Source organism: Thermobia domestica, chromosome 18 (assembly GCF_964235325.1).
Source record: "Thermobia domestica chromosome 18, izTheDome1.hap1.1, whole genome shotgun sequence".
Classification (NCBI taxonomy): Eukaryota; Metazoa; Arthropoda; class Insecta; order Zygentoma; family Lepismatidae; genus Thermobia; species Thermobia domestica.
This window is the reverse complement of record NC_137471.1, coordinates 140250351-140394529: the sequence shown is the minus strand read 5'-3', so window position 1 is coordinate 140394529 and position 144179 is coordinate 140250351. Positions and strand designations below refer to the sequence as shown.

Genomic DNA, 144179 nt, shown 5'->3' with positions numbered 1-144179 from the left:
CAAAGGGAGACCTAAAAGTCCAGGGATGCTAATTTGGCACAAGTAGCAATCCTAGCCACATCAGGCCGGTAGCCAGCCCAAAAATGTAGGGGGGCCGGCTGAAGTTAGGGGGGGCCCGATCCAACCATTTATACTTCATCACAATATTATAGTGCATTTGCAAGTCTACCGTGAATATTTTAGAGGGGGCCAGCAAAAAATTTAGGGGGGCCCAGCCCCCCTAGACCCCCCTGGATACGGGCCTGAGCCACATCTAACAATCTTCTCACTTTTAGACATTTTATAGCCAATTTTGATATTCTTTCTTACGTCTTGAAAAATATAGTTATTATAAGTAAATTGTATGTAAGTAGATGACATTTCTTATAATGCGATTTTTTTTAATGCCATATTTCTTCCGGGCATGGCGAGAGATGCTGGCAGCTTGGCACCTAGTGCCTGACAAGAGAACTGCAGTGAATTTTATGAAAGGCTAGTGAATAATAAAACTATTCTCAAGAAGATAGGTTCTTCTGAAAAATACTTCTGGCATTCTTCAGTTCAAGAGTCAACTTTTCACCCAATGTAATCAAAGGTGCTATTCTACTTTTTTAACAACCGGTTCTCTATATACAGGGTGTTAGAAAAAATTTTCACAATATTTTGGGATAGATTCCTCACATCAAAATAAGAAAAAAAAACTTCATATGGACCTGTGGTCGGAAGTGCATTGTTTCGTAGTTGCAGGGTTCCGAAAACGTGAAAAAGTGAGCTTTAATGGTCCATAATTCCACTACTATAGGATCGATCGTAGGTCAATACATCACTGAGGAACTAGTATGTGAACTATCCAAATATCCATCCTTCAGAACCTCTGGTACTTGCACAGTCATTGGGTGTCATTGGGGAGAGGCTGTTAGGGTGTACTTGATCACTCTCCACCTACCTCTAAAAATTTGTGTGCAAGTACTGGAGCATCCTTAAACATGGATATTTGGGTAGTTCACATACCAGTTCCTCAGTGATGTCTAAGACTTGGCTGTAATAGGTCCCATAGTAGTGGAGCAATGAACTTTTAAAGTTCACTTATTTAACATTTTTGGCACCCTATAGCTCCGAAACTATCCACTTTTGAGCACAAGTGCTTATGAACTTTTTTTCTTCTTATTTTGATGTGGGGAAGACAAAAGGAAACTTTTTACTGGATACCACAAGTGACAAACAGAGACCTTCACAGGATCATAATAAAAGGTGATGTGACTAAATTAGGTAGCATTGAGAATATTTTGGAAACGAATTATCCAAGATAGATGGTTGTCAAAAAGTATTGGAAAAGCCTTAATCCAGCAATGAATCGACAATATTGTTGATAATAGTATATAATGCCTTTCAAATATAAATAACTATCGCTACTACACTCATGTGATCTCAGTTTTCATTCTTGATATCTGAGTACTTAAGATTAAGAAATAAATGTTTATACCTTGTTCTGAGAGATCATGGGCCTCATGCAGAGTCGTTCTCACGCGTAATTAGCACCATACTAAAGAGTCCGACTAACATATGTTTCCTGCGCTAGTCATGCGTTTAGTATGATGTTAATCATACGTCAAAACGACGGCTATGTTTAACCCTGTGGCTGAAAGAATTTCTATATAAAAAAGATAAACTAAAATTTACTGTTCTTTTGTATAACTGGGTAAAATTTACTGTTATGTCTGGTATAACAAACGGTTCTGCGAACTCGAAATATTTTAACAACCGGTTCTAGCGAACCGGTGCGAATCTGCTGAATAGCACCACTGAATGTAATATCAAGGATTCCAGCTAAGGCAAAGAAGCAAATGCAGGCAGGATCATGTCCTACTATATTGTAAGTTAAATGCTGCATTTCGTCGCATCTCTGCCGCTGGTGGTATAATTTTCAAAACGGAAGTGAGGCCTTCGCAGATCGTCGATGTTGGGCCGCCAAGTTTTGAGGAGATGTCGCTAGTTGTCCATCGGTCGTCCACCGACGCTTATGGCATGGGTGTGTTTATCACTCGTCTTGAGAAGATGAAATTGCTGATAGTGTGTGTATATTTGAAAATAAAAGATTAGATTAAATGGTTTGTCACGTAACATATTTGCATAAAGATGTTTTCTAAGTTTATTTAAACATGTTAATTTTGCGATTTTTAATAATATTCTACTTAAAACTACAAGTCAAAGTCATTCAAATCTTCTGTTTTAAAAACACAAAACATGTTAAACTATTAACATTTCATATTGCACACCTTAGTGAAGTTCTTTTATGATATACCTTTTTTTATTATTATTATTAAGTGAGAACTCCCATTTTAGAAAAGAATGAAAATTTCCAAGCAATTCGTTAACTCGAGGTTATATTGCTGTATAGAACGGCCAGAAAGTTATTTTTACACTCGAACTAAATGCATGTAACAAGGTAAGATATTGAGACATTTAAGATTTGAACCCACATTCTGATCATTGATAATATAACCCTCACTTGAGTGATTGTCTCGTAACTGTTATGTGACTGCCCGTGGAAGGATGAGAATAATAGTTCATTGTCTCACCATCCCTGTGTAGTGAAGAACAATTACAGATACCAGTGAATTCACCTTGAAGAAGCGCTTAGTGGCAAGTGTATGGGTCTATAAAAATGGAAGCACAACAACGGAAATATGCCGCAGATCATGAATAGTTTTGTGAATGGTTCGATAAGGAGCCACCAAGTCGTCACACTTTGATCACGTGGGTGAAGAAAGCTTTTTGCCTGGGAAGGTTTTGGGTGCTCCTCGTTCTGGTCATTCATCAACCTGAAAGGAAACGCGTATAGAAGTTAGTGCGTCAATTATGCAATCATCCTGCAAGTCGACCAGAAAAAATCCTGCAAAACTTGGAATTGCAAGGAGCACAATGCAGCTGCATGCATTCCGTCCAATGTCCATCAATGAACTAAGAAAGCATGCACGTTCTTGTTGAAGGCCTTCCGCACCATTCTTGCTCGGAAGTGCGTTGTTTTCTCTGATAAATCTGCTAATGGAGTTCACGGAAGAGGAAGGTCTTCATATGGGCAAAGGATAACCCCTATTTTTTATCAAAAATTGAGAAAACTTTTCCGCACATTGTACTTTGAGCGGAAATGACTGCACAGTACATCTTTGGTCCGTATTACTTCTAGGGTCGCGTGACCGAGATTACTTATCTGTATAGCTCACAGATGATGAGAAGAACCCTAGCAGAAGTAGTGTGACGTAGGTATGGACTCGTCGACTTTTCGCACGGAGGTTTCAAGTGACACCACGTAATAGCACACATATAACTTTACCCGGAGTAGCAGACGACATCTAAGTATAGACCACACCTTAAAAACCGAAAATGGACTTGACCGTGTCGTTGACCTTTCCCCGCTACTCCTGTTTTAGGGTTCTCCTCGTCATCTGTGAGCTGTAGATGTTGAGTGAATGGCTTATTCCACATGTGCAGGATCAGAGCATCAACAACACGATTGTTAACCAAGATGATGAAGGTCCTCCACTTCCCACTCGCTGTTCGTGAACACTTGAACACTCTGTTCTCCGATCGGTGGATAGGATGTTGGTCCCCAAATTAACCAACCTTTTATCCTTGGCCGTCTCCAAGTCTGGACCTGACACACAAGATAGTGAGTGCCCCGTGGGCAAACCCATACTTATATATTGTGTGCCCTTGTGCTCTAAATAATTTGCCGCCCTCCACCACCTCGAACAAACTTATGCCTCAAACAAGGAAACAAACCGTGACTTTTCAAACATACTAGCTCTTGTTGAGTAGCAGTTCAGGCATTACAAGTTACGAAAACTACAACGTACTGTAATTTTAAATGACCTAATTCTCTCAATGATGATTATGATATGGCGGTCTTCCCGAAGGTAAGTGACCATTGGTGACATCATAGTGATAAGTGACAAGAAAAATAATTGTTTATATTATTCTCTATCACTAATGGTTTAATAGCATCTATATTAAGAGTGGGGCCGCGGTGGCTCAGTGGTAGAGCGTTCACCTCTGGTGCTTGGGGTCCCGGGTTCGATCGCAGCTTCCTCCAAGTGAACTTTGTGGTGGACAAACACCGTGTGCGTGGGTTTTCTCGGGGTTCACCCGTTTCCTCCCACTTTCTTCATTCATTACTCATCATCACCATCTCCTTTAGCCTAACCGGCAAAACCATGGGACGTAAAACTCAAAGATTTCATTTCAAAAGATCTATATTAAGAAGCGTACTGCACCAAAGAGATCAGGTCGAGCATTGCCATAGCCGAAGAAGCATTCAATAACAAAAGCTCTTAATGAGAAGCCTTAATACTGAACTAAGTAAGAAGTTGGTCAAGTGCTATATATGGAGCATTGAACTTTATGGTTCAGAGACTTTATTACCGAAGTTAGAGAAAAAAAATATTTAAAAAGCTTCAAAATGTGGTGTTGTAGGATGATGGAGAATATAAAATGGACAGAAAGAGTACCGGTAACAAACGATGTATAAAAACGGATAGGAGAGAAGAGAACGCTTCTAGCCACCATCCTTCGTAGAAAGGCCAATTAGATTGGACACATTTTGAGAAGAAATTGTTTTCTTCATACCGCCATAGAAACAAATATGCAGGAGCGGCTTTAGAATTTTAATTTTGGGTAGGCCCGCTCCATTGCTAATGGATACATATACACATTTGATTGATTAATGACAGACGGAAATTATTTTTACAGTAGTGGTTGATTCTATTTGTAAATTAATTATCTACCATTAATGTAAATAGTGGAAAATACGTTTGATCTTTATTGTATCTTTTAGCGTTTATATATTTTTTTCAAAATTTTTGGGTAGGTCCGTGCCTACACGGTCTACTCGCTAAAGCCGCCACTGGAAATATGGAAGGAAAGAGAGAAATAGGAAGAAGAAGAACACAAGTGATTGATGATTTGAAAAATAGAAGAAAATATTGGAAGTTAAAAGAGGAAGCTGAAAATCGAGAAACATTTCCCGGCCCAAACTGAAAATAAAGAAAAAGAAGAAGAAGAAGAAGAAGAAGAAGAAGCCCTCATTAGTCCCAGGACCTTCTAAAAGGCAGAATACTTAATAATAATAATAATAATAGTAATAACAATAATAATAATAATAATAATAATAATAATAATAATAATAATAATAATAATAATAATAATAATAATAATAATAATAATAATAATAATACAATAAGCTGTAGGGCTTTTCAACTCGAGGACCATAATAGATAAAATTATGAAATTTTAATAAGTTTTAAAGCTCTTTGGATTCCTGCCCTGTCCCTTTTCCCGTTTTGCCGTATGACCTCTAGCAATGAAATTTGCATGTAAAACCTGTTATCACTTTCCTATCTTGATGTAAGGCAGAACGGGAAATCTCGATGTGCATAGTGGAAAATATGTTTCGCCTTACGAACTTTATGTTTTCAAATACATTCATAGATACAATTTGATTTGTTTATTCATATAACAAAATAGGTACAGTAACTACAAGAAGTACAGAAGATCTATACAAGATTCTATTTATCTTCCATATGTATACAATGAGCAACAGCTAGTAAGCATTGCATTAGAGAAATATGTTTATTACTCAGTCTACATTTCAAAGCACACAGGCGAATGTCTAATTGTCTCCACTTATATTTCTGGTTTCTTGCAGCGTGTTCTGCTAAAAGATACAACCATTTTACATACTTGCACTTACACAGTTTCCAGTGACGAACTCAGTGTACTGATCAGGAACTTTTACTCATCAGACTCAACACAAAGCTGCTTAAGCAACATATAGATGTTTAAATGAGACATCTAATCGGAAACTTGTTCCGTGATTGGCTCCTATCAACCAATCATCTTATAGAAAAGGAGGTTACACAAAAATTCCTTTCCCTCCCTGCTCTAGCCTTGCAAATGCATACAAGTAATCTAATTACATGAATATAGACATTAATTCTTATGCCTTTTCAATAATTTATTCCACTGACAAGAGCGGACTTGCTCTCTGGTCACCCGGAAATTGCCAACATGATAAAGAAGAAAGTATATACAGGGGTTGGACAAAAAAATCTAAAACGTTTGCAAAAGTGTGAAAAACATATCTAGCTTGGTGTGAGGCCTCCTTTTGCGTCCAAAACAGCTTGGATCCGACGTGGAACGGACGTATATAGCTCCTGAATCGTGGTGTGTGGAATTTTGTACCATTGTTCTTCCAAAACATACTCCAGTTCCTTAAGGGATGCTGGTGGAGAGTAATGAGACCGAACACGCCATTCTAACTCAGATCACAATGGCTTAATGATGTTCAGATCTGGTGACTGTGTGACCTAGGAGAGGTGTGAAAGCTCCTGGTCGTGCTCCTCAAACCATGATTTCACAGTTTTTGCAGCGTGACAGGGTGCCAAATCATCTTGGTAGATGCTATCACCTTCAGGGAACAATATTTGGGCCATGGGTAGAACCTGGTCCCCCAAAATGGCCTCATACGCCTTAGCATTCATCATTCCATGCAGGGCTATGATGGGACCTGCAGAAAACCACGATATCACTGTCCATACTGTAACACAACCACCCCCATACTTTACAGTTGGGAGCAGAGTGTCTGTATCGTGATCTCCATACGTAAACACGACCGATTCTTGAAAACAAGGTGAAGGTCGATTCATCGGACCATATTACGTGTTTCCACTGCTCATGAGTCCACACCTTCTGGTCCTTGCACCACTGGATACGTCTCTTTGCATTTACTGCTGTGACCAGGGGTTTGGCGAAAGCGGCCCTGCCATGAATTTTCATTTTATGAAGTTCCCGTCGCACTGTTTTCGATGAAACCGGGTTCTGTAGGCCGGAATTGAGTTCAAACAATTTTCATTGCAGTGGTCTTCTTTTTAGCTGCTACAATCCGTTTTAATGCCCTCCGGTCCTTATCTGACAGGATTGTCTTTCGATCACTGTTGTGCTTTGCAGACGTCGTTTGCCCATGAATTGTGTATGACCTCGTGACATTGGACACAGTGCCTTTCGATACCCCCACAATGTTCACCACTGTTTCCACTGAAGCTCCAACCAGACGGGCACCAACGATCATGCCTCTTTGGAAGTCTGTCAGGTCGCCCATTTTACCGCACCACTTCCACACCACGACACTCACAGATGAAATGGTTACTGCTGACGGAAGAGGAAGGTCCACATGACACATTGAAAGCAAAAAACGATCGGCAACGGCAACCACAACACGCGTTGTACAGTGGATGGCCAAACTTACGTGTCCTGTATGAAGTTTTTAAAGTTTTTTGTCCAACCCCTGTATATCTAGGAAAAATATTTTGTTTGAAAACTTAACCTTAGTTTCCAATTCTAGGTAATGCTTTCAGCATCTTCTAGTGCTAGATTGTCTAAATTTTTTCCATGCACACTATTTTTAAAAATCAAAGGAGGGTTGCTTTGATTATAATGTATAAAATATGGTTAAAATGTATAAGAATAATAAGTATTTTTGATAAATGAAAATACTTATTATTCGTATACATTTATTATTATGTGTTGGTATTATTATGGTATTATTATGCTACCTTATCGAGGCTTTGGCCTTCGCAGTACGTGAATTTAGAATATTAGGTTGTACAAAATGTACCTATAAAACAGAGATGCAAATAAGCAACAAAATTTTACTAGCCCAAGAAAAAAGCTACTAGCCCAAATCCACAACAGAAATTATTTACTTACCTTCTGTATGATATTACAGGGTTTGTATGATAAGTAATGAGACCAGGTCTGGAAACATTGTTTTATTGATCTGATCTGTACAGGGACTTAAAAGCTTTCGAAGTACTCTCCTCTTGCGTCGATGCACTTCTGCAATCGATGTTTCCACGCTGCAAACGCCCCCTGGAAGTCAGCAGCCGGCATGTCCTTTAGAAATGTGGTCACGGCTGCTTGGATGGCTGTGACGTCTGCAAAACGGGTTCCTTTCAAGCGTGGCTTCAGCTTCGGGAAGAGGAAGAAGTCGGCCGGGCTCACATCTGGGCTGTAGGGTGGTTGTGGAAGGACTTCCACCCCAATCCGGGTCAAAAAGGAGGTCACTAAGAAGGCGGTGTGGGCAGGGGCATTGTCGTGATGCAACTTCCACCGGCTAGCGATCGCCGGTCTTTTCCGCTTGACGCTCCTGTGCAGTCTCTCAAGGACTTGTTTGTAGAAGGCGGCGTTGACGGCTTGTCCTTGGGGTACAAACTCCTTGTGGACCACCCCCACATTGTCAAAAAAAACAATCAACATTGTTTTCACCTTTGACTTCGACATTCTGGCCTTCTTGGGGCGCGGGGACGCAGGAGTGTGCCACTCCGCGCTTTGACGTTTCGTTTCAGGGTCGTACTGGAACATCCACGACTCGTCACCTGTTATGACGTCATCTTCAAAGTTAGGGTCACTGTTCATGAGGTTCAACAGTTCCTGACAACAATCAACACGTCGTTGCTTTTGTTCGTCAGTCAACACTCGCGGCACCAGTTTCGCACAGATTTTTCTCATTCCCAATTGTTCCGTCACAATCTTGTGCACTGTTGTGTGGTTCATATCGAGTTCATCAGCAATCAATCTCAACGATAATCGACGGTCTGAGTTCAGGAGATCCCTCACTTTTGCCACAGTTTCGTCCGTAGTCACTGTTGTCGGGCGTCCAGCCCTCTCCAGATCCTCAACGCTTTCCCGGCCGTTCCGGAACGCACTGTGCCAACGAAACACCTGGGCTTTGGATAGGGCTTCCTCTTTGTAGGCCTCCGTGATGAGAGAAAGCGTCTGAGTAGCCGTTTTCCCCAGGCGAACGCAAAATTTGATCGCATAACGCTGTTCGATGGAACCCTCCATGTTTGTTGATTTTCCGCCGTGACAAGAATGTTCACAAGGGCTTTGTCCAAGGCTTGTCCGTGCTCCACTAAGGCTCGGAGCCAACTGACGCGCGGTGCGTTGCTTTGCTCGGACCCCCCCCCTACATCCTCCATCACCGACAAACCCGCTCCAGCGACACGCGCGCCGCGGCGCGGCGAGTCTCATTACTTATCATACAGACCTTGTACATACTCGCCCGCACCGATAAATCATTCGCCCCGGGCGAGCGGGCGAGTGGTTATTTGTATCCCTGCTATAAACTATTAATAAGGAAGAAAAAATTATTTATGAAAGTCAATTTGTTTGACTTCGTGTTTTTATGGGTATAAATTAAAAGGAAAAAAACTCAAAGAAAATATACGATTAAACACAGACACCATTATACAATATGCACTATAGCAATATATTCGAAACTGTGCATCCAGCTAGGTCAATGAAAGTATCACAGTGAATGATTAATTTCATTTCTTGGATCAAAAGATCCAATATATTTCAGGCAAAAATTTTCTTGTAGGCCTTAAATCTGGAGAACTACAAATAGTGTAGCCAAACCCAAACCATCAATTAACTCAGTATGATGTGTTTATACCGTGAAACTCGATTTTGGGGCCGTTCAAAAATTTTGTGGCCCTGATTCAAAAACAAATTATTGGCCAAGATCGCAATATTTTGATGCAGTTTTTGGATCAATCTTAAAATTCCTTTTAAAATTATTTTGTCGTATAAGCACTGTTCAATCCCATTTTTAAAAATACCTTATTTTATATTACCAATTCTTCATTTGCAGTAGGTAGGGGGTGGGCCCTGGAGTCCGAACCCCCGTCCCCGAAATCACAACTTTTCTGCAAATTTTGTTTGATTTTAGGGGCGATATTACAAATTTTAATACAATTTGTCATCATGTTGAATTTGGACACCTTCTTCCCCCCCCCCCCCCAAATGAATTCCTGCTCACGTCCCTGGCTCTAACTATTAAGCCCGTCTCACACGGATCTGAACTAAGGCCTCAATCCAGGCTACAACTTTTAACTCAAACTTCCATACAATTTCTTTTATCCTTAGGTGATGTAGGAGTCTCAGACGATCCTTAAAACTAGGTAGGTTTTACCATCAGAACCTCTCGTGGTCGGTGTATAAAACAGACTAAAACATTTGAAGAATGTGTTACGCACAGGGCAATCAACTGTCGTAATTGTAAATATTATTGTTTATCTATTTCAGAATATGAGTTCATCCGAAGATGAAATAGCTGTAGCAGTGATATTTGCTCCGTTGTTGATACAAAATCCTCCCTCCCCTCCCCCCAAAAAAACGAGAGAGAAAGAGTAAAGAGGAGCTGCTGGTCAGGGAGTGAATTCTTCGCCCCAATAATACACAGTAAGGTACCGTATTTTCAATGGTGAATAATGAACTACATACAGAAGATCCTCGTTCCTACAAAAAAAAAAAAAAAAAAAATCTACAGAATGAACTATTCGGAATTCCATACGCTATTGAAATTAGTAACTCCGAAAATTCGGCGAAGAGGGAGTCTGTATCAGCTGAAGAAAGGTCTGTAGATCTTTGTATCCACCAGATTGTAGAACTGAAAATCAAATGACTTGTCCGCATATGTAAATGAGGACAGTTATCAGGCGCGGAAAGCTAAAACAAAGAAAGATCAATTTTCTAGTATAGGTACTGAGTGTATCCGCGCAGCTCACTACCCACAAAAAAGTCCATATAACCCATAAAGTAAACTTATACCGCGCCGGGAGCTTCTCTCATGCACTACACCCGGACTTTCTGTATTGTGCCAGCATTGTAGAACTGTTCCCTAAAATTGCACGAAGGTCACACAACATTGATGACAATTAACTTTCATTGTTTCTGTTTCTGGTGCTGGTTTAGTTTTCCCGTACAACACCTGAATTTTATGTTTATACAATTACTAGTGTAAAATTATTACAAATGCTTTACGACGGATAAAATACGTGAGTTCATATGAAAGATGCCTGTATAGAAACTATTTTCCACCGGCGGTGAATTTCTGCACAAGTGTACAGAAGTCGTATTTTGTTTACAAGTACAACGCTACTAGTATGAAACCATGACAAATGCTATTGAAACTCGTATCATTGCCAAAACCCATTCGTTACCACTACCCTCGCTTATGCGGATACCCGCCTTCACCGACACCCCCTTCCCTCGCTAACACGGGCCCTCCAAATTCGGTTAGATAGCATTCATGCTTTTTTTAGTGGCGACCTAGCGCAGGTTGTTTTGTGTCTTTTGGGCTGTAGTTTTTATGCATGCATCCGGACGCTGTATTTATAGGCAAATAGTAAAAGAATTATAATTTTTCAACAATTGCTTATGATACCCCCTTGAATTTTAACTATGCCATGTGGATATTTTCATGTCGCCCACCACAAATCATTTAGAAAACAATAAGAAGGAAATTAGTAAAGGAATCCTAATTTTTGAACAGTTATTTCGAGTGGTGCGCCAAAAGTAAACCTGCACGCTTTTTAAAAACATGTATAAGTTGCACAACATACTTAAATAGCATATCTTTTTTTCTTTTAAAAGATGTAATTATATATGTTCACACCTGTCGTGTTCGGGCGGACATTATTTACTTTACTGCATACCTTCTCTAATGTCTTTATTCTTGCAGTTTTTTTTAAATAATCTAAATCGTGCTTTACATTATCTAAAAATTCATATTTTTCATATGATTCTATTAATATTATTGTTTCTCTTGTCCAGGCAGCATTGTTTTGAAATTACAGCAAGAAATAAAGTTGAATGTCGTCAGGCGCTACTCATTTCTGATTGGTAGTTGTATGGAACTCCAGAAGAAAATAGAAACTGCTTCTATTTCTTCCAAGTCAGGATTCAAATAAAGACATCAGAAAATTTCAACCTGACCTAAGGGCAAGTTACCTCTCACACGATCGTTAAGTAACGTCGTGAGTTTTAGATCGTGAATCGCAGCCTCACTTCAGTCCCGTCTGAGACAGGCTTTAAATAAGTTTAATAAACACATAATAAGTGAATCTCATTTAGTAAGATATGGTTTGGAGGGTCTGCTTTCTATTTCTCTTGCTGGCTACCCCCGTATATATCGCTATTATAAGTTCCTTTCCTAACTTTTAAAAATGTTTACTAAATAAAACTATCCTTCCTTAGGATTGTGGAAGAGTTTATTTTTTCCTACCTAAGTATAGTCGTGCACTTTTTGCTTGAGATGTTTTGCACAAATGCAAAAATGCTTTCATTACGCAATAAATGAAACATGATTATGAGAACTATCATTTTAATTTGTCCTTTTTGTTTACACATAAGTTGTGAGCGTCGGCGAGATTTTTTTTTTTTTTTTTTTTTTTTTTTTTTTTTTTTACTCTTCAAAACTTTTCTGCATTCCTGATCCGAGTTCAGTTGTTTTCGAGGAATTGCAATTCTATTTCTGTAGACGGAATAAGCGATTGTCATTGAGGTTGAAAGAAATAAAGTACATGTAAGGTGGATAGTATTAAAAGTGATTCTACTGTTTTTATGTACAACGAAAGAAAAAATAAATCTGTTAAAGAGAAATGACAACATTAATTTGAAAAAGTGGCAGCAGATTCGAGTTGAGTTGATTTTGAGTTTAACGTCTTGTTCAGCAGCGAGGCTATTTGAGACGTGGACCTACTGATTAACGTGAAATCGAACCCGGGTCTCCCAGGTCGAAGGCGCATACGCTAACCGCTTAGCCACTAAGGAGCCCGGTAGCAGATTCGAAGCAAGCTGTATATTTGCTCAAGCAAAGCTAACAATATATGAATATTATTGTAAGGCGAAACGGGAATTCCCGTTTTGCCTTACGATAAGAAGTCATTAAGTACCAATTTTTGCTTGACGTTTCCTGGGATAAGAATCATAGAGCAAAACGGAAAAAGGCGAACAGTGAAGACACGTCCCTAAGAGAAATGATTAAAATGACCTGTTCCAGATATTTAGGTTACTCTTTACGTGAGGTATAGGGGTGTAAACTCTCCATAAGAATAACATGATGACATTTTAAAAATAATTGAAAACGACTAATATTAGAGTTGTATTCCTAGTTTTGGGAGTCGCTGGGATGAATAGTGACAGTTTAAATCCAACTGAACTCCAAGGTCATACTCTATTCTGGAGGGAGGGAGCGAGATTTTAAAAATAATCGTGAACGACAGAAATTAGTGTTGAATTCATAGTTTTCGAGGTCGCTGAGTTTGACGGTATCAGTTTTCATGATGTTCAAGTTCATCCTCACCCCTTGAGGTGGGGGTGGGAAAGGATGACTTTTTAAAAATACTGGTAATCAGATGAGCTAGCATTTTAGAGGAAATTAAACACATTAACACAGGGATGCAAATAAGCAACAAAATTTTACTAGCCCAAGGAAAAAAGCTACTAGTCAACATCCCACAATAGAAATCATTTACTTACTTTTCGGTATGATATTAAATACTCGCCCGCACCGACGAACCACTCGCCCCGGGCAAGTAGGCGAGTGGTTATTTGCATCCCTGCATTAACATATTTTCTTCCGCTTGCACGGGACTCTGCGGGTTGCTTAAATTTTGCCGCCCTGTGCTCAAGCACAGAATAGCACTTACCTAAATACGGGCCTGCCTGAGGGGTATCATCAAATCACACCTCAGGGAGAAGTGATACGTGAACAATGATGCTCTACTGACAAGTGTGCTTGAAGCCTTCCAGCTTGTGTGAAAGAAATAGAAGAAGAAAAATGTATATCTGGGTAACGAAATTGTTTAAAATGTCTTTATTCACCACGATTACCCAGAGCCAAGAAGCATGACACTTACACTTAAGTTCTATTGCAAAGCTAGACGATTTGTCTAGAGAAATGTCGCATGTGGCATAGAAAAATATTCGCAAACAGTATACTAGCTAACTTCAGAAATTTAAAACTGCAATTTAAACAATATACTTTTTTGGGAGAGGGAAAGGAGGGAACATTGCAAAGGCACAAAATGAAAGTTAGTCAATTTCGAGGAGTAATACACATAACAAGTGCTTCATAAACAGTACACACATACACACTTTAGCTTGAAATTTATTTTTTCTGACGTATTCCTAATCTGTACACAATGAATTGTTAAAAGACACTTAACAGTATGCAACGAGTTCACTCATGAAACGAATTGGATTTAATTAGTTTCCGATGTTCTCCAAAGCACATCACATTATGTTTTTTATTTATATTGGTATTGAAGAAAGTGCAAAATCTTTGATTTATTATTACATATGTATTGTTTATTTGAAGCCCGATGCATCATAAACGAAATTTCTAATGTCAAGCACTGCACTGAGAAAAAAAATGTAGGTGGCGTACTTAAAAAGATAGGTTACATGTGTAATTCCTGTAGTTTTTGGATTTAACGTACAGCAAACGTATAAATGAAAACGCATGTTTTATAATACTTTCTGTAGAAGTGTTCCATCTATACGTACTTTCCGTATGAAACAATGTACGCGGTCAGGATCTCTCATACAAATGGACTTATATAACATATGGCTGACGAAGGTAACATAAGTATATGTATGTGATATACGGAAAACTGTTAGATGTCAGACATCCTGCAACGGCATGATGTAACGTCTAAGGGCAGTGCCTATGTAGCGTACGGATAACGTATGCTCTGTACTGATTTCTGTAGTAAGCAAGAGGATTCCGTATATTTGTACAATATACCGTTGTTTGGAGAACGGATTTTTCCCTGTGTATGTACAGAAATTAATACACAAAGTAAATTTTAAGGGAAGGGCACAGTAGCTCAGCGGTATAGCGCTTACCTCTGGTATGTGGGGTCCCTGGATCGATCCCTGCCCAAGTGAGTTTGTCGTGGACAACGTGGTGTGATTAGGTTTTCTCGGGGTACTCCCTTTTCCTCTGACATTATCATTCCACCAATTCTTGCCTTCAATCATATCGTCTCCCTTAGAATTATAACAGAACTCTTATGGAAGAGGGGAGATTATATAACAAACAATGTAGCTGAATGTCACTTGAATTACTAATCACTAAATTTGTAAATTACCTTAAACTCAAATACTACGCATCAGGATGATGCCTGGATTTCTCAATAAAAGATGAGAGATTGGGTTCTGTAAGTTTTATTACAAAATAGGTGATTATGGATGATTAAATTGTGAGGATGGGAGATGGAGGATTTAATTATCAAATAATGAATAGAATTAATTAACGATCAAATCGTTGACCTGAAGGGTCGCGGTTGAATCGGCAGTCTCTTTTTTTCTATTCTTTGGAACTTGGAGAAATGAATTAACATGCTAATGTGTGGTAAATTTAATAGAGTACTTAGCTTCTCTTTTCCTCAAACAGAGTGGTGCTATTCTGCCGGTTCGCTCGGTTGTTAAAATATTTCGAGTTCGCAGAACTTTTTGTTATGCCAAGACATAGTGAATTTTACCCAATTGTACCATGGAACAGAAAATTTTATTTTAACTATCTCTGTTTTTAGAAATCTTTACAGCTACAGGGTTAAGCATATGATCTCTCAGAACAAGCTATAAGTGTTTATTTGTTAATCTCAAATGTTCATAGCGCCGCGGTGGCTCAGTGGTAGAGCGTTCACCTGTGGTGCTTGGGGTCTCGGGTTCGATCCCAGCCCCCGCCAAGTGAACTTTGTGGTGGACAAACACCTTGTGCGTGGGTTTTCTCGGGGCTCTCCCGTTTCCTCCCACTTTCTTCATTCCACCATTTCATTCATTACTCATCATCACCGTCTCCTTTAGCCTAACCGACATAACAGTGGGACGTAAAACTCAAAGATTTCATTTTTTCAAATGTTGATATATCAAGAATGAGAACTAGGATCACATTCACATTCATGGTTCACATGAATCTAGAGGTGAAGATTATTTGCTGTATATTGGAAACGCATATATACCATTATCAAGAATTGTTGATCTATTGCTGGATTAAAGTCTTTCCAATACTTTTTGACAATCATCTATCTTGGATAATTCGTTTCCAAGATATTCACAGTGCTATCTAATTTCATCACACCACTTTGTATTAAGATACTGTGTAGGTCCCTACTTGTCACTTGTGGTACCCAGTACAAGATTTGATTTTGTCTACCTTGTATGGTTTGTTTCCTCAAAGAGTTATATCTAGCTACCTATCCATCTACTATCTCTCTCTCTCTCTCTCTCTCTCTGTGTGAACCTTAGAGAACTTTAAGAAAGGATTTTACTTACATGCGCTTGGACGATCTGCAGACCACAGACACAGAAAACTAGGCAGGCACTTTCACTATTGTAACATTAACGACGCACCATATGCTTGGAGAAGCTTGATGTCGATTGCCAAAGTCCTTGGATCGAACCCACGAGAGACCATCTTCCACCTTCTGTTGGGATGCAGTCGTGCAGTCCTGAAGTTCTATGGTCGCTGATAGGCTCTGGACGCTGGAGTCCTGGGTTTGTTACCGTTGGTGGTCGTCTCTGAGGTCTTACTCCTTGACGATTGGAATTACAACCAGAAATTCTCCCTCGAGGTCGACGTCGTCTGAGAATGGAGCCTTGGCCAACTGCGCTGCATGTACCTTCAGGTGTCGATCACAAAATCAATGGAAAATAGCATTGTGGTCCATTTGAGCTTCGCTGAGCTGAGTGAACGGTATGGACCGAATGCACTGCATGAACGAGCGAGCGGAATGTCGAACGGAATGAACAAATAAACTGTCAATATGTGTTACAAATAACACGTGTCGGCAAAATCTGTCATAACTATATTATTTAAAACAAAATATCTTTTAAGAACAAACTTCATGATGATGATAGTTAAATTTACTAAGTTGTCCTTCTATTCATAAATCATGTTTAGATCGCATTAGTTTAAGGTCACATTGACAGTGCTAAAGTAAATGGTCAAACAAATCCCAGCACGAGTTGCTTAGTTTTTGTTAAATAGAAAAACTCTATTCTCGAACGGTAGCGAACACCTGTTCCATTTAGTTAGTATTCTATCACAATTTTGAAATGAAAACTAGTCTTGGCTTTGTCACAAACAAGTTCTTTTTCATTGAAGGTGGAAATTATTTTTTAAAAAAATTGTTAACAAATGCAGAAGGAAAATAAAGAAATAAAGATAAAAGAACTAGTTGCACTGGGATGGCAAAGTGATATATTGAGATTGAAGCTCGATCTTGAATTCTATAAAATTGACTACTACCATCTCTGACTATAAAATTGACTCTGCAGGTGTGTTTGTTTTATCTTTCTCTAACATAAGTAATTATTATTTAAACAAACAAAAAAAAAAAAAAACAGAAAAATACAAGGCTGTATTTGTGGTGTTTAGGCCTTTCTGAGTACGAGTGCTCTTTCATTCCCCTTCGTTGTTCATGATACGGTAGCATAATTATAATCGTGACTTGTAAGATTTGTTCTTTCTGGAGAAAGAGGTAATGGCTCTTCTTTTACATATATATATATATATATATATATATATATATATATATATATATATATATATATATATATATATATATATATATATATATATATATATATATATATATATATATATTAGTTATTAGTTTGTGACCAAGTCAAATATCATTCGTTTAGCAGACAACTTTGACTGGCAAGTACAGAAGGTTTCACAGCTATAATAAAAGACTTCAACTTGCAACTAATCAGTGATTAATTCTTTGAAAGAATTTTCAAAGCGCTGATCACAGCCACCAATGATTTAGCGAGGAAGAAACAGCTAAAGATTCAAAATACAACCGAGATCCGTGTTCGTCTGAAAACCATTCATGACTTAGAAGTCTCTATTCCACATTTATGTTCAATGAAGAAAGTTTTCTTTCTTTCTTCTTTTTCTTTTTCTTTTTTTTTAACAAGCGAAAAACATGGCCAAACACATTACCTTACCATTGTTTTCGGAGCAAGTAGCTCAAAGCTACAAAATAAATTTCTGACCATGGTTCTTAAATGTATAACGTTTTAAACCGCTTTCAAATGGAAAAACTTAATTTTTAACTAGCATCATCTAATGTTACCCCAGCAAAGGAAACTAAAAGTGAATATATATGGTATTTAATACTAACATAGATCTTAACAAATTTTGGAATATGTAAAATAAATAGTTTTAATGAAACCTTCCAATGAAATATATCATTTCATTATATGGAGTGTTATCGCTACCAATAGTTATGCTAACTTACATTTTTAGAAACAAGTTAGTGAAGTTAGCGAGATGTATATCGAAAAAGGCCACCCGCGACTTTTCTTCAGAGTTGTCCAACAGATTAACGTGTTTCTAAATACATACATTAGCACCATACTTTAGTAAAAATTCTTAATACAACACAAAAAACGACCATGAATTGTGTCACTCTATTTAGTTATCATTTAATACGCCATTAGCACATGATACAGTGAAACCTGTCTATGTTTGCCAACATTGGTTCTATTGAAAAGTGGCCAACTTGGACAGGTGGTCAACTTACAAAAAATAAGTATGATTGGTGTATTTTTAAAATAGGATTTCTAGTATTACTTTATTGTAAAATTTTAATAAGCAATGGCACGACAGCTACTTTTAAATGATGTATATAGAGTAATCATATCAATATACAGTACTAGAAAAAATTACAGTGTGTTTAATTAGCTGCAAGTGTGCCCCTCGGAACAAAAAATGTTTTGAGAAAATCTTAAAGGACTTCATATCTCAAAACCTTCGCTACCTTTCGACAAACCGTCAGGTGAAAATAGTTGACAATTGAGATAGTTAGCTTTAACCTTGAAAATTTTCCGGAATTACTAAAGTTCCTCACTGATGAAAGGAGCCGATATAGCTAATGGTTTCACCGAAACAAACAGGGTAAATTCCTGTAGATGCATTTCTTGAATTTCTGTACATGCTTTTTCTTATTTACATCTTTCTTCACGATCCTTTCATCAGGGACAGGCGTGCGCTGACCCTTGGATTATGGAAGAGGGGACAAATCAATAGCGGTACTCCTGAAGATATGCAACCACCTTGTAATTATTACTTTCTTTATAATTTAATTTTTATTTTCAAATGAAGTATCTGGGAACATGGCGGACCCAGAGCCTACAGAGATAGTGTGTATGTGTGTGATAATATACTGCTGGGAGGAAACAAACAGAAGAAAGACTGAAATAAAATTAAATCGGGAAATTTTGGTCGAGTGTTGCAAAGTTCAAAGTGTTACTTTATATAGCAATGATTACAGACGTCTTTCAGGGTCCATTTTTGTGAAATATAATCCTTATTAGCTGAGAAAATTATTTTAAAACTAAAAAAAACAACAAAAAAACGCAATGCCAAAACATTAGGTGAGCCCAGCGCCCCCACTTGCCCCTACGTGTGCACGACTATGCATCAGGGCAATGTTCTGGCAATTGATCTCCAAGAACAAATCGTGGGAACCCATGCTTCTTTGTCTCCAGTCGAAAATAGAGAATACCTATCTCTCATAAGGAAATTCGAAAGAATTAAGAAAAATACAAAAACGGCATTTTGCATGGCAAAGATACGCAGGTAAATTTATCATTATCATCATAGGATAAACATTGCTTCAATGCAGCCAACTTCCAAGATAGACAGGTGGCCAACTTACAGTGTAATAAGTAATGAATATCTTATGGGAAAATGCAGGTTCAAGACGAACCAGGCCAAGATAAGCAGGTGGCCAACTTATAGAGGTAGTAACGTAGCTAGAATTTTTTCAAGAGGGGCCAATGCAGGGGCGAAGAAAATTTTGAGGGGGCCATCTCCAATGAATGAAAATTTTTATTCACACACGCACATTTTATATATATATATATATATATATATATATATATATATATATATATATATATATATACAGTGGCGGCGATTGGACGTTAAAAGTGGGGGGGGGCAAGACATGATCTGAACAATTGTATATCAATGTTAGATTTCCTGGTTGTTTCTAACACTGTTTGATGAAATGTTGTATAACTAATAGGATACTATCTTTTTTCACTTAAAATGCCGTATATCGTATTTCTATTTTACGTCAATTCATAAGAGCAATACAGGTAGGTACTAGCCCTTTATACTCGTAAACATCGAAAGTGTAAGAAGAGATTTGAGATCTTGCTCATGAACATCTTAAAATTCTGTCTGGAAAACTGTTTGATCAGATTATTCAATAATAAATTCGCAAAACAAATAAATAGAAAGGATAATATTAATAATAGTAATGAAAAATGGGGCTTATTTTGCAGAAGTTATATTGAAACTGAGGATTAATAAACAATTTATACTTTTCATTCCACACATGCCATTAAAGGAGTGTTTTTTTCTCTTATAAAATAAAATACAGTAAGTACTGCAAGCATATGCTATGACATTTAAAGAAATATGCAATTACAATATTAATTGCTTTGAATTGCAATTAAAACGCAATTTCTGTAGTTTTCTTAACTCCATGGGAAGACAAATAACCAATACGCACTCACGCAACGGCAAATATCATATGGTACCATTTTTTAAATGAAACAGTGATACATACAAAATCTTTACCAGGGTGTCCAAATTCTGGAAAATAAGTGAAAGTTAGAGAAAGGTCAGGGAAGTAAAAATGTATCAGGTGAAGTCAGGGAAATGGCAGATTGGTCAGGGAAAGTCAGGAAAAAATCGATTTAGGTCCATTGTTCAATTACTGAATTTATAAAATAGGGTTGATTTCTTTACTGTTACTGGATGCAAAACGTAGTGTTTTCAATGATGATATTGAGGGAGTCAGTGTTCTCTGATATAGTTGTTGAAACTAATTTTTTTGCGAGAAACACATCTAACTGCATCCTGGCATATTAGCTCAAAAGGGTAGGCGCTGTTCTAGAAGAATTGAATGGTGCCAAGAGGATATCTGGACAAGTGGCTGAGAACGCAAAGAAATAATATCTCCAGCTCACAGTGAAAGCTCAGACTGAAGAATTTAAGGAACACTCAAATGAATTCACAGCCAATGACAGAGATGGTATTGGACTTGATGAGTTTTTTACTTAGGAAATGGGAAGAACTTCGTTGACTCATGGTCAGTTATGAAATTCTTTTTTATCTTCTTTCATGGAAACGCATTTTTTGAAAGTGGTCTCACAATAAATAAAATTCTCATTGTTGAGAACTGACAAGAAGAATCTCTGGTGGCTCAATGGATCATATATAATTTTGTGATAAGAATAGGTTGATCATCAGAATTAATAATTACAAGAGGTATGATAAATTCAGTGAGAAGTTCAGTGAGACAATATCAGGTATATTTGGAAAAGAAAAGAGAAATGCTGGAGACGAGAAGAGGAGAGAGAGAAACGAAAGATACAGCAACAACTAAAGGGGCTGGAGGAAGAAGAGAAGAAAATTAAACTGGAGAGACAAGAAAGATATTCAGATCAATGAGAAGAAAACTATGCGAGAAAATATGAAAACACATTTCTAAATGGGTTGCATTTAATAACTGCACCAGCAAAAGTAATGTGTGTGTTTTACATAATGTAATGTGTGTTACATAGTGTGTGTGTGTGTGTGTGTGTGTGTGTTTAAGACTTAATAATCAGTAAAATCATGTATGAACTGTTTATTACTATAGGCAATATTGTAATGTTGTGTAATTGGTATTATAATGTGTAATTTTTTTCATATCTTAAGTACTCTGTATGCTGCACACTTTCGTTTGTAACTTTACATTTTGCGTAACATGTAGGCCTAATCAATATAGTCCTAATGCACATGTTTGTAAATTTACATTCCTTTGGAAAGAAAATTGAAAAAAGAAAGAAAGAGAAGCGAAAGAGAACAAGGCCAACTATGGGGAGTGTGGAGGCTGGGTTTCTTTTTTTTTCTTCTATATTTCTAAGTTATTCAGGGGTCAGGGAAATCTGGAACTTTCGTCATGGAAAGTCAGGGAAAAGTCAGAGATCTTTTCTCCAAATTGTGTGGACACCCTTTTACATTTCCAAATGAAAATATATAAATTAGGTCTCCACTTCAAAAAAGTGGGGGGCAACTTCCCCCTGTTTCCCCCCCTAATCGCCGCCCATGTACATATATATAATTGTGTGTGAGTGTTCAAGGTGAATGTTTTCCTCTCTGTTGTTCGTGATTTTACTCTTTTACAGTCAGAATGCAAGAATTTACTACCTCAAACAACTAGGATACATGAATACAATTGATTTCTAATATAAGTAAGTAGTTATTTAATCATGGCGTTTAAAATGTGTGTGGCTGGTTGATTTACGTGAAAGCAGAGAAATACACTTTTACACATAAAGAAAATAACTTACAGCTTCATGCCTCTACTTAAAAGGAACCCCAATAGTCTATCTGTTTGCGGCGCTGAAATTTCAAGACCATTTTCTTTGCATATCTCCAAACATTCTTGATAATTTTTTTCTAATGTTGTTCGTTGAGAGTCATATTCTCCAGGTCTCATTTTTGACAGCGTTTGAACTAGTGAATCTATAAGAATCAAACCTTCCGACATGTCTGCATCTACTTGTGAAAAGTATTGGGTAAGTTACTTGTAAAAATGTAACGCGTTACAAGTTACTTTACTTTCTCTTAAAATGTATCGCGTTAGTAACGCGTTACTTGCCCCAAAAAGTAACTGTTACTTTACTTCGAAAGTAACGCGTTACTTTTAGGTCCGAAACTTTAAAAATGTGAAAAAACTATGACTTCAATTTTCCGTACTACTATTGCTACCGCTATTATTATTATTATTATTATTATTATTATTATTATTATTATTATTATTATTATTATTATTATTATTATTATTATTATTATTATTGCACGTATTGAATGACTTTATGTAAATGCAAGGACAAATTTTTACTTGATATAGGCCTATGAACATTTTCATATAATGTAACATTGATAAAATGCCATACTGCGTTACTCGTAGGGATGGACACGAACGAGTTCGAGCGAGTTTTCTTTGAAACTCGATTCGACTACTAACAGACATCTTTGAGCTTGACCCGAAAACTCTACTCGAAACATTTCCTCCAACTCGACTCGAATTGGAGTCGATTTTCGAGTCGAGTCGAGCCAAATCCGGTGTGTAGTTTCGAGTACATTCTTCAAGTATATTACATAGACAGTATACTTATTATCAATGACACTACTACTACTACAACTTTATTATTATTATTATTATTATTATTATTATTATTATTATTATTATTATTATTATTATTATTATTATTATTATTATTATTATTATTATGTAACTAAAAATGAAAGATATGCGGTTTGTATTTGAATACTAAAAAGTAGTTGATTGCCAACCTCGGTAGTCGTGAAGTCTAGGAGTCAAAGACGTTGTTCACGAGCTTCTGAATTTGGGTTGAGGGTCTAGGTGAGTATTTGGGCTCGAGCCAAACACTGTTAAAAGTTATAGGGCACTGGCCAAATATCTTCAAAACTGCTCGACCCGGTTTTGAATTGTCAACGACTCGAACAGATCGGCTCACAGCTCATTCACTATCGAGCCAAACCGAGAAGTGAGCCGAACCAACAGCTCACCCAACCGACTCAGCTAGGGCCCTCGGCTCAGTTGAGCCGAACCGAGCAGATGGCTCATACCTACCAAGCCAGCTCGAGCCGATGGTTCACCCCAAGTGAGCCGGCTCGAGCCATCTTCTCAGTTGAGCCGAGTCCAGCTGAGCTTGTTATAAAAAATCTCTTGTGGTCTCGCTGTTGAGACGAGATGCGAGCAGTAGCTCCTTTTGTGAGCAACACTAAAAGTATTCCATATTACTGTTTAGCTTACATTTCTCATGGCTGTCACTTTCCAGTGTAATCAGGCCATGATTTCAAGACGAGTTAAAACAAACGAGCCATTTATCAAACCCGACTGGACTCGAAACTCGACGCGAGTCGAGTTTTAGCTTGACTCTTGCTCATCCCTATGCGTTAGAAAAAATGGTTGCTTATTATCATTCTGCTAAACTAATTATATAATAATAACAATGTTGTTATGTAAAATTAAAAATACAGAATACAGAGGAACATTACACTACAACTAATAAGATGAGAACACATGAGCTTGGGGTGAATCAAAACTTGACAGTAGCTCTTAAAATCGATACATGTTTTTAAAGCTAGTTTCAAACTCTATAATCAACAGGACTCTAGGATAAGCAAACTGATCTGAAAGAACTCGAATATTACATAACATCAGCAAACTATTTTCTAGTAATAAAGTAGGTCTGCTCATCAGAACATAATTTATTCATATTAACTCCCTACTGTGTATCGTTAATTATGGCACCCTAGTTGTTGATAAATATTTTCCGCCGGGGCACTTTAGACACTTAGTTTAAAATTCTGTCCACCATCATCCTCAGCTCTTAAGAAAAAAAGTATTCTTTCAAATGTTCGAACGGTAAAATATTTTCGTTCTCCATCTTTATAAAAAACAACACCAATAAAAGTAAAATAGACTACCGGTATCATTGCACTCCTAGTTCACTCACTGAATATATTGATTTGGAGCTGTCAAAATCCACGACAAAATCTTCCAGGTTCTTGCAATCAGTACATGTGATTACGCTAAGGCTGTCGTTATCTTTTAAAAACAGCAAGTGGCACTACGAACTTATCTGTTTCTCTGTGTGTCGGTGACTGTCGGTCACTGACATACATAGTTCATACTCGATTATTTCATTCTGAGAAATTCACTTACAGGAAAGAAACATTTGTTTCCGAAAAAAAAAAAAAAACTATACATAGCCTATATTGTAGTTACTCATCCGAAATGTAACGCGAAAATAGTAACGCAAACTAGGTACGTTACTTAAAAATTTGTAACGCGTTACCGTTACAGTTACTTTGCAAAAAATGTAACGCGTTACTAGGAAAAGTTACTTAAAAAGTAACGCGTTACTTGCGTTGCGTTACTTTCCAAGACTGGTTGCTTTTACCGTTGAGCTCTAAAACTGTGTAATGAAATTGCCTTTATTTCCTTAAAATGATGAAGTGAACACTCTTTGAAGCAAAAGGAGGAAATGTTTTCTTCCCCTAATATCAAAGAATATCAGAACAAACATTTCAATGGGAACTCCTTACAGCAAAAGAAGTATATGTAGTCTTTTTCTTTCTTTCGTTTGTGTACCTTCACTAGTTTCTTTATTTTTTTATTTTAGAATTTGACGTGAATTAAAATACACAAAGCACTTCATACCCACACCGAATGGGCAAAGCTCGGCAGTAGAACACCAGCTTAAGATTCGGAAGATGGTGTGATTGATTCCTCGTGGGTAAATATTTCGACTGATTAGTTTACCAAGATTCTTCCTCGGTGTCACTAGGGAAATTTTTATGGTCCTATTGACTTATTTCCCTCATTTTTATCCCCTGAGCCTCGGATGTTTCAAAGCCTTAAAGTAAATGTAGTTGAAGTAACCTAACGCTACTATCCTGTAGTCGATGCTAAATTAATATTGTTAGTTTTGAGATTATATTTGAAGGAGGGGTATTAATTAGTATATCCTATTGAAAATTCATGTCACCATTGATTTACTATTCTGCATGATTCCTACAACGTAAATTTCTCAGAAATACTTAATGCTTAATTTTTCTCAGAAATGCACATTTCGACGAAGAACAAAAATCTGTGATAAAAGTGGGTATTCACTGACTGAACTAACTGGATGGGATATCTGTGGACCAGTCCCACGAACTTCTGATAACTTGATGATATAACCTGGTCACGGTAATAACTACCACTTTTATATAAAATAACGTTACTGCCGCAACCAAGTGTAATATTTTACTTCAGTGCTTGCTATTTGTAAGTAAGCATATCTTATTTTAGTATGACTTTTAACATCGAAGTGAATGAGAGTGCCGACTGATTTTGCTTTTTTTTTCTGGTTCTTTGTCCAAAACAAAGAAGATAACCAGATAAGTGACAGAAGTTAAAAGAGACGTTCAGATAGTGAGGTCAATGCATACACCTTACAGATTTCGATGAATTAGATCTTGCTGTACTACCAACAAAAACTAGCGTGGAGCTTTTTAGTATTCGGAACGCAGACTATTGCAAAATACGGCATTCTGCAGGTGATAACTCTGTTGTCGAGAGATATTTCGATAGTAGTTTTACTTGTGACCACTATCAACTCACCGTTTGTCGACCTATAGCGGTACCAGTCTGTGTGGGGGGCACTAGGGGGGCAAGAAATTTGAATAATGGGGCCTGCCCCCTAGGCCCTCCCTTGGCTCCGCCATTGTAGGTGGCCAAGTTGACTGGTTTTACTGTATTTCACTCGGAATATTTTGTACGCTTCTGCGTAATTCAACTGTTTAGTAGATATCTGGCACTATTGTGCTCACAAAAAATGATTTACCAAAACAATTGAACAAAAACACCACGGATTGCGTAACAGTGTGTTAATGTCAGTGTGTTATTTAGTGATGTGAATAGAGTGTAGTGTAATCATTATTATATGTAAATATATTAGCATTGATGGCAATAGATATTTCTATAACGTTATGAAATATGAAGACGTGAAAAGAAAACGTTCATATTGTGGAACCATGAGTAATCCATTTAATGAGGAATTACAAATGGAAAGTGAGAGTTTGAGAGACCGTCGTACTGGGTGTGAATCTGGATATAGGAATGAAATCACGTACGAAGACATCGCATCAAAGCTCTTGAGAGAGAACTTTCTACTGACTGCTCTTGAGCTACATACGGAACTTGTGGAAGCAGGACGCGAATTACCGAAACTGAAAGAATATTTCTCAAATCCAGGAAATTTTGAGCGACAAGCAGCATCAAAACCCGAATTAGCTACAATTCGTTAGTATTTTTTAAAACTTATTTACTTTTTGATCGTCATTAAAATTCAGGGTTATGGGTAAAACGAGACGTGCAGCCCCGTTTTAGCACTCACATTCATGATACATACTCACATTCATGATATATTCACTTCTTTCATAAGGAATTTCACTCTTATTACCTTGTGTAAATTTATTTCAGGATTGCTTACCCTTTATGGATTTAAATAGACAGTAGTCACATGCCATAAAAATGACAGTGGATAAAACACGAACCAATATGTGCTAGGTAGCCACTGTAAAGCACAAATGCTATCTAATGAAGTCAGGGCATAAGCGCGGCAGAGGGGAGACGTGCGAGTGTCTCTAGTAATCAGACGCGTCAGCGACGGTGGGTATGCAGAAACTAGGATAGTGGAAAAATACTTCATATGGCATAAAAATGCATGTCACGTGTGACACAAGTTTAGGCTTAAGTTTAGAGTTGCCCCTCCAGCCTGAAAGTGCCCTTGGACTTTGCAACATACAAAAAACAGTGCTTAAAGTATTAAAAATTGTTACATTTCATTTAACTTCAATACTCCGTGGGCTTCACAAAAATTTAAAAGGCTTTCTTCATTATTTTTGTGCATCCGTTACACTGTTCGCCATATTTTACAACTACCATGCTGCTGAAACCTTCCGCGAATGCTTCCGCATCCGGCAAATAGTACTAACTTCCACATATCTTTTCTCGTATTAAACATAACTCTCCTGCCGAACTTACATTCCTAAACATCAACTAAAAACTTCAAATTATCATTTCTTACCTCATTTCTTCTGTAAATTTTCCTGATTTTTATAAAAAGCGGGGGGGGGGGGGGGGGGTGACTCTAAACTTAACCCCAAGTTTATAACACTTTTGCAATTACGTATGATTACTTTGTACTTTACCTTCATGCAGCACTTCACATATTTGCTTGCGTATTGAGCAATACGTATTATGTAGGTAGCACATTTTACATTTCGTATTTCTACCTCATTATACATGTGTAAGGACGCTCCCGATATAATTTCTTAAATGAAATAATAATTTTCTCCGTAATTTTGACAAATCTAGGCTGTGTTTATGTAAATTTGGATAGCACCAAACTAAGAATAACTTTCGGCTAATCTTCCGTAGATGACAACATCGAATTAGATCTACATTAACCTGTTTTTAATGTTATATTATTATTTATTTGTTGTTATTTTTCCCACCTGTCAGACACTTACTAATTTTAAGGTGTTCGTGCACTATACGGTGCTGAGTGATTCTGGTAAGTTCTGTGGCCGCCTCTAGTTCCATGAACTTGATGCATCTGTTGTCCTGAAAAAGCCGCTGGACTCTTAAAATGTTCACAGTCACTTTCCTTCCAGAACTGGTTCTCTTCTCCGTTGATGTGCAACCACTTTTCCAGTCGTCGACTCAAGTTGTATACGGTTTTGCGTGACAATGCACACTCTCTACATACTGGCACCAAAATCGCCTGTGTATTTCCGCAGTCTGTACATCCTCTTTACACAGAAACCACGTTGTCAAGCGGTGTCCTTGCTGATAACCTTCCATGTTGTCCACTCACGTAACAGTCGCGACCACCGATAAGCGACCATTACCCATACCCTTCGTAAGAAACAACCACTTCCGCAAGCATGACCACAAGTGACCACAAAAGTGTTTTCTGCACGTGCTGAGGGACACGGTTGTCACATTTTTTCTTGAAAATGTCTGGACAACACATGTTCTTTCTTCTAGAGAAAGCCATCGAGAAAACCCTAGTAAAATGTATTGACTTGGTGATCCAAGAAAAATGTTAAATGATCGAGTGCCAACAACATGATTCAAATAAGGCGAAAATACCAAAACTGAAAACGAATTATTTATGAGTTTTTAAAAAAATATATATACTATTATATTTAAAAAAATAAAAAAAAAATTATATCTAAAATGACTTACTCATCAATACCTTAAAAACTATTATAGATAGAAACATGAATTTGTACAGAATATTCCTTTGTCAAAGAGCTAGGGCTAATAAAAGATTTAAAAAAAAATATATGTACTATAAGAGAGTGAAAGAGAGTTCAAACTTTTTTTTTTTTTTTTTTGTACTAAGAATAGAATATGGCATAAATCCTCGAATTTAAGAAGATGGAACTTGATTAAAATTAACCGAAAACACGTTTCAGCGATTTCGAAAACTTCGCTCCTATAGGAAAAAAGAGAGGGTTTGTATTAATATTCAAATTTCCGATAATTTGTTCAGAAAATGCCGAATGTGAAGATTCGCTTAAGAAGGCGTAAAATTCAGCACATACACTTCTAATTACAAATTAGAGACCGAGACTTTCGGATTTTTTTTTTTTTTTAATCCGTTCCTAAGAGGGGAAATGGGGTTAATTTATATAATATTATAATCTTAGTTTTATAAAAGAAATATCCTCAGGTAATTAGAAACAAATGTCAGCAAAATTGCAAATTTGATTAGCACTCGGTTGATAAATCTGTCAGTACCAAAACTTAAAATAAAATTGAAAACTAGCTGTTGAGAATGATATCTGTAAATACTTTACTTTTGTATTGAAATCAATGTAATTCAATTGAGTGCAAATATCTTGCATGAAAACGTATTCTAAAGTTAGTGACGTGAGTTGGGTCTATGGTTTCATCATTGAAGCCAATAACTGGTGATATTAAATAAAAGTTGTTTAGAATTATTTAGTATTATTCCGATATGTGATCTCCTTTGGTTAAAGTAAAGCACTGGTTTTGGGACGCGCAAAAACGATTTAACTCAGTCTTGACTAGTGTTGTCCACGAGACGAGACGTCTTGTTAAGGTTGAAGAAGTCTCGTCTTATCTCGATTCTCAAATAATTCTCTATCCTCTCTTTCGAAACTTTTCTCGTTTTTTAAGTAATTTTATATCCTTGACTTTTGAAAGTAATGTATATACGTCAATTTTTGCACTTAGTAATAAGAAAATTAAATGCTTTATGGGGATAAGTGTTGAATAATTAGCATTAATTAAGAAAGATACATATCGCCCGGATTTCTTAACCAATGTTCATATCGAAACCAGATCCTAGCTAGGGGTTGAGCCCCCTTCGAGCACTTTCAGCCCCCTGAAACTTTCATGTTTTGATTCCTCTGCTTTGCTTCACTTCCAGGTACACGATTCTTCTATTTGTTACTTAGACTTATCTGGCCAGAAGAACCAGTTGCTTATCATCTGGTACCGCCGAAAGACACTTCCAATCAGCGAGAAAATACGTAGACACCACCAGCATACTACAATCTCTTCGAGCAAAATGTCGAGGGAAAGTAGAGAACTCGAACTTACGAACTGACAACTGTTGAAAAACATTGGTGGTCATAAACAATATATTGAAGCGTTCTATAAGGAATTAAATTTTTTGAAAAAGCATTTCAAGCTAAGATTTTCACTTCCTTCTCTTCGTTTCTTTAATTTTTAAAACAATAAAAAAAAAGTTTTACCTTTTGACTTCTTTTTGTGTTGTTACTCAATCGTGGATGAAGACGTAAGACATACTGTCTTTCTTTTTTCTCTTTTTTTTATATAAACTTCAAAAAATTCATGTTTAAATTTAGAAATATATGATTCATTTTATTATAGTTTTCAAAATTGGAAAACTATAAAGGGAAAAAAGGAAAATCACCCAATCACCTGCTTTAAGTCGTAAACTATAGCGCCAAAGGTTGGGCTCTTACAGAAATTCAGAATAAATATCTATTTTTTAAGTGCATAAATTTTTCCCCTTTCCATACTTTGTTTTTCTTTTTTTTTAATGTCATCCTGAAGAAAATAGAATCAGTTTTAAAAAATGAGATTCTTCGTTAGCTCATTTTCCCTACAGATCTTTTATGGGCAATAAATAAACATACCACTTTATCGAAAACTTTCGAATACTAACATAATGCAAGTTGGGTCTAGGCTGAACTAAAAAATAAGTTTTTACTTCTGCTGTTGCCATATTACAATTTGGAATGCAAACCTTCAAAAAAGAGAGAAACCAGTTCATTCAGTTTAGAAATCTGGCATCATTGAGTCCTTTGCGACCTCCAGTGCAGTTTGCGATTGCTATTGAGTAGCGAGGCTATATGAGACGTGGACCTACTGATTAACGTGGAATCCGAACCACATGAGCTCCCGCCGGGAATCGAACCCGGGCCTCCCACGCCAAAGGCGCATACGCTAACCACTTAGCCACGAAGGAGCTCGACTTAAAATTGAACCAATTTCGGCTGTCTGTCTAGTAAATTGGGGACTATACTCGTTAATATTTCATTTCTCCTCTTAGAATAATATCTTAGTACGTCTATAAAATCGAACGGGTTTTCTTTAGGTTCTTCATTAAACTGAGGTAATTGAATTTTTACTTCCTGTGGGACGTTTCTGTAAGAACACGCGTTGATTCCCCATTTGTACTAAGTCTGTTGCTTGTCACTCTTTAATCTAGGCCTACGTATTCTGATTATCTCTAATATTTGCTCCACGCTCAATTCTTTGAATAGTTCTATATTTAAGCTTCCTTCAAAACTTGTCAATCTACTGTATTGGCCATATTTGTGTTTTTATCTGATTTCACTTTCATACCCTAACTGTTGTAATGTTATATTCTGGAGGAATCTGCCATATCGTGTGCTTCTTTAAAAATTTAAAATAAATTATGATTGTTCGTCGTAATAGTGAGTTCCCGTAGTCCGTGCACTTAACATGTCCTACCTTATAAATTGCAAAAGGAACACCTGCATTTAATAAAATTGTAATTAAGACGCGTAATAAGTAATTAGATTAATCATTGTGTAAGATAAGTAATGTCTAGGGTAATTAATTACTAATTACGTGCATAAGTTTTGCTGAAGCGTCATGTTCATATCCGTCCATCCCAGTTAGAGTATGTTGCTACTGTTATAGAGGCCACGAAAATTAGCATGTTTGTGATACTATAGCGTCTTTAGTTTCAGTATTGAGTAAGAAATATAATATTGTACGTTTTTATTTAATATGTTCATCTGTTATATGGTATGTAATATCCTGACATAATACCATTTAAAAAAATGAAACTTACATTGGGGTGGCAACACTGTTAACCTTATGGTATCACACAGTGTATCAAGCAACGTTCCCTGCGATGTTTGTATAGCACAAAATTTCAGTACTTTTAGTCTGTTAGTTTAAAAGTTACAAGGTCGTATCAAGATAAGTGGTCCACGTTTATATAGTGCGTTCCACGAATAACACTAAGACTAGTCTCCTGAAGAAACCAAGGCAGATAGAAATATGAAATCTTTTGTAACCTTGAAGGGACATAAAAGACAAAATTATGATAATAAGGAAAATCCTCCATAAGGGAAGGCCTAAGGGGTTTACGAGGGGTAACTACGAGTACTTCGACCGTACTTACGGATGGCCGCCATGATGGATAGAGACACGATAGCGACAAACAGATTCCAGAACTGGTCTCTACACGTCATTAGCTTTCAAACGAAGTACGACACGATGGGGGTTGCTATGCTATTTTAAAATTAGCCCCCGTAGCCCCCTTGAGAGCACCATATCAGCTTAATGTTGTCTTTTATGTTCCTTGAAGGATACGAAAGATTTCATGTTTCTATCTGCCTTGGTTTCTTCAAGAGACAGACCTTACAAGTAAACGGTCCAAAATGGATGAATCGAGTTGCGGGATGAAACATAGTGCGCCTGATAGAGGATGTACAAATATGTATATGTGTAAAGTTATAGCGGCTGAGCGCCATAAGAGACGGAGGGGGAGGAGGTCAAAGTTGGTGGGAGAAAGGCTATGCTATGTTATTGAAGTACATTAAATATACTGTTGAATATTGAAAATAGTGAAAGATAGACAAAGCAAACGGTGATAGTTTCACATATTGGCAAAAGAAGAATGGGCAGAGCAAATCACAAACCTCCGCCGCCATGTTGAAAGCTGTGATATTTTTTGAAATAGAAAGATAGTCATGCAATATATCAATTAGGGCCAGCATGTTCTCAAAAAGTCAATTATGAACTTTAGTGATCGTTATATGTACTTATTTGGATGATTTAGAATCGTGTGTGTAGTTATTTACGAAAATCTAGGAAACTGATACTCGTATGTTGAAAGTTTGGATTATTACGAAAGCACATGTAAGTTGAACATATCTACAGGCCAAGAAAACTAACAGCGAATTTTGATGGTAATAATAATAATGATGAAATAATATACAACTTGGATATCAAAATTCATTGTTAGTCTTCTTGGCTTGTGAATATGTTCAAATACATGTGTTTTCGTAATAATCCAAACTTTCAACATACGAGTATCAGTCTCCTAGATTTTCGTAAATAACTATACACACGATCCTAAATCATCCAAATAAGTACATATAACGATCACTAAAGTTCATAATTGACTTTTTGAGAACATGCTGGCCCTATTTGATATATTACGTGACTATCTTTCTATTTCAAAAAATATTATAGATTTCAAAATGGCGGATTTTAAGATGACGGCGGAGGTTTGGAATTTGCTCTGCCAATTCTTCTTTCGCCAATATGTGAAACTATCACCTTTTGCTTTGTCTATCTTTCACGATTCAACAGTATATTTAATGTATTTCAATAACATAGCTTAGCCCTTCACCCCCCAAATTTTGACCTCTTCCCCCTCCGTGGCACTTAGCCGCTATAACTTTGCACGTACACATATTTTTACATCCTCTACCAGGCGCACTATGTCTCATGCCACAACTCGATTCATCCATTTGGATCCTTTACTTGTTAGTTTTATGCGTGGAATGTACTTCAAATGACCGCCATGTTGGATAGGGACACGCTAGCGACATGCAGTTTCCAAAACTGGTCTTTATATGTGATTACCTTTCAAACGAGGTACGACACGTTGGGTTTTGCTATTTAAAATTTTATAGTCACCCCTCGTATCTCATGGGGGTTTTCCATATCAGCATAATGGTGTCTTTTATGTCCCTTGAAGGTTACAAAAGGTTTCATGTTTCCATCTACCTTGGTTTCTTCAGGAGAAGGGTCTTAGTGTTATTCGTGGAACGCGCTATTATATATAAATGTAGGTTGATTGATTGACTGAGTTACTCGCTTATTTATTTATTTATACTTTTTCCCAGAGAGATCATCGAGCCAAGCAACCCTTGATTCTTTGGACTTAACGCGATACTCGGAAGATGGCGAGCGAGGAGTGGACGAGAGAGTGGCTGTTCTGGAGTTTGAACTTCGGAAAGCGAGGGAAACCATAAGTGCTCTTCGTGCTAACCTCACTGTAGCTACAGGTGAATAACAATTATATTGATAATGTTTTTTATTTCAGAAAATGGATTTATGGAGATTTCAGGAAGTTGTCAACAATAAAGGTACTTGCCGTCTTATCATTTAACTGCGAGTAGTAAGAGATGAAAAATCTCAGTAACATTATTTATTTCTATAGTGGATTGTAAATTTGTAATTGGCTTTTACTCTAGCTTTAAATATTATACATTATATTACGTAAGAAATTAGGTGTATGGTCTGTATTCACTTTTGCGTGGAATTGAGTAAGAATGGGTCTTACTAGTAATTAAGCTACACTGTAGAAAGTTTCTACCATAGAGAACGTCTTCCATTTCTTTCTAGATGTGCTAAACTCCAATCTAAAAAGAACTCACGTATTTTAGAAATTACAGACTCAGATAAATACAGGATGTTTCAAAACAACAACAACATTTGGGAGATGATTCCTGACACCAAGATAATACAAATAATATAGACCAACCTGGGTGCACAAATGCTTCTTTTTGTAGTTATAGGCTGCCGAAAACATGAAGAACTGAACTTTAAATGTCCATAGCTTCAAAACTATAGTCAAGACTTTACTTAAGAACTAGTATGTGTCCTATCGAAATATCCATGTTTCAAAATCCTGCGGTACTTCCGCAACAATTTTTATACGGGGAGTTGGTGAGTACTTCAAATTATCTGCTATAGAGTTAGTAAATTATTATTATTATTATTATTATTATTATTATTATTATTATTATTATTATTATTATTATTATTATTACTATTATTATGAAAGTGCTATTTTTGTTTTCTTTCAGAGTCAGAAACTACTACCCCTGATGCCGGAACGTTTAAACCAGTTACAAATGAAAGTATTAAACCTCATGAGCAACGGGCTTTAAATTTCCTTGTTAATGAATATCTTCTTCTTCATGGCTATAAGCTTACTTCCATTACCTTTGCTGATGAAAATGAAGATCAAGTAAGTCCTTATTTATAGTTTTCATTCTCTATTTATATTAAAATACACTGTGTGATTAAAAGAACCTGGACACTCCTTGAAAATAGTCAGTTGAACCTAAGAGTGCCAGATAGTACTTTATTCCTGTATGCTTATTTTATTTTCTTTCCGTTCAGGATTATTTTGCTCCACATATAATAGGGTCATTTCATGTGAATTCAACCAAGCCCAAAACCTCATGGTGTCAGATTTCGGTGAAACTTGGTATACATGTAGGCCCCCTATGAGAGGTGATCATGCACCATATTGTAGCCCCTACCCCATATAGTTTCAGAGCACAGGGTGGTGGAAAATGGACAAATTTGATGTTTTTTGAAGAATCTTATAGCTTGAATTGATCATATCTCCCGTAAATATTGAGCTAGAGAGAAAAATAATATACCATTTTGAAGAGGAAAGAATAGGCTACAAGCTATGAATTTGAAACTTAAAACATAAAACGATAGTTATGCCTGTTGTTCTGTATGGTTGTGAAACATGGTCGCTTACTCGGAAGGAAGAACATAGATTGAAACTATTTGAGAACAAGATCCTGAAACGAATATTCAGACCCAAGAGAAACGGGAATGGGGAATGGTGGAAACTTCATAACGAGGAACTACATATTTTATACGGTTTACTAAACATTGTTATGGTCATCAAGTCTAGGAGGCTTAAGTGGGCAGGTCATGTAGCCAGGATGGAAGAAAGTAGGAACGCTTTCAAAGTCTTAACTGGAAGACCAACCGGTAAACGGCCATTAGGAAGACTTAGGCGCAGATGGGAGTACAATATTAACCCTGCTGTTCTGTTCGGGTCTATTTGACCCGAAATGGATTTTGATTTCTCATAAAATTTATGATAATTTTCGTAGTATGAATAAAGTTTGTGACTTTGTTTTATTCAATCCAAATTATATTTTCTGAAAATCTCAAACTTTTATTATTAACGGTTTTCGAAATTTTCCTATATATTACTAATGTACTGTTCGGGTCAACATGACCCGAAGAAGTTTTTCTGTGGTGTGTAAGTGAATTTTCAACTGCTGTCTTACATTTCTCGCAGAACTTGTGTATCTACTTTCGTGATGTGTGGAAAAGATGGATGGAAGTTCTTCCTAAGCTATATTATCCTGATGGAAACGTCAGTGTTGATGAACAATTATTAGAATTTAGAGGACGTTGACCTTTCAAGCAGTATATACCAGATAAACTGGCAAAATACAGTATAAAAATCTGAACTGTATATGATAGCAAAACATCTTACGTACTCAAACAACATGTATATATAGGAGGTCTATGTAAAGAACCCGGTGCATAGTCTGAGATGAACCAAGTTATGTGTGTTGTAAGCGATCTTGTTTCCTAACTAATTGGCCATAATGTAACTTGAGTATTTTTTTCATCTCGTTCAATTTAGGACAGAATCTGTTTGGAAAGAAAATAACTATGCTTGGGACAATAAGGAAAAACAAACCTGAACTTTCGAAAATTTTGTCAAAGGAAGAACTGCATTCATCGTCGTTTTGTTTTGCAAACAATAAAACCGTTGTACATTTTATCCCTAAGAAAATTAGAAACATTGTGCTCATTAGTACTCTTCACACAGAAGACATCAGCAACCGAGTTGACAAGAAACCCAACATATAATTGGATTGTAATTCAACTAAAAGAGCTGTAGACACTTTATATCAACTTGTGAACACATACACATGTAAACGGAAAACCAACAGATGGCTCATGATATTTTTGTATAATATGATCGATATATCAGCTTACAATGGATTTATTTTGTGAGCTTATATCAACCCAAGCTGGCAGTAAGGTAAACTATTCAAAAAAGATTGTATTTGGCAGAACTTGGAAAATTTATCATTCTACCTGACATATAATCTTTACAATATATGCCGAGAAGTGACGAGTCTCGAAGGATTGTAACCATAGCACAAGGAAGTGGTGAATCTAAAGCTATAATGATAACACCCGAAACAGGTATTCCTATCAAGTGTGCAAGGTGTAGATACTGTCCATCATCTAACGACATCAAGACAAATTTGGTTTGCTTTATTTGCAAGAAACGTATCTGTAAATCTCATGGTGTTTATCACTGTCCGCGCCGTAAATAAAGAGCGGTGTGATCGCGCCTAACGCTTACCAAATTGTTTCATGGAAGCTTGTCAATAGTACCGCTTACCAAATTTACGAACAAGTGTTATGCGTGTCTAATGTGTTATATTTTCTTTACTCATTACCAATCTTGTGAAGACTAAAAACAGTAAAGCAATACAGTGACGTGTGGGTTCTACGAATGTGAACAGTTGCATGGTAATAAAATTCTTACTACCATAAGCCATCTTGTTTTAGGTGAACATAACTAATATTCCAAGTTAAAATACAGTAAACCACTAGCAAATGTCCAATATTTGTGTCTAATTCAAAATTTCCTATATTTTGGTTTCATCAAGAGAATGTACATATGATGATGATGAAATTTTCTGCGCGAAGGCAGGTGTTGACCCGAAGGTGCCTGTGCAAGATGAACCCATGACGGTTTGCTATTGCCTTCCATGGGATGATGAAACATCTTAACGACGGGACCTACAATTCAAAATAGGATCCGAACCACTTGTGTCCCCACCGGGAATCGAAGCCGATACCTCTTGATTATAAGGCAACGATTGTAACCAATCACCCACCGGGGAAATTATGTACACTCATGTCCAAAATTATTGTCGCATGTCTATAAATATGTTGTTGTAGGAATATAATTTGATAACGAATTCGTCCGGTATTTCTTAAAATGCTAGTATGTGTATAATTGGCAAAGACATGTATGTGGCAAATTTCTTGTCAAAAGAGCAGTAAATAAGAACAATAAAACAAAAATATATTTTTTTTTGGTCCATTTAGCAACATTTTGTTTTACTCATTCTAATTTTCGTATTTATAATTCCTTTTCTATTTAATTTACAACAATATATATTTCCCGATTATACACTTGGTATCAGTATTAAAAATACCTTGCAAAATTATTATCAAATTATATTCTTACAAGAAAACAGTTATAGATATGCGACAATCATTTTGGACATGAGTGTACATGTAATGCATTGTAAAATATTTAAAGACAATTAAAATATTTTCCTAGCACTAGACTATTATATAAACTAGTCATTGTTTAAAAACCTGACCCTTTTCCAATACAATTTAATTATGGGTCATATTGACCCGAACAGTATATGTGTATAGTAAATGGGAACAGAGCAGCAGGGTTAAGATGGATCTCGCAGAGATAGGAATACAAAGTGGAGACTGGATCCAGTTGGCTAAGAATAGAAGTCAGTGGAGAGCTTTTGTGAACGCGGCATTGAACTTCCGGGTTCCATAGGCCATAGAGTTAGTTAGTTTGAAACTAGAGGCAACTGAGAGGATGTTTCTGAGAAAAACAGAAGGCAAAACCAGAAGAGATAGGAAAAGGAATGTCAAAATAAAAGAAATGCTCAAAATAACTCCATTAGAGGATAAAATAATGAAAATATAGTTTAGATGAATAGCCATTTGATACAATTGGGAGAAGAGAGAATAGTAAAAGACATACATGAAGCAAAACTTACAGGAAGAAACCAAAAGGAAGACCAAGGAAAACATGACTAATGAGAAATTGTAACGAATAGGAAGATTCCATGGAGTTGAGTTGAGTTCATTTTCAGCTTAACGTCCCTTTCAGCAGCGAGGCCGCATAAGACGTGGACCTACAGCTTAATGTGGAACCACATGAGCTCCCGCCGGGAATCGAACCCGGGTCTCCCACGCCAAAGGCGCATACGCAAATTGCTTAGCCACGAAGAGCTCAGAGGTTCCATGGAATGTTATACTAGCAAGAAATAGAAATGAATGTAAAGCTCTATCTAAGCCCCTCTATACCGAGAGCTAGAAGAGGATAGATTAAATACATAATGTAAGTTACATGTAGTAGTTTGAGGTTTTTTCTTTGTTTCTTTTTTTACCTCAGAGGTTTTAACAGTAACATTACATAATCTTTGTTATAACTAAATCGTTGTCATGATGTTTCCATTTTCGGAGTAAGGAATGCAGTGTGACTTGACGCATTCGGAGGAATTATAGTGTTGTTATAATTCAATATTACAACTTTTAGAAAATAATTAATGTAATTTAGTCCAATCTTCATTTGTTTATCTGATAATTGTCTATCATTTCTGTTATACTATTGTTCTGTAATATTGTTTGTAAATATTTTATTATATATATTTATATTATAGAAAATTTTGTTTTTACTAGAAAATCATGACTGGTCAAACTCTTTCGCGGAAATGTAGTATCTTACACCCAATTATTGTTCCATGCAGTTTTAGGTTATTGAAATTGAACCTAAGTTGACTTTACCTCCTTTTCTCTTCTTCCTAACATCAAGCGGCAAGGGAGATGGCAGGTGTTTCCCCGCACTTTTACGGGAAGATATAAAACTTTCATTGGAGCTATAATAAAGAGATATATAGATATAGCTAGATAGATATATAAATTTTGATAAATTTACGTTCAACTGTGCAAAAAAACGAATTACAAAGTAATGCATACAAAGGAGATGATATATAAGGCGCTCGATGAGCCATTATATATATATATATATATATATATATATATATATATATATATATATATATATAATATTGTGCATGTAAACTATGGTTTCTAAGCTTATAAACAAACATAAGTATAGTGGGTTCATGGAGCGGCTCATAGAAAATTGGCTGAAAAGTGCGAAAAAGCATCTAAACTGGCAAAATATTAACAAAAATGTGTTGTTTGTGGGGTTCTTTGTGTGACTTTCTACAGTATTTTTCATCTATATCTTATATAGATGTAATCTTTAATGCTTGAATTTTATATTTATACGATTTACTTGTTTTCATGAACTTTTTTAATTTTTCATGACTCTCATAGAAGAAAAAAAAAAAAAGATCTTTAGCAACCTCCTTTCACGTGAAGTTCTGATAAGCAACTGAACATAATTATGGAGCAGATCGTTACACACTTAAATGAACACGTCAAGGGGCCATAAGTCTTGTCGAACCGCTGGTTATTTGTATTGCTGTTACGTATTATTAATAGTAATAAAACAGAAAATCATTACTGAGGACACTTTTAACCCATGCGAAGAAGCACATCGAGGCCTGTGAGCACTGCCAGACATCCGCGCGTATAATTACTGTATGAGAGCAACCGTGAACTCAGGCTCCTACACAGGGGTAAAAATTGGCCAAATTCTTCTCTACAGATAATACTGTTTATCTTTCTCTCTCCTTCTCTCTGTTTATATATATATATGGGCCTTGGGGCGTTTTTTCAGCAACTGAATGCCGAATTCCTGAGCTCAAGAATAACATGAAAACAAATGAGAACTTGTTCACACAGCGAGGATGAAAAAACGCCTAGCTTGAAATGCTGCTGCATCATTTTTTCTTGACTGCATTGTTTCTTGTGTGATTTGATCAAGTACAGGATCCCGATGGAAAGAACATTTAGTCACTGATCATAAAAGTAAGGCACTGATTATAAGATTAATGAAATAAAACTCAATCACATCTGGTATACCCTAAATAATTGTCGTAAGAAATAACACACAAAAGTATTTGTATATCTTATATATATGTATTAAAATATATATAAAACAGCAAGGACCACAAAGTGTGCCATAGATGTAAGACTCGTCACTGGCGATAATCCTGGACATGAATGATGAATCGTCTGGAGCACGCTTACGGAGATCTTGAGACACTTTGACGCGATGTTCCTTCCGCTTAGGGGTCAACAGTCGGGGACAAACTTCGCAACAAACAGTCGCTCACATATTTAATTTCAATGTTAGGATTGTTAGCACTGACCCATGCGAAACAGCATCTATGTCTGCAATCTGATTTATTGTTTGACGATCTTTATGCTCCAGTTCTTTAGTTTGATTCATATTTTCGGGTGTGGTTCTCGTGGAAAGTTGTGTAGATGGCTCAACGTCTTCCAACTTTGAAGCGCATATGCTACTTGAAATATTGCATACAACTCGTTGCCTCATGGCCGTAAAATTATCGCAACACGTTCAGTTTCTGTTGCCAATTTGGCCATTTTAATGCAAAATTTCACGTTGGGTTGTTATTACAAGTTTTGTCCATGATGCAGACTACCAATCACACGTGTCCACAGAACCACCATCAGAACAACTGTCGATGCTAACACAGGTTAAAAGTCAATAGCTGGCAACCTTCTGCTACCATATGTTGACGCACTCCAGAAGTAATCCGTAAATATGTTGGCAGCCGTGTATATTCAATTGATGCTGCTGATGGTGCTAATTTCTTCAATTTCTTTTATATTTCAGGATTTCGAAGACTGGGATGATGTGAGACTGAACATACCTAAACCACCTGAACTGTTGTGCCTCTACAGGGAGTTCATGCGACAAACAAATTTAGGAGCAGAACACAAACATGTTGGATGTCAAACTGAGGGACTACAAAATGTTGAAACAAATGCAGGACAATTACACGATTTGGTAGGATTGTGATGCTTCTGCTTTTATATATATTTATATACAAAGGGTGCACAAGAAGTAATGACAACATTGGTATAATTCGTATCTGGCTTTATGTGCAGAGGAACACCTGTTATATGTTACTTTTCTTTAATATAGTCGCTTCCCATCCAGTGTTTGCCAGATTAGGCTATAAGTAGCAGATTGGATGATTTTTTAAGCGTCCTCGCTATCAAAATTTCAAATTGGGCAACATACTAGTTTTGACCTACTTTTAATTATGTGGAGGCTATAACTGTTAAGAGTGCGCTGCTTTCTTATTTCCATACATGAAATCATAAATTATTAGTTGTATTTAGTACAACAGAACTTTTGTCTGCTGAATATTCTATTCACAACGAACAATACGTTTTGTAAAACTAACACGTTTCATAATTCTTTAATTCTTGTTTTAGTATTTTTTAATCTCCAGATCTGACAGCACTGTACTTTTGTTGATTTAATGCTGTTGCAGCATCACTGACCTTGTTGATGTCTTAGGAATGCCTAAGCCTAGTTATTACGGAGCTGTGTAAACGTGAACATTGCAAATTTAACTGTTTTACTGTATTATCCATATTACTATAACTCAAATAAGCACTTCCAAAACTCAAATAAGAACTTCCAAAACTTATGGCTCTCAGATAAAAAAGAAAAAAAAAGTAAATGAATTAAAGGAGAGAGGAATTTTAGTGAAAATTTATTCTGTAAACGTTATAAAGTGTATTTAAGAACCTACAAAACTGACTTAAGCAAACATATATCCTTGAAAATCAGAAAGGTTCTCTTACTATCATCTACTCAGTTCATTCCACACTGCAATTCTACTGTTCTTGATGTATAGAGTTTGCCCTAACACACCACCGCCAACAGTCCAGAGCTGCGGTCACCGCCTGATTATCGCCAACAGGGCCGGATTTAGGGGGGTGCACGTACCCCCCCCCCCTTTGTTGTAAATATAACTATCTAAAATGAGAAGCTAGCAGTGAAAATAGCAACACTTTGCGAAACTTTCTTGTCATTATTTTTTCGTTTGAGACTTAAAAGAAAGCAGAGCTTTGCAAAAGCAATAGTTGATTTTCTGAAGGTTGAAGGAAAGGGATTCACCAAACAAAACAATATAACATTTGTCAAGTAGCGAAGAAAACAGAAGCCAGGAGAAGAGAACATTTTTTTTCCTGTATATCTCTTGCGACCCACTTTATAATACCCGTCACTTCTCCCGTTCTATGTATCAGCGTTGTCAGGGGTAGAGAATATTGTCGCATGTCACTTTGAAGAATTTCAGTGTGATTGGTTATTTTAGTAGTTATTGGTGCACCCCCTCAGAAAATCCTGGATCCGGCCCTGATTGCCACCCATGCATCTGACGTATTTCAAACTCTAAGTGTTTATATTAAGTCGATAAGGATATGTATATACGTTATTAGTAAAAGTGTGTAGCAGCAAAACAATTCATTTTTGTGTTTGGGCTACAAATAGTTCAAATCCGTTACTTTTTAGAGCACAGCCTCGCTGTTTTTTAATCTTCGAATCTGGCAATACTGCTCCCATCTCTATAAGCTTCTGCCACACGTGTGAAAGGCGTCGTACACGATCAGCGCATCAATCTTTGTCGATTTCCCTCAGGCACCGTTGTATGACACGAATGATGGCTTCTCTTCTGTCGTAATGCTTGCCCCCAGAAGTGTTTCCTTCAGTTTGGTGAAAAGGTCGTCACAATGTCTTTGAGAACATTGTTCTGCTCTGCGTCCACTTGTCATTTCACTCTTGATCCACGCTTGTTATCTTTCTGAAACATGTTATGGCCCTTCCACTTTCCACCTTTCCTTTACAGCTTGCTACTTTTCTCTGAATAACACAGTCATTATCACTCACTACATTTCATCACCTCATATTTCCTTATCTGCTTGGGAACTCTTGAAGTGCTTAAACACAACCCTATAATATTAGAACAGTGTTTTCACTACTTTTTTATCCAACCTATGTACTACGTATATACGAGGGTAAGTAAAAAAATTTCCAATATTTTGAAATAACTCTACATTGTTCAAACTGACCTCTGTCCTCATTTATTTTATTGTTACGTTGTTATTGTCATGTTATGAAAGTTTCATCTTAACTCCTCCATTTGTCTTCCTTTTGTTGCAGATAGATCATGGCCGCTCCATTACAAGTTTGCAGCAAAGATGAAAAACGAGCAGTGATCTGTTTTTTGTAGTCGGAATGTGTATCAGAGGCCGCAGTCCATCAAAGACTTTAGGCACAATACGGGAACAGTGTCTTGCAGCAACGGAGTGTCTACGAATGGATTGAAACATTTGTGCCATAGATGGTCGTCCGGCTCCATTCTCACGCGTAACACTTGTGTGACCATTTTTAATTTTTTTTTTTTTTTTTTTTTAATCCAGTTATGAACACTAAGTTGCGGAAAGATACTGTTGCCGTATTGTGTCGAAAGTCTTTGATGGATTGCTGCTCCTGATATATCTTCCGACCACAACAATCGGATCACTGCTCGTTGTTTCTCTTTGCTGCAACTTATAATGGAGCGGCTATGACCAATCTGCAACAAAAGGAAGACCAATAGAGGAATTAGGATCAAACTTTCATATCATGATCACAATAGCATAACAATAAAATAAACGAGGACAGAAGTCAGTATGTACTATGTAAGAAGAATTATGTCAAAATTGCGGATAATTTTTGACTTACCTTCGTACATATTTTAGTTTGAATTTTTTCTCTCGCTACGTACAGTTAAAGCTACCTTTCGTGGCTTTTATTCTTACAGAAGTCCAAACAAAAATAGCTTGATTTTAGTTTTCTGTGAATAATAGTAATACAGGAAGTAGAAGTAAATTCAGTTTAAACTGCTTCTACATAGTGTGTTAGAAGTTTTAGACATTTTATTTAGAAATGAGTAATGCCTTGATTATGTTTTGTTGTCGTAAGGTGATTGTGGTGTATTGGGCAGCTGTGAGTACCAGCTAAGGAAATTTTGCTGTAGGATTTCGTAACAGTTTTTAAAATTCCAAAGCAGTGCTTCACAATTATTTCAAAGTTGTAGAGCCCCATTTTATTTTCATGGCAAAGTTCGGACACCACAGCATTAAATTTTGGTATATGCGTAAAAGTAGCAGTTTAGAAGTGGATAGCAATATTTACAATTAAATTATCATCGTTTATTTATGTTATAACCATGCGACATACAATATATGCCAGAATGTAGATGTCATGAAAAAATAAATAAATAAATAAAAATAAAACTCTTGTTGATTTGGTCAATTCTTTCCGATTCTGGCTCAATTTTTGCTACTTATAGCCTTAAATCAGGTTCAACAACAAGCCGAATACTATGTCTGTTTCTCAGGAAACAGTATATTGAAAATGGTTGTTCAGTCAGTGTATTGAAACTGATGAAGGAACAGAAGATAAAAGTCATCCTAATATTTGGAAAGGCAGTTCCAGAGACATTGCAGAAGACAACAACAGATGGTACCCAGATAGACATCCAATATTACACAGCACGGTCATGTACGTGATAATCAAATTCCCCAAAGACCGCACAACCAATAAGGTGACAAAAATAACGGTTCTAGTATCGTTTGTGAAGAGTTTCAAATGCAGTTCTTGTCGTCTTTCACTGGAATATGTTATCAGCCAGGCCGGCATCGTCAGGATATTGCATACCAATCGTTGGCATCCTTTAACTACACATTCAACATATACTAAATGAGGGTAAACTAGATCGAGGGCAGAGTTATGCACGCAGGCTGGAAACCGACACGAACTGGATCCCTCTTTTGCACGTGGCATGCTGTTCAACGACAAACCGTATATTAGTTTGATTTGGAGATCAATCTGCATAATTGTCAGTACTAGTGTGACAGTAAACCGAAGTGAGTTGATCCGAGTAAGGAACCTTGTCCTGCAAAAGTAATGATGTGGTATGACATATGGGATACCCATACCATTAGTTTATTTTTCACCGACACGCCTTAACGGCGCAACAATTTATTCCGCTCGTGCAGGAACATGTGTTCCTTCCTTTCCTTCTGACCAAGACAGCACTTTTCATTATTTACGACACGATGGGATCCCTCTCTACTATAGGGTTTGTCTGCGTCAGTGATCCCATGCACAACTGGGAAGTGGGTTGATTGCCGCGGTCCCGTGGAATAGTTGCCCAGTTTGTCTGACCTTACACCTTTGATTTCTGTCTATCGGTCATCTGAAGCAAATGGCATTTGCTGGGAAACTCCGCGATATGGGGCACCTACAATAACTCATTCAGCATACATGTGATCACATTTCACCGTTTATTCTCCTGCGTGTGCAGTTGGAATAAATATGACGACTTCGATTATACATTAGACAAGATGGTCACCACATAAAATATGTGATGTATCATGCCGTTGGTAGGTAATTTTCTAACTTAATACAAACCATAGAAGATATGAAACCACATAACATACAAACCATAGAAGATATGAAAGAAACAATTATACCTTTGGATTTCTGATCTCACGCCGATGTTACTTGATTTGACATCCCTCTTATCCCAGTTGAAATTTTGAACTTTCATTCAAGATCACGGCCGTGATCATCCCCCTCCCACCGTCTACTACATCTCTCATTAACAAATTTCATATTTTCCTCTCACATTTCAAAAGAATTCTCAGATTCTTCTCAAAAAAGGATGTCGAAAGACTCTTTGACTCAGCCTGTACCAACTTTTTTTTTTTTTTAAAAAAAAAAAAGATCATATCTTTTATAGATACGATTTCAACAAGAATTCAGAGTCGAAAAGATCGACGGAACTGAGATCCGAACTCGGGTTTCGGCTTACTGTGTGGGCGTGATGACCAATATGGTACTTAATACACTTTTCAAGTTTTCACCACTTTATATTATTTCTTAAGCTCTTATGCACATTGACTAATTGACTTACCTTATTTTTTCTTTTCAAAGCTCACTTAGTTGAACTTGCGCTCCCTACACACCGCATCATCACATATGAGCATGAATCCCCTTGTCATTCCAAACAACATCTGTAAAGTGTACATGCCACTTTACAGACACAAGTGAAAGATGTCTTGATAGAAATCAGCAAGGGGTATCATAACGGAGAGATTTTTCGATTATTTTTTGAATATCTCACACGGTTTGCAAGATTTGAGCCTACATCCGGTTGGAGTTTCTAATTCCTGTATGATCAGTGTTATCTTTCTTCTTGCATGCAGTATGTAATAAGCAAATACATGACACACACAATTAATTATAATGTCAGTGATATATGGTGTTCATTGTGAAAAACATTCCAAAGAATAAATATTCATCTTAGACTGGAGAAATGGTTACCCTTCGGTTTTAATTTTCAGTTGGGCATGAAACAAATGTCTGAGAGATATGCTACTTCCGTATACAATTATGTGGTGTTGGAATGTATAACTTGTAGGATATAATGTTTTACTTTTTCAAAATTTCAACACTTCCAGTGTATCCCTAAAATATGTAATAAAGAAATAACGGCCATGTTTTTTTTTAAATATTCAGTTAAAACGACAATCTACACAAAATTTGGAATCGACCAGTGAAAGCGGCACGTTTCTAGCACTTGTGGTTTTCGAGATCTCATTGTCGAAAGGATTGGAGACAAACACATAAAGTTTTCTTTGGAGATAAAGATATAAACCTATTATTTTAATATATAGATACTAAGGGGTGTAATAATAGTAATAAAACATTGACAGTTATTATTATTATTATTATTATTATTATTATTATTATTATTATTATTATTATTATTATTATTATTATTATTATTATTATTATTATTTTCAGATATTGGAAAATGACCATTTGAGGGAGCAGATTAGTGTCTTGGAAATGGAGAAACATGAATTAGAGAGTCTATGGAACGCTGAAAGGTAATTTAAGGATAGTTTGTTAGCAAAGCTAATGCAATACTTCAATGAAGATAACGCAATTGAATTTTATAACCTCGTGTTCTGTCCCAATTATTTATCACTCACGTAAACAATTTCAGTTATCATATGTGCATTTGAAAACTTGCATTACATCGTTGGAAAATAGAATTCATAACATATTAAATATTTAATTGAATACTTATTTTTTTTTTTTTTATTTAGGAATTAACACAAGTGACTACAAGTTTATTTAAGGATGCCATGTAAAAATAATTTTTAGTAGTTATCAGTAACTTTCCTTATTCTGAATATTGTAAAGTTTTGTTTATACAGGTATAAGTAGAGCTAAATTGCACCGGGTGTTACAGAAATGTCACAATATTTTGTAAACAGATTCATGACATCAAAATAAGGAAAAAAAAATAATATGGACCTGTGCTCAAAAGTGAATAGTTTCGGAGTTATATGGTGCCGAAAACGTGAAATAAGTGAACTTTAAAAGTTCATAGCTCCACTACTATGGAACTTATCGTAGTCGCATCAAGACATCACTGAGGAACTTGTATGTGAACTATCCCAATATTCAGGTTTAAGAATGCTCCAGTACTTGCACACAAATTTTTAGAGAGGTAGATGTAGAGTGATCAAGTTCTCCAAAACAGCCTCTCTAAAAATGATTGTGCAAGTATCGGAGGGTCTGAAAGATAGATATTTGGATAGTTCACATATTAGTTTCTCATTGGTGTCTTGACTCGACTACGACCGGTTCTATAGTAGTGGAACTATATCCTTTAAAAGTAACCAATTCCTTGGTAAGTAGCCAATTGTTTGTTAATTTATATCTTTTAAAGTTCACTTTTTTACATTTTCGGCACCCTGTAACTACGAAATAATGCACTTCCCACTACTGGTCCGTATGAACTTTTTTTTTTTTTTTTTTTTTTTGATGTGAAGAATTTATTCCCAAAATAGTGACAAATTTTTGTAACACCCTGTATATGGGAATGTTTTTTTTAAATTTAATTTAATCTTTTTATTATAAATAATAAAAAAAAATATTATTTAAAATTATTTCTTTATTATAGTATAAAATTATTTTGATATAAATAATTTATTAATATTGGGTTAAGAGAGGTATTCGAACGGAATGATTCTTACAGAGCTTTGAGCAAATTAGGTGGAGTGGATCTGGGATTTTTAATGCTGTATGCAAAAAGAGGGGGGGGGAGGATTTGAAAGCTACAAAGCTTTACGCGAGCTGAGTGATTGAGGTTAGGAGTTCTACAGAACTCCAAGCAAGCTAAGTGGACAGGAAAGGAGCCTTAGAGATCCGATCAAGCTAAGGCTTTGGGTTAGGTACCTTTTAGAGCGAAATATTATAGTACGATAAAAGTTGGAATAACAATTTGAACAAAAATAATAAGGTAGTTGGAGTTTTATGTAAGTATTTAGATGTGCTGAAATCTGCTTAGTTTTCTAATCCAACCTATAACTATAACCTCGTCAGAAGGAATATTCCTTTATTTCATTCCCGATAGGAGACACAAGAATAATATTTAGTAACCTTTGTTCATATATTTTCATTTTGTGCATTTAGATGATAATTTTAATACAAGATTCTAATGTCGTCTGACGTTCACATATTATGTCTAGCATCCACCTTTGAAGTTTTGTGGATCAAAATATCCAATATATTTTAATCAAAAATTTTCTCGTACGCCTTATATCTGGAGAACTACATACAGTGTAGCCAAACCCAAACCCTCAGTTAACTCAATATGATGTGCTTATTCCATAGAAAATCCGAAAACTCGATTTAGGGACCATTCAAAAATTTTGTGGCCCTTGATCCAAAAACTAATTATTGGCCAAGATTGCAATCTTTTGATCCTCTTTTTTTATCATTCCTAAAATTATTGTTGTTTAATAACTTTCAAGCTTTTATATTTCGATTTTTTTTTCGTTTCTTTACTTTTTTCACATATTCTAAGTCTTAGGTACAGTTTTCTTATTTAATTAATTATTAAGCTTTACACAAAAGAATGAAGCAAGAGAAATTTCGAAAATTTTTTGAACTCGTTAAATGGAAATTTTGTGAGGCGGGTAGCACTTAATTCTTTTATTTCTTTATTAGTTTCACCTCTCGTGGTTGTGCCATTTAGGCCGAAAGAGACGATAGGAAATCAGTGATGATAATGAAGTGAGTTGTAAAAGAATACATTCAGAGAACGGGATTCGAACAACTCACCACAAGAAGGTCTTCTGATCGGAACCTAATGCCTTAATTCTCTCGACTATGAGAGGCACTCTTGGACAGTACACAATAAATTTTACAAACGAGACTGTAGTTATAATAAATACGTTCACACTGATATAAATAAGATAAATAAGCAATTGTGTGTATACAGTATGGGCCATAAGTCATGAAAGAGTTTCAAAACAACATAACTTCCATCATATTTTACCAGTATGTATTCAAATATTGGTATAACATACATTATATACGGGAGATCTCTGTCATTTACGTGTGAAGAATAGTTTCACGTAAATTTCCACTATGATGCAGTTTGCACGCGTAAGTTCTTACTACAAATAGTCATTGCACTTGTCAAAACTACTGGAGTTATAACTATGTAATTCCGCGCGATGCTCGTGAGATGCTGTTTTGTTTGAGGTTTATTGGCGTATATCCTTTGAGATGGTCCCAAAGGTAAAAGTCTGGTGTTGCAAATCAGGTGATCGTGGTGGTCAAGGAATGTCTGGATTTTGTGCAATGATTCGATGCCCAAAAATGGTTCCCAGAAGTGCGATTATATCCCTAGATGTGTGCTCTGTGGCACTGTCTTGGTGAAACAACCTCTGGCATGTTCTCCACTGTAGGACGCAAAACTTATAGATTCATTGCCCGGTATTGAGCACCGATGACGGGTACTGTATTGCCATTGCTATCTTTGGAGAAGTAAGGCCCAGTGAGTCTCTGGGACATACACCACACCATAGTGTACAATTCACAGGGTGTCGTGGTCATTGGTGGATAACCTGTGGATTCATGGTATCCCGAAATCTATAGTTTTGTTTGTTTACTTACCCATGAAAATAGAAGTTTTCTTTGTTACTCATCAAATTGTCAAGAAAATGTGCGTTTTCACGAATCAACTCCTGAATGTACGTAGCAACTCTAAGGTGTTGCCCATAATCTGTTTATTACAGTTATTGCACCAGTTGCACTTTGTAGGTATATAGGTGCAAGTCATGTTTTAAAATACACCACAGTGTCGTTCGACTCAATCTCACGTGGCTCACCCATCTTCTTGTGGAAGCCTCCCGTGCTTCTTCGACACTCCTCCGAACCCGTTCAATTTCTGCATATGTTCTTCCCGAGAGTGGTTTTACTGAGGTTTTGCAACAACATATTGCATGGAACTAATTAGTTGATTATATATTTACGAAGTTTATTCCGCAAATTGAGATGCAATCCTTACACCATAATTGTTAGTAACTCCAGCGAAACGTGAGATATTATGAGAAATTTTACCATGGCTTTTTACTTCCGTAGATTAAAAACAGAAGCCATCTCCCAGTTTCAGCATTTTGAGGATCATAAAGAAAGGACTGTTTCTACATCATCAGCTTCAGAGTCAAGATTACCAGCAACTAAGGATGATTGTAACGTGGAAGAAAGAAGTAGTAAGTCTCATTCTCGCGACCATTTTGAGCTCATTGATATGAAAATGGAACAGGAAGGCCTAGCGATGGAAGAAGAGGGATCAGGGGGAAGCCTGGCAGATATTGATGTTGAATGGACTCGTGTGGAGAGTAACCCTCTTCTTTCAGAGTCCAGCACAAGGACTCCTGATTTCTCTCAAACTTCAACCACTTCAGGGCTGCCAGAACAAGAGATTTCTGTACCTTTGCTCAAGAGTCCTACAACAAGGTAAAATATATATTTGTTTTCTTTGTATATGCATATTTATTCAGTATGAACTAAATACTTAAGCGTCATAGTAAGTGTAGGAAAGTAAATTGTTATTAGTACCCTGTTACTTTTCATGAGTGTATATTTGTTTAAGTCATTCCTTATTCAACAAATTAGTATCACCGTTCAACGGGGGAACATTTCAGCCATTTTAGGTGCGTTATCCACCAGTAAAAAATTAGAGGAGATGTTTCTCATATAAGGAACCCCATAATTATTCAGAATAATTTCAATTTTTTCATTATTATATTATTATTTAATGACAATGTGTGGAACGTTAAGTTTGAACATGAAATACCGTATTTCACGTACAATAAGATGCGCTTTTTTCTTCGAAAAATTGCCTTCAAAATTCAGCTGCATCTTATACTGGATATTAATATAAAAATGTCCAGTGTTTGATTTAAAATTTAAAATTTGATGGTCATATATAAAGACCATCTATGTATGAAGATGACAACTATGACGGCGAAGAGGAAAAGAAGAAGGAAGTTGAGATGATGATTTTCAGGGATTTTAAACGTCAGTTCGGTTTTATACACTAAGATTTTTTTTTTTTTTTTTTAGTCTGGCTTCGCAATCTAATAAAAAAAATGGTAAATATGTTACGATATTTTTAAAAAAATGCTTAAAAATTAAGTGCGCCTTATAGTCCGTAAAATACGTTAAGAAATAAAATCCACAAATTATAAGTTCGTTATCAGACTCTTGAAAAATTTAATTGATTAAATGAGAAATTAACAAAATTTCTAATTAATAATTTAATTTTTAACAGTTTTTTTGACAAGTCTGATATCAATTATATATATATCCTGTATATTGTTAACACTTTAACCGAAACATGAATTTCAGAAACGTTATGAGAAACACAAGGTTTCAGAGATTTATAAGTCAATTTCGTATTATATTTATTTTGATTTTTTTATTTATTTATTTATTTATTTATTTATTTATTTTAATATACGTGGCAAGTATAAAATAAAAGCCAAATAAACTTTCATGAGCAAGCAGGGGTGCTACCGTTGTGTTTTAAAGTTTACCACTGGTCTCAGAGACCTGTGTTTCCTTTCTATCTCATTTTCCTTTTCCATACTTTTATATTATGTTTTATATTTTCTATTTTTCATTAACATTATTATTATTAACGTTATATATCTTATTGTACATATTATGCAATGATCTTAATTTTAACCTGATATGTTGTAATATCTATTGTAAAAGAACTAACAACTCTGTTACAGGTAATAGATCTTGTTATCAATTAAAAAAAAGAAAAGTTTAAGTTGCGGAAGCAAGCACAAAAGATGTGATTAAGGCCTTATATTGACTGTCTTGATTGTTTGTGAGCATTCAGAGAATCTTAATATTTCAATGTTGCCAATCGTATGGATGATTAAATGTGCAAACGGAATTTAACAGAGAATAAAATACAATCTATATATATAAAAGAGAACGTACAAATCCTTTGTCCGCTCATCACGCTAATACGGCTGAACCAATTTCTTTTATTTTTGGGGGGTTATTAGGATTTGGACCCTAGATGGTTTTTATCATATCACTTTAATTTTCAATTACCAGTGTCTTGAGATAATTGACCATTCAGGTGTCCATTACGTACAAATCCTTTGTTAGTTCATCATAGGTATAAAAATAAACGTATGTATATGCAACCCGCATGACCGTGTCACTCGGCGGGTTAACGTAAATGACAGGCGTTATAATGGTTTTTATCATATCACTTGAAAGCGAAAAAGTAAAAATTATCTAAGTAACAAAGTTTATTGCGTTCGGGGGTGACCGCAGCGAAGCGGGGCGGGTTAACATAAATGACAGGCGATATAATGTTAACATTTACTGCAATCTTCTATGGTTTTTATCATATCACTTGAAAGCGAAAAAGTAAAAATTATCTAAGTAACAAAGTTTATTGCGTTCCGGGGTGACCGCAGCGAAGCGGGGTGAACGCTGCTAGTATGGAATATAGTGTAATGACATATATGGCTAAAAGGTGCAGTTAATCAGGCTCTAATACGCGAACAGTAAAGAAAAAAAAAATTTTTCTTCTACGTTATTCCTTTCCTCATTTTAGACAGACCAAATCGCAATGTTGTTTAGGAAATGTAGGAACTGCAAATACACACCCTTGTATTTATTCATAGCTAGGTGATGAGTCATGTAGATACAGTTAATGTCCTACTTTCCACGATGGACTCTGAAATCTTCCTTTGTGGTGCCGGGTATATTATGTGATGCGAAAGTTTTTTTTTTTTAAATATTTTTATTTATTTATTTATTTTTATGATTGTTCTTTTGCGAATAGACACAATATCACTGTATGGAAACGCTAATCAAGATATTATTGTTGTGAAAAAGAAGAAAATACACAGTACAGCCATGCCTGAAGGTAACACTGTAGTGTGATGTGAAATCAACAAAGTATGGTAGTTCTTATCTTCCACGAGAGACAATAAATGATAAACACTATTTAAATGTTTTTCATCTGTTGGTTGTTGTACGTTAATTAGTAAAAGCAGTTCTGAATAACCTGGAACATAGGTACTAAGAGATAGCTTACCTGGAACATAGGGTAAGCTGTTGTAGTGTTTTAGTAATTGGTGTATGTAATTTCTACATTTTGTATTTTGAATATGATTGCAAATTTAACTGGACACACTGAGTTATGTATTAGAGTTTAGAATTAGTTCTTACAGTCGGCGAGACTAAACCAAGATGAAAGTGAAAGGATTTCTGGAATAATTGTATAATAATAATAATAATAATAATAATAATAATAATAATAATAATAATAATAATAATAATAATAATAATCTTCGTGATTTCAGGCAGCTTCCTCCAGCATTTCAGCGAGAAGTGATGTCTCATTGTTTTATTCACCTGTCTCGTCGAGAAGGCCATCTGTTGGAAGAAGTTGTAAATAGAGCTGAACAAGTGGTGCACTTACTAGGAAAGAGTCTTCCAAGAATAATTCCTAATGTTATTTTAACAAAGAGGGAGGTACGTAAGAAATACATAAATCAAGTGAAATGAAAAAAGTGAACATGGTCTTATTAATCAAAATAAGTGTACAAGACCTATTGAGGGTCACAGGTCAAAACCATACCTAGTGCATCTAAAAGGTCAGAAAATTTAGGTTGATTCGTAGAATATCTTATAGGTTCCATGATTAAACCAAGTAAGGCACTAAGGCAAATTCAGAATTCTATTTTGATAGTCATTTTTCAATTCTGGATACCATTCACATCTCCATCATGTATTTTACTTTTGCTCCTTTGGACTCCCCTGTTTAACGCAGAGATCTGAAAAATACTAAGGGGTGCACTGAATGTGTGTGCAAAATTTCAATCTTTTAGGTGCAAAAGTAAGCCCACCAAAAAATAATAAAAATAGGCATAAACAAAAAGTATTTTTTAAAGTTATTACGTCATCACCACTGGCGGATCCACGGGGAGGGCGGAGGGGGCGACCGCCCCCTCCAAAGGGTTTTTTGAACTTTCAGCATTTATCATTGGGAAATACTAACATGGTCTTTTTCCCGACCGATCCAATATGTGTGACAAGCGTAGCAGAGTCTAATCAAAATGTGTGGTACTTAATAGTACTTAATACAGACACATTTGAATTGTGAATAGTTTCTCCCTAGTTCCTTGGGGCGGTCACCATAAGCCCCAAAGGAGCGAGAATATGATTCATTCGTTGGACGAACAGCTGTAAGAAGGAGGGTAAGACGGCTCACTCTTTGAACTAAAAACGTATATTTTAAAATTGTGTCCTAGAAAAAGGATATGGGAATGGAATTCGGGTCCTGAAACTTCAAGTACCTTTACCTTGAATAAAGAGAAATATAGAACCTTCAGCGCTCCTTACCGGAAAGCTCTCTGAAACTGAGACTTTTCAGTTGTTTGATTGATTAATATGTATTTACGTCGTTTGCCAAAAGCGATGCTTTACAGAACGCGGACTAGAGTTTAAAGTTGGATCTGAACCACTGTAGTGCGTTCGATGCTCACTCACCGGGAATCAAACCACAGAACCCCTTGCATCAAAGATCAAAGGTACGTTCGCTAGCTACTAGATCCACAAAGAGAGTCGTGACTTTTGGGTTTCAACACGGAAACATTAGAAAGGGACCAGGGATTTATTATGACTTCAAATGGCATTTCATATTTTCTTGAGAAATAACACAAGTTTGTTATTGTAATTCATAGATAAAAGACGAAATCCTGAGTGAGTAACTTCGTACAGGCCAAACCACTTAAGCTAGAAACTTGAAATTAGGACAGTATATAAGATTTGTTACGTAGGGTATTACTAAGGAAGGATTTTTTTTTTTTTTTTTTTTTGAAATTCGAAGAAAGGAAGGGAGAATGGGGTGGAAATTACTTTAGTAAGATGGCCATCTCTTCGAATCCGTTACGACTAGAGACTTGAAATTTGGCATTTGGATTTCTCATTTAAAATAATTTGACACGCGTTCCAACTTTTTTTTTTTTTTTTTTTTTTGATATTATAGTAAAACGGAGAAAAAAGAGATGGAAAGAAAAAATGGCGGCGATTGCAAATATTATAATAAGATATCAATATCTAAGAATCTTTGAAGGGTACAAACATGAAATTTCGTATATGGACTTTCCACTTAAAATAATTTAATACGTATAGCAGCATTTTTTTATATTTTACCTAGAAGGGAAGAAAAGGGGTGGAATTATTATTATTATTATTATTATTATTATTATTATTATTATTATTATTATTATTATTATTATTATTATTATTATTATTATAAGATGCCATATCTCGTGATCCCTTGCGGTTAGAAACATGAAAGTTGGTAGTTTGATTTTTCATTTAAAAAAAATTCAACATTTATTTGAACGATTTTTTTTTTTTTCACTTAACGTAGAAGAGAAGGAAAAAAGGTGGGGCTGGTTCATTAAAATGCCTTACGAGGTGTTTGAATTTCGTGACACAATCTTAGCTTAATGCAATTTTATATGAAAGGCAGAAGGAAGAACGCGAAATATTGTGCCACAGTACCACGTAGGAACATCTGCTGTGTGTGTGTGTGTGTGTGTGTGTGTGTGTGACTGACACCGTCATGTCTCCGAAACGGAAGTACGTATTTAATTTATTTCTACAGAAAAAAAACTCTCATTATATATATATATATATACACACACACACACACACACACACACACAAACACAAACAAACAAACAAACAAACAAACAAACAATTTCAGGTCCCAAAGTGGAATCTGGGAATCTTTTTTTCCCCAAGCCCTTCCAGCCCCGGATTCATATGAGTCCCATTCTTGCAAATTAAATACTGGTCACCTTGAAGCTACGCTCATCTTCGACAAAGCGAACCGCCCCTCCCAAACGATCCTTTTGGATCCGCTAGTAATCATCACCCTCTATGTCTCGACGCAGAAAGGCGTGAAACTATACGTAACGTGTTCTACAATGCCTCTATACTTAAACAAATAATAAAATAAATAAATAAATAAATAAAATTAAAAATAAATAAAAAAAGTAAAAAATAAAATATTTTATTGGTACTTTTAAAATCGAATAATGAAGACACTACTTTAGTGCCTAAAAGTACGTACTAGAACTTGAATTCAGAAATTTATTTTAAAGCTCACTTTTCAATTCTGGATATTCCTCCGGTTTTATTTAAAATTGTCTTGGACATAATGCCTCTTAAACATTAAAAAAAATCACGTTACTTCCACTCATTTTCTTCCCTTTAAATTGTAACGCATATTTCAGAAACTCATCTGATCTCTATCTACGTTGGCTTCTTGTACTCTTCTTTAGTACAGATGTAAGGTATTATACATTACCTTACCATATAGCTCTATGGCCCGGTATATGCCTTGGTTTCTTCCATCAGTCGCCTCCATCTCTGGCTATCTGTTTCCAGTTAGCCACTTTCAATATCCGGAGATCCTCTTGCACATTATCTATCTATCTTTGTTTAGGTCTTTCTTTTTATCTGTTAGGAAAGATCTTCTCATTCATAATCCTTTCTTCCATATCTTTCACGTGACCGAGCCATCTCAGTCTTTATGCTTTTATATGTCGACTTATGTCTTTGTTTTTCAAAATTTCTTCTATTTCTCTGTTGGAGTGAATCCTCCATTCCTTTCCAATTTTAACAGGGCCATAAATCTTCCTTGTTAGTTTTCTTTCGAATACGCCTTGGTTATTTTCGTTTTCTTCGGTTAGTGTTCATACTTCTGAAGCATATGTTGTTATTGGTCCTGCGAGGGCTCTATATATTTTTAATTTTGTGTTTCTGTTTATTATCATGTTGGCGTGATAAGCTTTGTTTCCTGCTTGTACTCATTTTTTAAATCGCTATTGTTGCGTTGTTTCTGTTATCTATAAAATATCGTAAATATTTAAATTTGGATACACTTTCAAACGTCTTATTTCGTATTGTTAGGTGGAGTTTAGAGACGAAACTTTTGTATATATATTTGTATTTTGTTTTACTTTACTATACATTATCATACATGTACGTAAGAGAAAATGAATATTGTATCGCTTTATACTTTCTCGAAGATATTTACACTGTATCTTCGAATGTCTGTAAGAATTACATTTTAAGGACAATAATTGTGCTTACTTTGAATAGTGTTGAAAAGGATACGCTGCAATCTATATATCCAATAAAAAGTCACTATGTTTGTGACTTCGTACCGCTGAACCATACGACTGATCTCGATTAAATTTTCAACATAGATGTGGTTCGGACCTGGGATGAACGGTACAACATAGGGTGAGAGAGGGGGGGGGGATATATAAAAAAAATACATAGGAACGAAAGTGACTATGTGTGTGACAATAACTCTTGAACCACCCAACCGATCTCGATCAAATTTTCAGCATAGATGAGGTTCGGGCCAGGGATGGTTTCTATCGTTTTACTTTGACGGTGCAATTTAGGGGAAGGAGAAGTTATATAAAAGTGATAGATATTAGTGTCGAATCCATACTTTTCGGGGTCGCTGAGATGAACAGTGAGACTTCTGATGTCGTTTAAATCCAAATTCAGTTCCACAACTTGGGGGAGATATAAAAAGAAATGATGGAAAATGACCAATAGCAGTGTCGAATCCATAGTTTTCGGAGATGCTGAGACGAACAGTGACACTTCCGATGTCTTTTAAATCCAAATGTAACGATGAAATGAAATTCAATGTACTACTGGACCAAGAATCGAACTCGATTCCCCGGTTTACTATAGCTTGCGTTCACTACTATGCTACGCAATTCGCTTCCTGACCAGCTATGCCTACTCACTCTTTAAGTTATTCAGACCACATGGACTGTTGTGCTCAGAGAATCGTGTGCTTATCATGATTGAATTCTTATGACGATTAAAGGATTAAAGGTGCGCAGTTATCACACTCAATTTATTACGAGCGGATACTGAAAAACTACTGGCTTTGCCAAGAAAAGCAGGTGCCAGAAGTCCGAGATTACATATTTATTGAACGTATTCCCATTGAGATCAATGCACATTTGACAGCGTTATTGAAGCTTTTCTAGCCATGAAAAAAATGTTCTGAAACTAGCTCTCAGCAGCCTGTGTGACGTCAGAAATGTCCTCAAAACAGTGACCTGTCAGTTTGTTTTTCAGGTTGAGAAAATAGAAAATAGAAGGTGCCAGGTCTGGGGAGTAAGGTGGGTGGTAGACCAAAATTTGGCAGCAACAATGTTGGACTTGTGTACGGGTGCAATCGTGCAACATCATGATCCCTTTTGTAAGCTTTCCTCGGCGTTTCCTCATAATTGCGTCTTTCAGGTGGTCTAGAAGATTAGTATAATACTTCCCGGTGATAGAGGTGCCATTCGGTAGGTAGTTCACCATTATAATGCCATCTTTGTCCCAGAAACAGAGTTGTTGGAATTTTCCCCAGCTCAAAATTCCCCAGTGGGTTTTATTGGGTAAAACCCACATTAAAAAAACCCACAATAAAATCCAAAAAAGCCCGCCTGAAAAAATACACTTTAAAACGAATTGAAATAATAATCGTAATATGATTACAATTACTTTCTTTTAATCGTACTGCTTAGATTTAAAATTTTCTTAAAATACAAGATGGCCCAAAAGTAGGTATATAGTCACGTACTGATCAGCTCACTGTATTTTATATCATTTCTTATTGTTATCAAACAGGTATACCTGGTTTCTTTATTATTTGTTCTTAACGTCTTTTTACTTAAAACTTAAGCCCGGAACAGTCGAAGCAAATAAATCCATAAACTAGAATCTTATACTTGATCAACGCAGGGGTGTATACCTACTTTTGGGCCACCCTGTATGTATTTACAACCAGAACAGAACAGAACACCATTGAAAACAAAAAAAAAGGTTTAGGAATCATTCATAGTGAATTTTATTTGCGCTCGATCAAATTCGCTGTAACACTGTTCAATTGTAATCTATTATATAAAAATGAAAAGAATTTTGTTTGTGCGCTCAACACGGGAAAACGGTTAAACCGTTTGGAATCAATTTTTGGATGCAGCTAACACGTACTTCGAACTAGGTGTTTAATCAGGTTACTTTGATTAAAATATGTGTTATATGGGGGAGCGGGTGGTCAAAATCTATGCGAAAATCTTACTATCTCACGATTCTGTTGTTAGGAAGATGTTATTTTTTATGTAAACTTCCCACTGAAAGTAAGTGGAGACGTGTCCCAGTATTTTTGAGTTTTCACTTTAAATGGGGAAGGCAAGCATTTTCTGTAATTTGAAAGCGATTTTACCTACTGTTTCTGATCGCATCACACGGGGAAACGGTTAAGCAATTTGAAATGAATTTTTGAACATCCAGTACCTACCCTAAGCTGCGATTTTTATATTACTTTTGATTCAAGGGCGCATCCTAGGAGAAGAAGTAGAGAAAGTTCAAAATTCATGTAAAAAATATGCAGTATGTCACGAGCTCGTCAACACTTTTCAAAAAAATAAGCTGGCATGTGTCGTAGTTTCTGAAAATTTTCGTTTTAAGGAGGGGGTGATTTTCCAGGATTCCTTTGTTCACATTGAAACCGATGTTGTCTGTTGTTTGTGATTGTATCTCGGGGAAATGGCTGAACAGTTTGAAATTAATTTTGGTACATAGTTCATTATTATTATTTATTTATTGTTTTATTTTGTTTTTGAAAATTTCAATTTTAAGGGAAGAAAGAGGGTGTTTTCTATAATTTCTTTCTTCACATTTAAATCGACGATGTCTGTTGTTTGTGATCGCATGATGGGAAATGTTTGAACAGTTTGAAATGAGATTTTAGAAGATATTTAGTACCTACTTCAAACTGGGATATTATTATGTAACTTCCCTTAAAGGGCGTAAGGGAAGGTAAAAGGTAACTTTCCTAAGGGAAAGAGGGGTTAAAAATTCATGCCAGAAATAGAATATCTTACTACACTTTCATTGATATGCGTATCCTAAGGGAGAGACGAGGCTCAAACATTTTCCTTGAGCCTAATTTTCCCCGTACAAAGAACGGGCACTTCAGCTAGTATGGAATCAGAAGTAATGCAGCTATATTTCCTTTGTTTTTGTTATATACTTGCGTATTAATATAAACAGATAAACTGTCTTTCTCCATGTGTCAGTTAATTACAAATCGAGAACGCTTCACTTGAAAAAGGAAATTACTAAAGATACACCTCTATCTTCTCAACACAAACAGCAATCAGATCGTGGAACTCCCTAATTCTTCTTGCGTATCTGATGGAGTATGTGAAACAGTACAATTATTGTATGCCACAAAATCCCTTTAATCGTAAAATATATTGTAAGAAACCAAATTGGCAACTGAAAATGAGAAAAAATCCATTTCTAACACAGTTCTTAAAAAAATATTATTATTATTATTATTTATTTATTTATTTATTTATTTATTTATTTTTTTCAAAGAAAAACAACATCCATTCAATAAAGTCATTTTTTTATCTCTGACTCCTGAACTTGAGGTACTACTCCAGTATTTGTCCCGCATGTTTTAATTGAAACAGGACGACTGGATCAGGGATTTGAATCCTAAGTGTAAGAGGGGATTTTATTCGTATTCTGTATTACGTAAAACTATCGACCTCTTTGTTACTCTAGAAAATTGTGTACTTCCTTCTTTCCAAAAATCGAAATACTGTATAAGCGTGTGTCAATGGTGCAAGGTATGTCCTACGAAACGCGTATGGGACTTCACGGATTCCTTGTTCATTATTATTATTATTATTATTATTATTATTATTATTATTATTATTATTAGTAGTAGTAGTAGTAGTAGTAGTAGTAGTAGTAGTAGTAGTAGTAGTAATTGTAATTTTTATTTTCTTATTTTTCTTTTATTTTCTTATAGTAGTAGTAATTCTTATTTTTATTTATTTTTCCCCTGTTATAATTATAGTAACATATTCTTCCAGGAGCTGATTCCACTTATCATCTGCACAATCCACCTTCATCCGGAAGTTAAGGAACGTGATCGATTGCTCAATATGTTGTTCAATTTGATGAAGAGACCGCAGGAAGAAGAACGGCAAATGATACTTGCAGGTTAGACAATTACTTTTAATGTTCTTTAGTTTATAAATCTGAAAAGCAACAATATCGAAAGTATCCTTTGAGAAAGAACCAGCTTCCAGAGGAAACCCCAAAAGTTGTTGGGAAATCGAATGATACTTTCGTCATAGAATAACACATATAATGGGCCTCCAGTGTACAATAAGCTCAAGCAGCAACCGGTTCTTGTATATTGTTAAGTTCTGCTTATGCAGGTACAAGTAGAACAGATAGAGATAAATTATACACGGAAACGTTTCTCCCACTACCGAATTGTATTACAAATGTTTGCTTATTATAGATGGTGTAGTACAAAATCACTGTAATATAAATAGTTCACTAATACTGAGTAAGGAGAGGTATCCCATGCCCGGGCAGCCTAGAGAGGATCTCCACAATGCTCCGAGCAAGCTAGGTGGAGTGGATTTAGGATTCCCAATGCTCCACGCAAGCAGAGAGGGGTTCGAAAGCCATAAATCTCCACTCAAGCTGGGTGGTTGAGGTTAGAGGTCCCACACTGTTCCGAACAAACTAAGTGGGCAGGAAAGGATTCCTAGAGCTCCGAGCAAGCTAAAGGCTTTGAGTTAGGTAGCTCTTAGAGCTCCAAACAAGCTAAAGGAGTGGAGGTGATCAGTCAATGACTGATAGCAGGTGGTGTGGTACTCCTGGTTTTATAACTGCTCCAATGTTGCGGTGGCGCTGGTGGTCATTCTTCGTCACGTGACCGGTGGTATCACTGGTGTTCCTGTCGCCTGCCATTGTAGTAATCCGTAGTAGGACGCACATGGTTAATGTTTATAAATATGAGCACGTGTTACTGTTAGTAGACAGCGCCATGTACGGGATATTATATGATGGTCCTCCGTGAATTTATTTCATGTACCTTCCTTAAGAGATTTTACCTCTCTTATGATTCTTATTGTATTAAGATGCTTTCTCAAGAGAAGAAGAAGAAAAAAAATAGCTGGGTATATTTATAACTATAAACCAGACATGTATGATCGTCTCGTAAATATTCTACCAGTTGGTGCAAATATAAAATCATCTTTGCATTTTCTCTCCCTTTCGTTTCGATCTAAGAATTTTCTTCTTTATAATCATTTCCCCATTCATTTTTGTTTTCTACCATACCTTCTATCCTCATAATAATGTTGCTACTAAACTAATGCTCTAGCTATTTTTTTTAAAAATATTTATTTATTTATTATATTAACTGTCTCCAGTATTGTTTTCTGTCAGTATGATGTTTTTTATCTCTCGTGGATTCAGATCGATTACATGGCCTTTGCTATCTCTTGTTATTGTTGTCATTTCCCGTCGTCTTTAGCTTGAAATGCAAAGCCATAAGGCATAAAATTTGACGAAACATTCGATGACTCTTTCGAAACATAAAATTTGACGAACACTATTCAGCAACCTACAATATATGTTTTCCTTTTTCTAAGATTACTTCTTGCCATTCAGATCCTTTTTTTTTCCCTACAGCTTCTGTCTCAACCTTCCCAGTCTCCCTAGAAAAATCTTACAAAAATCTAAGTTTAAAATTTGATGTGAATACGTTGAAGAGTATGGCTTCTCAGCGAGTGTACATACTTCGGAACGAACGAGCGAACATACATACGGACATTTAAAAGTCAATTTTTTTGATATGTAGGAGCTATGAAATGTGTTGGGAACTCGAATCCATTTTTTTTTTCACGACAATTTCTTTCCTATCATCCCTCGAAAGAAAGAAAAAAATGTAAGTTGGATAGGAGATTATAGTACAGAATAAGCGAGGAAATTGGGGAGAAACAGTAGTTTATCTATTTAGGACTTTTTCTTTTTCTTTTGTAAAACAAGTGAAGAGTTCTTTTTATAATTTTGCTGAAAGAAATAGATATGCAAATCAACGGGACATTAGAATGGCTAAGGGAAATATAATTGAAAGGATAGTTGGACAAGGATGTTTTCTTTAGAAACTTTATTCAATGTTATCACAATTTTGAGAGCGGTGATGATATTTAGTGAGAAAGAAGCAAAAAGGCTAATACTCAACGCAAAAAAATAGCAGTGTTTCTTCTACATGTAAGAAGCGCTTTCGGAACACCCTTCCTCATCATCAGCTTACTTAAAATTCAAAGAGGATTTAAAACAAGGAGAATGTTGAAAGAAAAAAAAAAGTTAAAAGAATTAGAAATGTAAAACACAAATCTTCTGTCAAAAATTAAATACATGGGAATTTCAGTAGGTTGATGGTGAGGAAGGGTCTTCCGAAAGCACTTCTTACGTGTAGAAGAAAAACTGCTATTTCTGCTGTGAGTGTTAGCCTTTTTACTTCTTTCTCACTTTACTTTATTGAATATCTCTTTAGATGAAATGGTAAAGAAGGACCAACATAGTAAAGAGAATACCTTAGTAGAGGGAAAATGAGTAAGTTAGATATATTTTCTTGTGCAAATACGGTTCTAATAGCGAAAACTCACATTATCAGAAATTTTAAGTAAAAGCTCAAGAATAGGAATATAAATAAGGACGATGCCAATCGTAATTAGAACGAAGTAACTGTGCCAACTAAAGTAGTTGGAGGGGAGAAAGCAGAAGTACGAGGGTCACTACGAAAGTTTTGAGATTCGCATTGTTGTGGCACAGTATTTGAATTCCAACAATTGCGTTCGGTAGTGGTATCCAGAGCGAAGAAGCGAAGCAAGTTTCAACTCGCCTCGCTTATCGGCGTGGCCGTATCGCCTTCACTTGTTTGTTGATGTGAGCAGTATTCGGCTGTCTAGAATGGAGCTCGAAAGGGAACATTTTCGGGTAATGATCCTTTACAATTTCAAAAGTGGTTTGAACGAGAGACAAAGCCTTGACCGTTTGCAGGAGGCATTTGGGGACCTTGCTCCTTCCCGTGCTACAATTTTTCGGTGGTTTGGTGAATTCAGAAGAGGCCGGACATCGCTTAAAGATGAAGAGAGAACTGGACATCCGGCAACAGCTGTGTCAGATGAAAACATTGCCGCTGTGGAACAGATGATTCGAGAAAATCCTCGAACAACTTTCAAGGACATTGAATCTACAGTGAACATTGGATCGCCAGCAGTAACAAAAATTCTTCATGATCATCTTCGGCTCAGGAAGGTTTCATCTCGTTGGGTGCCTTACACTTAGACTGAACAGCAGAAGCGCATGCGTGTGGAATGGTGTGAAGAAATGCTTGCAAGATATGATGGAGGCAATTCTCGACGCGTCTCTGACATTGTTACTGGTGATGAGATTTGTATCTATCAATTTGACCTGAAAATAAACGCCAGTCTACAGTTTGGATCTTTCCAGACGAAAATCCACCCACGAAAGTGAAGCGACCGCGAAGTGTGGGGAAGAAGATGGTTGCAACTTTCTTCTCCAAATCTGGTCATGTTGCAACTGTTCCACTTGAAGAACAACGGACTGTTACAGCTCAGTGGTACATTACTGTTTGCCTAACAAAAGTGTTGCAAAAGCTTCGGGAACGGCGTCCAAGAACTGGATTGCGTGGAATCCTGCTTCATCATGACAACGCATCCGCACACACGGCCAACATCACAATTCAGTTTTTAGAATCTACGGAGGTCAAACTTATGAGATCCGCCGTGTAGCCCTGACCTGGCCCCGTGTGATTTTTTTCTGTTCCCCAGGATCAAAGATCGCATGCGTGGGAAGAGATTTTGCAGCCCTGAAGAAGCTGTAGTGGCTTACGAGAATGAACTTTCAACACTTGAAGAAAAAGACTGGCAACACTGCTTGCTTCCAAAAGTGGTTTTCGAGGATGCAAAAGTGTGTACAGTGTAATGGTGAATACTTTGAGAAAATGTAAGCCTTAAATTGATTTTAAGTATGTAAGTTATTTCACATCTCAAAATTTTCGTAGTAACCCTCGTATAGTGCTTTGGTGCATAATATTGGGTAGTATTAGGCAAAACAGGGATAAGCGTCAGTTTCCACAAGTAAGGACCTCCATTCTCTCGATGTTATCAACATTTGTGTACAGAGCTATTATTTGCATATTCCTTTAACAGAATCTTAGAACGTCTCTTTACTTCGTCGTCACTTTAATCTTAAGGGTCCGTGGAGTGTTTAATCCGTGAATTCATGGAAATATACTTGTATACTTCGTTGTATACTTAATAAACTTTAAGCAAACAAATTCTTCTCACTTTAAGAAAAAAAATCTTCATCGTCTGTTAATTTTGTTATCTTGCAGGTATTGCAGCAATTGCGAAATGTTCGGGACCACACATAGTTGAGAACGAAATTCTTCCTCAATGCTGGGAGCAAATAAATCACCGTTATATGGAGCGTCGTTTGCTGGTAGCGGAGTCTTGCAGTGTACTTGCACCATATGTTTCCGTAAGTTTCATTTTTACTAGGAATGCAATGGATGTACCCGATTGCAATGAAATGAGCTGAGCGAGCTTAAACTACGTAATCATTCCTGGCCATTATGCAATAATAAATGCCATTTTTAATTGTTGACAAAAAAATCGCGTGAAAACTTTTTCCCCATGTTAAGTCTATGCAAGCGTTTTTCGGTGATTATTCCTCGATAGTACATCGGATTTTTGATTTCGACCTATGTTGTCACTCAGCACGACATACTCTATCAGCGTGCTAAGTTTTGTTGAGATCGGCCAAACGGTCTAGGAGGAAGCGTTTTTCGGTGATTGTACCTCGATGGTACATCGGATTTTTGATTTCGACCTATGTTGTCACTCAGCACGACATACTCTATCAGCGTGCTAAGTTTGTTTGAGATCGGCCAAACGGTCTAGGAGGAAGCGTTTTTCGGTGATTATTCCTCGATGGTACATCGGATTTTTGATTTCGACCTATGTTGTCACTCAGCACGACATACTCTATCAGCGTGCTAAGTTTGGTTGAGATCGGCCAAACGGTCTAGGAGGAAGCGTTTTTCGGTGATTGTACCTCGATGGTACATCGGATTTTTGATTTCGACCTATGTTGTCATTCAGCACGACATACTCTATCAGCGTGCTAAGTTTGGTTGAGATCGGCCAAACGGTCTAGGAGGAGTTCGCGGACAACCAAACGGCTAACCCGAGTATAAGAGCTTCGCTTCGCTCAGCTCAACTAGTAGTATTCCTAAAAATTGAGCTACTTTTGTCAGTATTATTAAAAAGAAATTAAGCTACTTTTGTCAATATTATTTCTAAAAGTTTAGCTTCTTTTGTCAGTATTATTCCTAAAGTTGAGCTATTTTTGTCAGTATTATTTCTAAAAATTGAGCTACTTTTGTCAGTATTATTCCTAAAAAGTAAGCTATTATCAGGATTTTTTTTTATTTCTGAACATTTTCACTGTTTTATTTATACAGTAAAACCTGTCTTTAGCGAAATCGAACGGGACTCGCAAAAATTTCCGTTAAAGATAGGTTTCCAGTTAAGAAAGGTAAGACCTATGCAAAATAATAATAATAATAATAATAATAATAATAATAATCAAATAGAAAATAAAAAAAAAGCCATGCATATAATGCTTGAGTCTTGAAAATAAGATCAGCATATCCTCTACAGATACATATTCTATAATGCGAATTTCATTTGAATGGAACGATGTTTAGAGATCTTTAGTGTCTTTCTTTAACTGGTTTAGTTGGTTTCCTCATTAGAAGTCTATCCTTAGTAATATTTCCTTTTAAATAATAATAATAATAATAATAATAATAATAATAATAATAATAATAATAATAATAACAATAATAATAATAATAATAATATTGATGATGATGATGATAACCATTATCATGATCTTCATAATATAATTACAGTAATAATAAACAATGACCAGAAATTTTCGTTGTTTCCAACTAAGTCAATGAAAAGGAAATGTACCATTTTCCAATAACAAAGCATTTGACATTTTATTTTAGAATTTTCATTTAATCTATTACACTTATTATTTACGTATACCTAGGTATATGTCATTCTTGAGATTTACAGTTTCCCATAATGTGGTATATTTATCTGTATTGCCTGCTGTAGTAGCTTTGTAAAAATCTCTTCCTTTCTTGCTGTTGATTGAATGTCTTATACATGATCTGTGTTTGAATACAGGATTAAATGAGTATATCAGTAAAGGCGTATTTTCACATATATACGTGGGGGAGTCCGAAAATAAGTTTTCCCTCTAGTCTTCCCCAAGAAAGTGAACAGCAATGCGGAAAACAAGACAGCGGTTACACGTGCAACACACTCAGACACAAGTGGGTATCGTTAACCCGCGATCCTACAGATGACGCCGTCGCAGTGCCTGTGCAAAGTGGAGACGAGTCTCTCAGTCTGCGCTTGGTATCTATGGAGAGAAGGCGCATTTTGACGTCGTGGTCAAAGGAGGAAATGCGGGCGGTTGTCTGCTATGAATCGGCACGTGGCGCATCTGGTGTTTTGTTGTTGGGTGACAATGCGAGACCACACTCAGTGACGACAACGCAAAACCATATTGGAAATCATGGGTGGGAGCGGCTTTCCCATCCGCCATACAGTCCTGATCTCGCACCCAGTGACTTCCCTTTGTTTCCGGCTTTGAAGAAGACTCTGGACGGCAGGTGCTTTGGAAACAATGCTGAAGTCACAGAAGCTGGTCGACGCTTCTTCCATATACAGAGCCCTGAATTTTTCCTGGAAGGATTTTTGAAGCTTATAGACCGGTATGACAAATGTCTCAATGTGCGTGGTACTTATGTGGAAAAATAAAGGTACGTCTGACCTTGAATGTCATAAGCTGTTTTTGGCCTTCCATCCCCACCTCTGTCCACGGTCGCCTGAAGAAACTTATTTTCGAACTCCCCCTCCTACTATACTTTCTTAGAAAAACTGACCAGATCTCAGTAATGGATCAAGTTTAAAAACATTCTAGAGCATTACAAAATCTCTTCTTAGAGTTGCTACTTCCTTTGTTTTAAGAGTGAAATCGTAAAACAGATTTGAAAAATGCATATTTACACAGGTTTTTAATCTTTAGGCAGCGATTCGAAATTCTTTGATGTTGTCCATGCTACAACAGATGTTACTGGAGGAGAAAGAAGCGGTAGTGCGTGAAGCAGTCATAAAAAGTCTTGCACTTATTGTAGCCTTTATGGATGACAGGGATAAGTATTCGCAGGTAAATATTCACAATTAAGAATGAAGAGTTTATTATCTATTTTATTAGTTAAAAAGAACACTTTCATTACCTCAAGCTTGTTAATTTGTTCAGCTTGATTGATCTATCGATTGATATACGAGATGTGTTCAAAAACTATCGAACCTTATTTTTGACGTGTAAACCAATGAAGCGCGGGAAACTTCCTTCAGTGTAGATGTAGAGGGAACACTCATGCGCAGCCGTGAATTTTTTTTTCCGCCCACAGAAAGTGTCAGTTTTTGGCAGTCGGCCAAGTGAATACTTGTAGTGAGCGGTTGTTGGATTTCAGTTTTCGTAAAATGACAGCGATATTGCACCAAATTTTGGCAAAAGCTTGGCGATACCCAAACTGAAACCATTCAATCGGATCAGTACATTCAATTTTGAACGATAATTTGGACATGAGGAGAGTGTCTGCGAAATTTAATTCAGACTTTCATGGTCAAACAGAACATTCATGTGTGTCGTCATGCTCCGTACTCACTCAACAAGGCTCCGTGTGACTTTTGGTTATTTCCCAAGCTGAGAATGCTACTAAAAGGGACCCGATGTGAATCAAGAGAAGACATCATGCGGAATGCGATGGCAGTGTTGCTCACCATTCCAAAACCTGCGATCCACAAGTGTTTCCAAGACTGACGGAAGCGCTGGAAGAAATGTGTTCATTACCACGGAGATTACTTTGAAGGGGATTAGTGTTTCTGATTTCCAAATTAATAAATGTATTTTTACCAATCAGAGGTTCGAAACTTTTTGAACACACCTCCTATGTGTTATCTTTGGATTTTTTTTTTTTTTTTTTTTTTTGTTAAATGTTAATATTTCAAATTGGTTACAATATAACATAGTTTTGTATTTTTATAATTTTTATTTTACATAGCTAATTAAACTAAACACATCCCATTACTTGTATGAAAAAACGCATTTCAATGAAAAAAGCATTATGTACTCGTAATTCATTTCGACCAAACTTTACATAATGCTTTCCCAAGAAAGGCACATGCCAAATATTTAGTTACAAACTAAATATTTCGCATATGCCTTTCCTGGGAAAGCATTATGTAAAGTTTGGTCGAAATGAATTACGAGTACGTAATGCTACCATGAAAACATGTATCTGAAATCGATCCTTATAATTAGATATGTATTCATTTACCTTTATAAAAAAACTCAGTAATTTCGCTTTAGAAAAAAAAATCTATCTTTATATAAATAGAAATGAAAGTGACTAGGTTTGTGACTTAATAACTCTTGATCTATCACAATCAAATTTCCAAAGAGCCTAGGATATTTTTTATCATTTCACTTTGATGGTGCAGCTTAAGGGAGGAGGGAGATATGTAAATAAAAATGATGGAAAATGACCAACATTGTTGTCGAATCCATAGTTTTCTTTGTCCCTGAGATGAACAGTGACACTTCCGATGCTGTTTTAACTCGTAATCGTCCAGTGTACCTTTAAAGGTACACATTTGTATCTCCGGAAGGGTATAAGATATTATTCTGAATAAATGCATATGTTCAAATTATACTGTCCTTACTATATATACAAAGTCCCGTTAAAATATCTTAAGTACATTTTTCTTGGGCGTTAAGGAGTTAAATCCAATTTTAGCCCCGTAACTTGGGGAAGGAAGAGGGGAAGTTATTTAAAAGTGATGAAGAATGACCTATATTAGTGTTGACTCCATAGTTTTCGGGTTCGCTGAGACGAACAGTGACACTTCTGATGCCACAAAATGAAACGCATTCTTCCCATACGAAAAACGAGCATTTAGTAGATAATTAAAACTGCTATAGTCAGTAAAATGACAGTTGATTTTTTTAAATTTGATTTGTGCCGTTTAGATAAAGGCAGCTCGAAAAGAATGTAACATCTTTGCACACCAACTAATTACAATACAAGGTAGCAATATAAAGCAATATACCGCACTTGACATGCATACTTTTGTCCCTACTGCACAAGGAGCACAGTTTCAAAATACCAAGTGACCACCAGGTAACATATTATGTATTGAGGTTTGACAAGGACTGATTTCAAGAACCGTGTGATTCTCTATCTTCCTTTCGGCTGCTGCGTGTGCATCTTGCCTATGATGCAAATAACGAATTATTTAAACTGCTCTAGAAACTGTAGATGTTAGTATACTAGAAACTTGATTATAGTTAGGACATTTCCGGAGAGTGACATATATCAATATTTCGTCGTTGTAATGTGAGAAAATTTCGACTTGTGTATTTCATCAACACTTTTCACCTTTCTTTTTGATAAATAGTTGGTACACTTCATAATATATAAAGTTACTAGCAGAATACGCGTTGTTTGCACGGGGAGAATACGTTTAATTTTTGGACATAAAGTACTAATGGGGGATGAATTTGGATGTAAACGGCATCGGAAGTGTCACTGTTCGTCTCAGCGACCCCGAAAACTATGGATTCTACACTAATATTGGTCATTTTTGATCATTTTTAAATATCTCATTCTCTCTCTCTCCCCTAAGTTGTACCGTCAAAGTTAAATGATAAAAACCATCCCAGGCCCGAACCTCGGGCAGATATAATCAGGATTGGTCTCGCGGTTCAAGAGTTATTAAGTTTTATTTATTTTTATATATCTGCCCCGTCCCTTACTTTGTACCGTCAACGTGAGATGATAACATCACTCCCAGGTCCGAACGTCATCTATGTTGAAAATTTGATGGAGATCAGTCGGGTGGTTCAAGAGTTATTCGGTCGTATTCAGAGTCGTCCTGACGCGCGATTAGCGTCATACTAAAGAGTTCGACTAACATATGTTTCATGCAGTAGTCAGGTCCTTAGTATGACGCTACTCATACACGAAAATGACTCTGAATACGGTCCATTAAGTCATAAACATAGTGACTTTTATTTTTATATACATAAATTTCATTCCTTTCGACTTGCTTTGCATAAAACTTTATGAAGCAAGGAATAGAACAGTGGTCGACAATCTACACTTTCAACTAAACGTACACGTTTTGACACAATGTTGGTACAGTATTTCTTAAAATTTAGGCTTTTAGCTGCTCTCTGAAATGTAACGTCAGTATTTATTTTGCTACTCTAGGATAGTACGAGGGTAATTCAGAAAGTAATGTGTCCAAGGTGATACGTTTATTTGTGTTTGACAGATAGCACCGATTTAGGTATCAATGGAAAACTTGCAATGTCAGCTACAAATGGTGGCATCATTCTCAACATAGCCACCATTACGGGTAACACACTTGCGCCAACGCGAAACAAGGTTTTTCACGTCGCTGGCGACATAATTGCCGAACTGCTGCTTCCACCTTCGCGTCACAACTGTAGCGTTGACCCTTAAGTTTGGGGAAGAGTCAAAAATCGCAGGGCGCAAGGTCCGGACTATACGCGGGATGAGAAAGAATGTCAACAACACTTTGCCAATGGATGGGACAACTTTGAATTTTTTTGGCAGAGGTGAGAACGTGTGGCGGTACTCCATCAACTGACGCTTCGTTTCCGGGTCAATGTTGTATCCACGACTCGTTGCGCCGGTGATGAATGTTCCTGGGCGCACGATCTTACGTATTCAGAAGCGTTCTGGGCGCCCGCTGGTCACCACTGGATACTATGGATTGTTCCATTGTTGTAGAACGAGAAGAGATGTGAAATAAGTGACATTCTATAGCTTAAACATCAGTGCATTAATGATAAACAGTTCAGAATGTTTGCAGTACTATTGGCCAAGTAGTAGGCTTGGAGGCATTACTTTCTGAATTACCCTCGTACTTCGTGACGTGGATTATTTTAATATCAAAGACAAAAATAGCGAAATCTGAGTACTCAGTATAAATTATTTTCTATAGATCACAACTAATTATAAATTATACTTTTTATTCATTTAAAGAAGGTAATTGACACATTTTTAATATTATTTAAAATGTCATAATTTGGACTTACCTTCGGCCATTTATTGTGTTGTTAAATGTAATTCAAATGTTATTAACTATAGATTCACTGCACGTAGTAATTTTTTTTATATATATCTTTCCAGTGTGAAGAATTAGTGTTAAAAGCTTTAGAAGATCCATCTCCGAGTGTGGTGAATTGCGCTTTAGAAGTTCTCGTCCCAGTTCTAGCAAAGTGGTCGCTTGATTTAAATTTGCTACAAAGTAGTCTTCTCTCGCGCCTTATCAATAAATTGACATCGCAAGTAAAGGTAAGAAATTTTAATATCTTCGTTGTATAGCTAATGCAGTGCAATATTCTTGAGAAAAGTGCCGGAGAAGTTTCTTGGAAATTTATATTTTTCTCCCATTGCACTAAACTGCGAAACAGCGATTAAACGGATCAGCTTAAATATGAGTTAGGGATGACAAATTAGTTTTAATAAAGAAAAAGAATGGGTTGTTTTACAGCATGTAAATACTATTGACTGATTTTTAAACTTTTAACTCTAGTATATCGGCTTTCTTATTAGTGTTCATTATATAGTGAACAAAATTTATATAATATATATATATGTATACCGTGTTTCAAAAAGAATGACTTGATTTTGGACGGTAATAATTACGGAACATGGGACATGCCGGCAAGCAAATGAGTGTTTGAATGGACGTGGCCTAGTTTCAGAAAATCGCCCTTAGATATCAGGCAATGCGTCTTCTCAGTTTGCAGTCAGTCAGAAGTAAGATGGCATCCACATAACAGAAGGCGTTTTGTGTGCTGCAGTTTGCAAAGACTGAGACAGTGATTTCGGTCCAGTGTGCTTTTCGTCCGCATTTTGGCATTGATCCGCCTGCACTCAAAAATTCGTCGTTGATATTGCTAATTTGAAGAGACAGGATGCTTTTACAAATGTAAGAGTCTAGGTCTTCCTTGCACTTCCGATGAAATGGTGGAAACAATTCGGCAAACGTTTGTTGTTCACGTTGCTGCTGGTGGACACATAGAGAATTTGTAATAGCATGGCTAAAACTTGAAAATTTTGTGAATATCTTGCAATTTATTCCATTTTTTTTTTTTTTTTTTTTTGTCTTTTTGCAACACCCTATATTTATATTATATGGTGTTTATAATATGTAGGTATATACAGAGTTACCTACAAAGGAGTTGACACTGTTTGAATGTTAATAACAGAGAAGGTATGAAAGATAGCCTGATTAAATTATTATTGTTTGGAGCTCTCGTGACTAGTGTGTGTAGCTATTCATTTATTTTTGTTTTCTTTCCCATTCAGTTGATTGTTTTCGTTTTACCAAGTTGTCCCAAAAATTTTGCACCAAATGAAATACGAATATCAGAAACAAGGATAAATCTTTATTCATATTCAATGACCTTCACCCATCTTTGGGACAACAGTTCAATCTGATGGCGATACCAAGTGGCAGGTTTAAAATTGAAAAACTCACGACAGGCAGCATGCACCTCATCATATGAATTTAATTGCCAATCACACAAGAAATGTGAAAGAGAGCGAAACAAATCATAGTCTGGGGGTACAATATTTGGACTATAGGCAGGATGAGGTAACAACTCAAATCCGACAAGTTCAGCCACGGTATTGGTCACACTTCGAGACCGATGACTCGGAGCATTATCAATTTGCAGCAGTAACTTTTTCCTTCTCGTTAATGCCGGATATTTCTCGTTCAGAATGGCATACACTGGTCGTAATTGTTCAGAATACAGTTCACCTGTTACAGCACGACCCTCTGAAACAAACTCGAAATGATTTATGCCGTCAATATTCCACCAAACACACAACATGAGCTTTTTCCCAAATCTGTCCTGTTTCACATTGGCTAGGAATTCCTGTTATTTTTTCACTCACTGTTTACGTATGAGTTTTTTTTTTTTTTTTTAAACTTCTTATCTCTTGTCACAATTCTCCTCCAGAAAGGAAGTTCACGCAGTTTTTTTTTCTGTTTTTGTTTTATTTTTAACAAAATCTGGCAAATTACCACTCTGCGCTAGGCCTGCTCCTCTGTCACCTCATGGGGACTTTGTCGGGGCTGTTTATTGACGCAATCCATGTCATACAATGTACGGTTTACTGTCGATTTGGATGCCTCAACCGCTCTTCAGCACTCACAGCATTTTGCAGAGGGTCGTTAATGTCCATCGCAGGTCTACCCTTGCGGGGTTTGTCTGCGAGGCTTAAATCACCCGAAGTAAATTTTTTGAACCAACGGAAAGCTCTTGATCGATCCAGTACTACTTCGTTCTCTACACGACAAATTTCCTCCGCTGCAGCTTCTGCAGCTAGTCCTTTTTTTCCCATAAAAATCGTAGCACATCTCGAATTGCAATTTCGTCCTCACTCATGTTGCCCTTTTTGACTTTATGGAATCACTTGCTACACACATAGTACTTGCCTTCACTTGATCCCACGAACCTGTCCTCTATGCCTGCTAACGGTTTTCACTAGTGGCGCCACATATCCTTTCAAAGTTTTACTTGATGCAGGTCAGTGTGCTCATGATGCAGGACTTCTGGGGCAGTCTAGTATTTTCAGTTCAGTTACCAGTAGCGACAAGTAATTGACAAGATGTCTGGGAACCTTTCCTTTGAACAGTGAAAGTGGATTTTAAAGTGTTTCTGGAAATGTGAGACTATGAAAGAAGTGCAAAGACGATGGGAAGCAGAATTTTATACTGCGCCACTACCACGTGTAACAACTACGAAATTGCACATGTTTGAGAGGAAAGGAACTGTGTGTGATCTAAAGAAGGGATGGTGTGACAGAAGGAAGTCAATAGCGGACGAAAGAGGGGTGAAAGCAGTGTTACAACTTTCACAAGATCCCCTCAGAAGCTCATACGACAAGCTTCGCGTGAATCATGTATAAGCAAATCAAGTGTTCACCGCATTTTAAAGCGAACAAGGTGAAAACCCTATATTCTCAAGTTGCTTCACGTAATCAATGAGGACGATCCCGAAAGGCGCCTCCAGTTTTACGATAATGAACAATTGACTGATTTCATTGTTTAGTCTGATGAGACAACTTTTAAATTGAATGAAATCATCAATCACCACAACTGTATGTACTCGGCAAGAGATAATCCCAATTTTATGGAAGAATGAGCTGTTAATTTGTTGGGTTATCAATGTGATGTGGTATATCTGTCAGAGGATTTGTTGGACATTGTGTTTTCAAGGAACAATAATAGATGTAAAGTACCTTGACACGTTGTAGAGAAAAATTGTGCCAGCTGTTCATCAACTGTATCCAGATGAAATTTCTTCAACAAGACAGTGCACCGGCATATTACCATCAAGACGTGCGGCAATTCCTGGATGGAACATGTTGAGAGGTAGTTGAGAGGAAGATGACGAAGTGTCGAGTATTCATCCACATCTACCGATCTAACGCCGTTAGATTTCTTTTTGTGAGGAACTCTGAAAACACTGTCTACGCCACAAAATCATACCGTGAAATAGGCGATTGAAACTGCCTGTGAACCCATTTCAGTGGAAATCATATCACATGTTTGTTGGCCTGTTCTGCACCGTTGCCAACAAGGTATTGCTGCTATTGGAGGACATTTTGAACATATTTCACATTAGAACATCATCGGCAATATTTTGATCGTCTTTTGACTTAAGAAAATCATACATTGTTTATTTTGGTTCAAGTTATTAAAGTTCGAACAGCGTAACCTCCTTTATTGGTCACCATGTATAATCAAATGTCCTTGAAGTAAACAGCACATTCTTTTTCAGTCCTAGGATCAATTGTCTGTGGTGGCGGTGGGACCTTATTTTCTTTTGCCTATAAAAGTATGAACAAGAGACCTTATTGTAACAAATAAGCATAATAATAAAAGCATCTCGACTGTTTATACTTGATCCGAAATGTTTGCAAAATGTTGTATACCATTAAGTATTTTGTTGGTGTGAATGCAAGGTTCTTTTAGACATCTGATGAGAAATTTACCTCAGCAGCACAACAGAAACGCGTGAAACGTCATAAAATCAGACGACATCCAGTAAACTTGTTGTGGGATACGCAGATATTCAGAATGCAGTGCTTTATTCAACAGGATCGTATGAAAATAGAACATGAAGAATTCTCAGTTGTAAGTTATTTTCTTGAGAATTCCAATTGGACCATTCTGCACACACACAAAAGTGCGTTTAGGCCAGGAACAGCAGATGAATGCATTATTCGTGGTTGGTTTGACAAGTTTTGTTCCGATAACACAACATTGTAAAATGAGCCATGTGGGCATCGTGAGGGAGAAGATGCTTAATAAAAGAAATATAAATAAAGTTAATTGTAGTAAGTAAGAGGTACATAGTTCTTCTTACATAGTAGTTAGACAGTAGTCAGAGTTTTAAGTAGAAAAAGTTAGTTAATCCAACAGCACTGTTATTGTTCTGCAGAACGGAATTAATGGCGTATTTAACCCGGTGTTTTGCCGCGTTCACGGATGCTCTTCATTGATTTCTGTCCTTAGCAACTTTGTATTCTTATTTCTGCGAGATCCATCTTATTATTGTCCTCCCAACTGCGCCTAGGTCTTCCTAATGGCCGTTTTGCGATTGGATTTCCAGTAAAACCTTGAAAGCGTCCCTACTTTCTTCTATTCTTACATGACCTGCCCACCGGAGTCCCCTAGATTTGATGACCCTAACACTGTTTGGTAAACCGTATAAATTATGTAGTTCCTCGTTACGAAGTTTTTGCTATTTCCCATTCCCGTTCTTCTTTAGTCAAATATTCGTCTAACAATTTTATTCTTAAATTCTTTAAGTCTACCTTCTTCCCTTAAAGTACGCGACCATATTTCGCAACCATACAGCAAACAAACATGATTATCGTTCTATATATTGTAAGCTTCAAATTCCTCGACAAAATTCGCGACGAGAAAAGATTTTGAGCTGAATATTGACACAAATTCTCTGCTTTCAGTCAACATTTAATTTCTTCGTGGATAAGATGTTGGTCTCTTAATATTGATCCTAGATAATTGGAAGTATCTACTTTGTTGAAAGTATTATTTAATATTTTGACGCATCCGTAATTTCCATATCATTATCTCGGCTAACTTCTCTATATTTAATTTTCTTCATTTACTTCTAAACACATAAACGTGTAAGCATTTAATAAAACCTCTATATTACTTTCTATTGTTCTCCTATCAGATTTGCATCATCAGCATACGCTATAACCTGGTGGATACTAATTAACTATACGTCCTGGTTACCTTCTTTGATTTTTCTTATAGCATATTCCAGAACAAAGTTGCATGATAATAATGGCGACAACGCATCTTGTTTCAGACCATTCCCGACGTGAAAGCTCATGGACAAGAATTTTCTTATTCAGACTTTAGTTTAGGATTCATTTAAACATATTAATGAATGGAACACATTATTATAAAAGGCAAGATTTCAAATGATTTAGATGATTATGTTATATTGTGAAGGATGTAGCTTTTTAATGATTTGAGAGGAGTTCACGGTGGATCAGTGAAGTGGTTCATGCCATTGCAGACGAGTTAAACTATACGACACGGGGTCGGCTGACTCCATGCAATCACTAAGGGGGAAAAGTTAGACTCAAGTGAATACTTTCAAATATCTATAATCAATATTAACAGACCAAAATCATATCCGCGAAGAAATTAAATGTTGACTGAAAGCAGGAAATTCGTGTTATTATTCAGTTCAAAATCTTTTGTCGTCCCAAATTCTACCGAGGAATTTGTAGCTTGAAATATATGAAACGATAATTATTGCTGTTGTTCTATATGGTTGCGAAACATGATCACTTACTCTGAGAGGAGAATGTAGACTGAAAGTATTTAAGAACAAAGTCTTGAGACGAATATTCGGACTCAAGAGGAAACTTGATAATGAGGAACTTCATAACCTATACCATTTACCAAAATTTGTTAAGGTCATCATCAAGTCTAGGAGAGGCTCAGGTGAGCAGGTCATGTAGCCAAAATGGAAGAAAGTAGGAACGCTTTCAAAACCTTTACTGGAAATCTAATCGGAAAACGACCATTAGGAAGACCTAGGCGCAGATGGGAGGACAATATTAAGACGGATCTCGCACAGATAGGAATACAAAGTAAAAACCGGATCCAGTTGGCTAAGGATAGAAGTTAATGGATAGGTTTTGTGAACGCTGCTTTGAACCTCCTGGTTCCATAAGCCATAGAGTGAGTGAGTTAGTTTTTGGCCTTTAAAAATGACTCATCTGGAGCTACTGTTTTATTCGTACGAACCTAACAACTGCAAGGTTAGCATATAATATGTCTTATGTATAATATTTATAAAAATACGAAAAAGAAGAATATCGTTGGCGTTCAGGCAGAAGTCACTTAAATCCAAAAACATACGAATAGACTTAATCACTTCTTCCAGTACGATAACGATACACAAGGTGAAATACACGACGTTCTAACATTGTTATGCTAGATGTAGCAGATGAGATTGTGATGTTAAGCGTGGTTATCCTTAGCATTATAATGCCATCTGCTACATCTAACCTCATAGTATGTATGAAAACGTCGTATATTTCACCTTGTATATAGTCCTCGTACTGGAAGAAGTGCCTAACTCCATCCGTATGTTTTTGGAGTAAGTGACTTCTGCCTGAACGCCAACTATATATAACTTGCTGAAATATTAATAAATTAAGAAAGGTGCTTGCGTCGCTATTGTGTATTTTCGTGTAGGTAAATTTAAGGTAACATGTTTAATTAAACAAAGTTAACTAGGAGAAAAAACAGAAGAGAGAAGGAAGAGTAAGTGTGCTTAGAGTTTATTAATAAGATTGGTTTTCAGGTGGCTTACAGTATAATTGCTGAAATATATTTAACTTTTTAATTGAAGTTTGTTTTTCATTAATAGACTCTCACTACAAATAATCGAGCGAAAGGCAGTGATTGCGAGCACAAAGCTGTCCAGTCAATTAAGTTTCTCCAGTCCTTGCTTCCGTACATACTGATATCAGTTGCAGCTGTGGAAACGGTCAAAGGAAGAATCAGTAGCGATACACATCGAGCACAAAGTAGGTATTGTTCCTTCTATATTAAATTTGATATCTTTTATGGTTCGTGTTGATCTCGAATGTCCAGAATGGTGTCCTTATTTCATATTCTTTCTCTGTCTCTGAATTTATCTACTTTCCACCAATGTTATTTTGTTTTAGATTTATTTCCACACTTATCCTTTTCATTCTTGAAGTCTCGGTAGTTAGAGTGACTAGAATGACGAGTATTGTGAATTTTCTTCGCTCACTTCTCGTTCATATTTTTTAATGAAAACAATTTTTGTTTTTGGTCAGAAACTAAGATTTTTATTCTTTTTTTGAGTGTTGTAGCTATCTTCACTAAGTGTGCTTAAACTTATGCTTTGTTTTTATTACATGGTTTCAACATATTGCTAGTCAAATTTCAGATTGAAAACAAAATGTGCCTGAAGGAAAAACAGCAGTGTTATCAGTATTTGAAACGCAAATACGAGGCGCATTTAGAAAGTAATTTTCCTACGCGTCCCATAGCTATGAAACCGTATGTTGCGCGAAGCGACTTGCGTGCACGTGAGGTAGTAATGTCCTAGCATAACGCATGCGCCAGCGGAACTTCCCTACTGCTTTCAGTAGCGTCGTGGCAATGGTTGAAGATGGACGTCCCTATTCAGGATCCCACCACATGTGAAGTACGAGCAGTGATAAAGTTTCTGAATGCGCAGGGCATAACGTCGATTGAAATCCATCGTCAGCTGTGCCAGGTCTATGGGCGTAACGTTATGAGCAAGCGGATGGTGCGTTGCTAGTGTAGACAATTTGCAGCAGGACGCCAAAATGTGCATGATGAGGAGCGTAGTGGGAGGCCAACCGTCTTCACAGACGACCTTGTAGACCTTGTTCGGGAACGCATCATGCAGAATCCTCAAGAGATTCTGTCAGGTCAGTATCAGCATTTTCAGAATGACGGAGAGGTTGTCAAACAGTGGTTCCAATCTCAGGCGGCCGAGTTCTATGACACAGGTATAGACAAGTTGGTCCCATGGTATGACAAATGTCTGAATTCCGGTGGTAAATATGTTGGAAAATAGCTGAACACATCCTGTATCTGGTACAATAATTTTTCCACTCTGTTGTGTTTTGTTTCTATTCAAGGTCTTTGGGAAAGTTACTTTCTGGATGCGCCTCGTATAATCACACAGAACATAAACCTTCTTGAATTTTAAATGAAATCCTGTTGCAGGAATGCATATAATAAATTATCTTCTAGAGTAAGCAAGCAATAAATGGTCTACAACAACCAGTAGTCTTTGTCTTTAAGGGAGTTAGTGCACAAGCTCTTTTGAAAAGGAGAGTGGATGATTGAAAACCCTGTTAGTTCGTTATTTTCGAGTCTAAATTTTCGTTCTTTTAGCTTTAAAAAAATCCATAAATAGGATGAAGTTTAAAGCCGCTGCAACGAGTGTATCGCGTAGGAAGAAAGTGTCCTAATTGAAATAGACATTATCGCAGCGTTTCCCAACCTTTTTCAACTTACGGCACACTACGGGGGTAGCTTGAATTCTCGCGGCACACTCATAGATATTAGTATTATTATTTGTAAATATAAAGTACTGTGGTATTTTTTCTGTGATTACTGATTTTCTCACAGAGAAGAAAGCTCGATTACTGTTTTCCCCCGTGGAAAATCATTATGCTTATTTTTCATTTCAATTTAAAACTTCAAAACAATTGCAATGAAATATAGGACTCAGATTTTTTAAAAAAAATACCTTTCTGTTTCGAAAGCTGTATCCGATTTTTCTCAAAGAAGAAAGATCACTCAAGAACGAACGAACAAACAAATCTCTTGTACTTTTAAAACACAGTAGGTAATTTGTATGCACATTTGCTTTGCCAAGAGGATTGAATGATTTTTTTCAAATTTTAAGTTACGAAATAGTCTGCAACAATAAAGAAGCAATAATAGTCATAACAATGATAACAAATACCTTTGTCCACATTAAAAAGGTACAGAAAAGTAACACAGTATGAAACTTAAAATTATCTACGATTTTAAGTTTCGTTATTTCACATTACTATGAACCTCTACTATAAATCTACAGTCATAGTAGAAGTTCATAGTAATGTGAAATCACAAATATACAATTTTCTCCCTATGTCTTGCAATTTATTGCTATAGAATTAATAATTTTGTTCCGATTTCCTCGCGGCACACCGGTTGGGAAACGCTGCATTATCGTATATAAATTCCTCGTTGATTTTGAGTTTAATGCCCCGTTCAGCAGCGTAGCAGCGAGGCTATGTGAGACGTGGACCTACTGATTAATGTGGAATCCGAACCTCATGAGATCCCGCCGGGAATCGAACCCAGGTCTTCCACGCCAAAAGCGCGTACGCTAACCACTTAGCCATGAAGGATATATATATATGTAAGAATTTACAACTTTATTTAATGTATGCACGTAAACAGGGTAAATATGCGCACATCCAGTTTTGTTACTTACATATAGATGGAAGAAGATATACATTATCTGAACTGGAGACAATGAAAAGAAACGCTAACAAGAACTGAACGAGGATGTTTTTGCAACTTTTGAAGATTCCAGCCAGACACGTGTTTTAATCAGTGTGCCTGTCAACTATCATGGAGCCGAAGTGTGACAAGAAAGGACTCTTCTGCTCCCTCGCACACCAACTTACCTGGACGCTTCCAAGTACAAGAAAAGATCAGCCTGAAGTCAAGGTATTGAGAACAATACAGTGAGAAAACTGGTAACTTATCTTCAGTTGATCCAAGTGAATCATTCAATACAACTGTACATTCAGAAACTCAAGAACTGCGCCATATATATATTCAGAACGCTCATAGTTTGCGTGGTAAAGTGAATGATTCCCTTTATGGTGTATTATCAAGTAATTATGACTTGATTGCAGTTCCTGAAACATGGATTATTGAGTCACGTTATTATTCTGAAGTATTTAATAACAGATACATTGCTTGAGGCAAAATCGTAACACTATCACAACTGGCAAATCAAAGATTAACTGGGAAAGGGGGGCGGGGGTTCTCTGCTTTGGTTGAGTACAACATGTACTTATTAGAAAGTGCTGATAACAATTAAGATTGCTTGTAAATAAATGCAGGAAAGAAACAATATTTATTTGTGTAGTGTACTTGCAATTTGAATCTAACTTTAAGTGTTATGATAATTTGTTTATCCGAGTTGAAATTAACAGTTCTGAAGTTAGCTCAATTCTTCTGATTGGTGATTTCAACTTGTAAGAGATAAATTTCAGTTAGATTAACTTTTAAAAGAGTTCATCTAAATGTAAACATTTATATAATTTTACGACTTACTATAATTTAAAATTAAGTAATATTACTAATAAATTTAGTCGAACTTTAGATTTAGTCTTGCCAAATATGTCAGAAGTGGTAATCGGTAGAGAATCATATCCGTTAGTTAAAGATCTGATCATCCGGCCAGTGTAATAAACGTCAAACGACAGTCAACAGTGACAGTAAAAGTGAAGCAGAAGAGCAACATATCCGGATGCAACTGCAGAAAAGCTGACTTACGAACTTCAATTTGTAGGTTGGAATCGCTTAAAACATACGATAATCTTAACGACTTAGTGAGAATTTTTGATGATGTTATATATTAAATATTTGATTGGATATTCTGCCTAAAAGAGCTCACGTTATAACTATGCTTACTGTTTCACAAAAGAAATTCTTCAAAAATAAAAAACGAAAGCAATGTATCATAATGTGTATTGGAATCGTAGTGTGAATCTCCTGCATAATTGTGATTACAAACAACCGTCATGTGTTTATATTTACAAACATCAACCATGTGCGTCTTACTACAGATTATTATAGCTGCAGACGACAGGAAATCCTGGTCACGTGACAACGAAGGAACAACAGCGCCACCACCTCACTTGGAGCCTCTATATAACCGAGAGGATTTCAGCGACAAGCATCAGTCCCCAAATGGTCAAATCCCCTTCCTCAGCTTGCAGTAGAGCTTTGGAAGTACCTAAACCCAAGCCTTTAGCTTGCAGTGGAGCTCTAAACCTCCTTTCCCTCCTGGCTTGCAGTGGAGCTTTGTGGGGACCTTCACCTCTCTCTCTGCTTGCAGTGGAGCATTGGGAGATTCCTTATCACAACACCTGCCTAGCTTGCAGTGAAACTTTGTCGGGACTCTAAACCCTCTCTGCTTGCAGTGGAGCATTGGGAGATTCCTTATCACAACACCTGCCTAGCTTGCAGTGGAACTTTGTCGGGACTCTAAACCCTCTCTACTTGCAGTGGAGCATTGGGAGATTCCTTATCACAACACCTGCCTAGCTTGCAGTGGAACTTTGTCGGGACTCTAAACCCTTTCTGCTTGCAGTGGAGCATTGGGAGATTCCTTATCACAACACCTGCCTAGCTTGCAGTGGAACTTTGTCGGGACTCTAAACCCTCTCCGCTTGCAGTGGAGCATTGGGAGATTCCTTATCACAACACTCGCCTAGCTTGCAGTGGAGCTTTGTCGGGACTCGAAACTCTCTCTGCTTGCAGTGGAGCATTGGGAGATTCCTTATCACAACACTCGCCTAGCTTGCAGTGGAGCATTGGGAGATTCCTTATCACAACACTCGCCTAGCTTGCAGTGGAGCTTTGTCGGGACTCGAAACTCTCTCTGCTTGCAGTGGAGCATTGGGAGATTCCTTATCACAACACCTGCCTAGCTTGCAGTGGAACTTTGTCGGGACTCTAAACCCTCTCTGCTTGCAGTGGAGCATTGGGAGATTCCTTATCACAACACCTGCCTAGCTTGCAGTGGAACTTTGTCGGGACTCTAAACCCTCTCTGCTTGCAGTGGAGCATTGGGAGATTCCTTATCACAACACCTGCCTAGCTTGCAGTGGAACTTTGTCGGGACTCTAAACCCTCTCTGCTTGCAGTGGAGCATTGGGAGATTCCTTATCACAACAGCCGCCTAGCTTGCAGTGGAACTTTGTCGGGACTCTAATCCCTCTCTGCTTGCAGTGGAGCATTGGGAGATTCCTTATCACAACACCTGCCTAGCTTGCAGTGGAACTTTGTCGGGACTCTAAACCCTTTCTGCTTGCAGTGGAGCATTGGGAGATTCCTTATCACAACACCTGCCTAGCTTGCAGTGGAACTTTGTCGGGACTCTAAACCCTCTCCGCTTGCAGTGGAGCATTGGGAGATTCCTTATCACAACACTCGCCTAGCTTGCAGTGGAGCTTTGTCGGGACTCGAAACTCTCTCTGCTTGCAGTGGAGCATTGGGAGATTCCTTATCACAACACTCGCCTAGCTTGCAGTGGAGCATTGGGAGATTCCTTATCACAACACTCGCCTAGCTTGCAGTGGAGCTTTGTCGGGACTCGAAACTCTCTCTGCTTGCAGTGGAGCATTGGGAGATTCCTTATCACAACACCTGCCTAGCTTGCAGTGGAACTTTGTCGGGACTCTAAACCCTCTCTGCTTGCAGTGGAGCATTGGGAGATTCCTTATCACAACAGCCGCCTAGCTTGCAGTGGAACTTTGTCGGGACTCTAATCCCTCTCTGCTTGCAGTGGAACATCCAATGCCCTACCCCTCCTCACGTAACTTGCTTCGTGAGGCATCCTTCCCGAGACCACCAGGTCAAAGAGACGCCTATTTTACCCAAACACTAGTAGAGAATTTGTATCTATTTATATTATAGTGGAATATTGTAATAAAATTTGGTAGTGGGAGAAGAAAACGATTCTGGACTGTAATTTGCTATATCTATGTTCTACCTATACCTGCACAAGCAGAACTTTATAATATAAACTTACCAACTCAATCAACTTCTATAAAAAATAATGACATTAAGACGTGGGACATTAACAAAGGCGGCATATTATTTATTTATCCAAAATTTGAAAGAAAATATCAGCAATAATTTTAAAGAACTTTGGAACTATTTAAAAAGTAGAATTAAACGTCTCTTTGGGTGCACATTGAAGTTTGCGGGGCAGACCTTCATCATAATGACGAAATAGCTAATACCTGTGCTCAATACTTGTCTTCTATATTTCTATCCTCTTCTTCAGAGCGAGTATGACTATGGCAAACATGTCATCAACTAACGAGAATGAAATAGGAACCCTATGTGTTAATGAAATTCATTTACACGAAATTTAAAATGTAATCAAAAGCTTTCCAGAATTGCTGTAGCACCTAATGGAATATCCTTGTATATAATCACAGGCTATATTCACATATTTTAATATCTCCAATGGATTGCTTTCAACCTCTCTATTAAATCGTGCACTTTCCGTGATAAATAGGAATCCTCGTTAGTCTGCCCAATACCTGAATATAATAATAAATAATTAATAATTTCAGTCCTATATCATTTTACGCACTTTTGCGATAATACTTGAACAGATCTTTGATAAACGGATTATTGATCATGTTAAACCTCTAATTTCAACTTATTAACATGGCTTTGTTATTCATAAATCAACAACTAATCTAATAATAGTCACCGACGTTATAACTAATTCGTTAAATGAAGGATAGCAAGTTGACGTAATATACCCAAATATATTGACTGACAGAGTCCTTGACAGAATTAGTCACAAAATACTGCTTAACAAAGTAAATAATTATCATTTTTCTTCAGCCCCCACTTAATTCCTTTCATTACGTGTAAGTAAAGGTAAGTTTACAGTTGTCTATTTTATAAAGAATTAAAATCAGACGAATATGTTACATTACAGGAATTCCACAAGGTTCGTACCTAGGCCCTTTACTATTTCTGTTATATATCAATAATCTCTCGGATCACTTACTCAATAATGAAAAATTTCGCTGATGATCTCAAAATATATGCCAGGATAAACTCTTTACATGTTTGTCTTAATTTAAAACACGACTATGAGTGTTGCGAACTGGTGTTCAATCAAATAAACTTGAAATAAACATAAACAAATATAACGAATTATCGTTCAGCAGAAATAAGATTGGCGTTAAACAAGATTATAAGTTTAATAACACTTCTGTAACTAGATCTAATACAGTTAAATATCTGGGTGTTATATTTGACCCCTAAATTAACGTTTAATAATCACATCTAAAATGTTATTCATGATACTTTTAAATTATTAGGATTTATAATTAAAAGTGGGAAGGAATTGAACAATACTGTAACACTCATAAAAATAGTTGTGAAAATAGTTGTTCTCGGGCAGTCAGCCAGTCGTCCAACGTTTTGAAATCCGACAACATTGTTCCGGTATTTAGGATAAAGTATTAGAGACCAAAAACAGAAGTCTTTATTATATAGATGCTGGCAGGAAGGGGGCGACGTTCAGTCAGCGTCAGTCTATGGCCTCAATTGTGATTGGCTGGTTGACTGATTGAGTAGGAAGCCCTGATTGGTTGTGTTTGCATATATTATCTTTGAATGAGGGAAAGCCATGTTTGGCTGAGCTGAAGAGCGGTATCTTATATTCATCACGACACCAGAAAAGCTTCAATTCTTATTTCACTCTTGAAAATGTATTACTCGCATGTACGTTCCAAGTTGGAACCCCTCGCAACAAAAGTTTCGCCTACAAATTGAAAAACTTCAATCAAAATTTAGTAGATATTTGGTACACAAATTAACTAGAATTTATTCCTCATTTGAAAACTATAGTACACTTTGGACAGTTTTATAGTTTCTAATCAACAGTAAACTTCATATTCCTTCAGTTAGAACTAGAACTTATATAACAAATTTCTTCGATTGCAAAAAAGCTAAGACTAACATAATGCTGAAGTCACAATTCTGGAGAATATGGTCTGCCTATAACGAATTACGTAGTGAACATGATAAAATTGATATATGCACAATGTCCTGTAAGATATATAAAAAGTATTGAAAAAAAATGAATTGAATATTTCAAATTGTAGTTGGGTATCTACCTGTTGTGTTGATAAATAAATAGTTAAGAGCGTAATTAACCAGGCACATATTTGTAATTATTTTTACACACTAATCTGGACTGTTTGATCTAATATATCGTATTTGTTACTTCCAGGGAGTCAGTTTCTTGATTTGTGTGTGAGTTTGTGGGATCCGTCTATTTTTTGCGAAGAAGACATTGATGCATGGGTAACTGTAGGAGCATTTGAGAACTATATTAGTCAAGAATGGTATGAACCGTGGCCCGAATTGTTATGGATACAAAATGATATGTAAGTATATTGATATTTATCTACCTTTGTATGTACCGTTTTATCCAGTTACAAAATCGTTTTATAAGTTACTAGTTGAACCTACGCTCTGTACACAGCACATTATTTACATATGAGCATGAATCTAATTGTTATTCTTCACAACATCTGTACATGTCCCTTTACAGACACAAGTGAAAGACGCCTTGATAAAAATCGGAAAGGGGTATCATAACGGGGAGATTTTTTTCTATTATTTTTTCAATATCTCGCACCGTCTGCAAGATTTGAACCTACTTCTGGTTGGAGTTTCTAATACATGCATGATCAGTGTTTTCCTTCTTGTATGCAGTATGTAATAAGCAAGTATATTACACACACAGTAAATTATAATCTGAGTGATATATAGTGTTCATTAAAAAAAAAAAAAAAAAAAAAAAAAAAAAAAACTCCAAACAATAAGGATTCATCTTTGACTGGAGAAATGGTTATCCTTTGTTTTTCATTATCATTTGGCCATGAAACAAACGCTGGAGAGATATACTAATCCCGTATACAAATGTGTGGTGTTGGAGTATATAACTCGTAGGATATGATGCTTTATTTTTAAATGCCAATACTTCCAGTGTACCCGTAAAAAATGTAATAAAGAAATTATGGCCATTGTAAAAAAAATGTCCAATCAAAACAACAATTTACACGAAATTTGCAATCGATCAGTGAAAACGGCATCTTTCTAGGGCTTATGGTTTCCGAGGTATCATTATCAAAAGAATTGGCCGCGAACATATAAAAGTTCACAAATTTAATATTGTAATATATAAATTCATATTTTTGTTTGAATTATTGAGAAAATGGAATTAATAGTAAGTTTAAATTTCCGTACAATAAAATAATGTAAATACCGCAAACCACATTTTGTCAAGAATATAAACTAAGATTGAATTTTTATTGGATTGAGTAATCAATATTTCCAATATAGTGGGTTTCAAGTGTATTAATTGTACTCTTCGTTGAGTAAAAAAGGACAGAGAAATTTACTAGAAAATAGAAAATGAATGAAGATATTTACAAAATAGTACTACCGAGTGCAGATTTCTTTCTAAACATCAATGAAAACTCTTCAGGGTCAACAAGAAATTGGTAGACTGGAAAAAATGAAATGAAATCTTTGAGTTTTACGTCCCACGGTTATGCCGGTTAGGCTAAAGGAGACGGTGATGATGAGTAATGAATGAAATGGTGGAATGAAGAAAGTGGGAGGAAACGGGAGAACCCCGAGAAAACCCACGCACACGGTGTTTGTCCACCACAAAGTTCACTTGGCGGGGGCTGGGATCGAACCCGGGACCCCTAGCACCAGAGGAGAACGCTCTACCACTGAGCCACCGCGGCCCCCTTGGTAGACTGGAAAAACTATAAGTATTGAAAGCTATTTTTGAACTTTATTTCCAAACTGGAATAGTACATGAGAATGAGCACTCTGTACAAAACAATTTAAATAAGGTTGGCGTTCTGGTACCCAATTTCCCTCAGATTATGTATCCTCCTTCGCATCAGATCGAGTCATGTAGTTTGCGCAACTTCCTGAGAATGCAATGTAAGTACTTCATGCTGTTGTATCTATCGGGTTAGTTGTGATTATGATATTAGCCATGTATCCAACGTATCTCAACTCAGATAAAACGCGGTCACAGAAAACAACAAAACTATTATCACCACTATTATATTGCTGTTAAAATTATTCAAACATTCATAGTCAATATTCGGATAATTGCTTGAATAATTATCAAAAAAGTTGTTCGAATAAGATAGCAATACTAGTAAAAATATGCGTGCTACCGGTAATATTCTGGATGACTACCAGCATTTGACGTTTGCTCAACTTCTTTGCAGATGTGCAAAGGGTATTTTGTTCCTCTCCTTTTGAAAGCGTTTTTCAGAGGTCAGAAACTGTGCCTACCTTAAGGCTGCGTTTTAGAAATCGAGAGCACCAGTAGTCTAATATCGAGGTATGGTATCGAGACTCATCATATAAATCCCGTCCTAGCTTCCATCCGTCTATGGAATGCCAGGGAGGATTTGGCTGTGTGAGTGAGTGCCTTATCCTGATGCAGTTCTACCCGGCTAAGTCTGCTCAATACAGTATGGGAATTCACTTATAAATATCTATCAAAATATGTTCATGGTAATACGCAGCATTAATTCACACATTATTGGCAATGCAATGTACCTTTAATTTTTCTCCTATATGTATAAGAAAATCTGACCACAACTATGAATCACGTTTATAAATCCCAGTGTACTGACGAACGAAATTTCTTCGTATTTGTGCATCGACACTTCTGTATGTAATTACTCGAGCGTTTCCACAATCGGTCAGATATATCCATGCGTCGTCTACGATGACGACAAACTTCCTCTGATTTGCCGCTGTGGGCCTACGTTCAGCTTTCTGCAATTCATTTTACGTTGCACGACATAGCTGGCTATCAGGTCATTCACATTCACGTTGTGAGTCACCTTTAGACGTAACTTTTTTGGAAATAGTTGGTTTGAAAACACGGAACTGCGTTACCATAGCAACCTTCTGTGAATTCTCGGGCTCACAGTAGTGTCAATTTCAATGTGGTCCATTTCAGATGTAGTTCAATCAGTGATTCAAAGTGCGGGGACGGTGCACTGCGTATCGTCGCACTGTGACATTCACAGTGGAACACTCAAAAACTAATTCCTCTTCGTGACAGTATTTAACTATGCTAGGAGAACTGAAGCGTGCTTCGAATAGTGCCATAATGCAGCCTTCACAGGATCGATTCACTTTCGGCGCCATTAGACTGCTCACAGTACGATTACTTTACTAACGAATTGATCATTCACTACTGTCTCAATGGTACCACTTCCACATTTCTGCGCTGCACTGTACTTTGTCCTCTGCATCTCATCTACAACGAAGCCTATCAACCTCGGTAAATGTACCAATGCTAGATGTTATCAGATAGTAACATTCGTATTTAGTTTGAGTGTTTGTTTCTTTTTTTAGGATTCCGAAACTATTGGAAATACAGAAGGAGATAGACATTCAGGATGAGGAAATTCTTGTTTCCTTGATTGCTTTCTTCCATTATTTGTGCTTGGGTTTTGGAAGAGCTTTTACCAAAGAAAAGGTAAGGACAATGTTAAATTAAGATTTCCATTGTTTCAGATGTTTATTATCATTTTTATCTGTAATTTTAATTAGTTAAGTCTGAAATTTTAAGCGTTATTTTTTCCCCAGCAATTTTTAAGTATCAATTATTTTTCATGGCCTTAATTTTTAATTTTAATCCGTTAAAATTTTCATTAAGTTCTATAATTATGTATTTATATAAAATGAATGACCAGAAATAAAAGTAATGATACCATATTGATACACATACAAAGCGGTCATGTTCGGTGTTTTTTGGTGATTCTCTTCGTGTTCCCATTTCGAGATTTCTTTATTTCAACCCTGTATATGCATATATATATATATATATATATATATATATATATATATATATATATATATATATATATATATATATATATATAATATCCTTTTGTTATATATATAATTTAATTTCAGGTGAAGCCGATATTTTCTCAGTGCCTACAAGATTTAGAAGAATCTTTACCAATCTTCCACACAGAGAAGAAGTGGCCTTCATTTGCTGTAATTCCAGTCTATTTAGTTGGTATTCTTACTTCTTTATCCTTGGTAAGCGTTCAAATTAGCTCTATATTGCGTTTGTACTAGGTACCGTATTAGCCCGAATATAGTACGATATTTTTTAGTTTGAAAACAGTTTCCTAATAACGGGAACACTGTCAGTGAACTGAACTCAGAAGTTCCCGGTTTTCAGTGCTGTGGAACCGAGCCTCTGTTGCTGACTCGAGCATGTCCCTGGCTGAGCTCGGCCACAAATACAGTGTTCTTTGTTCCTTCTACAATAGCCACCAAATTTAGTTCAGATCCAGCGTGTAGTTACCGAGAAATTAAGTGCCATATAGAAGGTGAATCGAACCTGTTTCTGTCAAAGCTCGGTCACCGGATACAGCAAACTCGGCTACGAAATACGAGGGGGTTAGATAAGTTTCTGGTCTCGGAATGAAATCATGATGCCAGGTACAAAGTGATAGCATTTTATTAGTTGACACACATAATACAACGATCCTGCAGCAATTCTATCCCATGACAATAAAACATTTTGTCTTGTGCTGCAAACCATGCCTCTGCAGTTACTATGACGTCATTAGGGTCTCTAAATTTACTTCCTTCCAGGTGCATCTTAAGTTTTGGGAAAAGATAATAGTCTGAGGGTCCAGATCTGGAATAAGTTCACACAGGTTGTGCATCGGATGGCTGCTTTCGGGCAAGGAGCATTGTCTTGCAAGAAGGCGATTCGTTCGGACGATTTTCCTCGCATCTTTTCTTCAATGTTGTATGCAGTTTTTCCAGCAGGTTCAGATATCTTTCAACATTAAATGTAGTGCCTTTTTTCAAATATTCGCTCAGTATTAAACCCCTTACAATCCCAAAAAATGATACCCATTACTTCCCAGCTTATTTTTCTCTGCGACATTTTTTTCAGCCTTGGTGACCCACTATGTCACCACTGCATAGACTGAGTTTTGGTCACGGGATCATACATATACAGAGTGGGGCAAGTAAAAGTGACCCGGACGAGGTATATGATTGGACGTGAATGTATGCATGAAACTACACCACGTGACGCGCACACCACCGGTTCAGATTTTAGTGTGGGCTGTGTCAGTGTGAGTTGAGCACTGCAGAAGTGAAGATGGTACGCACAGTGCAGCAGAGGGTGTTCCTTGTGGGAAGTTACGTGAAAAAAAAAAAAATCGTGGAAAGAGTTTGCTCATGAATTTCATGGTGTCAAAGTGCCAGCAAAGAGTGCAATGCAACGAGTGGTCAGAAAAGAGCGTCAAACGGGATCTGTTTTGAACAAGGCGAAAAACATTCCGAAACATGTTCAAACAGCTGAAATTGTGCTCATTTTTATTCATGTGACCATTCAAGAGATTAATGGTGGTTATTTTCAACATCTGCTATAAGCAGGTTAGCGAACTATTTCCTTACCTGTGCTGTGTTTCCTTGTTCTCCCTGCCACTTTTATTTGCCCCACTCTGTATAATTGCGTTTCATTGACAGTAACAACTTGTTTAATAAAATTGAAAGCACTCGCTGAAAAACGGCGCAACACAATTTGTGTTTAGTCCCGTCTTGTCCGCTTCTAATCAGCTGTGAGGAGTTTGGGCGCCTACTTTACGACAATTTTTTCATACAAAGTTCTTCATGCACAATGTAATATACACGCTCCACCTGATCCCTAAGGTTCTGCAATACGTGATAAAACAATTCACCTGTCTGCAAGGATCATATCCACAGTTTCCACGGTCACCAGTGTTCTGGGTCTTCCACACTTCTCCTCATCTTCGGTGTTCCTCCTGCCCCCCTGAATTCTGCTACCCATGATTTCACTCTGCTATATTAAAGACACTCATTGGCCAATGTCTGTGTCAATTCATCGAAATTCGCAGCCATATTTTTTCAGAAGAGATATTTGATGACTACTCTCTTCTTACATTTGGTAAAAAGTCACAATGTGCTCCGCCATGGTCACTTCAAACCTGTAACAAGAGAAGTATTTCAAATACATTTACGGTTACTTTTTTCTTTTTCTTTCTTTCTTTCTTTTTTTCTTTCTTTTTTTTGCACAATATCCTCTAAAATATAGTTACATAACATACTATAAGTATTCTGGAATATGAGTTCATTTACTATGTTAGGCCGGAAACTTATCTAATCCCCCTCGTATAGCGATCTTTATTCCTTAGATGATGGGCTACTTGCCTACTAAGTTCGTTTTAATCTGCCCAGTATTTACCGAAAAATAAAGTACCACATACACACACAAACAACTGGAGTGAAACTATAAGCTCCGTATGCTTACGATGGGAGCTAAGAAATATATATTCGCTTCTTACCGTCCCATGCCGCTGCGTGATAAATCAAAGTCAGAGGTATGTAGGGAATAGGTAATGGTAATAACGTCATGTTATGGTTCGACTTGGTTGACGCCTAAAATTTTCTCGTAATGTTATTTTTCTCTATCCTTCCATAGGATACTGAAATCGATCTAAGTGTAGGACCAGAGTACTGAATATAGAATAACCACCATCAGAAGATGATGCAATAAAGATGGATTTATATCTTAGAAAGAGCTTTAACTTAGGAAGATTTCCATTATGTAATATTTTCAAATAATGTTTAATATTGTATGTTAGGTATTTTTATTTTTCGATCTAAAAATATTGAGGTCTTAGTATATTCAAGGTCGTACTATATTCAGGCCAATACGGTATATTTATGCTCAAGATAAGGAATTCTAAAATGATTAAAGACATATGTAGAATTCAGCATGAAAGTAGTTTAGTGAATCCTGAAATATTCATATGGTATTTACTTGTCTGTATGGGTCAATTTAATTGTTAAATTTTGTTCATCAAAATGTTAAATTTTGTGAAATATAGTAAAAATTTCGTAGGATAAGTACAGGGTGTTTCAAAACAACACCGACAACGTTTGGAAGGTGATTCCTGACACCAAGATAAGTCAAAAAGTATAGACCAACCTGGGTGCACAAATGCTTCCTTTCGGAGTTATAGGCTGCCGAAAACATGAAAAAATTGAATTTTAAAAGTCCATATCTTCAAAACTAGGGGACCTGCAATAGTAGGTCAAGACTTCATTTAGGAACTAGTATATGCCCTATCCAAATATCCATGTTTCAGAATTCTATGGTACTTCCGCAACGATTTGCATAGAGGTAATTGGTGAGTACATCAGATTATATGCCCGTAACCAAACTCCCTCTATAAAATTGTTGTGTCAGTACCTTTGGAACCTGAAACATATTTTTGGATAGCGCACATATTAGTTCCCAAGTGAAGTCTTGACCCGACTACGGTAGGTCCCGTAGTTTTAGAACTATGGACCTTTAAAGTTCATTTTTTTATGCTTTCGGCAGCCTGTAATTCCGAAAGGAAGTATTTGTGCACTCAGTTTGATCCATACTTTCTGTCTTATCATGGTGTCAGGAATCACCTCCCAAACGTTGTCGGTGTTGCTTTAAAACGCCGTGTGTATTTTGACTATATGGAGAATTCTGGAGGTTTGATTGCAATAGACTAGAAACTTACAATGTAAATTCCATCGACTTTCTTTAATAAAATATCTAGTGCTTGTTAAATTTATTATAACTATTCAAAAATAATATTTAATACCTATTCATCTATTAAATACGTAATTTTGCTTTATAAAGTTGGAAAGATTGCATTCCGTTAGAATATTCAAATGCGGAATGTTTCCGATTTTAAGAAATTTAAAGTGTTGAGTTCTGAAGTATATTTTCTGTAATTTGCAATACATACTATTTGTTTGAAAACTTCTAGTTAATTCGCCGAATTAGAACTGAATTAATTGGTCCGAGATTCACTGAATCTGAAAATCGAGCAAGTGTAAAAGGTGTCCCAAAATAACTGAGAAAACGTTGAAAGAAAAACGATTTGTACCTTAATGATGAATGAAATGATCATTTTTCTCAAAGTACTTTCTATTCAGTCGAATCCAAGTGTTTCAGCATTTCTGTCACTTTTCAAACCTCTTTTGAAATTCATTTTATGGAATGCTGTCTAAGACTCCTCATAAGCTATTATGATGTCTTGATTAACCACAAATTTTGTTCCACGTTAAGTGCTTTTCTAAATTGTGAAGTAGCCGAAAGACACATGGTGATACATCTGGACTATATGAAGGTTACGTCAATACTGTCACATTCAGTTCCTGTAAATAAGAAATAACTGTATTGGCCATATGTGATCTGGAGTTACCATGATGCAACACTTAATTGGTTTTCGTGCGTGACACATCCATTATCTTCATGACACGTGTTTTCTCAATGTCTGCATCACTCTTGTGTAATAATCAGCTGTTATTATGGGGTTTGGGGGAAGCAATGTGTTGATAAATCAGAACTTGACAATGAAAGAATGCAGTCAACATGAATTTTTCAGCTGATTCTGATTTTTTAAAAATGAAATCCTTAAGGTTTACGTCTTACGGTTATGCCGGCTAAGCTAAAGGAGACGGTGATGATGAGAAATGTATGAAATGGTGGAATGAAGAAAGTGGGAGGAAACGGGAGAACCCCAAGAAAATTCACTTAGACGGTGTTTGTCCACCACAAAGCCCACTTGGTGCGAGCTGGGATCGAACCAAGGACTCCATCCACCAGAGGTGCACCCTCTACCATTGAGCAACCGCGGCCTCTGATTTTGATTGAGAAACCTTTCTTACCTTTGAGAATAAAGACGATGTTAACGTGTAGATCTTTTTGCAGAAGATAGGAAAGTTATCTTACATTATTTTCAGTCGACAACCAACCTTAATGGTGTACATTTGCTTTTCCTTTACATTCATTTGGTCCTGAAACCACAAACTCCAAACACTTGTAGAGGTACAGAAAACATCGCTCACTCAACTTCGCCTAATAATCTGCACAGGCGCCATGAACACCTGACCACTGTTGCTCCACTGCTTGAATAACTGGTCTACCCATTTCTAAACGTATCAGGGTTATACACAGTTTTGCTAAACGTCGATATGGATTTTCTTAACTGTTTTTAGACATCCTTTATATACTTCTCCAAAATATAATTGCGCACGTGAATTTTGCCGAAAGTCCCTTAAAATTATGAGTTTGGCAACAACGCGTTCGAAGTTATAGGAGGAGAAATCATAAGGAAAAAAAAAAAAAAGGAATAATGAAGTCTTCCCAACACACCTTGTTGTTTACTGTTTGAAATATTCAGATCCTTTTCCATTACTTAATGTAATTTTAGTTTCAGAGCAAAATAATACCTTGGCAAAAGCAGAAAACTTCGTTTAGTTAAAGAAAATACACACGCTTTTTAACCCAAAGAAAATTAAAAAAAAAGAGTTCAGTCTCTATCAAGACATATCCGACTTCAAACGAGCGCAGATCGTAGGCGCATCGTCTAGCAGGTGCATCTGTGTTCAAAACTGCAATACTTAGTGACGTTCCAGGAGCTACAATATCCAGGACGATATGTGGCTATGAACAAGAACGAATCACATCCAGGAGTAGCAACTGCAGGAGAAAACGAAGGTTGTCTGAAAGGGACTTCGGACTATTGACTAGAATTGTTGCACGAATACGGGAAATCTTTGCATCGGCAGTCACCGCAGAAGAAAATACACACCTCACAGAATCTGCACGAAAACAGTTCGTCGATACCTGCAAAGGCCAACATCCAAGCAGGGTTGCGACACCGAAACCTTTCATCAGTAGCACAAATGCCGCAAAGTGGATTCAGTGATGCCAGAAGCGTAAAACCTGGACGTTGAATGACTTAAAACGGATTTGTGTCATATTCTCGGATGAGTCCAGCAACATTTTTCTCGAAACAACAAGGAAATTGTCTGGAGAAGCCTCTTTGATGCATACAACCCAGACTGCTTGGTACCTAGACTCAAACATGCAGGCGGATTCGTGATGGTTTGGGGTGCAATATCATGACAGACTTTGGACCCCTTAATTGTTCTAGAAAGTCTTGTCACTGCCAAGGACTATAGGACCATTTACAATGTATGGTTCGAACACACTTTTCCTGGACAGTGGTGCAATGTACCAGGATGATAACTGCTCCATTCACACTGCTAAACTTGTCATAGAGTAGTTCGATGAGCATGACAGTGAGATTGAAAATCTGCCATGGCCCACTCAACCGCCGGATCTCAACATTATTTAGCCTGTATGGGGTTTGTTAGAGGATCGAGTGAGGAAGCTTTTCCCTCCATCACGTGCACTTGCTAAACTTGTCACTGCACTTCAAGAGAAATGACGGATAATCCTTCTGCAAACAGTGAAAGACCTCTATCAATTTTTTCCACGTTGTGTTGCTGCTGTACTGGACGCCAAAGGCGCCCCAACACCTTATTAAATACAAATTATGGCTTTTACCAGGTGTTTTAGTTCCAGTGTCCACTATCTCTATATACACTTTATATTACTAAGAGCATTACTTTTTTCTGTTCAAAAGTGTAGCCTCATTTCATGGGTATATTTGGAAGAAATGTGTCTGAAACTACCGCGTGCAGCCGATACATGCACACGGATTTGCGAATTTCAGATGTATGCATTTACCAAAATATGGAGAAACCAACTTTTTGAAGCCGAATTTCTAAACGAAGCTAGGGATTGTGACAATATGTTCTAAAGATATGTGTGCACTATCATTGCATATATTCCATATGTAATTATACTTACCTTATAATCTCAAAATGCTTATTAATAAATTAATTAATTTATTTATTTATTTTTAAATACAGGATGAAAGTGTAAATGAAATAAGTATAGCTTTTAAGAGGTTCCTTTGTACTCTTCCTCTGTGTGGTGCTCCTGTGGAATCTTTGGACTTAACGGTGAGAGGTTGCTGCCAGTATCGAGAGTTGCAAGAAATGATCATGGCCTCTTTATGGGAAGGTAAGACCACACTAGAATATTTCCCAGTTATATTGTAAATTTTGCTACAAATAAATATTATATTGTAAATTTTACTACAAATTACTAAATGTAGTATTTATATGAAATTATTTGACTGGTCAATGTATTTAATAACATTTATCCAAGAACCAACTAACTTCTGCCCAATTGCAGTACCTTTTTCTGTCGAAATGAATCTTTCTTTGCCGTTTAGAATCAAGGATAGCAAGGGCGCCCATCAGGGGGGGGAAAGGTGGGGCGCTTGCCCCTTTAGAGGAAATTGTACTTCAGAATATCAAAAATCCAATAGAATTTAAAATTTGAAACTATTTTTGAAGCGTCGCTTATACCCCCCCCTGGAAACCATAACATGGGCACCCTTGAAGGATAGTAGGGCTTATAAAATTGATTTACGAGGTGTGATCAAAAAATACGGTGAATAATTTTATTAGAAGCAAAGTAATAAGCTTAAATAGAATTTGATTTAATCTCCTTCAAAGTACTGACCTTGACTAGCAATGCATTTGTCCCAACGTTGAATCCATGACTGGAAGTATTTCTGGAAGACTTCTTTTGGAAGGGCGTTCACCTGCTCTGTCGTAACCCTCTCAATGTCAGGAATGGTGTCAAAATATTTTCCTTTAAGCACGGTTTTAAGTTTTCGGAAGAACCAGAAGTCGCATGGTGCTGTATCTGGAGAGCACAGCGAATGTGGACAGACAAGAATAATTTTTCAGAAAACTCGCAGTTCCAAAATAAGATGTGGCACGGCGCGTTTTAGCGGTGAAGAAGGAAGCCGTTTGCCCATGTAATCGGCTATTAAAATACTTTTCACGAATCCATACGAGATGTTTAGCTCTTCGGAAAGCTCTTGAATAGTCATTCGCCTGTTTGAACATTTATTTGTGCCACTTGTTGCACGTTTTCATCTGTTTTTGACATCGAAGCGCGTCTCGATCGTTGCTTGTTTTCAACCGATTCCTTGCTGCTTCTGAATTGGTAATACCACTTGTAAAATAAGTCTTTAATGCCACTTCTTCATCGCCATACACCAATTTTGATATCTCATGAGCTTCTTTGACACTTTTTTGCAGCTTAGAACAAAACTTAATGTTTGCGCGCGACAGATACTCTTAACAAGTCCTCACTCTTCTACTCCTGGAAGCCAACTAACATGTCACAACTTGTTCAAACTTGACACTGACTGTACCAATGGTTTAGGCGCCGAGCTTATTAGTTGAAATGAATACAACATCGATAGATGGTACTGTGCAACTACATGCACCGTACTTTTTGATCACATCTTGTATGATAAGTTTGCTAAAACTAAAAAAAATCACTGAACTGACAGAGAATCTGAGTTTAGTTCTTCGTTTATTGGATACATATTTACCATTGTGCTATTAATAACATTCTGCTATAAGTTTTTTTCTGTTTCTTAGTCCTTGTGTCTTCACTAATCGTAACGGCTTCTGGAATTATTTTTGTGTCTTCACTAATCGTAACGGCTTCTGAAATTATTTTTGTGTCTTCACTAATCGTAACGGCTTCTGGAATTATTTTTGTGTCTTCACTAATCGTAACGGCTTCTGGAATTATTTATGTAGGCACAATGTACTATTTCGAGGAAACGTTGAATAAGGATTTTTTTTCTGCGTTAAACATGTTTTTATTGTTACATATGCTATACTGAATATACTGGTTAGATCTAATGACCTATAGATATCTTAATACAAAACAAGCCATGTACTCAGACACCGAACAAAACATGTACAAATTGTAAAAACTAAATGAGTACTTTAATGCCATTATATTTTCCCATGGAAGCTGATATAAATAAAACTATAAAAATTAGAATAACTCCTTCCTAAATTTTGAATTATATATACATATAATTGTATTTGTGCAGCAAGAATCAGAATTGTGTTTAACAGTTAGTTAAGCACAAGTAGAGAGAGGTAAAGTATGAAGAAAAGAAATAAGAAAACATGAAAAACAAATGTTCAAAATATGAAGTATTGTCATAACTTACGGTTTCATTCAAATTTGTAACATTCAAATTTATATTTATTAACAATTTTCTTCTTCTTCTTCATCTTCTTCTTCTTATTATTATTATTGTTGTTAATGTTAATTGACGAAAATTTTATCACGCATAGCCCATAAAGGAAGATTTCTTCCAATTCTTTTCCAGTTGGCAAAGTTTCCAAAATGCCTAATACATGCCATCGTTGAATGACTATACTAATGCTTTGTATGAGAAATGCTCTAGCTTAGGTATGTCTCGATCTTAGCGATATACGTTGGAGCCAACTTCATTGATGAAATTAAACCTCTCTTTGCCCCATGAACCTCTTGATTCAATTGCTATTGTAACAAATATTTATCCAATAGCTTGATATATTTATTCCTTTTCTCGGCTTTTTTTCTGGCTGGTGCTAGTCTTCCTCAAGTCGATGTATCTGGTACATGTGAGGGAGCAAAGTGTCTGCAGGTAAAATCTCAAACAAGCGCCTTCCTTTTTTTCCATGGCACTAACGTCATTCCGTTAGGTCTTTTTCCGTCATTGCGGCTGCATCCATTTGGTTCTCTCAGTGATGAAACGCCTGCTGAAATGAGAACTCTCAGAATGATATAACAGGGTGTCTACTGGTCATGAAAATCATGAAAGTCATGAAAAAGTCATGTATTTTGATTAGTGGTCATGAAAGCCATGAAAAAGTCCTTATTTACCCAACTGGTCATGAAAATCTGAAATCTCAGAGTATATTTTTATACTTCATACTTTTATACCTCATACTGCATGTACTGAAACAGTTGTCAAGATGTCTATTTTTGTGTTCACTTTTTTTAAGTTTTGATGTGATACTAGTATGCAGACTGTGAGAAAAAAATATTTGTAAAAGTACCCTTGAAAAAAGAGAAGAAAGAAGGCATCAGACCCCATCCAGGATGAAGGTTCCATTATGAACAAATTCAGTAGGTCTTATCAGTATGTTTACGCACGCTAATTTCAAATATGACACGATGGAAAAGAATTGGTTATTTACGTAATCAGTCTTTTCTTGTAAACGAAAATTATAAATTTAGAATTCAGAGTACATAAAATGCAGATAAAAAACCTAGCTGAATGTAACGGGACTGTTCACAAGAATTTTTAAATCTATAGAACCTGGTAAGCCTTAAACCCATACTTGAACCGCAATTAAAAATTTGTTTACTGCCTTTTAAATTGCTCTTGCATTTTAAAATTAGTTGTCAGCTAATCGACATTATGTACATTAGAAAAATAAGAACATAATGTGATCTTCATCTTAACCGATGCACCACTGATGGTAGGGGTTTTTTATTACTAATGGTAAATTTTTATCGCCATGGTCATGAAAATTTGAACAAAAAGGCCATGAAAAGTCATGAAAAAGTCGTGAATTTACTTTGTGGTATTCCAGTAGACACCCTGTATAATTTACACTGGTATGTAGTGAAAGTCTGCCAGCACAGTTTTTACATGGTAAGCCATGTAATCCTCTACTATCTACATGGGCGTTGCATGTGGAGCAACAGTGTGCCTCGCAGATATCTATTCCTAAGCGTAGGGCAGTGGCTATTCGAAGACTCACGTTAGATAGATGTAAGCCCAAAGAAGGTGAAGATAAGGTTTGAAGCTATGCTCCGTTTTCAGGGGATGAGACAACAAGAAGCCTGGCTTTGTCTTCGAGATTATCAAACTATAAATGTAAACATCGTAATAAACAGTAGAAATTATACGTAACCAATCAAAACTGAACATAGTCAATCATACATCATTCAGTGATCTTCTTTTATTTCTGTTGTTTACATTGCCATAAGCCGGTAGCTATTAACGCATTGTTATCTTGCAACAATTACCACAAACTGAAAAAGGAAGGGCAAATGCTGGCCCTGAAATTTATTAAGGGGTCGATTATTCATCTGTTTCAAAAATTAAGAAAAAACGAAAGAATATTATACTCGGAGAAAGTAAGAGTATAAATGCAGTATATATAATTGAGAAAAAAAAATCGTCTACAACGCAATTTAATTGTTTTAATTATTTGTGTATATGCTTATTATCTAAGATACACTCAGAGGTTTGATTTACTCATTTTTTTTTTGGTTAGATGATGTTTAATATTACTACAGTATGCGGCAAAACTAACAGTACTGAAATTCGCATACCGTATGGCGCGCAGTACAATATGGTATGAGCTATAAGCGCCACTTGTGTGCTTAGTTGGTGTGGACTAGCGTAGTGTGAAGTTAGCGCGAAAATAATGTTACTCAACAAAGAAGAAGGCGTTTATTGTCGACCACTATTTCCGCTTATACGGTGTGGGATAGCATCTCACTGCGGGTGTAATGTATTGCTCTGGAGCTAGGCATACGAAGATGAAGATTTCATTAGCAACATATGGTTGAGTGATAAAAGCCATGCGTACCTTGATAGCTACATCAATCGACAACTGATTATTGACCCATTCGTGCATGATTTGCGCGGTTTTTGGCGCCCCAAAAGTCTGTCGTTACAACAGCAATAGATGCAGCAAGACGGAGCTACTGTCTACACTGGAAGTGAGTCACTTATCCTTCTGCCCACGAGAGTTTGGACATCGCTTGATTCCAGTGAAACGGATTTTCCATATCCTTCCCACCCTCCTGACCTCATGAGTCCAGATGCCTACATACGGGATATGCTGAAGAAAGCAATTTTTCCGAGCAGATAACCCTGCACTACTATACCAGAATTAAGAGAGAAGATTTGGTTATTTGTTCGGTCGTTCCAGTAACGTTTAATTAACATCCGTTTGACTACATTTCGTATGTTTCACTATGTTGTACAAAAATGTCAACGGTATGATTTCAGTACTGTTTGTTTAGCCGCATACTGTATTATTGTCTTTTCGTGAACAAATAGTTAATGCACGTTATTTCCCATTTCGTTTTCCTTTGGGAATAATGGAAGCCTGAATAACAGTTAATGTTCCACTTCGCATAGTAGATCTGGCCTCATTCAACATTGATGCTTTATATATATATATATAAAAGTTCAACTCCAGATAGTTAACCAACAATAATAATGTAAAATTATGGATCGATTATCTGATAGGAGAAGCACTGTTTCGACATCATCTATATGCACACTGTTTACATTGATTAATAACTGATACATTCTATACATGGTCAAAATTTTACCTTCTAATTACACAATACAACAATGATAGATGTTAATACAACAATGTTAAGCCTCTATAGTGTGAACTACTTTTTTCTTCCTTCCGATATCTCGAGGTGTAGGGGGTTCGAGGTAATATGGCGTCGATGTAGGGACAGCCATCTCGAACTCCAGTTTAATTCAGTTTTATTTTTTATACAAATGTTCGTTTTTAGTTCTTTTGTAGTGTGATACAAATTCTTTCTGAATGGACATTTTTGATGATAATAGTATTAATATTTGCAATGCTCATAGCTGAAGAACAACTAGTTTAACACGGGCGATTTCGGGCAATGTGTCTGCGCCATTTTATTTTACAAACTATAGTGCATATGAATTTGGTTAAAACAATTTTAAACTTTATAACAATTTATAGTGTAATAGCTGACATGGCTAATGGCTGCAGCAACTAATATTTTGAACCACAATAGTGGTTCTAGAACAAGAACAATATCTCGAGGTGTAGGGGGTTAAGGTTGGGACGTGATTGTGAACGAGAGTACTCGTTTTGTATTCAATTTTTACAAGTGTTTTAAAGCTCTTTATTTCTTACATCTAACAAATGTCTACATAGATACAATTAATTAGGAGAATACTGAAGTTCACTGTAAAGATTGGAAAACATACAAATAATTCTTTGAAACAAGATGATTAGAAAAACAATTGAAGATCACTTCTCTTTACAATTATAATTAAATAATTCATTACTTATTACCAATTCAATTCAAGTTTATACTATTCAAACTGTGTTAAATGTTTCAGGCAATGTGACAATTGGTTCATGCCAACATTTAATATAATGTATTAAAGAAAAATGGTAATTATATTTCAGAACTATTATTCGTGTGCATTATGTCTGATGCAAATGGCGACGAGCGTACCATACAAAGATAATGGCATAAAACGCAAAACAAACTTGATTTATTGTTATCATAACCATCTGGACAATTTATCAAACTGATTGTTACTGTCACTTCTCAGATATTGTAATTTAATCATTTATATGAAAACAATGTGTGTATAAAACAATTTCACTTTGTTAGTTTTCAAAGTTCACCCGTATTCTTGTACTTCCCCATTTCACGAATTCATTCATCATTCAGATTCATTTATGATCCGTCGGGGTGTTTAAACAATTAGATCATAATTGTCTGACAATAATTAAGAATTCCATTTCCAAAACATGGAATCTTGAATGGTTAATTATTTTCGTAACCTAAGGTATTTTAAATTATTAGTTAAATACTTAAAAATGTAAGAGACAAATATTTATAACACTTACATTCCCCGATAATAGTATTGTGAAAATCATGTCCAATATTTCAAAGCCTAATCAGACTTCATTTTCTGGCGGCAACCGACTGTGAATTGCATATATTGTTATTTTACCTTATATTTTTTATTACTCGAAAATTCTTATAAGCTAGCTAGCTGGGAATATCGAACCTGTAAGTCGATTGTATGAAATTCTTTACGTTAATGTTCTCTCAAGTTCATAAGTATTCTTCTAAATTTGCAGAAGGCGTACATTTCTAATAATTGTCAAGAAATTAAAGACATAAGGAAAAGATAAAAATTTGTAAAATTCACAATTTGTTGCTGTCAGAAGATGAAATCCGAGTAGGCCTTGAAATATTGCAGATGATTGTTCACGTTATTTGTCTTCAGCGAAAATTGAATTGAATGTTAAAAATATAACATTAACTTGCTGATTTTGATATTAAGTGAAAAATATCATGACTGAACCACTTGTATACTGTTATGTAAAACACTGCTTTCACTAAGTCCTTTCAATGAACACCTAACCTTTTCGTTAAATATCTGAAGCATTCTGATGTTCACTTTTCGCAGTTAGACTTTGTTACAAGGCAATGACTATTTTTTTGCTTTACCCTTAGTAGAATACTATCATTCTATTTCATTCGACCTCTCGTGATAAATTTCTGCATCGGGGCATGCTCTTTACTACAACAAATCTTTTGAATTGCTTCGTTATTTATACTTACCAGCTGCTAAAGCTGAAACGGCAAGAATATTACCGATCTCATTTATCCTGGTCCGTCGGGATATCTGAAGAAAGAAAGAAAAAAAAAATACAAAGAGTGAAAAAGTGATTGACTGGACCAGAACTCCAACCTGGAATCTCCATACCATACTGTGCCGATCCGTTAACCACTACGCTGCGTTAACGTTATATGGACACTGGATTGTCCAAGTACAGGCTGTGGAAAAGCTATGTGGTCAGAGGGAAGAGCACCGACTACAGGAGTGAGAGGGTGTTTAGTTGAGTTTAATGTCTCTTTCGGTAGCGAGGCTATGTAAGACGGGACCTACTGATTAACGTGGAATCCGAACCACATGAGCTCCCGCCGGGTATTGAACCCGAGTCTACCACGCCAAAGGCGCGTACGCTAATCGCTTAGCGACGAAGGAGCTCAAGAGAGAGTGTTTGGCTGTTCTAGGAAGCGGACGGGTGGCATAGTGGTTGACGTATCGGCACGGTATGCCAGAGATCCCAGATTCGAGTCCCGGTCCAGTCAATCACTTCTGCAATCTTTGTATGTTGTTGAATTCACACTTACGGAGGATTTGGTGTATAAAGTATAGGCTTAAATCAAATGTTTCCTTCTTTCATTAATATAAAAGAAAAAAAGTAGTTCACAAAATAGAAACTTAGCAACCATTTATCATTGTTGTATTATGTGATTAAAAGGTAATTTTTTAAAAAAAGTATAGAACGTATGAGTTATTAATCAATGTAAACAGTCTACATATGGAAGATGTCCCGGGAGGAAGTGGCAGTATTTTGGAAAATAGTAATATGGATGATTCTAGTGGAAAAAAAAGTTATATGAACATGGGTTCTATCTTAAACAATAACCGATATATAAGTAAAAATGAAGTAGAAAAACGGAAGCAAAAACAGTAACATCATGTAAAACATGGAAATGTAAGGGACTTGTGAAAGTAAATACTAAAAGAGTCATGTTAATACTAATTGACATTTCATTAATTTGTAGTGTAGCGGTAATTAGTTGGTGAAATATACAATTTTAACACTTTCTGGTTAGTACTGACGTGAACGATTGGAAGAAGGTGAAAATGCCATATAGCAGGTTCAGCAGATACTAAAAAATTCCGCCACTTCTGAGTGCGTCGAAGGACTTCTTGTATTGCTCTCTGAACCTCTTAATGATGTTCGTGGATTAAGTTAGCAACATTCATAATGCGAACTTGCAGTTAATTCTTTGTATTCGTCCTTTCCTGGTAAACCTCATGTTTTATCCACCCCCATAAACAAAAATCAAAGAGGGGTGACGTCAAGAGAATGAAGTGGCCAAGTAAACAGACTAGCATGACGAATCCGTCGATTAGGGTAGGCAACATTCAGATTTCCAATGATCAACAATGGCATGAATCGATGCTCTCATACTTTAAGATAAGGTCTCACCTTGTGTGGAAACATCGTCAAATCACTTTGTAATGATGAAGGTACCGATGTGCATTTATGAAGGATAAAAGAGCCAACAGAAATGTTAACCATGTCACATCCCATGTTTATGGAAAATCTGTCTTGGTACCCTGTAACAATGGTTCAGTTAGGATTTGTCCGAGCCCAAGTACGTCTATTGTGGCTATTAATCACATGAGTACTAGTAAAGGTGACTTATCATTGAATAAAATGTATGGCAGTTGTACTTCCTTGTGTAGTAACTAATTACAAAATTGAAGATGGGAAGCGTAATTACCAGGATGTAAGAGCTGCTTCGTTTGGTGGTGATGAATGCAAATAGTCCGCATGTAGTATCTTCCACTTACGGGTACGTGGGATACCCAGACGTGTTGACATTCATCTGCTCTTATGATAGGACTTCGTTGCACCAGGGCAATTATTTCCTATTGTTCTTCCACAGATTGCCTGGTTTCACGTTCGGAAGTCACTTAGCACTGGGAACTGTTCCACATTCGCTCATTGCACGAAACGTATTAATACAAACTACTTTATTTCGTGTCCTGCGTAATGAGACACGCGTCCTGTATTCTTAAATAGCCGCGTGAGTACCTCCATTACAAAACCCGTACACAAACTTCATGTCCACATGTTCCTCATTCGTGTCTGTATGTTCTATTTTACGGTAACTGTGTGTCAAATGCTTCGGAAACCACCCAAATCACAGCAACTCACAAATGGGCACATGTTGCAGGTACACACACTGTCACAACTCTAGATGTGACACTTCAATGAGTAATTGAAGCGTGTGCTACCACCTGTTGGCAAACTTTTGAACTTGGTATGAAACATTTATAATCGATAATCATTTTCACAAGTATGAGACCCAAAACTACTGTTCAGTAATTGTCAAGAAACACGATGGTTTACCTACTAGCTATAGCGCAGCTCTGTCTACCTCAAGAAATCATTTACTTCCAAAACACGAAGTGCATTGATCTTAGTGACGGCATTTTTATTTCTGTTCATATCTCAGTTATTGTTCAAAATCGGACCAATGTTCATATGAACTTATTTGCTTCCGATCCCCCATACTACCATTTCCCAAAGTATTACCACTTCTCCGTGGAACACCCTGTAATAGTAGGGCCACTAGAATCGGAATAGAACTACCAAGTGTGCCCTAACCTTAAGGTTTGGTCACTTGTTCATAATTGTATTTCTCTTCATATGAGGGGTGCTCAGAAAGTAAGGTTACAAAGCCTATAGTGAAACGTGTATATATTGTTTCATACAACCAACACAGTCAACAGATAGTACATACATTAAGTTATTTTTTGACATGGTCTCCATATCGGTTGAAGCACTTGTCACATCGTGGGATGAGTTTGAAAATTCCCTTCTGGTAAAAATCCTTTCCTTGCGTGTTCAGCCTGGTTGTTACGAAGTGTTTCACCTCATATGAAGCGAAGTAACGGCCTCTGAAGTGCTCCTTCAAGAATGTGGTAATAGATAAAAGTCTCTTGGAGTGAGGTTCGGGCTGTAGGAAGGGTGGTCGATGATATCGCAGCAAAACTGCTTCAAATCTGTTAATGTTGTGCTGGGTCGGCCACTGCGTTCCTTTCGGGTACGTTTTCTCTACCAGCCACAAATTTTCGACACCATCCTGCGACATGCTAACGATACATTATAGCTTCTCCGTAAACTTCTATCAGGTGCGGTTACACGTTTCGCCCACAGAAATCGAATAACTGAACGGACTTCTTCGTAAGACCAGTTTTCGAAACGAGTCGCCGTTTGTGTTTACCTATAACTAGTGCCGTAGGTGGTGAGTAGCTGAAACTTTGCATAGTTGCCAACTCCATGTAGTAAAATTACCGCACACTCCTCATTCCTCTATAACAAACGTAACTCCAGAAATATTGTAATCTTGTAGCCTTAGTTTCTGATTCTTCCTCGTATTTTAAGAAACCTGTCAAGTAAGTGCTTCTTTTGAAGATAAAAGTGACCTTCTTGCTCAAAAGATGCTATAATTTTCGGTAGATTATCACACTTTTATTAACGAAGATTTGAAGGGCTAAAGTTACAAACGGAATATTGTATAACATACGTAATATTTTTATACATATATTTTTATTCTTAATATACGGAACATATGTAAGTATTTCTATAAATTATATTCTTATGAGTCTTACTTACGAAAAAGTGTTGGTTGTAGATGTTCATATCAAATATTACTTGTTAGGTATTCAATCTGTACATCATGATTGTATCTTTATTATTTCCAGGAGTTGTTCACCCGCGGCCAGCGGTACGTTCTGTATCAGCAACTTTGTTTATATCTGCAATTGGAAATGTTGATGAAACCTTACTAACAAACCGTGTTGCACCAGCTCTTGTTACATTAGCCAGTGATCCCGATGTGTAAGTGTCTATCAGCAAAGGAATGTTGTTCTAATCAATGTTTTGAAAGATGGGAACAAATTTAAAAGTTTGAATGAAATTAAGAAATGTAAGAATATTAAAAAGCCAGTAATAATAATAGATTATTTAGTTAGTTAGTTGTGTTAGAAATCTTTACAGATACAGCAGTGGCATATTTAGAGGAAGGGTTATCGGGCTCAAGGACTCTCCCACCCCCGAAATAAATTTGTTAGTTTTTCGCATCCCACGTACAACAACAATCTTTCTTACCATTTTTAAGAATTTTATTGACTTTCCATTTTTTTCCCATGCTCTTTGTTCAGAAATAATACTGTATTTGTCAAATTTAATTCCGTGTAAGAACTGCATTCTTTTCTTCTTTCTTTCGTCCATTTTACTCTTCTGTTTCTTTTTCTTAGTTGTTACTTCCTTTCGTTCCTCCTATCATACGTTGTGATTCAAGTCGGCCGTCGTCAGTAACACCAAAACTAAGAAAAGTTGATAAGCGAAACTTGTGTTTCACACCAACTTGCATGGATATCAACATATCGGAACTTTAGTTATTATAGCAAAGAAATATTTACATCATTTAGTTATAAAGAAAGGTAAATGTTTGAATTGGGGGCGCGGTGGCTCAGTGGTAGAGCGTTCACCTCTGGTGCTTGGGGTCCCGGGTTCGATCCCAGCCCCTGCCAAGTGAACTTTGTGGTGGACAAACACCGTGCTCGTGGGTTTTCTCGGGGTTCTCCCGTTTCCTCCCACTTTCTTCATTTCACAATTTCATTCATCACTCATCATCACCGTCTCCTTTAGCCTAACCGGCATAACCGTGGGACGTAAAACTCAAAGATTTCATTTCATTTTTTAAATGTTTGAATTAAAGAAAATCAAGAGGGGGGGGGGGGAGGATAAGTAGCCCGGGAAATAGGTAGGCCAAGAGGATGCTTCGTTTTCCTGCTATGAATAGAATAAAAGATTAGATTCACTGCTAAATTTTGACATAAAATTCACAGTCTGTAATTCTTGCCATTAAAACTGCAGTCAGTATATTTCAGCTTCAACTTGTCTCAACATTTTCTTTCAGGTAAAAACATACACAGATAAAACTGAATATTTCATTATTTTTCCTAAAATGAAATTAGTTAAGTTGAAATGAGATTACAAATATTCAACGTGTTTGCAGGGACGTTATTTCAGATTTGCCTCGGGTGAGAGTGTGTGTAAGATCGTCCACCGACATATGAGTCCCACGTTTTTTCCTAGTATATATAAGTAGGCAGTCGATTAAACTATATTTAATTCTCAAACTCGGGTGGGCAATTGCCCCCCTGCTTCACTAATGATGCCATTGTATGCATAGCCCCTCCGAAACAAAATCGTAAATACGCCACTGAAATACAGAAAAATTAACGTAAATATTTACAAGTTTTCTATAAATAAATGGTATATATATAACTTGAAGAAAATGTTAATTAATCACACATATTTTCAGATAAGATTAAGTTTTGGCAATGTAGATATTCAAATGGAAATTAGTTTACGATAGTACAGTTTTGGATAAGGGCTATTTTAAAATGAGGGTGTGATTTGCTAATAAAAATAAATCGGTTGCAGTATCTATCTTGCTCCGTATTCTTTTTCCCAAGAAACTCTACCACAACTAGAGTACAAGTTAGGGACATGATTCTTAAAAATAACATCAAGATAAGTATTCTCGCCGTTTTTGGTACTGAAACCTGAGATAGGTATGTTTACTGAATTACTTAGTAGATAACATGTATGACTCCAGTTGTGTCATTCCGTACCAGTCTTCGCGAAATTCTGCATATAACAACGCAACGCGAAAATTGCAGAAGCCATTATAGCTGTTATGCAAAGAGGAATCGCAAATTTTGCGCTGCGTTTACACAAACCTTTACAGATTGTACCCGTTAGTCTCATATTACAAGAGACGGCATTTAATCCGTCTGGTTCCGGTAAAATGTTATCAATAAATTGTGAAAACGTCATTGAACAAAAGAAATATTAGCGTTTTTTTGTAATGTGAACCGTTTGAAGATCACTCTTATCAATAAACTCAGAAGATACTCAGCTTAGTCTTCTAAACTATCATGGATTGTTCAAAAAATGACTTTAAACGTTGAATTTTCGCTGACATAGCTGTCAGTATTGTCAAGACATAGGTAAGTTGACAGCTGTAAGCGAAAATTCGACGCTTAACAGATTTTTTGAAGAATCCGTAATAGGTTAGAAGAGTTGTACATAAAGGAGAATTAAATAATACTTGTTTCTATGTTTAATAGTTTGTAGTTTTGATATTGCGTATGAGGGATATAGAAGGGTGGTATTACAAGTGAATTAATTTTCACTTTAATAGTGTTGTATCGAACAAATTGGGAACAAACGGACGATACTCTTATATTATTATTGTTATTTTTTTAATCTGGTGATTTGTTATTATTATTTTTTTTTAATCTGGTGATATAGTCAGTGTCCAGGGGTAGCAGTTCAGGAAAAGATGATACTGTACATTCGCTTTAATTGGATGATATGCTTGATGAAATCATTTTTGCATGAGCATGGAGCAATAGTCAGATGAATCTTGGTAAACACTAAAACAGTAAAATCTTTGTTAGTCTTCTGTATCCTCGAAAGTAAGAAGCTAGTTTGGGTTCAAAATGTCAAGAAAATGAATAATATGGAAATTAATAATTGAGGAACGGAACACTAAGGAAAAATAAGTACATAGTTCTTTGTTCATATAATTGTAAAAGTGAAGTGAAATCTTGAAGTTTTACGCCCCACGCTTATACTGGCTAGGCTAAAGGAGACGATGATAATGAGAAATGCAATGAAATGGTAGAATGAGGAAAGTGGGAGGAAACGGTAGAACCCGAGAAAACCCACGCACACGATGTTTGTCCACCACAAAGCTCACTTGGCGCAGGCTGGGATCGAACCAAGGGCCCCATGCACCAGAGGTGAACGCACTACCACTGAGCCACCACAATCACTGTATATAATTGTATTGGTTGATTATATCAGAGCTTAGCGTGTCTTTGGGCCACGAGGTTATATAATACGTGGACCTAGAGCTTAATGAGAGATCCGAAACACGTGAGCCTCCACTGGGAACACATTCGAGTTTTCCGCGCCAAAGGTACGTACTCTAACAATATAGTCATGAGGAACTTATACATATAGAATTGTATTGAATGCTGAGTAACTGTGTGTATTAATTTCGTACTAATTGTTTTCACTTAACAGATCTGTGCGAGCTGCGACAGTTCCTGCCTTTGGTGCTATAATTACAAATACTGCAAGTAGAGAGGTAAGAGAGATATTTGTAATTCATGTAAACTTCCTTTGATAAACTATGTAAAGTAAAAGGATTGAAAGTCTTAAAACACGACGTTATTGTATAACGTTACTAGCGATTAACGAACAAAAATTCTTACTGAGGTGGACAAAATGATGTGGAGAGTGTATATTTATCTTCATGCGTAAGTACTGAGAAAAGAGAAAAAAAATAGTAGTAAACATAAAAAATAAAGATGTAAGATAATCACGCCACTTACAAGGTATGATAAAAATACGGCGATTAATAATAAATTAAATATATTATCGCAGCAACTGCTGACGGTACAACCATTTGATGTAATTTGTCCGATAGCCTAATCCGTTGAGACAGGCAGCGTCAAGTTGGAACATGTTGTGACTTGTCAGTCAACGTCCAGAGCTGCTAGAGTGAGGTTGTGTTTATCGAATGTGTTGCGTGTCATGGATTTCAAACAACGCATGAACGTTAAGTTCTGTCTCAACTTGCAAAAAATTGCCAAAGAAACTCGTGAAATGTTGAAATTGGTGTATGGCAATAATGCTGTAACTCTGAAGACTGTTTACAAGTGATATGAGCGATTTAAAAGTGGAAATGAGTCGATAGAAGACGAGGAACGTTCGGGACGTCCATTAACCACAAAAGCAGAAGAAAACATGCAAAAATTGTTCGTTTTAATAGGCGAATAACTATTCTGGTGCTTTTCAAAGAACTAAACATCCATACTGATCCGTCATTTTAACAGCAGATTAGCAAATGAGAAATGTGAGTGCAAAATTCGTTCCCCACACCTTGCATTTGATAGCGTGAGTTTTTGGCCGAAAAAAATTCCTGTTCGTCCATATCCACGGTAATATCCAGATATAGCACCATGCTATCCCAAAAATCAAAATTGTGCTAAAGAAAAAAAAAAGACGTTTTGATATCATTCCTGGCATTGAGACAGCCACGACGGAACAGCTGAACGCCTTTCCAAAAGTAGCTTCCAAAAATGCTTCCACCTATCAATTCAATGTTGGAATAAGTACATTGATAGCCAAGGACAGTATGTTGAAGGAGATTAAATCAATTTCCATATAAGCTTATTACTTTCTTTCTAATGAAATTATTCACCGTATTTTTTGATCACACCTCATACTAAAATGAAACTAATACTAAAGTATGTTTTCATAAAGCTTTAATTATTACACTAATAAGACGACAGTACGCAGTATGGGTAATGAGAAATAGTCTAAAATTATAGTTAACGCTTTAGCTTTACGATTTTTATTTACTATAATATCGGTAGCGCTTAATTTTTGTTTAACTCTAAGGTAATCAAAAAAGTTCTGTCACTTTTTCACCCACCACCTTCGAACATCGATATGTCACCTAAGACGTATCTAAAAGATCAAAACTAGTCCCCAACGTTCTGGAAGGCCATGGATTCCATCACGATAGAACTTGGTGGGCCGTGAAGCGAAGAAGGTATCAAATGCATTTTGCATCTCTACTAGGGATTTAAAGGTGATTATCCAAGGAATGGAACAGGTGATAATCGGACGGCGCTACGTCCGGGGAGAGTGGCGGATGCAATATTGTTTCCCATCCAAGGCGTAGAATGGTGTCCCGGGTCATCCTAGCCACGTGGGGTTTACTGTTATCCTGTAACAAGAGGACTCCTTTGCGATTCAGAAATGCCGACTCCAGAGTTTTGAGTGTTTCTTCAACATGGCTCAACTACTGACAGTACACAATCGCATTGGTGCTTTTACCAGTTGGTTCCCAATGCATGATGCCGCGAGCAGTCCACCAAACACATAGGAGGACCTTCTTCTGGTGCAGTGCTGGTTTCAGCTGTTTTGAAACCGGTTCATGGGACGCTAACCAATGATGACGGCGTAGTGGGGCTTCGTACAGGACCCACTTCTCATCACATGTCAACACCCTGTCCAGAAATGGCTCCTTCCTCAGATGAGACAGCAAAGAAACACAGGTGTCTGCTCGCATTGCCTTCTAGCCCGGAGTCAAATTATGTGGGACCCATCGACCCAAGTTGTAGTGCTTCCCAAGTTTATGGAGGTGCTGCCGAATGGTTTCTCCACTCACACTAAATTGTAGTCCCAGTTCCTCACATGTCTGGTCACTGTTTGCCTCAATTGTTGCCTGAAGATCTTCATTTTGTACATACTACGTGCACACACGTGCCTTGGTTTTCCGGCACGTGGTGCGTCTTTGAGCGTTTCGTCACTGTCCTTAAACTTACTAAACCACCGCTGCACTGTCCATGTAGTCACGACACTCTCACCAAAGGCCTGGCATATATTTTCCGCTCCGCTACAGCGGCGTTTGAGCCCAGTTTGAACTCGTACAGCATACACGCCCTTATACGCTGTATGGAGGTCCCATTTTCACTCTGTCCTTACGCAAGTTCACAGTGCAACTAAACTACCACAACCAGTTAGTATGTTGGATATACCCACACCAACAACTGACCTTCGCCTTATGTTCATTCGCATTCAACTCACTGCGTGAGGGCCAATGGAACACAGACCTCCACAGAAAGCGACAGAACTTTCTTGATTACCTTTATATAATATTGTTCTCTGTTAATTTTTGTTGAATTATAATATTTTTAACGCTTAAACTTTAAATTTTTTGTTTGTCTATAATATTGTTCAAAGATGAGACACATATCAATCAATAGATGGCGTCGAGCTAAACATAATAAAATGCTGGAGGGTAAATTAGCATGTATAATTTTTGGGAAAAGAGTGTACTGCTAATATTAATGGCACTTAAAAGTATGTCGTTCGTTCGTTCTTTTTCATCTTACAGTCTTTTTCCACTTATATGAGGTCGACGTTTCTGTTAAATCTTCTCCATAAAGCTCTATCCCGGAATCCTTCCCTTGCTAAACCTGTCTCTTTAATGCCATTCTTAACCATATGTATGCATTTCCCTCTTTGTCGCCCTCTACCTATATTCACATCCATTTCCCTGTCATCACTCTTCTGACTACGTAGTCGTTTGTTCTTCTCATTTGATGGTCACACCACTGCATTTTTTTGAACTTCTTAGATATCTCTACAAGCATGGTTGTTCCTCTTCTCTCTCATTCCCCACTCGTCTCTTCTTGTTATGAGAAAGGATCAGAAACTAATTACAAGGCCGATGTTTCTGAAGTTTCGTCTGTTATAGAGGAATGAGGAGTGTGCGGTAATTGTAATACATGGAGTTGGCAATTGTGCAGAGTTTCAGGCACCCGGCACCTACAGTGCTAGTTGTACATAAACACAAATGGCAACTCGATGTGAAAATTGGTGTCACGAAGAAGTCCACTGAATTATTCGATTTCTGTAGGCGAAAGATGTAACCGCAGCTGAAATTCAACGGAGCTGGCAGAGGTTCTGTAAATCATCTCTTTATTCTTTACTGTGATTCTGTGGTTATGTCCACACTTAAATCACTATTCTTGGTTTAAATATTTTAAATTGCCGATAATATTTCACAGTTTCTGTTCTGACGAAACAGATTGTTTATTTATGTCCGGTATATACAAAAACATACACCGTTAAGAAGCAGATTGTATCTGTTGTTGTCGGTCGTCTAACATTGAAAACCTACTCCTAACGGTGATTTACCTGCTTCTAACATTAACGCAATTATTAATTATAAAGCACTTACGCCTAACAGTGATTCACATTGTCCTAACATTGACGCAATTATTAACGATGAAGCACTTACGCCTAACAGTGACTCACATTGTCCTAACATTAACGCAATTATTAACGATGAAGCACTTACGCCTAACAGTGACTCACATTGTCCTAACATTAACGCAATTATTAACGATGAAGCACTTACGCCTAACAGTGACTCACATTGTCCTAACATTAACGCAATTATTAACGATGAAGCACTTACGCCTAACAGTGACTCACATTGTCCTAACATTGACGCAATTATTAACGATGAAGCACTTACGCCTAACAGTGACTCACATTGTCCTAACATTGACGCAATTATTAACGATGAAGCACTTACGCCGAACAGTGACTCACATTGTCCTAACATTGACGCAATTAGTAATAGTGAAACACATACTTGTAACAGTGACGACGCATATATAACTTGTAAGTTATAGGGTGCTTAAAAAATACTGCTTTGTAAATTTATTACAAAGACTATTTACATAGCTGTCATTTTGTAGCAAAATAGATAAACTTTTTTTCCGTAGAATTAGTTACTTTCAATGTGATTGCCATTGGTAATTGTGTAGAGCCAAATCCGCAGCAGCATGTCAGGCATAACTTCTTCAACTGTGGCGTAGATAATTCTTGCTCTGGGACCGCGGTGACTCAGTGGTAGAGCGTTCACCTCTGGTGCTAGGGGTTTCGGGTTCAAACCCTGCTCCCGCCAAGTGAACTTTGTGAAGTTTGTGGACAAACACCGTGTGCGTGGGTTTTCTCGGGGTTCTCCCGTTTCCTCCCACTTTCTTCATTCCACCATTTCATTCATTACTCATCATCACCGTCTTCTTTAGCCTAACCGGCATAACCGTGGGACGTAAAACTCAGAAATTTCATTTCATTTCATTTCAATTCTTGCTCTGAACTCAGTGAAAGAGACTGTGCAACACGTATGTCATTCAGACTACTTAATTCTACTGGGAGTATCTTTGCCATATTCAATAAGAAAATTCCGTTGCACAGTTGTCGCAGACTTTGATTTTCAAACTAAAATACACAGCATGTGCTCTGGACCTGTGAAAGCAGCCATTTTGGTTACAATGTCACTAAAGATATGCTACATTGACTTGATCCCTAGTCTTCCGTAGCAAGCGCTGCTATCGGCTGAAGGAATTCCACTCTCTTTCTCTCGCTTAGCAACAGCTGAACCCTTATTGGCTCAACGCGTAGGTGTGTAAGGGTGTGAGCTTTATTTCGCATTTTTGCCATGGCTCAAGACATTTTGGCAGCATAATAGCACTTGTGATGGTGCTGTTCGGTATCACGCACTACGTGAATCGAAACTTGATCCCTTTTGCTACAAAACGACACGAAAGCCAGCTCTGTAAATAGTCTGAGTAAATATATGTGAATTTACAAAATTGTAATTTTTTTTAAAGCGCCCTGTATTAGGAGAGCGGACAAGGAGTTAATTCAAGCAATAAATTTCTGTCAGCTCAATTCAACAATGATTATTAACAAGATCATTACTTAAAGAACTCCAATGAATAATTCTCGTTTTTCAAAATGGAAAAGAAAACAAGATAAAAATCAATAATTTTCAGAATTATTAATAAACAAACCATACACTGATCTTGCCTCAAGGAGTGTCACCATTTGTAGTTTTTTTTTTTTTTTTAAATATCATAAATACATATTTTAGTAGATACACTTGCATACGAGGGTGATTCAAAAAGTAATGCCTCCAAGGTAATACCTTTATTTGTATTTGACAAATAGCACCGATGCAGTGGAAAGCTTGCAATGTCAGCTACAAATGGTAGCATCATTTTTCAATATAGTCCCCATTACGGTAAACACACTTGCGCCAGTTCGTAGAAAGATTTTTCCTTTCGTCGGCGAAGAATTGTGGTGGTTACTGGTGACACAATTGCCGAATTGCTGCTTCTACTTCCACGTCACAACTGTAGCGTTGGCCCTTAAGACAGAGGACGTGTGACGGTACTCCATCGACTGACGCTTCGTTTCCGTGTCGTAATGGTGTATCTACGGATCGTCGCCAGCGACGAATGTTTCTGGGTGCAAGCCTTCCGCAGTCAGTAATTCAATAACAGCCCACTGTTTCAACCGGACGGCACCACTGGATGCCATGGATTGGTCCATTACTCTGGAACGAGAAGAGATAGGAACGTGAAGTAAGTGACATTCTATAGCTTAAACATCAGTGCATTAATGATAAACGGTTCAGAATGTTTGCAGTACTATTGGCCAAGTAATGGGCTTGGAGGCATTAGTTGTTGAATGACCGTCGTAATTATTGGTAACTTCTGGCGTGAGATGTCTGGTTTAATCGGAGGCCAAGTAAGTTTGTAGTGGACATCATGTTCTTTGATTTTGTCATGGTACTAGAGACCTACACGGGCCGGGCTTGGGCGGGCTGATTCTGTTGTTTCTTTGGGCCGGGCCGGGCTGGGGCCGATCAATTGCAATTCTTTAATAATTATTAACTTTCGTTAAACGATAATTGGAATAAAGCCAAACGTTGAAGAAGTGTGTCCGTGAAAAATGTTACAAAGAATGCAATAGCTATTTACAGTTTGTGTTGCTTAGCGTCTCCATTCTCACTATAGAGGATTGCAGGCATTATGCGGTAAATTGAGCTCTGACCTTGACCTTCACTGAACTCAAAATATAAAAAGAAGAGGTGGGAATGTTTTTCCTGTCGCTAAACAATATTGCCATCTTCACTTTATGCTAAAAATCAATTAAGTTAGATTTTTGTTACAGGGAACGGAGTTTTTGTTCTCTCGGTGACAGGCAAAGTTCTAGGAGGCAAGGGTACCATTCGGGAGACAAGCGTCAGGTTGTGAACCAGAGTTTAGAAAATGTTTCTGAGGGTTAGGTGAAATTTAGTACTAAATTTTGAGAAAGATTCGGGCTTGAGCTAATTTTTTTAAAAAAAATTATCGGGCCGGGGTCGGGCCAAAAACTTTTAAAATTTATCGGGCCTGGGCCGGGCTTGGGCCAAGAATTTTGAAAAACTTATCGGGCCGGGCCGGGCCTAGGTACGTTCAGGCTGGATTGGGCTCGGGCCGAAAAATTCGGCCCGTGCAGGTCTCTACGTGGTACTCCCATTTTCTCCTACATTTTCATTTTACCAATTATTTCTGTCATTTAATTTTATTAATCATTCGTTTCCTTTAACCTTAACCTGAAGGACATAATTGTGGGATATAGATATATTTGAATAGTTACCTTACAAACTCTACAGTAACCAATTTTATTTACATTTTTAGGTCCAAGATAAAACCTATATGCAGTTCCAGAGTTTCCTTGCTGATCCAACAAACCAGGACAGTCATACAATGCTACTCCAGTTAGTAAATGTTCTGGGCCAAATCGTAACGAGGTGTGAAATGTGGTTCAGAGAAGAAGGTAAATAACTAATTGATATAGTTCGATATATAGTTATTGTCTTTGATCGCCGTTTAACATAGGCAACACACATTTTTATAGTTTTAAGTATTTTGTCCCTGAGCTCTGAATGTGCTTAATGTACTTTCCCACTGTAGTTGGGTGCTAATCATGTTCTGTCCGGTCCAGATTAAACTATGATTGAAGTGCTTAGTCATCTCCTCGTTTCTCTCTGCTAAAGCAATCAACACTGTTCATTACCTGGCCATTCGGCTACCTACTGGCTAGCATCGGGTGATGTTCTCAAGCAGGACAGCCTTGGAATGATCGATGATTATTTGCTTTCATTTCAGAAATTGTGATTAGAAAATATGTATAAGATCAGACTTTGTGTTGGTGCAAACGAACTTGATTTATTGCATTTCCATACAGACAAGGCAGGTCTTTTGTATAAGTAGGTGTCAATATGCAAAGCTTTTCGGTACCTGACGAATAGTGAACCGTCCATTATAGCAGTATCCCGCGACGACCATAAATCCTTTGAAGAAAGTTGCCTTGCGACGACGGATCAATTTTGGACAGAATTTTTGTTCAGCCGAAGTTTAGTTACGGCGCGAATTTTACTATAATCAAGTAGATAAATCCAAGTTTCATCCGGCGTAGCAACGAACTTCAACTTGTTTCCCGGATAAGTGGTGCTCGAAGGTGCGTCTGCAGTTTTTTTCTCCCCCAACGGTGAACATCTGTTAGGTAATGTCCCCGGCCCGTAAATGCCATTCGGAGATTTAATTTATCTCGCAGGGGGCGATTTACATTTCTCTGATGTATATGTAGTCGTGTGACTATCACATATGTAGCTAGGAAATTTTTCTGGAGGGGTATTTCACGTAACTTTTGAAACACATATAAAGTCACTACACTGCACGGTCGGATTCGACACCTCCTTGGTGGGTGAATTAACAGCTGGAATTTCTTGGTTTTTATATCGCTTAATTGTGTTCTTAATAGTTGTCGATCCCATGGTGCATTCATTTTTTTTTTCTTTTTTAAACCACACATAGAACTTGGCGTGTCGTGCAAAAATGTCACGATATGTTCTTCTTAAAACGTGTTCATTTTGGAAGCCGTGATGCACATACCATGCACTTTCGATAGCGAAACACTACTGCAGGCTCGTACTTCAGGCCGGGTCGCCTTCAGGCAACCCGGTGCGATCGATGTTGTCGCATGGATGGGTGTTAGAAGTTGGACACATATATGCAACTCTACCACCTGTATATAGCAACTGATATAATCATTTAAAATTTATGGTTGCTCTTCGATTTCTTTTACTGTTGGTCTTACGTAGTATCAGGTGGAGAAGCTTATTTTGAAAATAAATAAATAATTCTGAGATAGACAGAAAAGCTTTTATTTGGAAGTCTTTTTACCGGCGAACCTTATGTTAATGTTCTGTGTTGATGCTATTTTATTGTTATATATAATGAAAAAAAAGGCACTGTTTACTGAAACTCTAAGTGAAGCTTTGATTCAAACTTTCAGTGGAGATTTGATTCATAGTTTTTTGGTTAAGTATATTAACAGAAGTCACTATTTATTCTTATGGTGTAGGATATATCTCGTATAAAACTTAAATTTGTGGAATTTTCTTTTATTACTAAGTAGGGTGTAAGGTTTTATTCCTGTAAAATATATAGTTCTTTGCTTTTTCAGTTATTCTTCCACACTTAAGTGCAATAGCTGCTCAAACCTGCCACATATTAAGCCAAACGCGAAAGCTTGATTTGGCTGTTGCATTAGTTGAAGCATTTTCTGCTGCCGTGCATTGCAGTTTATCCAGACAGTCGGTGAGCACAGCATTGTTACCAGGACTCAGGTTAGTTATTTTTCATAATTTTTTTAAGTAGACTTAAATGTATTGACATCGCTATGCTAGTGGACACAATTATCCGAGACCTCTGGAAAAACGTGTATTTCTCAGTGTAATTGCTCTTAATGTAAAGTATGTAGAGAATGACTCGCATATTTGTGAATTCTGTTTATTGAAAAGGATTAACAAATTTGTGAACTTTCGACTTTGTCATGAGCCTTATTCATAATTATTGAAATTCTACAGTATTATTATCTTATATTGAAGTGTAAATGAGAGTGACTGTGTTTGTGACTTTGTACCTCTTGAACCACCGGACCGATTACGATCAAATTTCCAACAAAGATGAGGTTCGGGCCTGGGATGTTTTTTTATCATTTTACTTTAACAGTGCAACTTAGGGGAAGGGGAGGGAAAGATACATAAAAATTATCGAAAACGACCGATATTAATGTCAAATCCATAGTTTTTGGGGTTTCTGAGATGAACAGTGTCACTTCGGATGACGTTTAAATTCAAGTTCAGTCCCGCAACTTGGGGGAGGGGAGAGAACGCCTTGCTTCTCACACAGACAAGTTAATGTGGCAATGTCTTGAGTTGGAAATCCCGAACTTACTGTTTATTAAAAGAAACACACTATTAATTACCACATTCTATCTACTCGATGACAACTCCCTTCGCGATGGCAAGGGTGCGTGGGGACGATGGACAACTCTCTTCACGAGGACGAGGGCCAACTGTCATTGCGAAGGCGAGGACAAATTTCCAATACGAGGGCGAGAGCTAACTGCTGCTGCCGTGGCGAGGTGCGCGAGGGTGATGGACAGCTTCATTCGCGAGGGCGAGGGCCAACTGCCACTGCGAGGGCGAGAACAAATTTCCAACGAGGGAAGGGATGAGCGAGAGCGATAAGACAACTCCCTTCGCGAAGGAGAGGGTGAACGAGAGCTAGGACCAACTGCCACTGCGAGGGCGAGAATGAGCGAGGGCGATAGACAACTCCCTTTGCGAGGGAGAGGGTGAACAAGTGCGAGGGCCAACTGCCACTGTGAGGGTGAGGGTGAGTGAGGTCAGAAGAAAATGAACATCTATGTTTGAAATTGTATTTGCCCAGAAATTCACAGCAGTCCCAGCGAATAAATATAAGAAGAAAATAAATTGATTCCAGAGAAGAACAGAAGAGACCTAAAATAAAATAGTTTTATATTATTAGTAGAAGTTGCTTAAAATAAAATGAAATCATTGTTTCTTTCTTTTTTTTTTTCTTTTCTTATTTTTTAGTTTTCCCACAGTCGTTTCACTTCTCTTTTATAATGTTTCATATGCTCTTTGGATGCAAATAATGAGAAATATACTCACTAACATTCTTTGACTAAAGTGCCATTTTTTTTTCTTGCAGAAGTTTGGAGGTTGTGAGTAGTCAATTAATGCCTGTTCATCATGAATCAGTTCTTGCTATGATAAGAGAAGCAGAATGCCGTGTGGAAATGCCTCGCTCAACAGAAAGGTAGAAATCTTCAGTACCTAAAAATTAACTAGGTAAGGGGAAAAAAGAAGGAATGTCACAAAACTGCATTTTCGAGAAAACGGCGTTTTAATATTGAAAACCGCTTAAGAAGAATAGGGTTAGTTAAATCTTTTGCCCATTTTACATGTACATTTCTACATCTGCTCATGCATGGCATGTACAGTCAAATAGTAGCAAGAGTCACTAACAGATAGGGCAAAGCACCCGAAAAAGCACATACATGGACATTCCTTGTTTTTTCCCCCTTACCCTTCATATGTAGATAAAGACAGAAATACGAGGTGTGATAAAAAAAAAAATAGGTGAATAATTTTATTAGAAACAAAATAATAAGCTTACAAGGAATTTGATTTAATCTCCTTCAAAGTGTTGTCTTTGGCTAGCAATGCACTTATTCCACAACGTTGAATCCATGACTGGAAGCATTTCTGGAAGGCTTCTTTTCGAAGGGTGTTCAGCTGCTCTGTCGTAGCCCTCTCCATGTCAGGAGTGGTAATAAAACGTTTTCCTTTTAGCATGGTTTTAATTTTTGGGAAGAGCCAGAAGTCGCATGATGCTATATCTGGGGAGCACAGCGAATGTGGACAGATACGAATATTTTTCGGCCAAAAACTCACGGATCAAAAGCAAAGTTTGACACTGCGCGTTTTCGTGGTGAAGAAGAAAGCCATTTGCCCATTTAATCGGCGGCTAGAGTGCTTTTCACGGACCCATACGAGATGTTTAGTTCTTCGGAAAGCTTCTGAATAATCATTTGCGTCATTGAACAAATAATTTGTGCCACTTTAAGCACGTTTTCTTCTTGTTTTTGAAGTCGAAGGACGTCTCGAACATTGCTCTTTTTCAGTCCACTCCTTGCCGCCTTTGAACTCTTCATACTACTTGTAAGCAGTCTTCAATGTCACCGTTTCATCGCCATACACTGATTTTGACATTTCGTGAGCTTTTTTTTGGCACTTTATTGACGCTTAGAACAAAACTTAATGTTGGCGCGTGACATACTCTTAACACGTCCTCATTCTCATGCCTCTGAAAGTCAACTAATATGTCATAACTCGTTCAACCTTGACACTGGCTTTACCAAAAATTTAGGTTACCGGGCTTACTAGTAGAAATAGATACAGCATTGTAGATGGTACTGTGTAACTGCATTCACTGTATTTTTTGGTTACATCTTGTAGAATGTTGGAATAAATTCCTGGGAATCTTGTAATGTACGACATGGAACAATAGAGCTCTAATAAACAGGGATTAGAAAACAGATTGTTAAGAAATTATGATCTTACAAAAATGCTGAGAGTTTGATTTTCGTTAAATGATGACTTTAAAATGGGTAGGTATATTAATGATGCTCATGTGCTTTATAATAATTTTCAAGGAGCATTATTCACATAAGTGTATCTTCTGACATTCTTCGTCCTTTTGCTTTTCTATTTTCTCTCTATCTTTCTGTATCATGAAGCCATATTATCTTCATCTCTTCTTTCATTATTTAGATATTTTTATTTTAGAACCACAATTACTTTTCTTCTAAACCCTATAATACCTAGATTCCATTATAATATGTGACGTTACATGCTTTTGGAAGCCGAGAATAAACTACTACATATGTACAGATACCTGGAGTGAAACGTACTATATAAGCTCCCATATGCTTACGCCGGGAGCTAAGAGTTGAGTCTCTTTGAAGAAGAAATGTTTTTTCCTTAAGCCTAATTGGTCACTAGACTGACGATAGTATCTGATTGATATTTTATGAAACCTTGTATTTATGGTTACTATTTAAGGTCATCATATTTAATAGTACATTAAAACTTTTACTGTGGAAAGAGGATTTTACAGTTTAAAGTTCCAAAATATAGTTTCAGTATGACGGAAAAAAAAAGTAGGCACCTATTCCGAAGTTGGTCATCCGCCTGCCTTTCGACCAAAAGCGTAATAAAAGCTACGAACATTTAAGTCTCGGTTCAGACGTGCAGAAAAGTCTGTTGCGGGCCCGCAACAGAGTTTTCTGTTGCGGACCCGCGCGAGCCGGAAATACATTGGTTCTTATCATTCATGCCACACGTGCAGACTTTCCCGCACGACTCTGCTGCGGGCCCGCAACGGGCGAAAATTGAGTTGCGGGGACTGCTGGCTCGCAGCGTGTCCGCACAGGTGTTGCGGGCCGGAAAACCATTGCTGGCAATGAGTCAAGCCACACGTGCAGACTTTCCCGCGCCCGCAGAAATGGAAAGCGAAGAACTGGATGGACATAGAACTGTTCATTAACGAAATACAAAAATATCCCGATATATGGAATTTAAAGTGCGAAATGTATAGAGATAGAAATAAAAAACGGGATGCATGGAATAAGGTGTGTGAAACCTTATGTGAGAAATTCAAAGAAAAAACAGAAGAAGAAAAAAAAACAGCATTGGTATGTAGCTATTATTATTACTTTTCAATGTAGAAAATCTAATATTCACGTAGTATTTACATTTGATTTTCGTTTAGCGTCCCTTTTCAGCAGCGAGGCTATGAATACTTTTTTTTTTTTTTTTTTTTTTTTTGTGATAACAATAGACAACAAATACACTTGGAGAACAAGCCTTTATTATTAATGCAGTTTCTTTGATGAGATTTCTTGTCACTCACTCCGGAATGAACCGACTGTTTATAACGTACGTTGCATTATACTTTAGGTCGAGGCAAGGGCGCCCATCAGGGGGGGCAAGGTGGGGCATTCGCCCCCCCACTAAGAGGAAATTGTACTTGGGAATATCGAAAACCCAATAGAGTTTTTACATTAGTTGCACCAAAAAATGAAACTATATTTGAAAAGTCGCTTATATTTGCCCCCTCCCCCTTGAAAACCACAACATTGGCGCTCTTGGGTCGAGGTCACTTATTATATAGCTTCTGTGCTCAAAAGGGACGCTGAAGTCCAAAACAACCACCAACATAATAGCAGAACAGAAAAGAAAGAAAAAAAGATCGTTTTTCGGCTGACAATTGTTGTCTTTATTTGTTAATGTACTGAATTAAAAAAAAATAGAGTTAACACGAAAATTGTTGAACATCAGGATACTCATGTGGTTAAAAAATATAAAAAGCATGCTCGAGATGTAACAGAAATATTTTTGTTTCTCGTGCAATTGATAATATTGTGCATGTCGTTGCTATTCTAGAGATAACAACTGAATGTTTTCTTACATAAAGAACAACTTAAACAAAGTTATCTTGCCATGGAACCCTACCTATGTCGCTTACAAAATAATCAGCCCATCTGTTTCTGCATCCGTTTGCTGCGTTGCCTCCTTTTGGTGTGCTACACGTATTGGGGATTTCCTCAGAACCTTCTATCGTTAAGTGTCACAATTATAAAAATGTTTCCTTTTTCTCACCTTAGAAATGGATTGTTCGGAAACACTAAATCCATTATTTTTATTTAAGAGTTCACATTAAGAATTTCACATCTCCAATCTAAGCGAGTCCTATACTTTCTCAATATATAACGGGAAATGTCACTATTATAGGAATGAAATGGAATCCTTGAGTTTTACGTCGTACGATTATACCGGGTAGGCTAAAGGAAATAATGATGATGATGATAAATGAATGAAATGGTGGAATGAATAAAGTGGGAGGAAACGGGAGAACCCCGAGAAAACTCACACACACGGTGCTTCTCGCACCACAAAGCTCATTTGACGCAAGCGGGGATCGAACCAGATGTGAACACTATCACTGAGCCACCGGGCCCCACTACTATAGAAATCTCCCATCTCCCCTTCAAGAGAAAATTTTTAAAGACACTGAAACCTGTGCTCCATTATTTTTAATATGAGTTTACATGCCGAATTTTACATCTCTAACTGAAGCTAATCCTCACATTCGGTAATTTGTGAATAAATAAAGGGAAATTTTACTATTGAAACGCCCTCTCTTGAGCGGGATATTCGGGAAGTCTCAAATAAATGTCTCATTTTTAATTTAAAGCCACCAACTATATCAAAAAATCGAAATTAGTCACGCAATTGTTAAACTACGCCAGTGGCCGCTAATAACGTCTGAAAATGTCTATGAATAGGTCTCCGAATGTTTAACTTTCTGTGCTCTTACAAACGATAATTAGTTAACATAATTAACTTACCTTAATGTAACACCCAGAGCTCCTCCGTGGCTAAGCGGTTAGCGTACCCGCCTTTGGCGTGGGAGGCGCGGGTTTGATTCTCGTCGGGAGCTCATGTGGTTCGGATTCCACGTTAATCAGTAGGTCCACGTCTCATATAGCCTCGCTGCTGAACGGGATGTTAAAAATCAAAATCAACTCATTAATGTAACAGCCAACATTTCAATTGGTGGTATCGCAAGTCTCATGAAAGTATCTTCTGCTGTAATTTTATCACTTATTTTCGATAAGAGTTCATCAAATGAAGTGATGCTCATGCGAAAATAATTAAAGGTCTTTTCTTCGTCATTGCGCAAATCAATAAACATGGAAGAAAATCCACCTTTAAGCAGTCGTGAGCTTACATACGGATGAACCCAGTATCGTCTCTGTTTCTTCCATAGGATTTTATTGGCTAAGTATTAAAAAAAAACAGCACGTTTTCTTCTTTCAATTTCCATCTTCATTCAACTGCAGCTGAAAATAAAACGAGCTGTTTTCTATGTCTATGTGAAGTGGTTGGGCTGAGACGCCCGCACGAGTCTGCTGCGGGCCCGCAGCAGATTTTTCTGCACGTCTGAACTGGTTGATCTTTGACGCCCGCACGAGTCTGCTGCGAGTCTGTTGCGGGCCCGCAACAGACTTTTCTGCACGTCTGAACCGAGCCTTAAAAATCATCAATTTTCACTTTAAGTTTACTAATTTTGTGTTTCGTTCCTTTATCTTGCAGGGAAGTCTATCCTCATTCAGCAATTATTTCACTTTCTGGGTGTTAGGTAAACAATAAACAGCAAATAATTATAAAACAATTTATATCATATTCACTACACAAGTTGGGTTTTAGGACTCACTTCCCAGTTCTGCTCCTCAGATGAACTCCCCCCCCCCCAAAAAAAAGTTACGGAAAGAAATCTAAGGTAAACTTTACAAAAACGTTCCAGCTGCGCGTCGATAAGTAGGGCTGTTTTAAAAGGGTATAGTAGAGTAGGGTAGAGTAGAGTAGAGTAGAGTAAGGTAGAGATAAGTAGGATAGGGTAGAGTCGGGTTAGCTTAAGGTTACATAAGTTTGGATCCATTTTGTTAAAATTAATAATTTCTCGTTTGTGCGTAAGAATACTAACTTGAACGCCTCTGTACACCTTCAGCCATGTTCAGAATACAAATGCTCATTACTTTCCCCAATCCAACCATGCATTATCTTGCACCAAATAGTTCCATCCGCTTGCCAAATAGATCCATGTTTATAACCGCTTATATATATAAAAAAATAAATACAATTTCCGCTCTCCTTACATATTATTAAGCACATAGACGAGCAAATTATCCATTTCTTCCCGGTAAATTTCTGCATGTTATCGTCATTGCGTTTGGTTGATTATAAGGTACACTAAGAGCTAATCTAGCATTCCTTAAAAATCTCAGCTATTGGTATCTAATGATCTTGGTTTGGAAAGCAAAATGCACGTATACCTATATGTTAGCAATATGTGAAGATTAATTTAATGGTGTCTTCCTATAAGTATATATGTAAAGTTGATAATGCTTACCTGTTTCGACGAGTAGAAACACTAAGGCCAACATCAACGAAGACTTGACTCTGGAAAGGAAAGTACGAGGGAGTAGCGTACAGTTTTAATTATCATAGTGAAAAACTTAGAATACAGGGATTGTTGTGGTTTGTAGTTGTTAACCCCTCTTTATGTAGTCATCACCCAGATTTACACATTTCTCGCAGCGTTCCTTCACTTTACGAATACCGTCATTGTAGAAGTCTGCATATTGTGCTTTAAACCACTCTTCCAACTTCCAATTTTTGAATGATATCATCTGTGTTGTCAAAATGGCGACCACGCAACAGATTCTTCATTTGAGATAACAAGAAAAAGTCATTGGGTGCGAGATCGAGAGAATAAGGCAGATACTGCAATACCTGGAAGGCACACGCCCATGCTTTGTCGACATCGTTGGTACTTCTGGTGAGATGAATGAGCTGGTGCTTCTGAAAAGGTGTCAGCAAACGAGGAACCCAGTGCTCAAATGCCTTAGACATGTGAAGTTCGTCATAGATAATTTTCCACACACTACCATAACAGACCAGTCTCATTCATAATCGTTTTGATGGTTACACATCTGTCTTTTTGAGGATTAGACACTCCACTTGCTTCACAGTGGCCGCATCGTCCATGAGGGATGGTGTTCCAGATCTTGGGTCGTCTATGAGGAACATATGACCAGTTTGGAATTTCCTTTTCTATTTTATAATAGTGTTATAAGATGGAAAATCATCGCTATGCACAGGCCTGCATCTCGTTATGAATTTGTCTGGCATTATCACCCTTCAAATGCAGGAACTTTATCATACTGCGAACTTCAATCTTATCCATCTCCCACTTTGGTCACTTTTGGCACACCCTATAAAAAATAATCATTATTAACTAATTTCCTTAAAATCATGCATATAAGAACCAAGTATAGTGTACTTATTGTGATTTGAAATTGAGTTTCTATTCTTCATGCACTAGTACCAGTTACAATATAACGTTCCATAAGCCGTATTTACTATTTACAAAGTAATTTCCATAATTGGTAGAATAATAAGTCCATATTTCTTGGCTGCTGCTAAGTTCGTTACGGAAATACTGCTAATCCGTACGATAAGACCCCTGCATTGTCCTTATGTCCTCCTATGCCCACAATGGATTTGGAAATTGCGTTTTTGTTCTCCGCGGTAAGCCGCTGCGGTGGCAACTGCAATAACTTTATTAGGCCAAAATTATTCTGTTCCCACGTGTTTATAGTAATGCTTAGGGGAAGTGTCAGTTATTGTTGACTTGTTGCGCATAACTAACACATAACTGAATTGCCTAACTGTTGCTAATACAATTACAGATAAGTGCGGAGAGGGATAGTGCAAACGTAAATAGAGGATATTTTAAAGCAGCGAAATAAAATGTGTTTCATATTTTTGGCTTTTAACGCTTGCGTTTTACATGTCACTGGTCTGTTTCCGGTGGGTTAGATAGTGTCAACGTAGCACAATGTTGTGTTAATGTAAAAGTTAAAAACCAATGTTGTGTGATATTTGACTAGCGTTAACTAATTGAGAACATGTGATTATGTAAACATAATAAATGCAAAGTGTATGTAAGATATTTTGAAAGTAAGTGAAATGTTAGCATTGAGCTAAGTTTTTAATAGTCATCTGAAGTGTTGAGAGGAGAATACTGGTTTTTACAGCTACTATGAATATACAATTGATTGAATATACTGAAACAGCATAGAACAGGGAATCCAACCCCGGTTTCACACTTCCCTACTAGACGCGTTCGGAAAGTAACCTCCGATTGGTCACTGTGCGTGAACTAGTGGGGGCAGCGCTACCATCTTTGCACAGATGTGCGCGGTAGATCACTCTGCATCCAGCAGTGATAGAGTGAAGGTTGTCTGAATACTAGTTCCATTTTTGTAGTGTCTCAAAATGCGTGCTCCAATAGAAAACCCCGCCAAGTGCACAGTGCAAGCTGTTGCACGTTTTCTTACGACAAAACAGTATTTGGCTTCGGCTTTTCATCGGAAACTTTGTGCCGTGTATGGACCAAGTGTGATGAGTGAAGTTGTCCATGAATGAGTTCGTTCATTTAAAAGTGGACGAACAAACATTCATGACGAAGAGAGGAGTGGCAGGCCATCAGTGGTCACTGATAAACTCGTTCAGAAAATTAATGGAAAAGTTTATGAAAATCGACGTTTCTCAATCTCCGAGCTGTCCAATGAATTTCATATCTCAGCGCTTTGGTGATGATGAGGAGCTGAAAGATGTGGTCACAGGCTGGCTCAAGGCACAGCGAGAGAATTTTATGCTGATAGAATTCTAAGCTAGTGTAGAGATATGATAAGTGCTTGAATGTTTACGGAAACTATATTGAAAAATAGAGCAAAAAAGAAGTAGTTTTCAGGTGTATTTAAATAAATTCTTATATACATTGGTGTTTCTTTCTTAACCAATCGGAGGTTACTTTTCGAATAGCCCTCGTATAATTAACTCAGTGCTAACACATTTTCTTTCTTTATCTATATCAATCTTTTCTTTTAGAGAACGATATAATGGAACACGTAGCAATATTTCTGACTTGCTCTGAATTTTCATTTGTGGTTCATAGTAACTTGTGTATTGTGACTTGCAGGTCGAGCAGTATTAGTCTGGCTGCAGCTACAGCAAATGTCGGCCAAGGCGTGGAGGACATGAAGCAACGTGTTACAAAAATTTTTCAAACCAAACCACACGTCAATCGACCAGGTAATCTCCCGAATATACCAGGAATCTTTCGTAGGAAGTGAAATAATTTCAAGTGCCTTTTTTACTATTTCCCCCCCTTTTTTCTAGTCCTGGAACATTGCTTTCCATATGGTGCTCTTAAAATGTAAATATCGTACTTAACAAAGTTATCTTACAGTACCTCTGAGGATAGAGGTTAATCTACAAAACAAACGATGCAGAATTTTTCTTCTTTTAAAGAAAGTGGTAACACATATTATATATGTGTGTGTTATATATAATTTTTGTTAATATAAAAGTATAATACGAGGGTCGATCAGAAAGTTGTATTTATTTTAGAGGTGAACTAGACGTGAAAGTTTATGACTTTAAAATAATAGATACACACTCGTCTTTTAAACTCTTTACTTGCATTCGTAAGCAGTGTTATTTTTATACATTGAGTTACAAGAATAACTTAAAATGAATGGAAAGTATATAGATCTTCGTATGCAGGAATCCGACAGAAGAAATGCCTGAAGAGATCTCATGAAAGGCAGGCTAAATCTGAATCTCGAAGTTATTTGAACATGACTGTACATACATGACAAAAATCAATTAGGAGCTGCTGTTTATTCAGGAAATTACTATAATTAGTCGAGTAAAAGTGGCTCAATCTGGATATCGGATCTAAATTTATTCATGCTTCCAGTATCTTCATAGAAATGTCGATTCTGACACTAAAGATTCAAAATTTTATGCATAAAAACTAAAGATTTTAGACTAATATTTATTAATGATGGTTATAATTTAACGCAAAAGACCAGCAATAATCACTGCCAAAATAATATTCGGAAAATTTCTGGTGCTTCTTGAACAAAATACTGATGTTCGTAGTTGAATTTTCTTTTAATAATAAGATCATTATCAAATTAGCAAAGAGCATTGGGAAGAAAAGAAATAAGGTATACAGAAATAACATGGAAGACCTTTAGTATGTTTTTATTTTTTCTCGATTACCCAATTTTTTTCATCGTATCTTTTTACTCTTCTTAAAATGGTTTCAGACTTAGAGTGAAGTTTAACAAGTAATGCGTGGACTTCAACAGAAAGTGAATAATCCTTTAATTTTTCTGGCACGAAAAGAAATACATTTGTGTTTCAATATATGTTTGATAACAACGCCACAGTTTAGTATGCTGTTATCTGTGTAAAGAAATGTTGTTTCTGTTAGTTTGGTATGTAAACCAAATTAGTATCAAGCAAATAGATTCCGATTGTCATATTGTCTTGTAAATTCATATAATTTCAGAATTAGATTCATAATTTACACTAGTAGATATTGTAATGTATTGTACTGTTGATATCAAACGTAGTGTAAAATATTTTATTTTTCTCGAGCCAGAAAGAGTAAGGATTATTATTAAGCAGAAGTGATTATGATACACATGTGCCCTTTGATCTGAAAATATCTTTTCTTCTTCTGTTAAAATTATGTGCTACTTGTTGAATTTTCACGACTTTCTTGTTTTCTTCTAACATGGAGATATATGGGAGAAATACAACACCATTGCTTTCTCAAAGGTAATTTCTTGTGATAATATAATGCCAAGATGAAAATTAAAAAGTGATTAATTAGGGATTTTTATTTGCTTGGTTAACAGTTCTTTCTGAACGATCTTCGTATGATTTTATTGAAGTCAATTCTAATTATACTGCTTCCAGTTTCTTATATATCATGTACAGAGTGTTTCAAAACAACATAGACTACATTTGGGAGGCGATTCCTAATATCAGGATAAAATGTAAAGTGTAAACCAACCTGGGTGTGGAAATACTTTCTTACAGCGCTATAAGCAGCTGAGAATTTGTCGGAAAAATGCAGAAATAGCCACAACTCGGAAACAAAATGTCGGATCGAAGTCAGGCAAAAAGAAATGTTCATTATATTTAATCGTGGATTCCATTAATGCACAATTTGATACTGTGTAGGAGCGGCGCAAGATTGGCCCCCCGAAGAATCTGGTGAATTACTGGGATATTTGCTGTCAAAGTTGAATGAGAAAAATAAACAACAATCAACTACAATATTTTAACGAAAGATCATTGTACATCATTCAAGTTAGAAGAACACTGTTAGAACTCGAAAGAAGCAGAGATACACATGTTTCATTGATCTGCTGTGTCTCACACAGAATAACTCGGAGAAAACACTGTCACTCCAATGGATACATCGTTTGTATGTATGACATCACTTACGAAAAATATTAAAATATGTATGATACATGGGAGTTCGCAGTTTTTGTAAATGTAATTATTAAGAATCTCCTGTCCTTTATGAATAATCTACCACTTTAATTTTCTTTTATATATATATATATATATATATATATATATATAAAGAATCTATCCTTGGCGTGTTTACATTCCTGAACTAATACACTATTGAACTTCGTATTATACGACATTTTTATCTTCACTATTTCCTGTGTCTTTTTTTCTCTTCCTGTTGGAGGTCTCCTAGCTGAAGTTTCATAATCACATTTCCTATGCGACGCCCTTCTACTTTTTATGTCCTTGTACGTTTTCGATGCCCTGATTTATGAAAAAAGTTAAGAATCAGTGACAACGCCAAACGGAGGGGAAACAGAAGGGTGAGTGTCCGATTCCGTTGACGACGCTTGCTGCCCAGACATTTAGTGTAGTATGATAATAAGTCAAGTGATATAGAACTATCTCTTTCGGTGCAGAAATATTTGCTATCCCGGCAATTGTAGAGTGACTCTAAAATCTCTGTTGAGTGCAAAATGATAATGTCGAGTAAAACGCCCAGATTTTACTTCAGAATTGGTGGAACATAGACCCACACGCATTTTTCTGGCGATTATTTAAACTACTTCCACAGTGAATACTAGATAGCCCGTTTTTCATGAGCAGTTTTAGGCACATAGCCCACATTTTGACATTAAAGCGAACTTTTCCATTTTTCACACTTAATACGGATTTCATTTTCAGTCTACAATTTTTCTACCTCTTCGCTTGCCCCTTTCAAGAAACGACATCACTGTTAAGAATTCGTCTGAGAGTTCCTATGATGATTTCTCCTAAATTTAAAATACTTTTCACAGTATTTTACAGGTTGAGAGATAGTGATTGTAACTCAATGAAGCAGTCACTATTGTTGACTACATATGTCATGTAGATTGATCTTAAAACACCTGCCAAATGCTGTATGTCGTAATGTGAAATATGCTAATACGAAGGTTTTTCAGTAAGTATCGTCACATAGAAAACATCTTTTTGATATAAATTGAAGTCCCCTGTCAGTACATATTTTTGCCATTCCATTTGACGATGAACTTCTTTACGTCGACACCGTGGAATTCTGTTTCTCCGTATCTCCACTATAGGAAAACTGTTTAAATCAAATTGTTATCATGATACAACTAATAATGCTTAAGACTCGTAAGTCGGATCTATTTGATTTCTTTATATGCTATCATTCAACTTGCATTATCTTTCGGTTACTTATTTATTTTGTTTATTTATTTATTTATTTATTTGTACCCTCAACAGATTATGAAACTCCAGTTACCAAAGGTTAACAATTAGTGTTTGTTTATGTTCAGTTAAACAGTAAGAATAAACATGATAAATAAGTTTGCATAATAGCAGGATAAGACAAATAAAATACGATAAGTGTACAAATAAGCCATAAATGCTACGGCTTGTAAAACTTGGTTCCTGATGTGACGTTTTTTGTTAGTAAATATATCCAAACAAACATTCTTTTTACTTATTGCATTGTAAGGAGCACTGATTCTCCAAGTACGTGACATATACGGTATATTTGTCCTTGCTTTCCCGGCAAAAGAATATGGTATTGTTTTTTGCACGCATTTTCAGGGGCGGGACTTGAATAAATAGATTCTGTAACAGCGCTGGACAGACGATTTTATTATGCAGGAGTCTATAAAGAGAAATTTAAATCAGTTAATATTGTTCTTTGTTCTAACGTCATGAATTTAAAATTATCAATAAGATTTATATAGTGCTCAAATTTTGGATACAGACCGTTCTTTTTGTAGGTAAAATATTTTAAGAATTCGTTTTGTAATTGCTCAACTTTCTGACATTCAGTTTTTACACATGGATTCCAGATAACTGACACATATTCTAGTTTAACCCTAACATACGAAAAGTTAAGAGTCTTCAATGTTGTATCATTTCTGAGCTCATTACTCATGAAGGCTAACCTATGATCAAATATTAGTCCCAAATCTTTCACGAAGTTTGATTTGCTTAAATTTGCCCCACCAGTGGATTACGAATATTCGCAAGAAAACTCTTCCCTACTAAACGTCATAGACACACATTTATCTACATTCGTCTGAAGTTCGTTTACTTTGCACCAATTCATTACATTATTTAGGTCTTGTTGTAACAAATAAGTCTTCTCATGTTTTGATTTTTGCGTATATTTTTGAGGTCGTCTGCGCAAATAATAGTTTTCCTGAATTTGTAATACAACACGGAAGATCATTGATAAAAAGTTAAAAGTTAACCTAGAACACTCAGGCTTTTGAGCACTAAGATCCTCTTGCTGTTAGCCCCATAGATCCATTCATCCTTACAAACAATAAGAATAATAAAATGTATTAAACAGTACTTTAACAATGAACCACCAACAATCTGTCCGCGATCTCTGGAGGGACGTGGGCTACCAGTTGAGAATAAATTACCTAATTTTAATGTACTTAACGTTTCTGGAGGAAGAAAACAGTACGAATTTCACACTTTGAGCATCAATACAATTGCTTTTGTACATTGCTTTATCACGAATAGTATTTACTTGACCAATACATCTATCAGAATCATAGTTCTTCCTCTAATAGCCATGTGTATCAACGAGGTTTAAACGAGCGTTCACTCAAACGCGTTCAACATTAAACTTTCAAGTTTAAACGTGGTTCTAGTACTTTTGTTGCACCATTGAAAGTCGAAGTTCAGTACATCTCGTTTAAGTGAACTTCGGTCAATTTGTAAAATTAACTCTGATTGGTTATCGTCTTTTGTCTCTAATCTTCGTTTAACAAAGTAACAAATGAAGAAAGCATACCTCGTGCCATTTTCGACTTTCGAGATTCCAGTGATCGTAATTATGGTAGAAGAAATAATGAAACGGCGAGCAAAAAGTTTTTACCGATCACGAGAAATGTATTGTAATTTCATTAGTCGAAAAATACAAGAACATTATTGAATGTAAACAGACTGACTTGAATCAATGAAGTTTAAACCCCCAAATTCGGCCGTTCAAGTTAAAACCAAGTTTGTCCACCATTTGACCGAGACTTAACCTTGAACGTTGTTGGTGCAGCAGACATTTTCACCGAGCTTGGTTATAATCCTTGTTCAACAGTTCAACTTCGTTGATGCACACGGCTGTAAAGTGAGGGCATGGTAGCTCAGTGTTAGAGTGCTGGTCCCTCGTTGCATCTCAGACCGCCAAAGATTGTGGTGGAAAACATCATGTCCCTAAGTTTTCTCAGGGTTTTTCCCTTTTCTTCTTATTCCATGAATTATTTCGAAGTAGTTAGCTTTCATTTATCATTCGTCTTCATTAGCCTAGAAGACAACTGTGAGACGTTAAAGATTTCGTTTCATTTCTTTTGTTCTTTCTCCGAGAGTTTATTCTACACTGAGACTAAAGTAGATCAATCAAACATAGGTATATCGGTTTCTTTCGAATTCTAACAGTGTTATTTTAACTTGAACGATGTACTATGATCTTTGTTTGTTGAAATATTGTATTTGATTGTCTCTTATTTTCCTCATTTAACATTTGATAAACATATCCCAGGAACTCTTCAGTTTCTTTAGGGTTATCCTTGCGCCGCCCATGCACCGTAGCAGATTGTTCATTAGTGGAAACTACGATTAAAAGTAATGGACAGTCAATTTTACGCGACTTCGATCCGACATTTTATTTTCGAGTTACGGCTGTTTTTGCATTTTTGCGGCAAATTTTCGGCTGGTCATAGCACAGAAAGGAACCTGTTCTACGCCTAGATTGGTTTATACTTTTCATCTTGCTGTCAGGAATCACCATCCAAACGTTGTCGGTGTTGTTTCGAAACACCTTATATATATACGTGGGTCGTTCAATATATAAGTTTCCGTAAACTGTAAAAAAAATATTTAACATACATTTATATACTATATATACATGTGTAGGAGGCCCCTTTGAGATTCAGGCATTTGTGTCACCGTTGCAGGAATTTGCCCAAATCCTTTGCAAAAAATCAGGTCTCTGGCTGTTTAGCATTCTACTTACATTCCGCTTCACTTATTTATCTACTTCGAATCGTTCACTTTGCAACGCAAACTTTAGTACTGGAAAAAAGTGCAAGTCACTGGGCGTTAAAATGAAGGCCTTATGGAGCCCTCCCCACCCCCAACTCTTCAATGTTGTATCTTGTTTGCGGGCTGAGTGGAGGTAGGTGTGTTATCGACAAGAAGAATAACAGCGGTTGACAAGAGACCAGGAGCCTTATGTCAAACCTGAACTTTTCTTCAGGGAAACGCAATTCGACATAAACGACCTGGTCTTTTCTCTGAAATGTGAGGAGAGTGCTAAATAACCAGAGCTTTTTTTTTTTTTTTTTTTTTTTTTTTTTTTTTTTTTTTTTTTTTTAAAGGCTTGGACAAATTGGTGTAACGGTGAGACAAATGCCTGAATCCCAATGGAGATTATATGGAGATGTGAGGAAAGACCCATCTGTACATGTGTGTATAGTTTACGAATGTATCTTGAAAAGTACATTGTTTTTACAGCTTAGGGAAACTTATATATTTGAACGATCCACATATACACTTTAATTTTCTCTAATTGAATATACACTTTTACAAGGATCTCTTAAAATGCGATCTGTATATATGTAAGCAGAAGTGATTATGGAAAGCATGTGCCATTAGATCTGAAAACTTCTGTGAAATGATACTTAAATAAGTCTCTTGAGAAAGACACACATGCATTGTATGAAGTGATATTGTTCTAGGTTATTATTTTTTACATTCCGAAAATGGGTTGTAAATATATCAGCGTAAAATCCTTGATATCTTGTCTGATGCATAATATGTATGATAATTTGAGGAAATCTTTGCCTTTAAGGCAACTGGAAATAAGAGTATTTGTTACTCAAAATGTCTGTGTGATGATATTTACCAAAAGATTGTAAATAGTGTGTGCATATTCTACCAAATATTTAAAAGTAATTTCTATATTATTGTATATCAGTATTGGTTGGGGATATTTATTTAATGGTGACATGAATAAACTATCTTTACAATAGTGGTTTTTATTCGCAAAGAAATGTACTGTTCTTGAGGATAAGTGGTTGTGATTATGAACTCCACATTAAATAAGCGAGAAAATGTTTGTAATTATTTTAATAAAAATTTTACTACATGTTTATTTCTTTTTTGTTTAATTTAAAACTCTTTCTCAAATGTTTGGTCTCATTATTCCTATTCTTTTGTTAATTTTTTCCCAGCACTCCCCCCTATGTATACGAGGGGGAGTCCGAAAATAATTTTCCCCTCTCGTTTTCCCCAATAAAACGAACAGCAATGGGGGGGAAACAAGACAGCGGTTACACGCGCAACACACCCGGACACAAATGGGTATCGTTCTCCCGCGATCGTGCAGATGGCGCCGTCGCAGTGCCTGTGCAAAGCGGAGACGAGTCTCTCAGCCTGCTCTTGGTATCTATGGAGAGAAGGCGCGTTTTGACGTCGTGGTCAAAGGAGGAAGTGCGAGGGTTATCCGCTATGAATGGGCACGTGGCGTATCGGAATCAGAAATCCATAACCGCCTCGTAGTGGTCTATGGGCCAGGTGTGATGTCGAAACAAATGGTACGGAGATGGTGTCGCTAATTCAGTGAGGGGCGGCAGCGAGTAGTGGACACACCAAGACCTGGAAGGACGTGCACGGCCATTACAGACGAAAATATCAGGATGGTGGACAGGGTGTCTATCGATTAAAAATTTCACGAAAGTCACGAAATCAGAAAATGGCCATGAAAGTCACGAAATTTAGCTTTTGGGTCACGATTTTTTTTTATTTTTATTTATTTATTTATTTTTTTTTTACTGTACAAATGTAAGTATAGATTGGAAAATTTTGTTGTATAATACGTCAAAATTCACCACCAAAAATGTCTATGGTCGGGTTTAGACGCTACCAAATCGCAAGCGAAGTACGTGTCTACCGCATGGATGAAAATTCGATCTAATTCGCACCCAAATTCCTTCTTGAAAATGTTAGGAATTTTTATGATTTGGTAAAGAAAAGGTCACGAAAAAGTCACGAAATTTCAGTTTGGAATTTTAGTAGACACCCTGGTGGATAACATGATTAAAGCGAACTGGCATATCGTTATCGATGAAGTAGCGGAGAAGCTTGGATTCGGACATTTGCGAGCTTACAAGATCATCCACGCATGCTTGGCTACCGGAACGTGTCAGTACGATGAGTGCCTCGACAACTTACCTCGAACCACAGCTAAAGCAGTGCTGAAGTGAAGAAGCTGTTCGACGCTTCTTCCGTATGCAGAGCCCAGAATTATTCCTGAAAGGGTTTTTGAAGCTTATAGACCGATATGACAAATGTCTCAATGTACATGGTACTTATGTGGAAAAATAAAGGTACGTCTGATCTTGAATGTCATATGTTATTTTTGGTCTTGCATTCCCACCTCTGTCCATAGTCGCTTGGGGAAACTTATTTTCGGACTCACCCTTGTGTAATCTCTCTCTGTCTGTCTGTCTGTCTCTCTCTCTCTCTCGCTCTCTCTCTCTCTCTCTCTCTCTCTCTCTCTCTCTCTCTCTGCTTGAAAGAGGCTTATTTGCGGACTCGTAATTTATAGGTCTAAAAATAGTACGTCGGCATAATAAATCATAGTAAGTACGTTGTATTGCGTAGAATTAACCAGAAAAGTAAAAGCCGCCTAGTGTTTCATTGTAAAATTATATATCAACTGAGGAAAACGTCCCAAAGTGGTCTATTTGCCGACTATGAAAATCACAAAGAAAAGTGTTTTATTTTTAGAATATTGATATTCGATAGGCATTAAAGAGCTGAAATGATTAATTTAATCTTCATCAACTATAATATCAACTTTCAAATAAAAAAGTTTGCATTTTTGGGACAAAAAAGTCAATATGTTAGTCAAGAATGATGTTCGGTCATCAGAAGAAAAACTGAAAAAAATTGAATTTTTAAAATTTCTGATAACTGTTGTGTGTATCTGTAATTATTTAATGTGGTATTATTGGCTATTAAAATATGTTTTCCATCCTAATTGAGCGCTTAATATGAAAATATTTATTATAAACCAGAAAAAGTGGTCTATATGCGGACAAAAGAATCAGATTTCACTAAAAACCGGAATAATCTAATTCTCCGTAAACGTTTAAGCAAAATAAGGTTTGAAATATATTTCCCTTTACAGTGAGATTGTATATGACAATTTTTACTTCAATATTTTTATTAAGATGCTTAATAATGCAGATACAACAATTAAAGCTGCTTGTGATCTATTTGCAGAATTCAGTGTCACCATCTCCTACCTGAAAACTTCATTGCCATTTGACCGGTGTTTTAAATCAAATACTTGAAACCGAGTGTATGTTAATGGTGACATTCAATTTATGAACACGAATTCCTAATTGACATCAGAAAATGCACCATACGGTTCCTTTTAATCGTCACACGATTAATGTTTTTGCCCAATTGATGTTTTACGTGCTATTTAGTTTGCAACATTGTGTTTTTGTGGTCTAAATGCGGAGTAAGGCTGCCAACCTTGCACAGTAGATAAACTACAATATACCAGTACACAATAGATAAAATTTTCTTATGTCGAACATGAATTAAACGTGCCATACATTTTTTTTTTTTTTTTTTACAAAATTAAAACTCGATTTCAATCGCTTAAATATGAAAAAATTTAATTATTTTGTCCAAAAAGCAAAAAAAAAAAAAAAAAAAAAAAAAAAAAGCATTAGGGAGAAGATGCATGAAATTACACAGAGACAGAGTTTTCTTATTTGACCAGTTAGTTATATTTGATATTTGTGAGACCACTTTCACACACATCTATGAAGTTGTTCCCACACTTTCAGATTTCGACTTCAAACTAAAATCAATCGTTCTTTTTTTTTTCATTTTTTATTGATTGTTTTGAATTAAAAAAATCGTTTGTTTCGATAAATATAAAGAGATAAATACAAAACAAAGTTGGGAGCAAATTCACACTGACCCGCTCACTTTCAAATTTCGATTCAAAACCAAAATCAATCTTTTGTTTTTGATTATTTTGAAGAAAAAATGGTTTGCTTCGAAAAACGTCAAGAGATATTTGCAAAATAAAGTTTGGGGCTTCTTTACATTGTCTCCCAGTTTCAAAATTCGACTCGAAACCAAAACCAATCGTTTTCTTTTCATTTTTTATTGATTGTTTTGAATAAAAAAATAGTTTGTTTCGAGAAAACTTTAAGAGATATTTAAAAATAAAGCTGGGACTAACTTCACACTGGCCCGCACGGTCAAATTTTGATTCGAAACCGGTCGTTTGTTTTTCAGTGTTACTGATTCTATTGAAAGAAATAGTTTCTTTCGAAAATTATTAAGACTTATTTACACTTTCACTGCCCTCCCCCTACTTTTCAATTTAAATCCAAACCTGAAGTTATTGATCGATTTTAAAAGAAAGAATTTTTTGTTTCCAAAATCATAAAGATATATTTAAATAAAGCTGGAATGTGGTCAAATTACCTTGGTTCCTTCACTTAGAAAATTTGATTCAAAACCAAAATCATTTTTTTTTTTTTTATATCGGGTTGTCGTTAATCATTTTGAAGAAAAGTGGCTTGTTTCGATAAACATAAGGATATTTTTTACGAAATAAAGTTAATGAACCTGGTTTATTTTTCGTTCGCTCTTGATTGATTGAGGGAAAAATCGAAAAACGAAAACAGATATTTATAGGATAATTTGATGGCCAAATTTACACTATTTATTCTATTTTTAAATTTCAATTCAAAACTCATGCCAATTATTGGTTTTTTCGTTTCTTATTGATTGGTTTGAAGAGAAAACAGTTTGTTTCGAAACATATAAAGAGTCATTTACAAAATAATATTGGGTGAGCCAACTTCACACTAGTTTTTAAAATTTAAAATTTCGATTCAAAACAAAACTCAAGTCATTTATTTTCTTTCGTTATTTATTGTTTTGAAGACAAATCGAAAAGCATTATATATATATTTTGATTATAAAGCTGATCATCTTCACGCTTGCCCTGTACTTCCAAATTTCATTCAAAACAGAAAGCAGTAAAAAAAAGTGAGATGAGGAACACAATCAGTAGCATACGCAGAAGTTCGTCAAGGGGGGTTCAGACTCCCAACTTCATACAATTTCAAGTGTTTATATATATCTTTTACTTCTTTTACATAACATCTTGCTCAAATTGGATTTCAAACTCTGAAATCCCTCCCCTTGCGTACGCTACTGAAAAGAAGAATATTCTTTGAGAGGAGCGCATATTTTATGATAATGCGTTATATATTATTGCTTTAAAACTTGAGAAAAGGAAAAGAAGATCAATAACATTAATAATAATACCTAGAAAG

General features: G+C 36.7%; 1 protein-coding gene across 1 annotated transcript; it reads left to right on the top strand.

Moving 5' to 3' along the window:
- The first annotated feature begins 26338 nt into the window (after positions 1–26338).
- On the top strand, positions 26339–134259 carry LOC145675606 (RAB11-binding protein RELCH homolog). Its single transcript, XM_081746142.1, has 22 exons — positions 26339–26783; positions 33944–34105; positions 34910–35073; positions 41482–41655; positions 47521–47606; positions 51163–51540; positions 54426–54597; positions 62055–62184; positions 66410–66555; positions 69187–69327; positions 73388–73552; positions 80203–80362; positions 88402–88558; positions 91581–91704; positions 92145–92276; positions 98994–99147; positions 110117–110252; positions 113520–113583; positions 120557–120695; positions 122388–122550; positions 123944–124051; positions 132410–134259. Exons 1-22 carry the CDS (start codon positions 26471–26473, stop codon positions 132561–132563), a joined length of 3522 nt encoding a protein of 1173 aa, XP_081602268.1. The 5' UTR covers positions 26339–26470; the 3' UTR covers positions 132564–134259.
- The last annotated feature ends 9920 nt before the right edge of the window (positions 134260–144179 follow it).

Bases quoted from the DNA above. Each gene is read 5' to 3' on its own strand.
- LOC145675606 (XM_081746142.1), top strand. From the start codon at position 26,471: ATGAAATATGAAGACGTGAAAAGAAAACGTTCATATTGTGGAACCATG. The intron at 73,553-80,202 runs GTAAGAAATTTT...TTTCATTAATAG, and splicing joins AATTGACATCGCAAGTAAAG to ACTCTCACTACAAATAATCG. The intron at 122,551-123,943 runs GTTAGTTATTTT...TTTTTCTTGCAG, and splicing joins GCATTGTTACCAGGACTCAG to AAGTTTGGAGGTTGTGAGTA.